The sequence below is a fragment of the Oncorhynchus mykiss genome, chromosome 13, assembly GCF_013265735.2.
Source record: "Oncorhynchus mykiss isolate Arlee chromosome 13, USDA_OmykA_1.1, whole genome shotgun sequence".
Lineage (NCBI taxonomy): Eukaryota > Metazoa > Chordata > Actinopteri > Salmoniformes > Salmonidae > Oncorhynchus > Oncorhynchus mykiss.
In genome coordinates, this window is record NC_048577.1 from 48,365,032 (window position 1) to 48,486,927 (window position 121,896).

The 121,896-nt window shown below is 44.6% G+C and overlaps 4 protein-coding genes and 6 non-coding genes across 17 annotated transcripts; 1 reads left to right on the forward strand and 9 right to left on the reverse strand.

Moving 5' to 3' along the window:
• Nucleotides 1-56,619: 56,619 nt before the first annotated feature.
• On the reverse strand, nucleotides 56,620-61,291 carry LOC110486633 (60S ribosomal protein L3). 2 transcript variants are annotated; one of them, XM_036941345.1, is made up of 8 exons: nucleotides 61,207-61,291; nucleotides 60,367-60,559; nucleotides 59,922-60,090; nucleotides 59,368-59,503; nucleotides 58,913-59,099; nucleotides 57,528-57,886; nucleotides 57,103-57,222; nucleotides 56,620-56,750 (listed from the first exon to the last, which is right to left on the reverse strand). In XM_036941345.1, exons 1-8 carry the CDS (start codon nucleotides 61,207-61,209, stop codon nucleotides 56,706-56,708), a joined length of 1,212 nt encoding a protein of 403 aa, XP_036797240.1. In that variant the 5' UTR covers nucleotides 61,210-61,291; the 3' UTR covers nucleotides 56,620-56,705. The 2 variants fall into 2 exon arrangements, with proteins under 2 accessions (XP_036797240.1, XP_036797241.1); XM_036941346.1 differs by lacking the exon at nucleotides 61,207-61,291 and adding an exon at nucleotides 60,674-60,678.
• On the reverse strand, nucleotides 56,836-56,967 carry LOC118938618. Its single transcript, XR_005035825.1, has one exon. It is a non-coding gene; the product is annotated as a small nucleolar RNA SNORA54 (small nucleolar RNA).
• LOC118938629 lies at nucleotides 57,969-58,048 on the reverse strand. Its single transcript, XR_005035836.1, has one exon. It is a non-coding gene; the product is annotated as a small nucleolar RNA U83B (small nucleolar RNA).
• LOC118938627 lies at nucleotides 59,209-59,302 on the reverse strand. The gene has a single exon (XR_005035834.1). It is a non-coding gene; the product is annotated as a small nucleolar RNA U83B (small nucleolar RNA).
• A 17,729-nt stretch (nucleotides 61,292-79,020) lies between the features above and the next one.
• On the reverse strand, nucleotides 79,021-83,745 carry LOC110486638 (60S ribosomal protein L3). The gene is made up of 8 exons (XM_036941344.1): nucleotides 83,608-83,745; nucleotides 82,769-82,961; nucleotides 82,320-82,488; nucleotides 81,765-81,900; nucleotides 81,305-81,491; nucleotides 79,922-80,280; nucleotides 79,497-79,616; nucleotides 79,021-79,145 (listed from the first exon to the last, which is right to left on the reverse strand). Exons 1-8 carry the CDS (start codon nucleotides 83,608-83,610, stop codon nucleotides 79,101-79,103), a joined length of 1,212 nt encoding a protein of 403 aa, XP_036797239.1. The 5' UTR covers nucleotides 83,611-83,745; the 3' UTR covers nucleotides 79,021-79,100.
• On the reverse strand, nucleotides 79,231-79,361 carry LOC118938615. Its single transcript, XR_005035822.1, has one exon. It is a non-coding gene; the product is annotated as a small nucleolar RNA SNORA54 (small nucleolar RNA).
• LOC118938630 lies at nucleotides 80,363-80,442 on the reverse strand. Its single transcript, XR_005035837.1, has one exon. It is a non-coding gene; the product is annotated as a small nucleolar RNA U83B (small nucleolar RNA).
• On the reverse strand, nucleotides 81,606-81,699 carry LOC118938628. Its single transcript, XR_005035835.1, has one exon. It is a non-coding gene; the product is annotated as a small nucleolar RNA U83B (small nucleolar RNA).
• A 2,848-nt stretch (nucleotides 83,746-86,593) lies between the features above and the next one.
• Nucleotides 86,594-110,690, reverse strand: LOC110486634 (solute carrier family 25 member 39). Of its 4 annotated transcripts, none has more exons than XM_021558386.2 (12): nucleotides 110,557-110,690; nucleotides 106,575-106,680; nucleotides 99,828-99,887; nucleotides 99,172-99,222; nucleotides 89,261-89,370; nucleotides 89,015-89,082; nucleotides 88,693-88,817; nucleotides 88,324-88,497; nucleotides 88,021-88,130; nucleotides 87,219-87,300; nucleotides 87,019-87,099; nucleotides 86,594-86,904 (listed from the first exon to the last, which is right to left on the reverse strand). In XM_021558386.2, the coding sequence occupies exons 2-12, from the start codon at nucleotides 106,669-106,671 to the stop codon at nucleotides 86,786-86,788; spliced, it is 1,077 nt and encodes a 358-aa protein (XP_021414061.1). In that variant the 5' UTR covers nucleotides 106,672-106,680; nucleotides 110,557-110,690; the 3' UTR covers nucleotides 86,594-86,785. The 4 variants fall into 4 exon arrangements, with proteins under 4 accessions (XP_021414061.1, XP_021414060.1, XP_021414062.1 ...); XM_021558385.2 differs by lacking the exon at nucleotides 110,557-110,690 and adding an exon at nucleotides 109,482-109,994; XM_021558387.2 differs by lacking the exons at nucleotides 99,172-99,222; nucleotides 110,557-110,690 and adding an exon at nucleotides 109,482-110,009.
• An 82-nt stretch (nucleotides 110,691-110,772) lies between these two features.
• LOC110486632 (progranulin) lies at nucleotides 110,773-121,354 on the forward strand. 4 transcript variants are annotated; one of them, XM_021558378.2, is made up of 17 exons: nucleotides 110,773-110,908; nucleotides 111,930-112,070; nucleotides 113,965-114,102; nucleotides 114,711-114,839; nucleotides 115,009-115,093; nucleotides 115,182-115,288; nucleotides 115,513-115,663; nucleotides 115,789-115,893; nucleotides 115,996-116,087; nucleotides 116,227-116,469; nucleotides 116,886-117,096; nucleotides 117,217-117,308; nucleotides 117,448-117,690; nucleotides 118,054-118,383; nucleotides 119,593-119,835; nucleotides 120,105-120,350; nucleotides 120,566-121,354. In XM_021558378.2, the coding sequence occupies exons 2-17, from the start codon at nucleotides 111,930-111,932 to the stop codon at nucleotides 120,707-120,709; spliced, it is 2,700 nt and encodes an 899-aa protein (XP_021414053.2). In that variant the 5' UTR covers nucleotides 110,773-110,908; the 3' UTR covers nucleotides 120,710-121,354. The 4 variants fall into 4 exon arrangements, with proteins under 4 accessions (XP_021414053.2, XP_021414056.2, XP_021414058.2 ...); XM_021558381.2 differs by having other exon boundaries at nucleotides 115,792-115,893; XM_021558379.2 differs by lacking the exon at nucleotides 110,773-110,908 and adding an exon at nucleotides 111,414-111,435.
• Nucleotides 121,355-121,896: the final 542 nt, after the last annotated feature.

A 121,896-nucleotide genomic window follows, 5' to 3' on the forward strand; every position in this document is an offset into this window, starting at 1 on the left:
TCTGTCCAGCATGACTCATGAAGAGGGAGAAATATAGTGGTCTCTCTATCCAGCATGACACATGAAGAGGGAGTAATATAGTGGTCTATCGATCCAGCATGGCTCATGAAGAGGGAGTAATATAGTGGTCTCTCTATCCAGCATGACACATGAAGAGGGAGTAATATAGTGGTCTATCGATCCAGCATGGCTCATGAAGAGGGAGTAATATACTGGTCTCTGTCCAGCATGGCTCATGAAGAGGGAGTAATATAGTGGTTTATATCCATCATGGCTCATGAAGAGGGAGTAAAATAGTGGTCTCTATCCAGCATGGCTCATGAAGAGGGAGTAATATAGTGGTCTCTGTCCAGCATGGGTCATGAAGAAGGAGTCATTTAGTGGTCTCTGCATTATGGCTGATAAAGAGGGAGTAATATAGTGGTCTCTCTGTCCAGCATGACTCATGAAGAGGGAGTAATATAGTGGTCTCTTTGTCCAGCATGACTCATGAAGAGTTAGTAATATAGTGGTCTCTGTCCAGCATGGCTCATGAAGAGGGAGTAATATAGTTGTCCCTCTGTCCAGCATGGCTCATGAAGAGGGAGTAACATAGTGGTCTCTTTCCAGCATGGCTCATGAAGAGGAAGTAATATAGTGGTCTCTCTGTCCAGCATGGCTCATGAAGAGGGAGTAATATAGTGGTCTTTCTGTCCAGCATGGCTCATGAAGAGGGAGTAATATAGTGGTCTCTGTCCATCATGGCTCATGAAGAGGGAGTAATATAGTGGTCTCTCTATCCAGCATGGCTCATGAAGAGGGAGTAATATAGTGGTCTCTGTCCATCATGGCTCATGAAGAGGGAGTAATATAGTGGTCTCTATCCAGCATGGCTCATGAAGAGGGAGTAATATAGTTGTCCCTCTGTCATACATAGCTCATGAAGAGGGAGTAATATAGTGGTCTCTCTGTCCAGCATGACCCATGAAGAGGGAGTAATTTAGTGGTCTCTATCCATCATGGCTCATGAAGAGGGAGTAATATAGTGGTCTCTCTGTCCAGCATGCCTCATGAATAGTGAGTAATATTGTGGTCTCTCTGTCCAGCATGACTCATGAAGAGGGAGTAATATAGTGGTCTCTCTGTCCAGCATGGCTCATGAAGAGGGAGTAATATTGTGGTCTCTCTGTCCAGCATGGCTCATGAAGAGGGAGTAATATAGTGGTCTTTCTGTCCATCATGGCTCATGAAGAGGGAGTAATATAGTGGTCTCTGTCCATCATGGCTCATGAAGAGGGAGTAATATAGTGGTCTCTGTCCATCATGGCTCATGAAGAGGGAGTAATATACTGGTCTCTGTCCAGCATGACCCATGAAGAGGGAGTAATTTAGTGGTCTCTATCCAGCATGGCTCATGAAGAGGGAGTAATATAGTGGTCTCTCTATCCAGCATGGCTCATGAATAGAGAGTAATATAGTGGTCTCTCTTTGTCCAGCATGACTCATGAAGAGGGAGTAATATAGTGATCTCTGTCCAGCATGGCCCATGAAGTGGGAGTAATATAGTGGTCTCTGTCCATCATGGCTCATGAAGAGGGAGTAATATAGTGGTCTCTGTCCATCATGGCTCATGAAGAGGGAGTAATATAGTGGTCTCTGTCCATCAGGGCTCATGAAGAGGGAGTAATATACTGGTCTCTGTCCAGCATTGCTCATGAAGAGGGAGTAATATAGTGGTCTCTGTCCATCATGGCTCATGAAGAGGGAGTAATATAATGGTCTCTGTCCAGCATGGCTCATGAAGAGGGAGTAATATAGTGGTCTCTGTCCAGCATGGCTCATGAAGAGGGAGTAATATAGTGGTCTCTCTATCCAGCATTGCTCATGAAGAGAGAGTAATATAGTGGTCTCTCTGTCCAGCATGACTCATGAAGAGGGAGTAATATAGTGGTCTCTGTCCAGCATGGCTCATGAAGAGGGAGTAATACAGTTGTCCCTCTGTCCATTATTGCTCATGAAGAGGGAGTAATATAGTGGTCTCTATCCAGCATTGCTCATGAAGAGGGAGTAATATAGTGGTCTCTATGTGCAGCATGGCTCATAAAGAGGGAGTAATATAGTGGTCTCTGTCCAGCAGGGCTCATGAAGTGGGAGTGATATAGTGGTCTCTCTATCCAGCAGGGCTCATGAAGAGGGAGTAATATAGTGGTCTCTCTGTCCATCATGGCTCATGAAGAGGGAGTAATATAGTGGTCTCTCTATCCAGCATGGCTCATGAAGAGGGAGTAATATAGTGGTCTCTGTCCAGCATGGCTCATGAAGAGGGAGTAATACAGTTGTCCCTCTGTCCATTATTGCTCATGAAGAGGGAGTAATATAGTGGTCTTTCTGTCCAGCATGTCTCATGAAGAGGGAGTAATATAGTGGTCTCTCTGTCCAGCATGACCCATGAAGAGGGAGTAATATAGTTGTCCCTCTGTCCAGCATGGCTAATGAAGTGGGAGTAATATAGTGGTCTCTGTCCAGCAGGGCTCATGAAGAGGGAGTAATATAGTGGTCTCTATCCAGCATGGCTCATGAAGAGGGAGTAATATAGTGGTCTCTCTATCCAGCAGGACTCATGAAGAGTGAGTAATATAGTGGTCTCTGTCCAGCATGGCTCATGAAGAGGGAGTAATATAGTGGTCTCTCTGTCCAGCATGACTCATAAAGAGGGAGTAATATAGTGGTCTCTGTCCAGCATGGCGCATGAAGAGGGAGTAATATAGTTGTCCCTCTGTCCAACATAGCTCATGAAGAGGGAGTAATATAGTGGTCTCTCTGTCCAGCATGACCCATGAAGAGGGAGTAATTTAGTGGTCTCTATCCAGCATGGCTCATGAAGAGGGAGTAATATAGTGGTCTCTCTGTCCAGCATGCCTCATGAATAGTGAGTTATATTGTGGTCTCTCTGTCCAGCATGACTCATGAAGAGGGAGTAATATAGTGGTCTCTCTGTCCATCATGGCTCATGAAGAGGGAGTAATATAGTGGTCTCTCTATCCAGCATGGCTCATGAAGAGGGAGTAATATAGTGGTCTCTGTCCAGCATGGCTCATGAAGAGGGAGTAATACAGTTGTCCCTCTGTCCATTATTGCTCATGAAGAGGGAGTAATATAGTGGTCTTTCTGTCCAGCATGTCTCATGAAGAGGGAGTAATATAGTGGTCTCTCTGTCCAGCATGACCCATGAAGAGGGAGTAATATAGTGGTCTCTATCCAGCATGGCTCATGAAGAGGGAGTAATATAGTGGTCTCTCTATCCAGCAGGACTCATGAAGAGTGAGTCATATAGTGGTCTCTGTCCAGCATGGCTCATGAAGAGGGAGTAATATAGTGGTCTCTCTGTCCAGCATGACTCATAAAGAGGGAGTAATATAGTGGTCTCTGTCCAGCATGGCGCATGAAGAGGGAGTAATATAGTTGTCCCTCTGTCCAACATAGCTCATGAAGAGGGAGTAATATAGTGGTCTCTCTGTCCAGCATGACCCATGAAGAGGGAGTAATTTAGTGGTCTCTATCCAGCATGGCTCATGAAGAGGGAGTAATATAGTGGTCTCTCTGTCCAGCATGCCTCATGAATAGTGAGTAATATTGTGGTCTCTCTGTCCAGCATGACTCATGAAGAGGGAGTAATATAGTGGTCTCTCTGTCCAGCATGGCTCATGAAGAGGGAGTAATATTGTGGTCTCTCTGTTCAGCAAGGCTCATGAAGAGGGAGTAATATAGTGGTCTTTCTGTCCAGCATGGCTCATGAAGAGGGAGTAATATAGTGGTCTCTGTCCATCATGGCTCATGAAGAGGGAGTAATATAGTGGTCTCTGTCCATCATGTCTCATGAAGAGGGAGTAATATACTGGTCTCTGTCCAGCATGACTCATGAAGAGGGAGTAATATAATGGTCTCTGTCCAGCATGACTCATGAAGAGGGAGTAATATACTGGTCTCTGTCCAGCATGACTCATGAAGAGGGAGTAATATACTGGTCTCTGTCCAGCATGACTCATGAAGAGGGAGTAATATAATGGTCTCTCTATCCAGCATGGCTCATGAAGAGGGAGTAATATACTGGTCTCTGTCCAGCATGGCTCATGAAGAGGGAGTAATATAGTGGTCTCTGTCCATCATGGCTCATGAAGAGGGAGTAATATAATGGTCTCTGTCCAGCATGGCTCATGAAGAGGGAGTAATTTAGTGGTCTCTATCCAGCATGGCTCATGAAGAGGGAGTAATATAGTGGTATCTCTATCCAGCATGGCTCATGAATAGAGAGTAATATAGTGGTCTATCTGTCCAGCATGACTCATGAAGAGGGAGTAATATAGTGGTCTCTCTGTCCAGCATGCCTCATGAATAGTGAGTAATATTGTGGTCTCTCTGTCCAGCATGGCTCATGAAGAGGGAGTAATATAGTGGTCTTTCTGTCCAGCATGGCTCATGAAGTGGGAGTAATATAGTGGTCTCTATCCAGCATGGCTAATGAAGAGGGAGTAATATAGTGGTCTCTTTCCAGCATGGCTCATGAAGTGGGAGTAATATAGTGGTCTCTATCCAGCATGGCTAATGAAGAGGGAGTAATATAGTGGTCTCTCTATCCAGCATGGCTCATGAAGAGGGAGTAATATAGTGGTCTCTGTCCATCATGGCTCATGAAGAGGGAGTAATACAGTTGTCCCTCTGTCCAGCATTGCTCATGAATAGAGAGTAATATAGTGGTCTCTCTGTCCAGCATGACTCATGAAGAGGGAGTAATATAGTGGTCTCTGTCCAGCAGGGCTCATGAAGTGGGAGTAATATAGTGGTCTCTCTATCCAGCAGTGCTCATGAAGAGGGAGTAATATAGTGGTCTCTCTGTCCATCATGGCTCATGAAGAGGGAGTAATATAGTGGTCTCTCTGTCCAGCATGGCTCATGAAGAGGGAGTAATATAGTGGTCTCTCTGTCCAGCATGACTCATGAAGAGGGAGTAATATAGTGGTCTCTGTCCAGCAGGGCTCATGAAGTGGGAGTAATATAGTGGTCTCTCTATCCAGCAGGGCTCATGAAGAGGGAGTAATATAGTGGTCTCTCTGTCCATCATGGCTCATGAAGAGGGAGTAATATAGTGGTCTCTCTATCCAGCATGGCTCATGAAGAGGGAGTAATATAGTGGTCTCTGTCCAGCATGGCTCATGAAGAGGGAGTAATATAGTGGTCTCTCTGTCCAGCATGACTCATGAAGAGGGAGTAATATAGTGGTCTCTGTCCAGCAGGGCTCATGAAGTGGGAGTAATATAGTGGTCTCTCTATCCAGCAGGGCTCATGAAGAGGGAGTAATATAGTGGTCTCTCTGTCCATCATGGCTCATGAAGAGGGAGTAATATAGTGGTCTCTCTATCCAGCATGGCTCATGAAGAGGGAGTAATATAGTGGTCTCTGTCCAGCATGGCTCATGAAGAGGGAGTAATATAGTGGTCTCTGTCCAGCATGGCTCATGAAGAGGGAGTAATATAGTGGTCTCTGTCCAGCATGGCTCATGAAGAGGGAGTAATACAGTTGTCCCTCTGTCCATTATTGCTCATGAAGATGGAGTAATATAGTGGTCTCTGTCCAGCATGGCGCATGAAGAGGGAGTAATATAGTTGTCCCTCTGTCCAACATAGCTCATGAAGAGGGACTAATATAGCTGTCTCTCTGTCCAGCATGACCCAGGAAGAGGGAGTAATTTAGTGGTCTCTATCCAGCATGGCTCATGAAGAGGGAGTAATATAGTGGTCTCTCTGTCCAGCATGCCTCATGAATAGTGAGTAATATTGTGGTCTCTCTGTCCAGCATGACTCATGAAGAGGGAGTAATATAGTGGTCTCTCTGTCCAGCATGGCTCATGAAGAGGGAGTAATATTGTGGTCTCTCTGTCCAGCAAGGCTCATGAAGAGGGAGTAATATAGTGGTCTTTCTGTCCATCATGGCTCATGAAGAGGGAGTAATTTAGTGGTCTCTATCCAGCATGGCTCATGAAGAGGGAGCAATATAGTGGTCTCTCTGTCCAGCATGCCTCATGAAGAAGGAGTAATATTGTGGTCTCTCTGTCCAGCAAGGCTCATGAAGAGGGAGTAATATAGTGGTCTTTCTGTCCATCATGGCTCATGAAGAGGGAGTAATATAGTGGTCTCTGTCCATCATGTCTCATGAAGAGGGAGTAATATACTGGTCTCTGTCCAGCATGGCTCATGAAGAGGGAGTAATATAGTGGTCTCTGTCCAGCATGCCTCATGAATAGTGAGTAATATTGTGGTCTCTCTGTCCAGCATGGCTCATGAAGAGGGAGTAATATAGTGGTCTTTCTGTCCAGCATGGCTCATGAAGAGGGAGTAATATAGTGGTCTCTGTCCAGCATGGCCCATGAAGTGGGAGTAATATAGTGGTCTCTGTCCATCATGGCTCATGAAGAGGGAGTAATATAGTGGTCTCTGTCCATCATGGCTCATGAAGAGGGAGTAATATAGTGGTCTCTGTCCATCATGGCTCATGAAGAGGGAGTAATATACTGGTCTCTGTCCAGCATTGCTCATGAAGAGGGAGTAATATAGTGGTCTCTGTCCATCATGGCTCGTGAAGAGGGAGTAATATAATGGTCTCTGTCCAGCATGGCTCATGAAGAGGGAGTAATATAGTGGTCTCTGTCCAGCATGGCTCATGAAGAGGGAGTAATATAGTGGTCTCTCTATCCAGCATTGCTCATGAAGAGAGAGTAATATAGTGGTCTCTCTGTCCAGCATGACTCATGAAGAGGGAGTAATATAGTGGTCTCTGTCCAGCATGGCTCATGAAGAGGGAGTAATACAGTTGTCCCTCTGTCCATTATTGCTCATGAAGAGGGAGTAATATAGTGGTCTCTCTGTCCAGCATGACCCATGAAGAGGGAGTAATTTAGTGGTCTCTATCCAGCATGGCTCATGAAGAGGGAGTAATATAGTGGTCTCTATGTGCAGCATGGCTCATAAAGAGGGAGTAATATAGTGGTCTCTGTCCAGCAGGGCTCATGAAGTGGGAGTAATATAGTGGTCTCTCTATCCAGCAGGGCTCATGAAGAGGGAGTAATATAGTGGTCTCTCTGTCCATCATGGCTCATGAAGAGGGAGTAATATAGTGGTCTCTCTATCCAGCATGGCTCATGAAGAGGGAGTAATATAGTGGTCTCTGTCCAGCATGGCTCATGAAGAGGGAGTAATACAGTTGTCCCTCTGTCCATTATTGCTCATGAAGAGGGAGTAATACAGTGGTCTTTCTGTCCAGCATGTCTCATGAAGAGGGAGTAATATAGTGGTCTCTCTGTCCAGCATGACCCATGAAGAGGGAGTAATATAGTTGTCCCTCTGTCCAACATAGCTCATGAAGAGGGAGTAATATAGTGGTCTCTATCCAGCATGGCTCATGAAGAGGGAGTAATATAGTGGTCTCTCTATCCAGCAGGACTCATGAAGAGTGAGTAATATAGTGGTCTCTGTCCAGCATGGCTCATGAAGAGGGAGTAATATAGTGGTCTCTCTGTCCAGCATGACTCATAAAGAGGGAGTAATATAGTGGTCTCTGTCCAGCATGGCGCATGAAGAGGGAGTAATATAGTTGTCCCTCTGTCCAACATAGCTCATGAAGAGGGAGTAATATAGTGGTCTCTCTGTCCAGCATGACCCATGAAGAGGGAGTAATTTAGTGGTCTCTATCCAGCATGGCTCATGAAGAGGGAGTAATATAGTGGTCTCTCTGTCCAGCATGCCTCATGAATAGTGAGTAATATTGTGGTCTCTCTGTCCAGCATGACTCATGAAGAGGGAGTAATATAGTGGTCTCTCTGTCCAGCATGGCTCATGAAGAGGGAGTAATATTGTGGTCTCTCTGTTCAGCAAGGCTCATGAAGAGGGAGTAATATAGTGGTCTTTCTGTCCAGCATGGCTCATGAAGAGGGAGTAATATAGTGGTCTCTGTCCATCATGGCTCATGAAGAGGGAGTAATATAGTGGTCTCTGTCCATCATGTCTCATGAAGAGGGAGTAATATACTGGTCTCTGTCCAGCATGGCTCATGAAGAGGGAGTAATATAGTGGTCTCTGTCCAGCATGGCTCATGAAGAGGGAGTAATATAGTGGTCTCTCTGTCCAGCATGACTCATAAAGAGGGAGTAATATAGTGGTCTCTGTCCAGCATGGCGCATGAAGAGGGAGTAATATAGTTGTCCCTCTGTCCAACATAGCTCATGAAGAGGGAGTAATATAGTGGTCTCTCTGTCCAGCATGACCCATGAAGAGGGAGTAATTTAGTGGTCTCTATCCAGCATGGCTCATGAAGAGGGAGTAATATAGTGGTCTCTCTGTCCAGCATGCCTCATGAATAGTGAGTAATATTGTGGTCTCTCTGTCCAGCATGACTCATGAAGAGGGAGTAATATAGTGGTCTCTCTGTCCAGCATGGCTCATGAAGAGGGAGTAATATTGTGGTCTCTCTGTTCAGCAAGGCTCATGAAGAGGGAGTAATATAGTGGTCTTTCTGTCCAGCATGGCTCATGAAGAGGGAGTAATATAGTGGTCTCTGTCCATCATGGCTCATGAAGAGGGGGTAATATAGTGGTCTCTGTCCATCATGTCTCATGAAGAGGGAGTAATATACTGGTCTCTGTCCAGCATGGCTCATGAAGAGGGAGTAATATAGTGGTCTCTGTCCATCATGGCTCATGAAGAGGGAGTAATATAATGGTCTCTGTCCAGCATGGCTCATGAAGAGGGAGTAATTTAGTGGTCTCTATCCAGCATGGCTCATGAAGAGGGAGTAATATAGTGGTATCTCTATCCAGCATGGCTCATGAATAGAGAGTAATATAGTGGTCTCTCTGTCCAGCATGACTCATGAAGAGGGAGTAATATAGTGGTCTCTCTGTCCAGCATGCCTCATGAATAGTGAGTAATATTGTGGTCTCTCTGTCCAGCATGGCTCATGAAGAGGGAGTAATATAGTGGTCTCTCTATCCAGCATGGCTCATGAAGAGGGAGTAATATAGTGGTCTCTCTATCCAGCATGGCTCATGAAGAGGGAGTAATATAGTGGTCTCTGTCCATCATGGCTCATGAAGAGGGAGTAATATAGTGGTCTCTGTCCATCATGGCTCATGAAGAGGGAGTAATATACTGGTCTCTGTCCAGCATGGCTCATGAAGAGGGAGTACTATAGTGGTCTCTGTCCACCATGGCTCATGAAGAGGGAGTAATATAATGGTCTCTGTCCAGCATGGCTCATGAAGAGGGAGTAATATAGTGGTCTCTGTCCAGCATGGCTCATGAAGAGGGAGTAATACAGTTGTCCCTCTGTCCAGCATTGCTCATGAATAGAGAGTAATATAGTGGTCTCTCTGTCCAGCATGACTCATGAAGAGGGAGTAATATAGTGGTCTCTGTCCAGCAGGGCTCATGAAGTGGGAGTAATATAGTGGTCTCTCTATCCAGCAGGGCTCATGAAGAGGGAGTAATATAGTGGTCTCTCTGTCCATCATGGCTCATGAAGAGGGAGTAATATAGTGGTCTCTCTATCCAGCATGGCTCATGAAGAGGGAGTAATATAGTGGTCTCTGTCCAGCATGGCTCATGAAGAGGGAGTAATACAGTTGTCCCTCTGTCCATTATTGCTCATGAAGATGGAGTAATATAGTGGTATTTCTGTCCAGCATGTCTCATGAAGAGGGAGTAATATAGTGGTCTCTCTGTCCAGCATGACCCATGAAGAGGGAGTAATATAGTGGTCTCTGTCCAGCATGGCGCATGAAGAGGGAGTAATATAGTTGTCCCTCTGTCCAACATAGCTCATGAAGAGGGAGTAATATAGTGGTCTCTCTGTCCAGCATGACCCAGGAAGAGGGAGTAATTTAGTGGTCTCTATCCAGCATGGCTCATGAAGAGGGAGTAATATAGTGGTCTCTCTGTCCAGCATGACTCATGAAGAGGGAGTAATATAGTGGTCTCTCTGTCCAGCATGGCTCATGAAGAGGGAGTAATATTGTGGTCTCTCTGTCCAGCAAGGCTCATGAAGAGGGAGTAATATAGTGGTCTTTCTGTCCAGCATGGCTCATGAAGAGGGAGTAATATAGTGGTCTCTGTCCATCATGGCTCATGAAGAGGGAGTAATATACTGGTCTCTGTCCAGCATGGCTCATGAAGAGGGAGTAATATAGTGGTCTCTGTCCATCATGGCTCATGAAGAGGGAGTAATATAATGGTCTCTGTCCAGCATGGCTCATGAAGAGGGAGTAATTTAGTGGTCTCTATCCAGCATGGCTCATGAAGATGGAGTAATATAGTGGTCTCTCTATCCAGCATGGCTCATGAAGAGGGAGTAATATAGTGGTCTCTGTCCAGCATGGCTCATGAAGAGGGAGTAATACAGTTGTCCCTCTGTCCATTATTGCTCATGAAGATGGAGTAATATAGTGGTCTCTGTCCAGCATGACCCATGAAGAGGGAGTAATACAGTTGTCCCTCTGTCCAGCATGGCGCATGAAGAGGGAGTAATATAGTTGTCCCTCTGTCCATTATTGCTCATGAAGAGGGAGTAATATACTGGTCTCTGTCCAGCATGGCTCATGAAGAGGGAGTAATATAGTGGTCTCTGTCCATCATGGCTCATGAAGTGGGAGTAATATAATGGTCTCTGTCCAGCATGGCTCATGAAGAGGGAGTAATTTAGTGGTCTCTATCCAGCATGGCTCATGAAGAGGGAGCAATATAGTGGTCTCTCTGTCCAGCATGCCTCATGAAGAGGGAGTAATATTGTGGTCTCTCTGTCCAGCAAGGCTCATGAAGAGGGAGTAATATAGTGGTCTTTCTGTCCATCATGGCTCATGAAGAGGGAGTAATATAGTGGTCTCTGTCCATCATGGCTCATGAAGAGGGAGTAATATAGTGGTCTCTGTCCATCATGGCTCATGAAGAGGGAGTAATATACTGGTCTCTGTCCAGCATTGCTCATGAAGAGGGAGTAATATAGTGGTCTCTGTCCATCATGGCTCATGAAGAGGGAGTAATATAATGGTCTCTGTCCAGCATGGCTCATGAAGAGGGAGTAATATAGTGGTCTCTGTCCAGCATGGCTCATGAAGAGGGAGTAATATAGTGGTCTCTCTATCCAGCATTGCTCATGAAGAGAGAGTAATATAGTGGTCTCTCTGTCCAGCATGACTCATGAAGAGGGAGTAATATAGTGGTCTCTGTCCAGCATGGCTCATGAAGAGGGAGTAATACAGTTGTCCCTCTGTCCATTATTGCTCATGAAGAGGGAGTAATATAGTGGTCTCTCTGTCCAGCATGACCCATGAAGAGGGAGTAATTTAGTGGTCTCTATCCAGCATGGCTCATGAAGAGGGAGTAATATAGTGGTCTCTATGTGCAGCATGGCTCATAAAGAGGGAGTAATATAGTGGTCTCTGTCCAGCAGGGCTCATGAAGTGGGAGTAATATAGTGGTCTCTCTATCCATCATGGCTCATGAAGAGGGAGTAATATAGTGGTCTCTCTATCCAGCATGGCTCATGAAGAGGGAGTAATATAGTGGTCTCTGTCCAGCATGGCTCATGAAGAGGGAGTAATACAGTTGTCCCTCTGTCCATTATTGCTCATGAAGAGGGAGTAATATAGTGGTCTTTCTGTCCAGCATGTCTCATGAAGAGGGAGTAATATAGTTGTCCCTCTGTCCAACATAGCTCATGAAGAGGGAGTAATATAGTGGTCTCTATCCAGCATGGCTCATGAAGAGGGAGTAATATAGTGGTCTCTCTATCCAGCAGGACTCATGAAGAGTGAGTAATATAGTGGTCTCTGTCCAGCATGGCTCATGAAGAGGGAGTAATATAGTGGTCTCTCTGTCCAGCATGACTCATAAAGAGGGAGTAATATAGTGGTCTCTCTGTCCAGCATGCCTCATGAATAGTGAGTAATATTGTGGTCTCTCTGTCCAGCATGACTCATGAAGAGGGAGTAATATAGTGGTCTCTCTGTCCAGCATGGCTCATGAAGAGGGAGTAATATTGTGGTCTCTCTGTTCAGCAAGGCTCATGAAGAGGGAGTAATATAGTGGTCTTTCTGTCCAGCATGGCTCATGAAGAGGGAGTAATATAGTGGTCTCTGTCCATCATGGCTCATGAAGAGGGAGTAATATAGTGGTCTCTGTCCATCATGTCTCATGAAGAGGGAGTAATATACTGGTCTCTGTCCAGCATGGCTCATGAAGAGGGAGTAATATAGTGGTCTCTGTCCATCATGGCTCATGAAGAGGGAGTAATATAATGGTCTCTGTCCAGCATGGCTCATGAAGAGGGAGTAATTTAGTGGTCTCTATCCAGCATGGCTCATGAAGAGGGAGTAATATAGTGGTATCTCTATCCAGCATGGCTCATGAATAGAGAGTAATATAGTGGTCTCTCTGTCCAGCATGACTCATGAAGAGGGAGTAATATAGTGGTCTCTCTGTCCAGCATGCCTCATGAATAGTGAGTAATATTGTGGTCTCTCTGTCCAGCATGGCTCATGAAGAGGGAGTAATATAGTGGTCTTTCTGTCCAGCATGGCTCATGAAGTGGGAGTAATATAGTGGTCTCTATCCAGCATGGCTAATGAAGAGGGAGTAATATAGTGGTCTCTTTCCAGCATGGCTCATGAAGTGGGAGTAATATAGTGGTCTCTATCCAGCATGGCTAATGAAGAGGGAGTAATATAGTGGTCTCTCTATCCAGCATGGCTCATGAAGAGGGAGTAATATAGTGGTCTCTGTCCATCATGGCTCATGAAGAGGGAGTAATATAGTGGTCTCTGTCCATCATGGCTCATGAAGAGGGAGTAATATACTGGTCTCTGTCCAGCATGGCTCATGAAGAGGGAGTACTATAGTGGTCTCTGTCCACCATGGCTCATGAAGAGGGAGTAATATAATGGTCTCTGTCCAGCATGGCTCATGAAGAGGGAGTAATATAGTCGTCTCTGTCCAGCATGGCTCATGAAGAGGGAGTAATACAGTTGTCCCTCTGTCCAGCATTGCTCATGAATAGAGAGTAATATAGTGGTCTCTCTGTCCAGCATGACTCATGAAGAGGGAGTAATATAGTGGTCTCTGTCCAGCAGGGCTCATGAAGTGGGAGTAATATAGTGGTCTCTCTATCCAGCAGGGCTCATGAAGAGGGAGTAATATAGTGGTCTCTCTGTCCAGCATGACTCATGAAGAGGGAGTAATATAGTGGTCTCTGTCCAGCATGGCTCATGAAGAGGGAGTAATACAGTTGTCCCTCTGTCCATTATTGCTCATGAAGAGGGAGTAATATAGTGGTCTCTCTGTCCAGCATGACCCATGAAGAGGGAGTAATTTAGTGGTCTCTATCCAGCATGGCTCATGAAGAGGGATTAATATAGTGGTCTCTATGTGCAGCATGGCTCATAAAGAGGGAGTAATATAGTGGTCTCTGTCCAGCAGGGCTCATGAAGTGGGAGTAATATAGTGGTCTCTCTATCCATCATGGCTCATGAAGAGGGAGTAATATAGTGGTCTCTCTATCCAGCATGGCTCATGAAGAGGGAGTAATATAGTGGTCTCTGTCCAGCATGGCTCATGAAGAGGGAGTAATACAGTTGTCCCTCTGTCCATTATTGCTCATGAAGAGGGAGTAATATAGTGGTCTTTCTGTCCAGCATGTCTCATGAAGAGGGAGTAATATAGTGGTCTCTCTGTCCAGCATGACCCATGAAGAGGGAGTAATATAGTTGACCCTCTGTACAACATAGCTCATGAAGAGGGAGTAATATAGTGGTCTCTATCCAGCATGGCTCATGAAGAGGGAGTAATATAGTGGTCTCTCTATCCAGCAGGACTCATGAAGAGTGAGTAATATAGTGGTCTCTGTCCAGCATGGCTCATGAAGAGGGAGTAATATAGTGGTCTCTCTGTCCAGCATGACTCATAAAGAGGGAGTAATATAGTGGTCTCTGTCCAGCATGGCGCATGAAGAGGGAGTAATATAGTTGTCCCTCTGTCCAACATAGCTCATGAAGAGGGAGTAATATAGTGGTCTCTCTGTCCAGCATGACCCATGAAGAGGGAGTAATTTAGTGGTCTCTATCCAGCATGGCTCATGAAGAGGGAGTAATGTAGTGGTCTCTCTGTCCAGCATGCCTCATGAATAGTGAGTAATATTGTGGTCTCTCTGTCCAGCATGACTCATGAAGAGGGAGTAATATAGTGGTCTCTCTGTCCAGCATGGCTCATGAAGAGGGAGTAATATTGTGGTCTCTCTGTTCAGCAAGGCTCATGAAGAGGGAGTAATATAGTGGTCTTTCTGTCCAGCATGGCTCATGAAGAGGGAGTAATATAGTGGTCTCTGTCCATCATGGCTCATGAAGAGGGAGTAATATAGTGGTCTCTGTCCATCATGTCTCATGAAGAGGGAGTAATATACTGGTCTCTGTCCAGCATGGCTCATGAAGAGGGAGTAATATACTGGTCTCTGTCCATCATGGCTCATGAAGAGGGAGTAATATACTGGTCTCTGTCCAGCATGGCTCATGAAGAGGGAGTAATATACTGGTCTCTGTCCATCATGGCTCATGAAGAGGGAGTAATATAATGGTCTCTGTCCAGCATGGCTCATGAAGAGGGAGTAATTTAGTGGTCTCTATCCAGCATGGCTCATGAAGAGGGAGTAATATAGTGGTATCTCTATCCAGCATGGCTCATGAATAGAGAGTAATATAGTGGTCTCTCTGTCCAGCATGACTCATGAAGAGGGAGTAATATAGTGGTCTCTCTGTCCAGCATGCCTCATGAATAGTGAGTAATATTGTGGTCTCTCTGTCCAGCATGGCTCATGAAGAGGGAGTAATATAGTGGTCTTTCTGTCCAGCATGGCTCATGAAGTGGGAGTAATATAGTGGTCTCTATCCAGCATGGCTAATGAAGAGGGAGTAATATAGTGGTCTCTTTCCAGCATGGCTCATGAAGTGGGAGTAATATAGTGGTCTCTATCCAGCATGGCTAATGAAGAGGGAGTAATATAGTGGTCTCTCTGTCCATTATTGCTCATGAAGAGGGAGTAATATAGTGGTCTCTCTGTCCAGCATGACCCATGAAGAGGGAGTAATTTAGTGGTCTCTATCCAGCATTGCTCATGAAGAGGGAGTAATATAGTGGTCTCTATGTGCAGCAAAGCTCATAAAGAGGGAGTAATATAGTGCTCTCTGTCCAGCAGGGCTCATGAAGTGGGAGTAATATAGTGGTCTCTCTATCCAGCAGGGCTCATGAAGAGGGAGTAATATAGTGGTCTCTCTGTCCATCATGGCTCATGAAGAGGGAGTAATATAGTGGTCTCTCTATCCAGCATGGCTCATGAAGAGGGAGTAATATAGTGGTCTCTGTCCAGCATGGCTCATGAAGAGGGAGTAATACAGTTGTCCCTCTGTCCATTATTGCTCATGAAGAGGGAGTAATATAGTGGTCTTTCTGTCCAGCATGTCTCATGAAGAGGGAGTAATATAGTGGTCTCTCTGTCCAGCATGACCCATGAAGAGGGAGTAATATAGTTGTCCCTCTACCCAACATAGCTCATGAAGAGGGAGTAATATAGTGGTCTCTATCCAGCATGGCTCATGAAGAGGGAGTAATATAGTGGTCTCTCTATCCAGCAGGACTCATGAAGAGTGAGTAATATAGTGGTCTCTGTCCAGCATGGCTCATGAAGAGGGAGTAATATAGTGGTCTCTCTGTCCAGCATGACTCATAAAGAGGGAGTAATATAGTGGTCTCTGTCCAGCATGGCGCATGAAGAGGGAGTAATATAGTTGTCCCTCTGTCCAACATAGCTCATGAAGAGGGAGTAATATAGTGGTCTCTCTGTCCAGCATGACCCATGAAGAGGGAGTAATTTAGTGGTCTCTATCCAGCATGGCTCATGAAGAGGGAGTAATATAGTGGTCTCTCTGTCCAGCATGCCTCATGAATAGTGAGTAATATTGTGGTCTCTCTGTCCAGCATGACTCATGAAGAGGGAGTAATATAGTGGTCTCTCTGTCCAGCATGGCTCATGAAGAGGGAGTAATATTGTGGTCTCTCTGTTCAGCAAGGCTCATGAAGAGGGAGTAATATAGTGGTCTTTCTGTCCAGCATGGCTCATGAAGAGGGAGTAATATAGTGGTCTCTGTCCATCATGGCTCATGAAGAGGGAGTAATATAGTGGTCTCTGTCCATCATGTCTCATGAAGAGGGAGTAATATACTGGTCTCTGTCCAGCATGACTCATGAAGAGGGAGTAATATAATGGTCTCTGTCCAGCATGACTCATGAAGAGGGAGTAATATACTGGTCTCTGTCCAGCATGACTCATGAAGAGGGAGTAATATACTGGTCTCTGTCCAGCATGACTCATGAAGAGGGAGTAATATAATGGTCTCTCTATCCAGCATGGCTCATGAAGAGGGAGTAATATACTGGTCTCTGTCCAGCATGGCTCATGAAGAGGGAGTAATATAGTGGTCTCTGTCCATCATGGCTCATGAAGAGGGAGTAATATAATGGTCTCTGTCCAGCATGGCTCATGAAGAGGGAGTAATTTAGTGGTCTCTATCCAGCATGGCTCATGAAGAGGGAGTAATATAGTGGTCTCTCTGTCCAGCATGACCCATGAAGAGGGAGTAATTTAGTGGTCTCTATCCAGCATGGCTCATGAAGAGGGAGTAATATAGTGGTCTCTCTGTCCAGCATGCCTCATGAATAGTGAGTAATATTGTGGTCTCTCTGTCCAGCATGACTCATGAAGAGGGAGTAATATAGTGGTCTCTCTGTCCAGCATGGCTCATGAAGAGGGAGTAATATTGTGGTCTCTCTGTTCAGCAAGGCTCATGAAGAGGGAGTAATATAGTGGTCTTTCTGTCCAGCATGGCTCATGAAGAGGGAGTAATATAGTGGTCTCTGTCCATCATGGCTCATGAAGAGGGAGTAATATAGTGGTCTCTGTCCATCATGTCTCATGAAGAGGGAGTAATATACTGGTCTCTGTCCAGCATGACTCATGAAGAGGGAGTAATATAATGGTCTCTGTCCAGCATGACTCATGAAGAGGGAGTAATATACTGGTCTCTGTCCAGCATGACTCATGAAGAGGGAGTAATATACTGGTCTCTGTCCAGCATGACTCATGAAGAGGGAGTAATATAATGGTCTCTCTATCCAGCATGGCTCATGAAGAGGGAGTAATATACTGGTCTCTGTCCAGCATGGCTCATGAAGAGGGAGTAATATAGTGGTCTCTGTCCATCATGGCTCATGAAGAGGGAGTAATATAATGGTCTCTGTCCAGCATGGCTCATGAAGAGGGAGTAATTTAGTGGTCTCTATCCAGCATGGCTCATGAAGAGGGAGTAATATAGTGGTATCTCTATCCAGCATGGCTCATGAATAGAGAGTAATATAGTGGTCTCTCTGTCCAGCATGACTCATGAAGAGGGAGTAATATAGTGGTCTCTCTGTCCAGCATGCCTCATGAATAGTGAGTAATATTGTGGTCTCTCTGTCCAGCATGGCTCATGAAGAGGGAGTAATATAGTGGTCTTTCTGTCCAGCATGGCTCATGAAGTGGGAGTAATATAGTGGTCTCTATCCAGCATGGCTAATGAAGAGGGAGTAATATAGTGGTCTCTTTCCAGCATGGCTCATGAAGTGGGAGTAAAATAGTGGTCTCTATCCAGCATGGCTAATGAAGAGGGAGTAATATAGTGGTCTCTCTATCCAGCATGGCTCATGAAGAGGGAGTAATATAGTGGTCTCTGTCCATCATGGCTCATGAAGAGGGAGTAATACAGTTGTCCCTCTGTCCAGCATTGCTCATGAATAGAGAGTAATATAGTGGTCTCTCTGTCCAGCATGACTCATGAAGAGGGAGTAATATAGTGGTCTCTGTCCAGCAGGGCTCATGAAGTGGGAGTAATATAGTGGTCTCTCTATCCAGCAGGGCTCATGAAGAGGGAGTAATATAGTGGTCTCTCTATCCAGCATGGCTCATGAAGAGGGAGTAATTTAGTGGTCTCTATCCAGCATGGCTCATGAAGAGGGAGCAATATAGTGGTCTCTCTGTCCAGCATGCCTCATGAAGAGGGAGTAATATTGTGGTCTCTCTGTCCAGCAAGGCTCATGAAGAGGGAGTAATATAGTGGTCTTTCTGTCCATCATGGCTCATGAAGAGGGAGTAATATAGTGGTCTCTGTCCATCATGTCTCATGAAGAGGGAGTAATATACTGGTCTCTGTCCAGCATGGCTCATGAAGAGGGAGTAATATAGTGGTCTCTGTCCAGCATGCCTCATGAATAGTGAGTAATATTGTGGTCTCTCTGTCCAGCATGGCTCATGAAGAGGGAGTAATATAGTGGTCTCTCTGTCCAGCATGACTCATGAAGAGGGAGTAATATAGTGGTCTCTGTCCAGCAGGGCTCATGAAGTGGGAGTAATATAGTGGTCTCTCTATCCAGCAGGGCTCATGAAGAGGGAGTAATATAGTGGTCTCTCTGTCCATCATGGCTCATGAAGAGGGAGTAATATAGTGGTCTCTCTATCCAGCATGGCTCATGAAGAGGGAGTAATATAGTGGTCTCTGTCCAGCATGGCTCATGAAGAGGGAGTAATACAGTTGTCCCTCTGTCCATTATTGCTCATGAAGATGGAGTAATATAGTGGTCTCTGTCCAGCATGGCGCATGAAGAGGGAGTAATATAGTTGTCCCTCTGTCCAACATAGCTCATGAAGAGGGACTAATATAGCTGTCTCTCTGTCCAGCATGACCCAGGAAGAGGGAGTAATTTAGTGGTCTCTATCCAGCATGGCTCATGAAGAGGGAGTAATATAGTGGTCTCTCTGTCCAGCATGCCTCATGAATAGTGAGTAATATTGTGGTCTCTCTGTCCAGCATGACTCATGAAGAGGGAGTAATATAGTGGTCTCTCTGTCCAGCATGGCTCATGAAGAGGGAGTAATATTGTGGTCTCTCTGTCCAGCAAGGCTCATGAAGAGGGAGTAATATAGTGGTCTTTCTGTCCATCATGGCTCATGAAGAGGGAGTAATTTAGTGGTCTCTATCCAGCATGGCTCATGAAGAGGGAGCAATATAGTGGTCTCTCTGTCCAGCATGCCTCATGAAGAGGGAGTAATATTGTGGTCTCTCTGTCCAGCAAGGCTCATGAAGAGGGAGTAATATAGTGGTCTTTCTGTCCATCATGGCTCATGAAGAGGGAGTAATATAGTGGTCTCTGTCCATCATGTCTCATGAAGAGGGAGTAATATACTGGTCTCTGTCCAGCATGGCTCATGAAGAGGGAGTAATATAGTGGTCTCTGTCCAGCATGCCTCATGAATAGTGAGTAATATTGTGGTCTCTCTGTCCAGCATGGCTCATGAAGAGGGAGTAATATAGTGGTCTTTCTGTCCAGCATGGCTCATGAAGAGGGAGTAATATAGTGGTCTCTGTCCAGCATGGCCCATGAAGTGGGAGTAATATAGTGGTCTCTGTCCATCATGGCTCATGAAGAGGGAGTAATATAGTGGTCTCTGTCCATCATGGCTCATGAAGAGGGAGTAATATAGTGGTCTCTGTCCATCATGGCTCATGAAGAGGGAGTAATATACTGGTCTCTGTCCAGCATTGCTCATGAAGAGGGAGTAATATAGTGGTCTCTGTCCATCATGGCTCATGAAGAGGGAGTAATATAATGGTCTCTGTCCAGCATGGCTCATGAAGAGGGAGTAATATAGTGGTCTCTGTCCAGCATGGCTCATGAAGAGGGAGTAATATAGTGGTCTCTCTATCCAGCATTGCTCATGAAGAGAGAGTAATATAGTGGTCTCTCTGTCCAGCATGACTCATGAAGAGGGAGTAATATAGTGGTCTCTGTCCAGCATGGCTCATGAAGAGGGAGTAATACAGTTGTCCCTCTGTCCATTATTGCTCATGAAGAGGGAGTAATATAGTGGTCTCTCTGTCCAGCATGACCCATGAAGAGGGAGTAATTTAGTGGTCTCTATCCAGCATGGCTCATGAAGAGGGAGTAATATAGTGGTCTCTATGTGCAGCATGGCTCATAAAGAGGGAGTAATATAGTGGTCTCTATCCAGCAGGGCTCATGAAGAGGGAGTAATATAGTGGTCTCTCTGTCCATCATGGCTCATGAAGAGGGAGTAATATAGTGGTCTCTCTATCCAGCATGGCTCATGAAGAGGGAGTAATATAGTGGTCTCTGTCCAGCATGGCTCATGAAGAGGGAGTAATACAGTTGTCCCTCTGTCCATTATTGCTCATGAAGAGGGAGTAATATAGTGGTCTTTCTGTCCAGCATGTCTCATGAAGAGGGAGTAATATAGTGGTCTCTCTGTCCAGCATGACCCATGAAGAGGGAGTAATATAGTTGTCCCTCTGTCCAACATAGCTCATGAAGAGGGAGTAATATAGTGGTCTCTATCCAGCATGGCTCATGAAGAGGGAGTAATATAGTGGTCTCTCTATCCAGCAGGACTCATGAAGAGTGAGTAATATAGTGGTCTCTGTCCAGCATGGCTCATGAAGAGGGAGTAATATAGTGGTCTCTCTGTCCAGCATGACTCATAAAGAGGGAGTAATATAGTGGTCTCTGTCCAGCATGGCGCATGAAGAGGGAGTAATATAGTTGTCCCTCTGTCCAACATAGCTCATGAAGAGGGAGTAATATAGTGGTCTCTCTGTCCAGCATGACCCATGAAGAGGGAGTAATTTAGTGGTCTCTATCCAGCATGGCTCATGAAGAGGGAGTAATATAGTGGTCTCTCTGTCCAGCATGCCTCATGAATAGTGAGTAATATTGTGGTCTCTCTGTCCAGCATGACTCATGAAGAGGGAGTAATATAGTGGTCTCTCTGTCCAGCATGGCTCATGAAGAGGGAGTAATATTGTGGTCTCTCTGTTCAGCAAGGCTCATGAAGAGGGAGTAATATAGTGGTCTCTGTCCATCATGTCTCATGAAGAGGGAGTAATATACTGGTCTCTGTCCAGCATGGCTCATGAAGAGGGAGTAATATAGTGGTCTCTGTCCATCATGGCTCATGAAGAGGGAGTAATATAATGGTCTCTGTCCAGCATGGCTCATGAAGAGGGAGTAATTTAGTGGTCTCTATCCAGCATGGCTCATGAAGAGGGAGTAATATAGTGGTATCTCTATCCAGCATGGCTCATGAATAGAGAGTAATATAGTGGTCTCTCTGTCCAGCATGACTCATGAAGAGGGAGTAATATAGTGGTCTCTCTGTCCAGCATGCCTCATGAATAGTGAGTAATATTGTGGTCTCTCTGTCCAGCATGGCTCATGAAGAGGGAGTAATATAGTGGTCTTTCTGTCCAGCATGGCTCATGAAGTGGGAGTAATATAGTGGTCTCTATCCAGCATGGCTAATGAAGAGGGAGTAATATAGTGGTCTCTTTCCAGCATGGCTCATGAAGTGGGAGTAATATAGTGGTCTCTATCCAGCATGGCTAATGAAGAGGGAGTAATATAGTGGTCTCTCTATCCAGCATGGCTCATGAAGAGGGAGTAATATAGTGGTCTCTGTCCATCATGGCTCATGAAGAGGGAGTAATATAGTGGTCTCTGTCCATCATGGCTCATGAAGAGGGAGTAATATACTGGTCTCTGTCCAGCATGGCTCATGAAGAGGGAGTACTATAGTGGTCTCTGTCCACCATGGCTCATGAAGAGGGAGTAATATAATGGTCTCTGTCCAGCATGGCTCATGAAGAGGGAGTAATATAGTGGTCTCTGTCCAGCATGGCTCATGAAGAGGGAGTAATACAGTTGTCCCTCTGTCCAGCATTGCTCATGAATAGAGAGTAATATAGTGGTCTCTCTGTCCAGCATGACTCATGAAGAGGGAGTAATATAGTGGTCTCTGTCCAGCAGGGCTCATGAAGTGGGAGTAATATAGTGGTCTCTCTATCCAGCAGGGCTCATGAAGAGGGAGTAATATAGTGGTCTCTCTGTCCATCATGGCTCATGAAGAGGGAGTAATATAGTGGTCTCTCTATCCAGCATGGCTCATGAAGAGGGAGTAATATAGTGGTCTCTGTCCAGCATGGCTCATGAAGAGGGAGTAATACAGTTGTCCCTCTGTCCATTATTGCTCATGAAGATGGAGTAATATAGTGGTATTTCTGTCCAGCATGTCTCATGAAGAGGGAGTAATATAGTGGTCTCTCTGTCCAGCATGACCCATGAAGAGGGAGTAATATAGTGGTCTCTGTCCAGCATGGCTCATGAAGAGGGAGTAATATAGTGGTCTCTCTGTCCATCATGGCGCATGAAGAGGGAGTAATATAGTTGTCCCTCTGTCCAACATAGCTCATGAAGAGGGAGTAATATAGTGGTCTCTATCCAGCATGGCTCATGAAGAGGGAGTAATATAGTGGTCTCTCTGTCCAGCATGACCCAGGAAGAGGGAGTAATTTAGTGGTCTCTATCCAGCATGGCTCATGAAGAGGGAGTAATATAGTGGTCTCTCTGTCCAGCATGCCTCATGAATAGTGAGTAATATTGTGGTCTCTCTGTCCAGCATGACTCATGAAGAGGGAGTAATATAGTGGTCTCTCTGTCCAGCATGGCTCATGAAGAGGGAGTAATATTGTGGTCTCTCTGTCCAGCAAGGCTCATGAAGAGGGAGTAATATAGTGGTCTTTCTGTCCAGCATGGCTCATGAAGAGGGAGTAATATAGTGGTCTCTGTCCATCATGTCTCATGAAGAGGGAGTAATATACTGGTCTCTGTCCAGCATGGCTCATGAAGAGGGAGTAATATAGTGGTCTCTGTCCATCATGGCTCATGAAGAGGGAGTAATATAATGGTCTCTGTCCAGCATGGCTCATGAAGAGGGAGTAATTTAGTGGTCTCTATCCAGCATGGCTCATGAAGATGGAGTAATATAGTGGTCTCTCTATCCAGCATGGCTCATGAAGAGGGAGTAATATAGTGGTCTCTGTCCAGCATGGCTCATGAAGAGGGAGTAATACAGTTGTCCCTCTGTCCATTATTGCTCATGAAGATGGAGTAATATAGTGGTCTCTGTCCAGCATGGCGCATGAAGAGGGAGTAATATAGTTGTCCCTCTGTCCATTATTGCTCATGAAGAGGGAGTAATATACTGGTCTCTGTCCAGCATGGCTCATGAAGAGGGAGTAATATAGTGGTCTCTGTCCATCATGGCTCATGAAGAGGGAGTAATATAATGGTCTCTGTCCAGCATGGCTCATGAAGAGGGAGTAATTTAGTGGTCTCTATCCAGCATGGCTCATGAAGAGGGAGCAATATAGTGGTCTCTCTGTCCAGCATGCCTCATGAAGAGGGAGTAATATTGTGGTCTCTCTGTCCAGCAAGGCTCATGAAGAGGGAGTAATATAGTGGTCTTTCTGTCCATCATGGCTCATGAAGAGGGAGTAATATAGTGGTCTCTGTCCATCATGGCTCATGAAGAGGGAGTAATATAGTGGTCTCTGTCCATCATGGCTCATGAAGAGGGAGTAATATACTGGTCTCTGTCCAGCATTGCTCATGAAGAGGGAGTAATATAGTGGTCTCTGTCCATCATGGCTCATGAAGAGGGAGTAATATAATGGTCTCTGTCCAGCATGGCTCATGAAGAGGGAGTAATATAGTGGTCTCTGTCCAGCATGGCTCATGAAGAGGGAGTAATATAGTGGTCTCTCTATCCAGCATTGCTCATGAAGAGAGAGTAATATAGTGGTCTCTCTGTCCAGCATGACTCATGAAGAGGGAGTAATATAGTGGTCTCTGTCCAGCATGGCTCATGAAGAGGGAGTAATACAGTTGTCCCTCTGTCCATTATTGCTCATGAAGAGGGAGTAATATAGTGGTCTCTCTGTCCAGCATGACCCATGAAGAGGGAGTAATTTAGTGGTCTCTATCCAGCATGGCTCATGAAGAGGGAGTAATATAGTGGTCTCTATGTGCAGCATGGCTCATAAAGAGGGAGTAATATAGTGGTCTCTGTCCAGCAGGGCTCATGAAGTGGGAGTAATATAGTGGTCTCTCTATCCATCATGGCTCATGAAGAGGGAGTAATATAGTGGTCTCTCTATCCAGCATGGCTCATGAAGAGGGAGTAATATAGTGGTCTCTGTCCAGCATGGCTCATGAAGAGGGAGTAATACAGTTGTCCCTCTGTCCATTATTGCTCATGAAGAGGGAGTAATATAGTGGTCTTTCTGTCCAGCATGTCTCATGAAGAGGGAGTAATATAGTGGTCTCTCTGTCCAGCATGACCCATGAAGAGGGAGTAATATAGTTGTCCCTCTGTCCAACATAGCTCATGAAGAGGGAGTAATATAGTGGTCTCTATCCAGCATGGCTCATGAAGAGGGAGTAATATAGTGGTCTCTCTATCCAGCAGGACTCATGAAGAGTGAGTAATATAGTGGTCTCTGTCCAGCATGGCTCATGAAGAGGGAGTAATATAGTGGTCTCTCTGTCCAGCATGACTCATAAAGAGGGAGTAATATAGTGGTCTCTGTCCAGCATGGCGCATGAAGAGGGAGTAATATAGTTGTCCCTCTGTCCAACATAGCTCATGAAGAGGGAGTAATATAGTGGTCTCTGTCCAGCATGGCTCATGAAGAGGGAGTCATATAGTGGTCTCTATCCAGCATGGCTCATGAAGAGGGAGTAATATAGTGGTCTCTCTGTCCAGCATGCCTCATGAATAGTGAGTAATATTGTGGTCTCTCTGTCCAGCATGACTCATGAAGAGGGAGTAATATAGTGGTCTCTCTGTCCAGCATGGCTCATGAAGAGGGAGTAATATTGTGGTCTCTCTGTTCAGCAAGGCTCATGAAGAGGGAGTAATATAGTGGTCTTTCTGTCCAGCATGGCTCATGAAGAGGGAGTAATATAGTGGTCTCTGTCCATCATGGCTCATGAAGAGGGAGTAATATAGTGGTCTCTGTCCATCATGTCTCATGAAGAGGGAGTAATATACTGGTCTCTGTCCAGCATGGCTCATGAAGAGGGAGTAATATAGTGGTCTCTGTCCATCATGGCTCATGAAGAGGGAGTAATATAATGGTCTCTGTCCAGCATGGCTCATGAAGAGGGAGTAATTTAGTGGTCTCTATCCAGCATGGCTCATGAAGAGGGAGTAATATAGTGGTATCTCTATCCAGCATGGCTCATGAATAGAGAGTAATATAGTGGTCTCTCTGTCCAGCATGACTCATGAAGAGGGAGTAATATAGTGGTCTCTCTGTCCAGCATGCCTCATGAATAGTGAGTAATATTGTGGTCTCTCTGTCCAGCATGGCTCATGAAGAGGGAGTAATACAGTTGTCCCTCTGTCCAGCATTGCTCATGAATAGAGAGTAATATAGTGGTCTCTCTGTCCAGCATGACTCATGAAGAGGGAGTAATATAGTGGTCTCTGTCCAGCAGGGCTCATGAAGTGGGAGTAATATAGTGGTCTCTCTATCCAGCAGGGCTCATGAAGAGGGAGTAATATAGTGGTCTCTCTGTCCATCATGGCTCATGAAGAGGGAGTAATATAGTGGTCTCTCTATCCAGCATGGCTCATGAAGAGGGAGTAATATAGTGGTCTCTGTCCAGCATGGCTCATGAAGAGGGAGTAATACAGTTGTCCCTCTGTCCATTATTGCTCATGAAGATGGAGTAATATAGTGGTATTTCTGTCCAGCATGTCTCATGAAGAGGGAGTAATATAGTGGTCTCTCTGTCCAGCATGACCCATGAAGAGGGAGTAATATAGTGGTCTCTGTCCAGCATGGCTCATGAAGAGGGAGTAATATAGTGGTCTCTCTGTCCATCATGGCGCATGAAGAGGGAGTAATATAGTTGTCCCTCTGTCCAACATAGCTCATGAAGAGGGAGTAATATAGTGGTCTCTATCCAGCATGGCTCATGAAGAGGGAGTAATATAGTGGTCTCTCTGTCCAGCATGACCCAGGAAGAGGGAGTAATTTAGTGGTCTCTATCCAGCATGGCTCATGAAGAGGGAGTAATATAGTGGTCTCTCTGTCCAGCATGCCTCATGAATAGTGAGTAATATTGTGGTCTCTCTGTCCAGCATGACTCATGAAGAGGGAGTAATATAGTGGTCTCTCTGTCCAGCATGGCTCATGAAGAGGGAGTAATATTGTGGTCTCTCTGTCCAGCAAGGCTCATGAAGAGGGAGTAATATAGTGGTCTTTCTGTCCAGCATGGCTCATGAAGAGGGAGTAATATAGTGGTCTCTGTCCATCATGTCTCATGAAGAGGGAGTAATATACTGGTCTCTGTCCAGCATGGCTCATGAAGAGGGAGTAATATAGTGGTCTCTGTCCATCATGGCTCATGAAGAGGGAGTAATATAATGGTCTCTGTCCAGCATGGCTCATGAAGAGGGAGTAATTTAGTGGTCTCTATCCAGCATGGCTCATGAAGATGGAGTAATATAGTGGTCTCTCTATCCAGCATGGCTCATGAAGAGGGAGTAATATAGTGGTCTCTGTCCAGCATGGCTCATGAAGAGGGAGTAATACAGTTGTCCCTCTGTCCATTATTGCTCATGAAGATGGAGTAATATAGTGGTCTCTGTCCAGCATGGCGCATGAAGAGGGAGTAATATAGTTGTCCCTCTGTCCATTATTGCTCATGAAGAGGGAGTAATATACTGGTCTCTGTCCAGCATGGCTCATGAAGAGGGAGTAATATAGTGGTCTCTGTCCATCATGGCTCATGAAGAGGGAGTAATATAATGGTCTCTGTCCAGCATGGCTCATGAAGAGGGAGTAATTTAGTGGTCTCTATCCAGCATGGCTCATGAAGAGGGAGCAATATAGTGGTCTCTCTGTCCAGCATGCCTCATGAAGAGGGAGTAATATTGTGGTCTCTCTGTCCAGCAAGGCTCATGAAGAGGGAGTAATATAGTGGTCTTTCTGTCCATCATGGCTCATGAAGAGGGAGTAATATAGTGGTCTCTGTCCATCATGGCTCATGAAGAGGGAGTAATATAGTGGTCTCTGTCCATCATGGCTCATGAAGAGGGAGTAATATACTGGTCTCTGTCCAGCATTGCTCATGAAGAGGGAGTAATATAGTGGTCTCTGTCCATCATGGCTCATGAAGAGGGAGTAATATAATGGTCTCTGTCCAGCATGGCTCATGAAGAGGGAGTAATATAGTGGTCTCTGTCCAGCATGGCTCATGAAGAGGGAGTAATATAGTGGTCTCTCTATCCAGCATTGCTCATGAAGAGAGAGTAATATAGTGGTCTCTCTGTCCAGCATGACTCATGAAGAGGGAGTAATATAGTGGTCTCTGTCCAGCATGGCTCATGAAGAGGGAGTAATACAGTTGTCCCTCTGTCCATTATTGCTCATGAAGAGGGAGTAATATAGTGGTCTCTCTGTCCAGCATGACCCATGAAGAGGGAGTAATTTAGTGGTCTCTATCCAGCATGGCTCATGAAGAGGGAGTAATATAGTGGTCTCTATGTGCAGCATGGCTCATAAAGAGGGAGTAATATAGTGGTCTCTGTCCAGCAGGGCTCATGAAGTGGGAGTAATATAGTGGTCTCTCTATCCATCATGGCTCATGAAGAGGGAGTAATATAGTGGTCTCTCTATCCAGCATGGCTCATGAAGAGGGAGTAATATAGTGGTCTCTGTCCAGCATGGCTCATGAAGAGGGAGTAATACAGTTGTCCCTCTGTCCATTATTGCTCATGAAGAGGGAGTAATATAGTGGTCTTTCTGTCCAGCATGTCTCATGAAGAGGGAGTAATATAGTGGTCTCTCTGTCCAGCATGACCCATGAAGAGGGAGTAATATAGTTGTCCCTCTGTCCAACATAGCTCATGAAGAGGGAGTAATATAGTGGTCTCTATCCAGCATGGCTCATGAAGAGGGAGTAATATAGTGGTCTCTCTATCCAGCAGGACTCATGAAGAGTGAGTAATATAGTGGTCTCTGTCCAGCATGGCTCATGAAGAGGGAGTAATATAGTGGTCTCTCTGTCCAGCATGACTCATAAAGAGGGAGTAATATAGTGGTCTCTGTCCAGCATGGCGCATGAAGAGGGAGTAATATAGTTGTCCCTCTGTCCAACATAGCTCATGAAGAGGGAGTAATATAGTGGTCTCTGTCCAGCATGGCTCATGAAGAGGGAGTCATATAGTGGTCTCTATCCAGCATGGCTCATGAAGAGGGAGTAATATAGTGGTCTCTCTGTCCAGCATGCCTCATGAATAGTGAGTAATATTGTGGTCTCTCTGTCCAGCATGACTCATGAAGAGGGAGTAATATAGTGGTCTCTCTGTCCAGCATGGCTCATGAAGAGGGAGTAATATTGTGGTCTCTCTGTTCAGCAAGGCTCATGAAGAGGGAGTAATATAGTGGTCTTTCTGTCCAGCATGGCTCATGAAGAGGGAGTAATATAGTGGTCTCTGTCCATCATGGCTCATGAAGAGGGAGTAATATAGTGGTCTCTGTCCATCATGTCTCATGAAGAGGGAGTAATATACTGGTCTCTGTCCAGCATGGCTCATGAAGAGGGAGTAATATAGTGGTCTCTGTCCATCATGGCTCATGAAGAGGGAGTAATATAATGGTCTCTGTCCAGCATGGCTCATGAAGAGGGAGTAATTTAGTGGTCTCTATCCAGCATGGCTCATGAAGAGGGAGTAATATAGTGGTATCTCTATCCAGCATGGCTCATGAATAGAGAGTAATATAGTGGTCTCTCTGTCCAGCATGACTCATGAAGAGGGAGTAATATAGTGGTCTCTCTGTCCAGCATGCCTCATGAATAGTGAGTAATATTGTGGTCTCTCTGTCCAGCATGGCTCATGAAGAGGGAGTAATATAGTGGTCTTTCTGTCCAGCATGGCTCATGAAGTGGGAGTAAGATAGTGGTCTCTATCCAGCATGGCTAATGAAGAGGGAGTAATATAGTGGTCTCTTTCCAGCATGGCTCATGAAGTGGGAGTAATATAGTGGTCTCTATCCAGCATGGCTAATGAAGAGGGAGTAATATAGTGGTCTCTCTATCCAGCATGGCTCATGAAGAGGGAGTAATATAGTGGTCTCTGTCCATCATGGCTCATGAAGAGGGAGTAATATAGTGGTCTCTGTCCATCATGGCTCATGAAGAGGGAGTAATATACTGGTCTCTGTCCAGCATGGCTCATGAAGAGGGAGTACTATAGTGGTCTCTGTCCACCATGGCTCATGAAGAGGGAGTAATATAATGGTCTCTGTCCAGCATGGCTCATGAAGAGGGAGTAATATAGTGGTCTCTGTCCAGCATGGCTCATGAAGAGGGAGTAATACAGTTGTCCCTCTGTCCAGCATTGCTCATGAATAGAGAGTAATATAGTGGTCTCTCTGTCCAGCATGACTCATGAAGAGGGAGTAATATAGTGGTCTCTGTCCAGCAGGGCTCATGAAGTGGGAGTAATATAGTGGTCTCTCTATCCAGCAGGGCTCATGAAGAGGGAGTAATATAGTGGTCTCTCTGTCCAGCATGACTCATGAAGAGGGAGTAATATAGTGGTCTCTGTCCAGCATGGCTCATGAAGAGGGAGTAATACAGTTGTCCCTCTGTCCATTATTGCTCATGAAGAGGGAGTAATATAGTGGTCTCTCTGTCCAGCATGACCCATGAAGAGGGAGTAATTTAGTGGTCTCTATCCAGCATGGCTCATGAAGAGGGAGTAATATAGTGGTCTCTATGTGCAGCATGGCTCATGAAGAGGGAGTAATATAGTGGTCTCTGTCCAGCAGGGCTCATGAAGTGGGAGTAATATAGTGGTCTCTCTATCCATCATGGCTCATGAAGAGGGAGTAATATAGTGGTCTCTCTATCCAGCATGGCTCATGAAGAGGGAGTAATATAGTGGTCTCTGTCCAGCATGGCTCATGAAGAGGGAGTAATACAGTTGTCCCTCTGTCCATTATTGCTCATGAAGAGGGAGTAATATAGTGGTCTTTCTGTCCAGCATGTCTCATGAAGAGGGAGTAATATAGTGGTCTCTCTGTCCAGCATGACCCATGAAGAGGGAGTAATATAGTTGACCCTCTGTACAACATAGCTCATGAAGAGGGAGTAATATAGTGGTCTCTATCCAGCATGGCTCATGAAGAGGGAGTAATATAGTGGTCTCTCTATCCAGCAGGACTCATGAAGAGTGAGTAATATAGTGGTCTCTGTCCAGCATGGCTCATGAAGAGGGAGTAATATAGTGGTCTCTCTGTCCAGCATGACTCATAAAGAGGGAGTAATATAGTGGTCTCTGTCCAGCATGGCTCATGAAGAGGGAGTAATATAGTGGTCTCTCTGTCCAGCATGCCTCATGAATAGTGAGTAATATTGTGGTCTCTCTGTCCAGCATGACTCATGAAGAGGGAGTAATATAGTGGTCTCTCTGTCCAGCATGGCTCATGAAGAGGGAGTAATATTGTGGTCTCTCTGTTCAGCAAGGCTCATGAAGAGGGAGTAATATAGTGGTCTTTCTGTCCAGCATGGCTCATGAAGAGGGAGTAATATAGTGGTCTCTGTCCATCATGGCTCATGAAGAGGGAGTAATATAGTGGTCTCTGTCCATCATGTCTCATGAAGAGGGAGTAATATACTGGTCTCTGTCCAGCATGGCTCATGAAGAGGGAGTAATATAGTGGTCTCTGTCCATCATGGCTCATGAAGAGGGAGTAATATAATGGTCTCTGTCCAGCATGGCTCATGAAGAGGGAGTAATTTAGTGGTCTCTATCCAGCATGGCTCATGAAGAGGGAGTAATATAGTGGTATCTCTATCCAGCATGGCTCATGAATAGAGAGTAATATAGTGGTCTCTCTGTCCAGCATGACTCATGAAGAGGGAGTAATATAGTGGTCTCTCTGTCCAGCATGCCTCATGAATAGTGAGTAATATTGTGGTCTCTCTGTCCAGCATGGCTCATGAAGAGGGAGTAATATAGTGGTCTTTCTGTCCAGCATGGCTCATGAAGTAGGAGTAATATAGTGGTCTCTATCCAGCATGGCTCATGAAGAGGGAGTAATATAGTGGTCTCTTTCCAGCATGGCTCATGAAGTGGGAGTAATATAGTGGTCTCTATCCAGCATGGCTAATGAAGAGGGAGTAATATAGTGGTCTCTCTATCCAGCATGGCTCATGAAGAGGGAGTAATATAGTGGTCTCTGTCCATCATGGCTCATGAAGAGGGAGTAATATAGTGGTCTCTGTCCATCATGGCTCATGAAGAGGGAGTAATATACTGGTCTCTCTGTCCAGCATGGCTCATGAAGAGGGAGTACTATAGTGGTCTCTGTCCACCATGGCTCATGAAGAGGGAGTAATATAATGGTCTCTGTCCAGCATTCCTCATGAAGAGGGAGTAATATAGTGGTCTCTGTCCAGCATGGCTCATGAAGAGGGAGTAATACAGTTGTCCCTCTGTCCAGCATTGCTCATGAATAGAGAGTAATATAGTGGTCTCTCTGTCCAGCATGACTCATGAAGAGGGGGTAATATAGTGGTCTCTGTCCAGCAGGGCTCATGAAGTGGGAGTAATATAGTGGTCTCTCTATCCAGCAGGGCTCATGAAGAGGGAGTAATATAGTGGTCTCTCTGTCCATCTTGGCTCATGAAGAGGGAGTAATATAGTGGTATCTCTATCCAGCATGGCTCATGAAGAGGGAGTAATATAGTGGTCTCTGTCCAGCATGGCTCATGAAGTGGGAGTAATTCAGTTGTCCCTCTGTCCATTATTGCTCATGAAGATGGAGTAATATAGTGGTATTTCTGTCCAGCATGTCTCATGAAGAGGGAGTAATATAGTGGTCTCTCTGTCCAGCATGACCCATGAAGAGGGAGTAATATAGTGGTCTCTGTCCAGCATGGCGCATGAAGAGGGAGTAATATAGTTGTCCCTCTGTCCAACATAGCTCATGAAGAGGGAGTAATATAGTGGTCTCTCTGTCCAGCATGACCCAGGAAGAGGGAGTAATTTAGTGGTCTCTATCCAGCATGGCTCATGAAGAGGGAGTAATATAGTGGTCTCTCTGTCCAGCATGCCTCATGAATAGTGAGTAATATTGTGGTCTCTCTGTCCAGCATGACTCATGAAGAGGGAGTAATATAGTGGTCTCTCTGTCCAGCATGGCTCATGAAGAGGGAGTAATATTGTGGTCTCTCTGTCCAGCAAGGCTCATGAAGAGGGAGTAATATAGTGGTCTCTCTGTCCAGCATGGCTCATGAAGAGGGAGTAATATAGTGGTCTCTGTCCATCATGTCTCATGAAGAGGGAGTAATATACTGGTCTCTGTCCAGCATGGCTCATGAAGAGGGAGTAATATAGTGGTCTCTGTCCATCATGGCTCATGAAGAGGGAGTAATATAATGGTCTCTGTCCAGCATGGCTCATGAAGAGGGAGTAATTTAGTGGTCTCTATCCAGCATGGTTAATGAAGAGGGAGCAATATAGTGGTCTCTCTGTCCAGCATGCCTCATGAAGAGGGAGTAATATTGTGGTCTCTCTGTCCAGCAAGGCTCATGAAGAGGGAGTAATATAGTGGTCTTTCTGTCCATCATGGCTCATGAAGAGGGAGTAATATAGTGGTCTCTGTCCATCATGGCTCATGAAGAGGGAGTAATATAGTGGTCTCTGTCCATCATGGCTCATGAAGAGGGAGTAATATAGTGGTCTCTGTCCAGCATGGCTCATGAAGTGGGAGTAATATACTGGTCTCTATCCAGCATGGCTAATGAAGAGGGAGTAATATAGTGGTCTCTCTATCCAGCATCGCTCATGAAGAGGGAGTAATATAGTGGTCTCTGTCCATCATGGCTCATGAAGAGGGAGTAATATAGTGGTCTCTGTCCATCATGGCTCATGAAGAGGGAGTAATATACTGGTCTCTGTCCAGCATGGCTCATGAAGAGGGAGTAATATAGTGGTCTCTGTCCACCATGGCTCATGAAGAGGGAGTAATATAATGGTCTCTGTCCAGCATGGCTCATGAAGAGGGAGTAATATAGTGGTCTCTGTCCAGCATGGCTCATGAAGAGGGAGTAATACAGTTGTCCCTCTGTCCAGCATTGCTCATGAATAGAGAGTAATATAGTGGTCTCTCTATCCAGCATGACTCATGAAGAGGGAGTAATATAGTGGTCTTTCTGTCCAGCATGGCTCATGAAGAGGGAGTAATATAGTGGTCTCTGTCCATCATGGCTCATGAAGAGGGAGTAATATACTGGTCTCTGTCCAGCATGGCTCATGAAGAGGGAGTAATATAGTGGTCTCTGTCCATCATGGCTCATGAAGAGGGAGTAATATAGTTGTCCCTCTGTCCAACATAGCTCATGAAGAGGGAGTAATATAGTGGTCTCTCTGTCCAGCATGACCCATGAAGAGGGAGTAATTTAGTGGTCTCTATCCATCATGGCTCATGAAGAGGGAGTAATATACTGGTCTCTGTCCAGCATGGCTCATGAATAGAGAGTAATATAGTGGTCTCTCTGTCCAGCATGACTCATGAAGAGGGAGTAATATAGTGGTCTCTCTGTCCAGCATGCCTCATGAATAGTGAGTAATATTGTGATCTCTCTGTCCAGCATGGCTCATGAAGAGGGAGTAATATAGTGGTCTTTCTGTCCAGCATGGCTCATGAAGTGGGAGTAATATAGTGGTCTCTATCCAGCATGGCTAATGAAGAGGGAGTAATATAGTGGTCTCTGTCCAGCATGGCTCATGAAGTGGGAGTAATATAGTGGTCTCTATCCAGCATGGCTAATGAAGAGGGAGTAATATAGTGGTCTCTCTATCCAGCATGGCTCATGAAGAGGGAGTAATATAGTGGTCTCTGTCCATCATGGCTCATGAAGAGGGAGTAATATAGTGGTCTCTGTCCATCATGGTTCATGAAGAGGGAGTAATATAATGGTCTCTGTCCAGCATGGCTCATGAAGAGGGAGTAATATAGTGGTCTCTGTCCAGCATGGCTCATGAAGAGGGAGTAATACAGTTGTCCCTCTGTCCAGCATTGCTCATGAATAGAGAGTAATATAGTGGTCTCTCTATCCAGCATGACTCATGAAGAGGGAGTAATATAGTGGTCTTTCTGTCCAGCATGGCTCATGAAGAGGGAGTAATATAGTGGTCTCTGTCCATCATGGCTCATGAAGAGGGAGTAATATACTGGTCTCTGTCCAGCATGGCTCATGAAGAGGGAGTAATATAGTGGTCTCTGTCCGTCATGGCTCATGAAGAGGGAGTAATATAGTTGTCCCTCTGTCCAACATAGCTCATGAAGAGGGAGTAATATAGTGGTCTCTCTGTCCAGCATGACCCATGAAGAGTGAGTAATATAGTGGTCTCTGTCCACCATGGCTCATGAAGAGGGAGTAATATAATGGTCTCTGTCCAGCATGGCTCATGAAGAGGGAGTAATACAGTTGTCCCTCTATCCAGCATTGCTCATGAATAGAGAGTAATATAGTGGTCTCTCTATCCAGCATGACTCATGAAGAGGGAGTAATATAGTGGTCTTTCTGTCCAGCGTGGCTCATGAAGAGGGAGTAATATAGTGGTCTCTGTCCATCATGGCTCATGAAGAGGGAGTAATATACTGGTCTCTGTCCAGCATGGCTCATGAAGAGGGAGAAATATAGTGGTCTCTGTCCATCATGGCTCATGAAGAGGGAGTAATATAGTTGTCCCTCTGTCCAACATAGCTCATGAAGAGGGAGTAATATAGTGGTCTCTCTGTCCAGCATGACCCATGAAGAGGGAGTAATTTAGTGGTCTCTATCCAGCATGGCTCATGAAGAGGGAGTAATATAGTGGTCTCTCTGTCCAGCATGCCTCATGAATAGTGAGTAATATTGTGGTCTCTCTGTCCAGCATGACTCATGAAGAGGGAGTAATATAGTGGTCTCTATCCAGCATGGCTAATGAAGAGGGAGTAATATAGTGGTCTCTCTATCCAGCATGGCTCATGAAGAGGGAGTAATATAGTGGTCTCTGTCCATCATGGCTCATGAAGAGGGAGTAATATAGTGGTCTCTGTCCATCATGGCTCATGAAGAGGGAGTAATATACTGGTCTCTGTCCAGCATGGCTCATGAAGAGGGAGTAATATAGTGGTCTCTGTCCAGCATGGCTCATGAAGAGGGAGTAATACAGTTGTCCCTCTGTCCAGCATTGCTCATGAATAGAGAGTAATATAGTGGTCTCTCTATCCAGCATGACTCATGAAGAGGGAGTAATATAGTGGTCTTTCTGTCCAGCGTGGCTCATGAAGAGGGAGTAATATAGTAGTCTCTGTCCATCATGGCTCATGAAGAGGGAGTAATATAGTGGTCTCTGTCCATCATGGCTCATGAAGAGGGAGTAATATAGTGGTCTCTGTCCTTCATGGCTCATGAAGAGGGAGTAATATACTGGTCTCTGTCCAGCATGGCTCATGAAGAGGGAGTAATATAGTGGTCTCTGTCCATCATGGCTCATGAAGAGGGAGTAATATAGTTGTCCCTCTGTCCAACATAGCTCATGAAGAGGGAGTAATATAGTGGTCTCTCTGTCCAGCATGACCCATGAAGAGGGAGTAATTTAGTGGTCTCTATCCAGCATGGCTCATGAAGAGGGAGTAATATAGTGGTCTCTCTGTCCAGCATGCCTCATGAATAGTGAGTAATATTGTGGTCTCTCTGTCCAGCATGACTCATGAAGAGGGAGTAATATAGTGGTCTCTATCCAGCATGGCTAATGAAGAGGGAGTAATATAGTGGTCTCTCTATCCAGCATGGCTCATGAAGAGGGAGTAATATAGTGGTCTCTGTCCATCATGGCTCATGAAGAGGGAGTAATATAGTGGTCTCTGTCCATCATGGCTCATGAAGAGGGAGTAATATACTGGTCTCTGTCCAGCATGGCTGATGAAGAGGGAGTAATATAGTGGTCTCTGTCCACCATGGCTCATGAAGAGGGAGTAATATAATGGTCTCTGTCCAGCATGGCTCATGAAGAGGGAGTAATATAGTGGTCTCTGTCCAGCATGGCTCATGAAGAGGGAGTAATACAGTTGTCCCTCTGTCCAGCATTGCTCATGAATAGAGAGTAATATAGTGGTCTCTCTGTCCAGCATGACTCATGAAGAGGGAGTAATATAGTGGTCTTTCTGTCCAGCATGGCTCATGAAGAGGGAGTAATATAGTGGTCTCTGTTCTACATGGCTCATGAAGAGGGAGTAATATACTGGTCTCTGTCCAGCATGGCTCATGAAGAGGGAGTAATATAGTTGTCCCTCTGTCCAACATGGCTCATGAAGAGGGAGTAATATAATGGTCTCTGTCCAGCATGGCTCATAAAGAGGGAGTAATATAGTGGTCTCTGTCCAGCATGGCTAATGAAGAGGGAGTAATTTAGTGGTCTCTATCCAGCATGGCTCATGAAGAGGGAGTAATATAGTGGTCTCTGTCCATCATGGCTCATGAATAGTGAGTAATATTGTGGTCTCTCTGTCCAGCATGGCTCATGAAGAGGGAGTAATATAGTGGTCTCTGTCCATCATGGCTCATGAAGAGGGAGTAATATAGTTGTCCCTCTGTCCAACATGGCTCATGAAGAGGGAGTAATATAATGGTCTCTGTCCAGCATGGCTCATAAAGAGGGAGTAATATAGTGGTCTCTGTCCAGCATGGCTAATGAAGAGGGAGTAATTTAGTGGTCTCTATCCAGCATGGCTCATGAAGAGGGAGTAATATAGTGGTCTCTCTGTCCAGCATGCCTCATGAATAGTGAGTAATATTGTGGTCTCTCTGTCCAGCATGGCTCATGAAGAGGGAGTAATATAGTGGTCTCTTTCCAGCATGGCTAATGAAGTGGGAGTAATATAGTGGTCTCTATCCAGCATGGCTAATGAAATATGAGTAATATAGTGGTCTCTTTCCAGCATGGCTAATGAAGTGGGAGTAATATAGTGGTCTCTATCCAGCATGGCTAATGAAGAGGGAGTAATATAGTGGTCTCTCTATCCAGCATGGCTCATGAAGAGGGAGTAATATAGTGGTCTCTGTCCATCATGGCTCATGAAGAGGGAGTAATATAGTGGTCTCTGTCCATCATGGCTCATGAAGAGGGAGTAATATAGTGGTCTCTGTCCATCATGGCTCATGAAGAGGGAGTAATATAGTGGTCTCTGTCCAGCATGGCTCATGAAGAGCGAGTAATATAATGGTCTCTGTCCAGCATGGCTCATAAAGAGGGAGTAATATAGTGGTCTCTCTGTCCAGCATGGCTCATGAAGAGGGAGTAATATAGTTGTCCCTCTGTCCAGCATTGCTCATGAATAGGGAGTAGTATAGTGGTCTTTGTCTAGCATGGCTCACGAAGAGGGAGTAATATAGTGGTCTCTGTCCAGCATGGCTCATGAAGAGGGAGTAACATAGTGGTCTCTTTCCAGCATGGCTCATGAAGAGGAAATAATATAGTGGTCTCTCTATCCAGCAGGACTCATGAAGAGTGAGTAATATAGTGGTCTCTGTCCAGCATGGCTCATGAAGAGGGAGTAATATAGTGGTCTCTGTCCAGCATGGCTCATGAAGAGGGAGAAATATAGTGGTCTCTGTCCAGCATGGCTCATAAAGAGGGAGTAATATAGTGGTCTCTGTCCAGCATGGCTCATGAAGAGGGAGTAACATAGTGGTCTCTTTCCAGCATGGCTCATGGAGAGGAAGTAATATAGTGGTCTCTCTATCCAGCAGGACTCATGAAGAGTGAGTAATATAGTGGTCTCTGTCCAGCATGACCCATGAATATGGAGTAATTTAGTGGTCTCTATCCAGCATGGCTCATGAAGAGGGAGTAATATAGTGGTCTCTCTGTCCAGTATGGCTCATGAAGAGGGAGTACTATAGTGGTCTCTGTCCAGCATGACTCATGAAGAGGGAGTCATTTAGTGGTCTCTGTCCATTATGGCTCATAAAGAGGGAGTTATATAGTGGTCTCTGTCCAGCATGTCTCATGAAGAGCGAGTAATATAGTGGTCTGTATCCAGCATGGCTCATGAAGAGGGAGTAATATTGTGGTCTCTATCCAGCATGGCTAATGAAGAGGGAGTAATATAGTGGTCTCTCTATCCAGCATGGCTCATGAAGAGGGAGTAATATAGTGGTCTCTGTCCATCATGGCTCATGAAGAGGGAGTAATATAGTGGTCTCTGTCCATCATGGCTCATGAAGAGGGAGTAATATACTGGTCTCTGTCCAGCATGGCTCATGAAGAGGGAGTAATATAGTGGTCTCTGTCCATCATGGCTCATGAAGAGCGAGTAATATAATGGTCTCTGTCCAGCATGGCTCATGAAGAGGGAGTAATATAGTGGTCTCTGTCCATCATGGCTCATGAAGAGGGAGTAATATAGTGGTCTCTGTCCAGCATGGCTCATGAAGAGCGAGTAATATAATGGTCTCTGTCCAGCATGGCTCATAAAGAGGGAGTAATATAGTGGTCTCTCTGTCCAGCATGGCTCATGAAGAGGGAGTAATATAGTTGTCCCTCTGTCCAGCATTGCTCATGAAGAGGGAGTAGTATAGTGGTCTCTGTCCAGCATGGCTCATGAAGAGGGAGTAATATAGTGGTCTCTGTCCAGCATGGCTCATGAAGAGGGAGTAACATAGTGGTCTCTTTCCAGCATGGCTCATGAAGAGGAAATAATATAGTGGTCTCTCTATCCAGCAGGACTCATGAAGAGTGAGTAATATAGTGGTCTCTGTCCAGCATGGCTCATGAAGAGGGAGTAATATAGTGGTCTCTGTCCAGCATGGCTCATGAAGAGGGAGAAATATAGTGGTCTCTGTCCAGCATGGCTCATAAAGAGGGAGTAATATAGTGGTCTCTGTCCAGCATGGCTCATGAAGAGGGAGTAACATAGTGGTCTCTTTCCAGCATGGCTCATGGAGAGGAAGTAATATAGTGGTCTCTCTATCCAGCAGGACTCATGAAGAGTGAGTAATATAGTGGTCTCTGTCCAGCATGACCCATGAATATGGAGTAATTTAGTGGTCTCTATCCAGCATGGCTCATGAAGAGGGAGTAATATAGTGGTCTCTCTGTCCAGTATGGCTCATGAAGAGGGAGTACTATAGTGGTCTCTGTCCAGCATGACTCATGAAGAGGGAGTCATTTAGTGGTCTCTGTCCATTATGGCTCATAAAGAGGGAGTTATATAGTGGTCTCTGTCCAGCATGGCTCATGAAGAGCGAGTAATATAGTGGTCTGTATCCAGCATGGCTCATGAAGAGGGAGTAATATTGTGGTCTCTATCCAGCATGGCTCATGAAGAGGGAGTAATGTAGTGGTCTCTGTCCAGAGTGCTCATGAAGAGGGAGTAATATAGTGGTCTCTCTGTCCAGCATGACTCATGAAGAGTTAGTAATATAGTGGTCTCTGTACAGCATGGCTCATAAAGAGGGAGTAATATAGTGGTCTCTGTCCAGCATGGCTCATGAAGAGGGAGTAATATAGTGGTCTCTCTGTCCAGCATGGCTCATGAAGAGGGAGTAATATAGTTGTCCCTCTGTCCAGCATTGCTCATGAAGAGGGAGTAGTATAGTGGTCTCTGTCCAGCATGGCTCATGAAGAGGGAGTAATATAGTGGTCTCTGTCCAGCATGGCTCATGAAGAGGGAGTAACATAGTGGTCTCTTTCCAGCATGGCTCATGAAGAGGAAATAATATAGTGGTCTCTCTATCCAGCAGGACTCATGAAGAGTGAGTAATATAGTGGTCTCTGTCCAGCATGGCTCATGAAGAGGGAGTAATATAGTGGTCTCTGTCCAGCATGGCTCATGAAGAGGGAGAAATATAGTGGTCTCTGTCCAGCATGGCTCATAAAGAGGGAGTAATATAGTGGTCTCTGTCCAGCATGGTTCATGAAGAGGGAGTAACATAGTGGTCTCTTTCCAGCATGGCTCATGGAGAGGAAGTAATATAGTGGTCTCTCTATCCAGCAGGACTCATGAAGAGTGAGTAATATAGTGGTCTCTGTCCAGCATGACCCATGAATATGGAGTAATTTAGTGGTCTCTATCCAGCATGGCTCATGAAGAGGGAGTAATATAGTGGTCTCTCTGTCCAGTATGGCTCATGAAGAGGGAGTACTATAGTGGTCTCTGTCCAGCATGACTCATGAAGAGGGAGTCATTTAGTGGTCTCTGTCCATTATGGCTCATAAAGAGGGAGTTATATAGTGGTCTCTGTCCAGCATGGCTCATGAAGAGCGAGTAATATAGTGGTCTGTATCCAGCATGGCTCATGAAGAGGGAATAATATTGTGGTCTCTATCCAGCATGGCTCATGAAGAGGGAGTAATGTAGTGGTCTCTGTCCAGAGTGCTCATGAAGAGGGAGTAATATAGTGGTCTCTCTGTCCAGCATGACTCATGAAGAGTTAGTAATATAGTGGTCTCTGTACAGCATGACTCATGAAGAGTTAGTAATATAGTGGTCTCTATCCAGCATGGCTCATGAAGAGGGAGTAATATAGTGGTCTCTATCCAGCATGGCTCATGAAGAGGGAGTAATATAGTGGTCTCTGTCCAGCATGGCTCATGAAGAGGGAGTAATATAATGGTCTCTGTCCAGCATGGCTCATGAAGAGGGAGAAATATAGTGGTCTCTGTCCAGCATGGCTCATGAAGAGGGAGTAACATAGTGGTCTCTGTCCAGCATGGCTCATGAAGAGGGAGTAACATAGTGGTCTCTTTCCAGCATGGCTCATGAAGAGGAAGTAATATAGTGGTCTCTCTATCCAGCAGGACTCATGAAGAGTGAGTAATATAGTGGTCTCTGTCCAGCATGACCCGTGAATATGGAGTAATTTAGTGGTCTCTATCCAGCATGGCTCATGAAGAGGGAGTAATATAGTGGTCTCTCTATCCAGCATGGCTCATGAATAGAGAGTAATATAGTGGTCTCTCTGTCCAGCATGACACATGAAGAGGGAGTAATGTAGTGGTCTCTGTCCAGCATGGCTCATGAAGAGGGAGTAACATAGTGGTCTCTTTCCAGCATGGCTCATGAAGAGGAAATAATATAGTGGTCTCTCTATCCAGCAGGACTCATGAAGAGTGAGTAATATAGTGGTCTCTGTCCAGCATGGCTCATGAAGAGGGAGAAATATAGTGGTTTCTGTCCAGCATGGCTCATAAAGAGGGAGTAACATGAATAGAGAGTAATATAGTGGTCTCTCTGTCCAGCATGGCTCATGAAGAGGGAGTAATATAGTGGTCTCTGTCCAGCATGGCTCATGAAGAGGGAGAAATATAGTGGTCTCTGTCCAGCATGGCTCATAAAGAGGGAGTAATATAGTGGTCTCTGTCCAGCATGGCTCATGAAGAGGGAGTAACATAGTGGTCTCTTTCCAGCATGGCTCATGGAGAGGAAGTAATATAGTGGTCTCTCTATCCAGCAGGACTCATGAAGAGTGAGTAATATAGTGGTCTCTGTCCAGCATGACCCATGAATATGGAGTAATTTAGTGGTCTCTATCCAGCATGGCTAATGAAGAGGGAGTAATATAGTGGTCTCTCTGTCCAGTATGGCTCATGAAGAGGGAGTACTATAGTGGTCTCTGTCCAGCATGACTCATGAAGAGGGAGTCATTTAGTGGTCTCTGTCCATTATGGCTCATAAAGAGGGAGTTATATAGTGGTCTCTGTCCAGCATGGCTCATGAAGAGCGAGTAATATAGTGGTCTGTATCCAGCATGGCTCATGAAGAGGGAGTAATATTGTGGTCTCTATCCAGCATGGCTAATGAAGAGGGAGTAATATAGTGGTCTCTCTATCCAGCATGGCTCATGAAGAGGGAGTAATATAGTGGTCTCTGTCCATCATGGCTCATGAAGAGGGAGTAATATAGTGGTCTCTGTCCATCATGGCTCATGAAGAGGGAGTAATATACTGGTCTCTGTCCAGCATGGCTCATGAAGAGGGAGTAATATAGTGGTCTCTGTCCATCATGGCTCATGAAGAGCGAGTAATATAATGGTCTCTGTCCAGCATGGCTCATGAAGAGGGAGTAATATAGTGGTCTCTGTCCATCATGGCTCATGAAGAGGGAGTAATATAGTGGTCTCTGTCCAGCATGGCTCATGAAGAGCGAGTAATATAATGGTCTCTGTCCAGCATGGCTCATAAAGAGGGAGTAATATAGTGGTCTCTCTGTCCAGCATGGCTCATGAAGAGGGAGTAATATAGTTGTCCCTCTGTCCAGCATTGCTCATGAAGAGGGAGTAGTATAGTGGTCTCTGTCCAGCATGGCTCATGAAGAGGGAGTAATATAGTGGTCTCTGTCCAGCATGGCTCATGAAGAGGGAGTAACATAGTGGTCTCTTTCCAGCATGGCTCATGAAGAGGAAATAATATAGTGGTCTCTCTATCCAGCAGGACTCATGAAGAGTGAGTAATATAGTGGTCTCTGTCCAGCATGGCTCATGAAGAGGGAGTAATATAGTGGTCTCTGTCCAGCATGGCTCATGAAGAGGGAGAAATATAGTGGTCTCTGTCCAGCATGGCTCATAAAGAGGGAGTAATATAGTGGTCTCTGTCCAGCATGGCTCATGAAGAGGGAGTAACATAGTGGTCTCTTTCCAGCATGGCTCATGGAGAGGAAGTAATATAGTGGTCTCTCTATCCAGCAGGACTCATGAAGAGTGAGTAATATAGTGGTCTCTGTCCAGCATGACCCATGAATATGGAGTAATTTAGTGGTCTCTATCCAGCATGGCTCATGAAGAGGGAGTAATATAGTGGTCTCTCTGTCCAGTATGGCTCATGAAGAGGGAGTACTATAGTGGTCTCTGTCCAGCATGACTCATGAAGAGGGAGTCATTTAGTGGTCTCTGTCCATTATGGCTCATAAAGAGGGAGTTATATAGTGGTCTCTGTCCAGCATGGCTCATGAAGAGCGAGTAATATAGTGGTCTGTATCCAGCATGGCTCATGAAGAGGGAGTAATATTGTGGTCTCTATCCAGCATGGCTCATGAAGAGGGAGTAATGTAGTGGTCTCTGTCCAGAGTGCTCATGAAGAGGGAGTAATATAGTGGTCTCTCTGTCCAGCATGACTCATGAAGAGTTAGTAATATAGTGGTCTCTGTACAGCATGGCTCATAAAGAGGGAGTAATATAGTGGTCTCTGTCCAGCATGGCTCATGAAGAGGGAGTAATATAGTGGTCTCTCTGTCCAGCATGGCTCATGAAGAGGGAGTAATATAGTTGTCCCTCTGTCCAGCATTGCTCATGAAGAGGGAGTAGTATAGTGGTCTCTGTCCAGCATGGCTCATGAAGAGGGAGTAATATAGTGGTCTCTGTCCAGCATGGCTCATGAAGAGGGAGTAACATAGTGGTCTCTTTCCAGCATGGCTCATGAAGAGGAAATAATATAGTGGTCTCTCTATCCAGCAGGACTCATGAAGAGTGAGTAATATAGTGGTCTCTGTCCAGCATGGCTCATGAAGAGGGAGTAATATAGTGGTCTCTGTCCAGCATGGCTCATGAAGAGGGAGAAATATAGTGGTCTCTGTCCAGCATGGCTCATAAAGAGGGAGTAATATAGTGGTCTCTGTCCAGCATGGCTCATGAAGAGGGAGTAACATAGTGGTCTCTTTCCAGCATGGCTCATGGAGAGGAAGTAATATAGTGGTCTCTCTATCCAGCAGGACTCATGAAGAGTGAGTAATATAGTGGTCTCTGTCCAGCATGACCCATGAATATGGAGTAATTTAGTGGTCTCTATCCAGCATGGCTCATGAAGAGGGAGTAATATAGTGGTCTCTCTGTCCAGTATGGCTCATGAAGAGGGAGTACTATAGTGGTCTCTGTCCAGCATGACTCATGAAGAGGGAGTCATTTAGTGGTCTCTGTCCATTATGGCTCATAAAGAGGGAGTTATATAGTGGTCTCTGTCCAGCATGGCTCATGAAGAGTGAGTAATATAGTGGTCTGTATCCAGCATGGCTCATGAAGAGGGAGTAATATTGTGGTCTCTATCCAGCATGACTCATGAAGAGGGAGTAATAAAATGGTCTCTCTATCCAGCATGGCTCATGAAGAGGGAGTAATGTAGTGGTCTCTGTCCAGAGTGCTCATGAAGAGGGAGTAATATAGTGGTCTCTCTGTCCAGCATGACTCATGAAGAGTTAGTAATATAGTGGTCTCTGTACAGCATGACTCATGAAGAGTTAGTAATATAGTGGTCTCTATCCAGCATGGCTCATGAAGAGGGAGTAATATAGTGGTCTCTATCCAGCATGGCTCATGAAGAGGGAGTAATATAGTGGTCTCTGTCCAGCATGGCTCATGAAGAGGGAGTAATATAGTCGTCTCTGTCCAGCATGACTCATGAAGAGGGAGTAATATAGTGGTCTCTATCCAGCATGGCTCATGAAGAGGGAGTAATATAGTGGTCTCTGTCCAGCATGGCTCATGAAGAGGGAGTAATATAGTCGTCTCTGTCCAGCAAGGCTCATGAAGAGGGAGTAATATAGTGGTCTCTGTCCAGCATGGCTCATGAAGAGGGAGTAATATAATGGTCTCTGTCCAGCATGGCTCATGAAGAGGGAGAAATATAGTGGTCTCTGTCCAGCATGGCTCATGAAGAGGGAGTAACATAGTGGTCTCTGTCCAGCATGGCTCATGAAGAGGGAGTAACATAGTGGTCTCTTTCCAGCATGGCTCATGAAGAGGAAGTAATATAGTGGTCTCTCTATCCAGCAGGACTCATGAAGAGTGAGTAATATAGTGGTCTCTGTCCAGCATGACCCGTGAATATGGAGTAATTTAGTGGTCTCTATCCAGCATGGCTCATGAAGAGGGAGTAATATAGTGGTCTCTCTATCCAGCATGGCTCATGAATAGAGAGTAATATAGTGGTCTCTCTGTCCAGCATGACTCATGAAGAGGGAGTAATGTAGTGGTCTCTGTCCAGCATGGCTCATGAAGAGGGAGTAACATAGTGGTCTCTTTCCAGCATGGCTCATGAAGAGGAAATAATATAGTGGTCTCTCTATCCAGCAGGACTCATGAAGAGTGAGTAATATAGTGGTCTCTGTCCAGCATGGCTCATGAAGAGGGAGAAATATAGTGGTTTCTGTCCAGCATGGCTCATAAAGAGGGAGTAACATGAATAGAGAGTAATATAGTGGTCTCTCTGTCCAGCATGACTCATGAAGAGGGAGTAATGTAGTGGTCTCTGTCCAGCATGGCTCATGAAGAGGGAGTAACATAGTGGTCTCTTTCCAGCATGGCTCATGAAGAGGAAATAATATAGTGGTCTCTCTATCCAGCAGGACTCATGAAGAGTGAGTAATATAGTGGTCTCTGTCCAGCATGGCTCATGAAGAGGGAGAAATATAGTGGTCTCTGTCCAGCATGGCTCATAAAGAGGTAGTAATTTAGTGGTCTCTGTCCAGCATGGCTCATGAAGAGGGAGTAACATAGTGGTCTCTTTCCAGCATGGCTCATGAAGAGGAAGTAATATAGTGGTCTCTCTATCCAGCAGGACTCATGAAGAGTGAGTAATATAGTGGTCTCTGTCCAGCATGACCCATGAATATGGAGTAATTTAGTGGTCTCTATCCAGCATGGCTCATGAAGAGGGAGTAATATAGTGGTCTCTCTATCCAGCATGGCTCATGAATAGAGAGTAATATAGTGGTCTCTCTGTCCAGCATGATTCATGAAGAGGGAGTAATGTAGTGGTCTCTCTGTCCAGCATGCCTCATGAATAGTGAGTAATATTGTGGTCTCTCTGTCCAGCATGGCTCATGAAGAGGGAGTAATATAGTGGTCTCTGTCCAGCATGACCCATGAATATGGAGTAATTTAGTGGTCTCTATCCAGCATGGCTCATGAAGAGGGAGTAATATAGTGGTCTCTCTATCCAGCATGGCTCATGAATAGAGAGTAATATAGTGGTCTCTCTGTCCAGCATGACTCATGAAGAGGGAGTAATGTAGTGGTCTCTCTGTCCAGCATGCCTCATGAATAGTGAGTAATATTGTGGTCTCTCTGTCCAGCATGGCTCATGAAGAGGGAGTAATATAGTGGTCTTTCTGTCCAGCATGGCTCATGAAGAGGGAGTAATATACTGGTCTCTGTCCAGCATGGCTCATGAAGTGGGAGTAATATAGTGGTCTCTCTATCCAGCATGGCTCATGAAGAGGGAGTAATATAGTGGTCTCTGTACAGCATGGCTCATGAAGAGGGAGTAATATAGTGGTCTCTGTCCATTATGACTCATAAAGAGGGAGTAATATAGTGGTCTCTCTATCCAGCATGGCTCATGAAGAGGGAGTAATATAGTGGTCTCTCTGTCCAGCAAGACTCATGAAAAGGGTCTCAAGGAGAGCCAATGAAGAGAGTGGGATCAGCTACCGCACAGGCCAGTCAAAGCCCTTCTCTGTCCCATTACTCCAATGGTGGAACCAGTTTCCCCCTGATGCTCGGACAGCAGAGTCCCTTTTTATTATTGTATTTTACTACTAGCACTAACTTTGTGATCTCTGTGCAGTGTGGGAGCAATGAGCCATCTGCAATCTTTTTGGACTCCAACTCTATTCAAATTAAAGGTTCAGCAGGTTCTTGGGGAAAAGAAAAAGACCCCAAACTGTTTCTATTAGACAAAGTGCTGAGATCTTGATTCACTGTATTATCTGAGTTCACTGACAAAAGCCTCTCTCCATAAATTTGTCTAAGAATGTGTCCGCTAAGCACTCTGAATGAATAGGGCTATTTTATGTACAGTATAGGCATTTTTATTTAGAATTCATAAAGAGCAGCCATTTTACAAGGCTGGATTACATAAAATCCTAAGTGGAGGAGAGGAGATACTGACATTACCATGAAGCCACATCGAGTCCTACTTGCCGTACACACACACACGTCAGTTTTTTATGCTTTGGGAATGGACGTTCTCCCTCTCTCTTCCATCTCTATCTCTGTCCCTCCCTCTCTCACTTCCTCCATCTTGTCTGGCTAACATGCTTGTCCTTAATTTGCCTCTCCTGCACAATCTCTCATTCTCTATCCCTCTGTGACTTACACACTCACATACTATCTCCTCCCTTCTCCAACCTGTCTTCCCCATTGACTTACGCTTTGTTTTGTTCTTGCTATCACCATGCCTCTTCTTGCTTATATGCTCCCTCTCCTCTACTTTCTCATCTCTTTCCTCTTCCTCTCACTCTCTCTCTGTCTGTCTCTATGAGGCCGGAGGAACATCCTGTCTCCTTCTGGCTGGGAATATTAAGAGACCATACTCTTCTCTCGGCTGTCTTTGTGTCTAAGTACAGCAGTCTCCAAGGTTACATAACCTCGCATCAAATCAACAATGACCTTTGTCTGACTTTAGCAGCCAGTGTTCTGGGACAGAGCACCCCATGGGACCGTCAGGCACGTCACCTGAAGACTCGCCTCTTATCCCCAACGAAAAGGCCACTGCAAGAGAAGGGCTCGGTTGAGCACGGCTGGAAACTGTTCAGCTGAAGAGTGACCCCACAAGTTTAGCTGTACAAGACAGTGAGTGAGAGAGAGAGAGAGAGAGAGAGAGAGAGAGAGAGAGAGAGAGAGAGAGAGAGAGAGAGGGAGAGAGAGAGAGAGAGAGAGAGAGAGAGAGAGAGAGAGAGGGAGAGAGAGAGAGAGAAAGAGAGAGAGAGCACGAGCCTCTTGTTTATGCTGACTAGAGAGTTGCTGACTGTGCTCACCTAGGTTATTTTGGGGTCAGGGAGAGGTGAGGCTACAGATAGCTAGGCATGGCTCCTCTACAAGACATGTACTTTCACAAAAACTTTTGAAACAGTAGTAGAAAAGAAACAGGTTCCTCATGAAGAAACAGGAGCAGAAAAGAAACAGGTTCCTCATGAAGAAACAGTAGCAGAAAAGAAACAGGTTCCTCATGAAGAAACAGTAGTTGAAAAGAAACAGGTTCCTCATAAAGAAACAGTAGCAGAAAAGAAACAGGTTCCTCATGAAGAAACAGTAGCAGAAAAGAAACAGGTTCCTCATGAAGAAACAGTAGTTGAAAAGAAACAGGTTCCTCATAAAGAAACAGTAGCAGAAAAGAAACAGGTTCCTCATAAAGAAACAGGAGCAGAAAAGAAACAGGTTCCTCATAAAGAAACAGGAGCAGAAAAGAAACAGATTCCTCATAAAGAAACAGTAGCAGAAAAGAAACAGATTCCTCATGAAGAAACAGTAGTAGAAAAGAAACAGGTTCCTCATAAAGAAACAGGAGCAGAAAAGAAACAGGTTCCTCATAAAGAAACAGGAGCAGAAAAGAAACAGATTCCTCATAAAGAAACAGTAGCACAAAAGAAACAGATTCCTCATGAAGAAACAGTAGTAGAAAAGAAACAGGTTCCTCATAAAGAAACAGGAGCAGAAGAGAAACAGGTTCCCCATAAAGAAACAGTAGCAGAAAATAAACAGATTACTCATGAAGAAACAGTAGTAGAAAAGAAACAGGTTCCTCATAAAGAAACAGGAGCAGAAAAGAAACAGGTTCCTCATAAAGAAACAGTAGCACAAAAGAAACAGGTTCCTCATAAAGAAACAGGAGCAGAAAAGAAACAGGTTCCTCATAAAGAAACAGTAGCAGAAAAGAAACAGGTTCCTCATGAAGAAACAGTAGTTGAAAAGAAACAGGTTCCTCATAAAGAAACAGTAGCAGAAAAGAAACAGGTTCCTCATGAAGAAACAGAAGCAGAAAAGAAACAGGTTCCTCATGAAGAAACAGTAGTTGAAAAGAAACAGGTTCCTCATAAAGAAACAGTAGCAGAAAAGAAACAGGTTCCTCATAAAGAAACAGTAGAACCACTAGACAGCATGACAGGGATTTTTTTTTAAAGGCAGTGGAGGAAATGGGCCATGATATCCTACACATCCTGCACTCTGGTGGTGAGAGGCAGTACTTCATGCAGGCAGGAAGGGCACTCCTGCTCCTATAAGCTTGGGGAAGAAAGGAAAGCTGTGTCCATGGGAACGGGCTTGGAATACTGATGCCACAGTGCAGGGGTGCATTGGAGCTGCAGTCTATTCTGGCAAGCTCAGGCTAAGGCCTTAGGTATTCTCATTACAGCTGTCCTCTGAAGGCTATCATCAAATCTTACCTTTTTGTCAAAACTGGGCTTACAAGGTACCCCCTGTCACTATTATTCGATTGTGAATAATAATAATAATACAACATTGATCAAATAGCAGCAGTGAAATAGTCTCTCATCATGTCCACATTGCATTTGTCACTAAGCTTGTCAAAGTCCCCAGTCAGTCCTTCTGGTCCCCATAAGGGATTGTATGATTTGTGACCCACTGCCTCTAAATGTTGAAAGTAAAGAGACATTAGACTAAAATGCACCATGAACTCCTTCTTTTCCCCCACTGGTAACGGCCGTGGCCAAACTTGGAGATGTTGTCGATTAACTTAAGGTCGATCTTCTCCAGGGCAAGATGGCTCGACTGCACCAACAGAGACTGAAAACAGAAGTGAATCAATATGACATTTTGCAACCACAAGGTATATGCCTTTCATATACAGTGGGGAGAACAAGTATTTGATACACTGCCGATTTTGCAGGTTTTCCTACTTACAAAGCATGTAGAGGTCTGTAATTTTTATCATAGGTACACTTCAACTGTGAGAGACGGAATCTAAAACAAAAATCCAGAAAATCACATTGTATGATTTTTAAGTAATTAATTTGCATTTTATTGCATGACGTAAGTATATAATCTTTGGAGGGAGCTGAAAGTCCGTATTGCCCAGCGAGAGCCCCGAAACCTGAAGGATCTGGAGATGGTCTGCATGGAGGAGTGGGCCAAAATCCCTGCTGCAGTGTGTGCAAACCTGGTCAAGAACTACAGGAAACGTATGATCTCTGTAATTGCAAACAAAGGTTTCTGTACCAAATATTAAGTTCTGCTTTTCTGATGTATCAAATACTTACGTCATGCAATAAAATGCTAATTAATTACTTAAAAATCATACAATGTGATTTTCTGGATTTTTGTTTTAGATTCCGTCTCTCACAGTTGAAGTGTACCTATGATATAAATTACAGACCTCTACATGCTTTGTAAGTAGGAAAACCTGCGAAATCGGCAGTGTATCAAATACTTGTTCTCCCCACTGTATATAGGTGCATGATTTGTGATCCGCCATCTACTAATGAGATTCCATGTTTTATTCTTCAACTGTCTTCAACAGTTCATGTTTCAGCATGTTGAAATATTGTACTGTATCGTCCCTCTATTACCTGCTGGATGAGGGACGGGGGAGTCATGGTCTCCTTCAGACAGACAGACTCCTGACCATATCCTCTCCATGAGACCTGAGTGTGAGGTCCTCCCTGATGGTCTGTCTCCCTGGCTGTCAGACTCCCTGCCATAGTGGCGCAGTCAGTTCCCTCACCCTGCAGGACAACACTGACTCTCTGCCAGCCTATCTGCCAGGCCCAGGCCAGGACACCCCTCACAAACCTACACACAGGCACACGAGCATGCACAAACACACTCACTCACACAATGCTTGGCCCTCCTCTCTCCTGTCTCAGCATGCTCCCTGGCTAGATGGCTCCAGTCCCACTACTAACAGCTGCTGCCTCAGGCCTGGGGCCCGGACCCACTGTACTGGACTGGAGGTTCCACTGCTCCAGACCCAAAGCCCCAGCCCAGGACAACAACAAACAACCTTATTCCTCTGACTGGCATTACAATTACATACCAGGTTATCTGAGACAAACCTACATAACACACCAGTTGAAAAAATAATAAAACATAATTACAGTAGAAGAGCAGAGGCAGGGCCTCCCGAGTGGGACAGTGGTCTAAGACACTGCATCACAGTGCTAGCTGTGCCACTAGAGATTCTGGGTTCGAGTCCAGGTTCTGTAGCAGCCAGCCGTGACTGGAAGACCCATGACCTTGACCTTTGCCTCTCCCGAGTCCATACGGGAGTTGCAACAATGAGACAAGACTGTAACTACAGTGCCTTGCAAAAGTATTCATCCCCCTTGGTGTTTCTCCTATTTTGTTGCATTACAACCTGGATTTTTATTTGGATTTCATGTATGGAAAGGTGGATCGTGTATATGTATTCACCCACTTTGCTATGAAGCGCCTAAATAAGATCTGGTGCAACCAATTACCTTCATAAGTCACATAATTAGTTAAATAAAGTCCACCTGTGTGCAATCTAAGCGTCACATTATCTCAGTATATAACAACTGTTCTGAAAGGCCCATGAGTCTGCAACACCACTAAGCGAGGGGCACCACCAAGGAAGCGGCACCATAAAGACCAATGAGCTCTCCAAACAGGTCAGGGACAAAGTTCTGGAGAGGTACAGATCAGGGTTGGGTTATAAAAAAAAAAACTTTGAACATCCCATGGAGCGCCATTAAATCCATTATTAAAAAATTGAAATAATATGGCACCACAACAAACCTGCCAAGGCAAGGAGGGTATTAATCAGAGAGGCAACAAAGATACCAAAGATAACCCTGAAGGAGCTGCAAAACTCCACAGCGGAGATTGGAGTGTCTGTCCATAGGACCACTTTAAGCCGTACACTCCACAGAGCTGGACTTTACGGAAGAGTGTCCAGAAAAAATCCATTGCTAAAAGAAAAAATAAGTAAATATGTTTGGTGTTCACCAAAAGACATGTGGAGACTCCCCAAACATATGGAAGAAGGTACTCTGGTCAGATGAGACTAAAATGTAGCTTTTTGGCCATCAAGGAAAATGCTATGTCTGGCGCAAACCCAACACCTCTCATCACCCCAAGAATACCATCCCCACAGTGAAGCCTGGTGGTGGCAGCATCATGTTGTGGGGATGTTTTTCATCGGCAGGGACTGGGAAACTGGTCAGAATTGAAGGAATGAAGGATGGCGCTAAATACAGGGACATTCTTGGCATTCTGGTTTCAGTCTTCCAGAGAATTGAGATTGGGACGGAGGTTCACCTTCCAGCCGGACAATGACCCTAAGCATACTGCTAATGCAACACTTGAGTGGTTTAAGGGGAAACATGTAAATGCCTTGGAATGGCCTAGTCAAAGCCCAGACCTCAATCCAATTGAGAATCTGTGGTATGACTTAAAGATTGCTGTACACCAGCGGAACCGATCCAACTTGAAGGAGCTGGAGCAGTTTTACCTTGAAGAATGGGCAAAAATCCCAGTGGCTAGATGTGCCAAGCTGATAGAGGCATACTACAAGAGACTTGCAGCTGTAATTACTGCAAAAGGTGGCTCTACAAAGTATTGCCTTTGGGGGGGTGAATAGTTATTCCTGCACAAGATTTCAGTTTTTTTGTCTTATTTCTTGTTTGTTTCACAATAAAAAATACTTTGCATCTTCAAAGTGGTAGGCATGTTGTGTAAATGAAATGAGAAAAACCCACAAAAAAAATCAATGTTAATTCCATGTTTTAAGGCAACAAAATAGGAAAAATGATAAGGGGGGTGAATAATTTCACACGCCACTGTACCAATGGATACCATGAAATTGGGTAAAAAAAAAGGGTAAAAAAAAAATTATATCAGAGGCAGAAATGCTGTTTCATAATTGATAAAGCCCTGAGAAGGTACTTCAGAGCAGATGGAGAGATTCTTCCAGAAAGAGGCCATTACCTGAACAGTTGACCTCACCTCCATTAGAAAGGCAGGGAGTAATTAGTTCTGTATTTTACAGTGTTACTGGCAGATTTGGAGAAAGAAGTGATATTATGTATAAGAGTGCTGTAGGTGTTGGGACTGGACGTATCTGTGCTTGCGCTGCAGTGAGGGTCAGTGCCTCTGGAGGTTATTATTACACAACACAGGCCATCTCCATGACTCTCCCTCCAGACACTGTATCACTTCTTTCAGTGGATGCATCATGTTCATATCACATTCTTTGTTTCCCCTCCTTGGACCTCAACGACGAGAAATGCTTCCGTTGGGGAAAGTTTTGAAAAACTGAAATGTGCTATTGTGTGAATGCAAGACTTAAAGTAGCACTCCAGTCTCATTCTCACCTCATTGGACACCTGATTTATTTAACAAAAGGCACATCTCAATAGGTGGTCCAGGTATGTCTGACATGGCACAAGTGGGGGTGTTCTCTATTGCTCTTCTATTGTTCCTCGAGCCAATGGACTTCCCATCAAACCAACTCCTTGAATGCCCTCCTCCTGGTAGTTTGCAGTTGTGTCTAAAAAACAGTATTTTAATCAAAACATATTTGTTTACCCTTTACTGTGTGTACTTTACTGTCTTTATACTTGGGATATCACCTTAACAGGAAAAGTGAAAAAATCGCTGGAGGACATCTTTAAGTAAATAGGAAATAAGGACCTTGAAAATCCTTCTGAAAATCCAATTTTTTGCAAAGGGTGCAGAAACTGTATTATGCAGAGATGTATAGCAGGAGACGTGAGGGACGTCTAAATGGAGTGCGAGGCCCTCAGGGTCCTTCTCATTACATGCTGAAGTGGAGGTGAAAGCACTTTTGAGTGGAAGGCTTAATTGCTGTACAGAGCTAGGTGAGCCCTAGGTGAGCCCTAAAGCCAAATATGGTTAGAACACATGGACATACACAGAGTGTACAAAACATTAGGAACACCTGCTCTTACCATGACAGACTGACCAGGTGAAAGCTATGCTCCCTTATTGATGTGAGTTGTGAAATCCACTTCAATCGGTGTAGATGAAGGGGAGGAGACGGGTTAAAGAACATTTTTAAGCCTGTAGACAATTGAGACAAGAATTGTGTGTGTGCCATTCAGATAGTGAACGGGCACGACAAAATATTTAAGTGCCTTTGAACAGGGTATGGTAGTATGTGCCAGGCGCACCAATTTGTGTCAAGAACTGCAATGCTGCTGGGTTTTTACATGTTCAACAGTTTTCTGTGTGTACCAAGAATGGTCAACCACCCAATGGACTTCCAGCCAACTGTTGGATAAACCTGTCAATAATCAACTGACTGGCTTTCTTGATGTTTATAGTATTCTCTCAAGTATTCAATCTGGCTTCCGCTCAGGTTATGGGTGTGTCACCATTGCCCTTGATTCTAAGCAACATTGTGCTGCTATTTTTATTGACTTGGCCAAAGCTTTTGATACGGTAGACCATTCAATTCTTGTGGGCCGGCTAAGGACTATTGGTGTCTCTGAGGGGTCTTTGGCCTGGTTTGCTAACTATTTATTTATTTTATTTCACCTTTATTTAACCAGGTAGGCTAGTTGAGAACAAGTTCTCATTTACAACTGCGAACTGGCCAAGATAAAGCATAGCAGTGTGAACAGACAACACAGAGTTACACATGGAGTAAACAATAAACAAGTCAATAACACAGTAGAAAAAAAGAGAGTCTATATACATTGTGTGCAAAAGGCATGAGGAGGTAGGCGAATAGTTACAATTTTGCAGATTAACACTGGAGTGATAAACGATCAGATGGTCATGTACAGGTAAAGATATTGGTGTGCAAAAGAACAGAAAAGTAAATAAATAAAAACAGTATGGGGATGAGGTAGGTAAAATTGGGTGGGCTATTTACCGATAGACTATGTACAGCTGCAGCGATCGGTTAGCTGCTCAGATAGCAAATGTTTGAAGTTGGTGAGGGAGATAAAAGTCTCCAACTTCAGCGATTTTTGAATTTCGTTCCAGTCACAGGCAGCAGAGAACTAGAACGAAAGGCGGCCAAATGAGGTGTTGGTTTTAGGGATGATCAGTGAGATACACCTGCTGGAGCATGTGCTAAGGGTGGGTGTTGCCATCGTGACCAGTGAACTGAGATAAGGCGGAGCTTTACCTAGCATGGACTTGTAGATGACCTGGAGCCAGTGGGTCTGGCGGTGAGGCCGACTAGAGCATACAGGTCGCAGTGGTGGGTGGTATAAGGTGCTTTAGTAACAAAACGGATGGCACTGTGATAAACTGCATCCAGTTTGCTGGGTAGAGTGTTGGAAGCTATTTTGTAGATGACATCTCTCAAAGAGTGCAGTGTATAAAGTCAGAATATCTGCCGTCTCAGCCACTGCCTGTCACCAAGGAAGTACCCTAAGGACGGTGCACTGTCCTCTCAGCACATACCAAAGCTGCAGGTGTATGTTGGTTAAATCTAGACTTGGTTTCCTCTATCGTAATCACTCTTTCACCTCAGCTGCCAAACTAACCCTGACTCGGATGACCATCCTACCCCAGCTAGATTAGACTTCATTTATAGATCGGCAGGTAAAGGTGCTCTCAGGCGGCTAGATGTTTACCATTCGGCCATCGGAATTGCCACCAATGCTCCTTATAGGACACTCTACTCTGTAAACGGGTCATCTCTGTATACCTGTCGCAAGACCCACCGATTGATGTTTATTTATAAAACCGTCTTAGGCCTCACTCCCCCCTATCCGAGGTATCTACTGCAGCCCTCATCCTCCACCTGTTACGCCAGTGACATTGTGCCAAAGTTTCCACAAGCGGAAACATTCGACCCAACAAATTGAGGCTGAGGGCAAAAGGGTGTGCAACTCAATAGAAAGGTGTTAATGTTCTGTACACTTTGTATAGCCAGTTGGCTTGCATTTAGAAAGACGTGGCTGTATACTTTCACATTCATGTAAAGCAATGGTCTAAATCTGACAAGGAATTTATCTACATACCATCATCCTGATTAGTGCGCTCTGGACTGCAGTGTCCATTCCCTTGAAAATCCAGACAGCCTGCAGCAGCAGGCCATATCACAGTAGTCCAGTCACTTTCTCAGTGTTGATGGAATAAGTGCCAAGATCTGTTACCCTGACCAAATTCCCATTACGCACAATGATTGTAGCAGAGAGCATTTATACAATGCGTACCTCTTGCCGTGTAACTATGCAGGCAGTCGTGAGATTCACAACCCAACTATTAACCTTGAACTGTACTAATTAACCACAGCTGCTGTTTATTATTCACCAAGCTGTCATCTGCAGCTTCCCAAAATGCTGACAGGCAGCGGTACAGGGCAACCAGTACTGCCCAAATGCATCATCCTTCAGCTCCCGCAAGGTAGGCAACTGCTACACTGAACTACAGGCAAGCAGTGCTTTTGAAGTCAGTTTATTTCATGAGCCATGTTGATCTTGACAAGTTCGAGGGCTGATCGTCAGGCAGTACGCAGCCAAAATGGACCGTATAAAAATAGTGAACAATTGCCTCAATTTTAAACTGCATTATTTGACTTTATAGCAACGTGTACACCAGTGTTAGACAATAGGTGGTACAAACAGTTGCTACACGACTAACGTAAAAAATAAATAAGTCAAATTTTTCCCTGAAGGCTGCTGGGCTGTCAACTGTCCTACTTATCAAGACTCAAATTGATTTAGCAAATAAGAAATTCATTTGATGAACAAACTCATGCATCGACCCAAATACAAGAACTCAAATTGCCTGGCCCACGTAGGCCTCACATAGCCTCAGATTCAAGTGTGAGATTATGCATATCATAAGAAACGAGAAAGGGCTTTTCACTTGTTTTATTATTAAACAACTCCGCAGTGCAGCATGAGGACTCATACCACCAGACAGAGCTAGAGGACACGACATTTAGGCAGTCTCTTCCTTGGCAATGCGGTCCTTCTTGAGTGGTCCCTGTAGACAAAAAGGACAAGTGGTCAGTGTCAACGCATATACAGAGTTTAATAAGCAACCTCTACTCCATCTGTGGCTCCAGGGGTGATGTTCCCAGAGAGTGAACAGGGAACAGCAAAAAAAATGATGCCGCTCCCCTGCCTCACTGAAGTTTGATCTGGCACCTGAATGGAACCCAAATTCATACCAAGAGTGAACCAGGTTACGATAAGTGCACTATGGGCATAGGGGACTGAGCTGCAATGCCGGTTGTATGTAACTAGGGTGGGTCCACTACATTGATCCAGGGGACTTGTGAAACAGAGTGAAGACAAGGGAAGAGACAAGTAAATGTCATGGAAACTGAACGCACCATGAACGCCTTCTTTTCCTCCACTGTCTGGAAGCGGCCGTGGCCAAACTTGGAGGTGGTGTCGATGAACTTGAGGTCGATCTTCTCCGTGGCACGACGGCTGGACTGCACCAACAGAGACTGAAAAAAATAGGAATATTTTTTTTAAATATACAGATGTGATGCATTCCTTTAACGGGCCATACAGGACAACAATATTTAGCGCATTGTCCATCTGGTATGAAACAAATGCCCTAAAGTCAATACACGCCAGAACTCTACATGCAACAGGGCCAGCACACGGCCATTCGTTTCATCGGCCCAGGGAGGGAACTACCCGTATTTAATATGTACCTATTCAGTTCAGCCAACTTATAAGTACCTAAATGCCAACTGACAATGCATTGGAATAAGCATGCATAAGATGGAATTGTCCCTTTCCTCACCTTACGCAGGGTTAGCACCCTCTTCTTGACTCCAATTGTGCAGCCCTTCAGCATGACAAAGTCATTGGTCACCTCTCCGTAGTGGACGAAGCCACCCAAAGGGGTGATGCTCTTGTTGGACAGATCGTACTCGGTGGCGGCGTTGTTCTTCACCAGCTTGCCGTCCTTGGTGTGGTAGCCCTGGCCGATCTTGTAGATCTTCTTGTTGATCTCTGTGCGGTGGTGGTAGCCCTTCTGACCAGCACGGGCCACAGAGAAGGCCACACGGGAGGGATGCCAGGCACCGATACAGGCCACCTTACGCAGACCACGATGGGTCTTACGGGGAAGCTTCTTTGTGTGCCAACGGCTGGTGACACCTGAAGGGGAAATTTCAATGTTTAGTACCTGAGGACTTGGCATGAATAACTGAAGCTTGGTTAACTACAGTCATTAGTGGGTTGTGGTCTCAGAAGGCAGCATGGAATGCATCCTCATGCGTGTCAGACGCCATGCCTGACAGTGTTCCGTGGTCACACACAAAGCCCTTGACCTTGTGACTAGGGGGCAGTATTTTCATTTTTGGAAAAATAATGTTCCTGTAGTAAATGGGATATTTTGTCGGGACAAGATGCTCGACTATGCATATAATTGACAGCTTAGGATAGAAACATCAAAGTTTCCTAAACTGTAAAAAGATTGAGTGTAACAGAACTGATGTTGCAGGCGAAAATCCAAACAGGAAGGGACTCTTATTTAGAAGGCTCTGCGTTCCTATGTGTCCAGTGAATGGACAAATGCGGCCATTGTTTCTCTCCATCCTACTAAGAAGCCACCAGTCCCAGTTGATATATTATCGAATAGGTATTTGAAAAAATCCTTGAGGGTTGATTATAAACAACGTTTGCTATGTTTGTCAATATTATGGAGCTAATTTGGAATATTTTTCTGCGTTTTCGTGACTGTAATTTCCAGGTGATTTCTCAGCCAAACGTGAACAAACGAAGCCATTTCCCCTACAAAAATAATATTTTAGGAAAGAAGGAACATTGGCCATCTAACTGGGAGTGTCGTGAGTGAAAACATACGAAGCTCAAAGGTAAACGATTTAATTTGATTGCTTTTCTGATTTCCGTGACCAAGTTACCTGCTGCTAGCTGGACAAAATGCTATGCTAGGCTATCGATAAACTTACAAATGCTTGCCTAGCTTTGGCTGTAAAGCATATTTAGAAAATCTGCGATGATAGGGTGATTAACATAAGGCTAAGCTGTGTCTCAATATATTTCACTTGTGATCCTCATGAATAGGAATATTTATGTCTGTTGAGTTATGCTAATTAGTGTCAGTCGATGATTACACTCCCTCATGCGGGATGGGGAGTCACTAGAGGTTAAGATGCATACCTTTGTATCCGTGACCCTTTGTGACACCGATAACGTCGATCATCTCATCCTGGGTGAAGACATTGGTGATGGGGATAGACTGCTCCAGCTTCTCACGGGCCCAGTCCACCTTGTCAGAGATGGAGCCTCCATTGAGCTGCACCTCCATCAGGTGGGACTTCTTCTGCCTCAGGGGCAGCAGCCTCATCTGGAGGGGAGAGGCAGGTGAGCCTGCTAGTCCTGGGACAAGGACCAGTATAGCTAGTACAAACACTTCGTATTTATCCCAAAAGTGGGTTAAAATGTGATACAGGGGACATTGTCTCAGAAGGAAGGCAGCATGGAATGTATCCTCATGCGTGTCGGACGTCATGCCTGACGCTGTGTTCCGTGGTCTCATCACAGACAAAGGGAAATCTGATTCATTTAAACTATGTGGCATTGCAGGGAGCGTATTCTATCCTGCTCAAACTCACCTGTGTGTGGGCGATGATGCGGACGACCTGGCAGTACTTCTTCATGGAGGCGAAGTCCTTCTCCAGCTGCTTCTTGCCCTCGTCATCCTGCCACTTCTTGCAGTACTTTGTGAAGGCCTTCTTCTTGGACTTGTACCTAAGAGCATGCAGCATGACCGGAGGGTAGGGGAGAAGAGGCACACGAGTTGGCACAGGTCCTTCATAACCCCAGGGGGCCAGCGGAAGAACACTGTACTCAGCTGCTCGCCCAGCCTTCACAGGGGCGAAGGGGGCAGTTACAGCCTCAGAAGGGTTTTCGGCTCATGGCGCGGTGTCTAAGAAGCACTTTCCACCGGCCAGAGGAGCCCGGAGCTCATCGGGCCAAGAGGCACCCGAGCGGAGCTGCCACCAGGGGGGGCACCGGATGTTAAGACTCGCTCACTGAAACACCACATGTTCTATATGTCGAGCAACGTGCTTCAAAGCTCATATTAAAACGTAATTAAACACTATCCAACCAATAGTCAAAATGTTTGTTTAAATATCTATTATTTTTCATGAGTATAATGACTCACCAGTTCCTGTAGAAGCGACGCTTGCACTCATCACTGATGTGCTCAGCGAAGATGGTCTTGAAGGAACGCAGGCCACGGGGGGTCTCGACATAACCCACAACACCCACCACAACCATGGGAGGAGTCTCCACAATGGTCACAGCCTCAACCACTTCCTTTTTGTTCACCTCTGTAGGAAAATAGTCAGGTATAAAGGTTAGTAATACAGGAGTTCACAGTAGACTTAAATTGCATAATGTCAATGCTCAACGACTGCGCTCAGTGCTCGACATTCAGCAAGGGTTAGACCCAATATGTCCGCCCGTCGAGGGGATCATCACAGGCAGAAAAAAAGACAAACACTAATGCAAGACCGAAACTAATATGGCTTGGTTATGTATTCATAAATCCCACAGCAATATTCACCCAGTCAATTAAACAAAACAAAATGAAGCCAAATACTCACTTGAGCCAGGTCTGTCGACTTCACGCACGATGTGAGTCATGCCAGCCTTGTAGCCAAGGAAGGCAGTCAAGTGAACTGGCTTGCTGGGGTCATCCTTGGGGAAACTCTTCACCTTACCACGGTGACGTCTGCTCCTCTTACGGGGCAGGAAACCCAAGGATCCGTGGCGGGGAGCCGAAAATTTACGGTGGGACTGTGAAGACAACGCAATTCAGCACATTGTCCATGAGGCATACAAAGCTATATGAACGCACTTCGAGTCAGTATGTCAGAACTCGACATTGAACAGGAACAGCACGAGGCCAACCATTCTGTCTGCCCGTCGAGGGACTCGTCACCCATATTCAATGCAACCTCACTAAATAAATCCCAATTAAATAAAGACCAACTGAAGGAAGTAAACAAAGTCTTGGAATAAACATGTGTAACGGTAGTCGTTAGAGGTTCGGAGGACCTTGACTAGCTACTGTTGGGCGAGCTAATGGGTCAGGCCTCATAAAGGTAAAGCCCGTTATAAAAACGGTAGAAATGTAACTAGCACGTTGTCAGTTTTAAACCAGTTTGATTGTGAACTAACGTTACAAACTGTCTATTTAAAATGTATTTGAGTAACGAAGCATGCTAGGCCTCAGTGTATCAGCCATTTTAAACTACCAGTGTGACAACGATTACTTCATACATTCATTCTGTAATAATCTAAGATCATGTTATTATGGTAAGGTCTAACATACAACTGTATTAATTACAGATAGACACATCTTACCTATTAACTTAGAGGGGGAACATATAAGGTTTAAGAAGATAGAAAACGCAAGTCTCGAATAAGAAAGACGAACTCACCATTTTGTCTCACAGCCGATTGAAAAAGAGGACTACGTAAGGGGGATGTTTAGTATTTATACAAGGACGTGACCAAGGACCATCACGTGATTAACGTCGCCAACCAGCATCATGGCTCCGCCTTCCTGCCGTACAAACGCTTGCCTCAAAATCTAGAATTCAGCTGTAACAGAAATGCATCAGCTAATAGATAAGGCAAAAGCTCTTGTGATTGGTGCAACACCTTTTTTATTTTACAACTGTCCATCTCAACTTGTTCTCAACTAGCCTACCTGGTTAAATAAAGGTGAAATAAAAAATTTAAAAACCAGTAAAACCAGTCAGAGCATATAAAACATTCTATACATCCATGTAAGGTACACAAGAAATAATAAACACACAAATTGAAGATCAAGGCAACAACTCAGTTCAGTCCAGTAGCCTAGTTAGTAGAACTCCAGATCTTTCTGAAATGCTGAAAAAAAATCTAATGAACATTCTTCAAAAAAACTATATTGACTTAGCCCAGGTCTGAAATGGATCAACAGAAAACCTGCACACATTCAATCATGTAAAAATATAAATAAAAAGTATGTCAACCCCTTTTAGATAGCATAATCAATTTGCCAGCTGTTTTGTCTGAAGTATTTCATTTGATTGAATAACATGTACCAAATTAACTCATAAAACCCAGTTCTCATCCTAGGGGAATGAGCCATGGTAACCCACCTACCTACATGGTATTTATTCCCATCACAAAAATGGACATTGAATAGTAGGCTACCATTGGTCAGATGACAAATCAATATGAGAGAATGCTACATTAAGAATATCCACTCATCTCAGCTCAGCCATGCATTTGGTCTGGGCTAGTAGTTGAAGGGAAGGTCTTGATTGAATGGATTACTTTGCATGCAGTTTTTTTAGGGTTGTTGTTAGAAGTGTTCTCCCGGGTATGAACAGCAGGGGGCTGTACTAGCAAAGATGAACACCTTTTAGCGTGCAAGGAAAGCATGCTAAAGTCTGAATAAGCCAGGTCACAGGGCCGTTCCCCCACAGTTCTGAATTTAACTAATGGACACATTCATGGTTACACGTATGACAGTGTTCACAGTTGTAGGAGTAGCCTCCCTGTGGGCCAATAGAAAGGGCTAGAAAACAGCAAAAAAGCCCATTCCTCATGTCTTTGCCTTTGTCTGAATTGAGAGACAGAGACTCCTCCAGGGTGATTTGAAGCTCAGGTTTCTAGGTGCAAAGTCTTAACCAGGAGCAGTCTTAGACAGCGTGCATGTGAGCGTGCATTGGCAGCTGCGAACAGTCTCTTCCCATTCTGCCACAGAAGAAGGTAGCCAACCCTGCTTCTCCACACATAGCCCCTCAGCAGGCCTGTTGCTCCTGGTCAAGGTTCATCTTCTGGAAGAAGATCTTCCCAAACTCATAGGTGCTGATCATGACAGCACAGGCTGGGGCAACTTTGATCACCTGAGGGGGATAAAGAGACACAATTTACCTGATTTAGTCCTCCATTCAGACTGCTTACTATAACAGCGCTTCAAGCATTGCAAATATATACTTTTTATATATCCTTTGGACTTACCTGCAAAGAGCCCCCTGTATCCCGATTCAGCCCAAATTCCCCTCATGATATGCCATGTGGATGTGGGATACTTCACAGGGACTAGGAGGAAGGGGAGAAAGACAGAGATTTAGTGGGCAATCCTACGTTCTATCAGAGGATAAAATACGATTTCAGACGTGAATGGCCATATGGGTACATAAGACCCTGTAATTACACACCTCCCAGTGTCTCCATCTCTCCCAGTTGGATCTGTCTTCGTGTCTTCACCACATCAAAAGGTAGAGTCATGATGGCAGCAACCTGGGACAGAAGACAATAGATACACTCTCTATAAGCAATACACAGTGAAATCAACAACAATACCCAGTGAAATCAACATAACTTACCCCCTGATCTATTGATCAGCAGTACGTTATGTAACTAGACAGGTGAAACACTAAAAACAGGCTTTAACCAGGGGGTCCACCTGTAATCAATTATCAACAGTCTGGCCAAGGTCTCTGCTGGCCCAGGTCTCTGCTGATGATTGCCCAGGCGGAGAGGTGTGTAAGGAGGGAAACACCTGCTGCAAGGTCCCCTCAGATGGCTATGAATGTTGCCCAATGTATCAGGTATGTATGGGGTGGTACTGTTGATACAGTATAGTGGTCTCCCTATCCAGCATGGCTCATGAAGAGGGAGTAATATAGTGGTCTCTCTGGTCCAGCATGGCTCATGAAGAGGAAGTAATATAGTGGTCTCACTATCCAGCATGGCTCATGAAGAGGGAGTAATATAGTGGTCTCACTATCCAGCATGGCTCATGAAGAGAGAGTAATATAGTGGTCTCTATCCAGCATGGCTCATGAAGAGGGAGTAATATAGTGGTCTCTATCCAGCATGGCTCACGAAGAGGGAGTAATATAGTGGTCTCTGTCCAGCATGGCTCATGAAGAGGGAGTAATATAGTGGTCTCTATCCAGCATGGCTTGTGAAGAGGGAGTAATATAGTGGTCTCTGTCCAGCATGGCTCATGAAGACAGAGTAATATAGTGGTCTATGTCCAGCATGGCTCATGAAGAGGGAGTAATATAGTGGTCTCTCTATCCAGCATGGCTTGTGAAGAGGGAGTAATATAGTGGTCTCTGTCCAGCATGGCTCATGAAGACAGAGTAATATAGTGGTCTCTCTATCCAGCATGGCTCATGAAGAGAGTAATATAGTGGTCTCTCTATCTAGCATTGCTCATAAAGAGGGAGTAATATAGTGGTCTCTGTCCATCATGGCTCATGAAAAGGGAGTAATATAGTGGTCTCTGTCCAGCATGACTCATGAAGAGGGAGTAATATAGTGGTCTCTGTCCAGCATGGCTCATGAAGAGGGAGTAATATAGTGGTCTCTGTCCAGCATGGCTCATGAAAAGGGAGTAATATAGTGGTCTCTATCCAGCATGGCTCATGAAGAGGGAGTATTATAGTGGTCTCTATCCATCATGGCTCATGAAAAGGGAGTAATATAGTGGTCTCTGTCCAGCATGGCTCATGAAGAGGGAGTAATCTACTGGTCTCTGTCCAGCATGACTCATGAAGAGGGAGTAATCTACTGGTCTCTATCCAGCATGGCTCATGAAGAGGGAGTAATATAGTGGTCTCTATCCATCATGGCTCATGAAAAGGGAGTAATATAGTGGTCTCTGTCCAGCATGGCTCATGAAGAGGGAGTAATCTACTGGTCTCTGTCCAGCATGACTCATGAAGAGGGAGTAATCTACTGGTCTCTGTCCAGCATGACTCATGAAGAGGGAGTAATCTACTGGTCTCTATCCAGCATGGCTCATGAAGAGGGAGTAATATAGTGGTCTCTATCCATCATGGCTCATGAAGAGGGAGTAATATAGTGGTCTCTCTATCCAGCATGGCTCATGAAGAGGGAGTAATATAGTGGTCTCTGTCCATCATGGCTCATGAAAAGGGAGTAATATAGTGGTCTCTGTCCAGCATGGCTCATGAAGAGGGAGTAATCTACTGGTCTCTGTCCAGCATGACTCATAAAGAGGGAGTAATATAGTGGTCTCTGTCCAGCATGGCTCATGAAGAGGGAGTAATATAGTGGTCTCTGTCCAGCATGGCTCATGAAGACAGAGTAATATAGTGGTCTCTCTATCCAGCATGGCTCATGAAGAGAGAGTAATATAGTGGTCTCTCTATCTAGCATTGCTCATAAAGAGGGAGTAATATAGTGGTCTCTGTCCAGCATGGCTCATGAAGAGGGAGTAATATAGTGGTCTCTGTCCAGCATGACTCATGAAGAGTGAGTAATATAGTGGTCTCTGTCCAGCATGGCTCATTAAGAGGGAGTAATCTAGTGGTCTCTGTCTAGCATGACTCATGAAGAGGGAGTAATATAGTGGTCTCTATCCAGCAGGGCTCATGAAGAGGGAGTAATATACTGGTCTCTGTCCATCATGACTCATGAAGAGGGAGTAATATAGTGGTCTCTGTCCAGCATGACTCATGAAGAGGGAGTAATATAGTGGTCTCTGTCCAGCATGGCTCATGAAGAGGGAGTAATCTAGTGGTCTCTGTCCAGCATGACTCATGAAGAGGGAGTAATATAGTGGTCTCTGTCCAGCATGACTCATGAAGAGGGAGTAATATAGTGGTCTCTCTATCCAGCATGGCTCATGAAGAGGGAGTAATATAGTGGTCTCTGTCCAGCATGACTCATGAAGAGGGAGTAATATAGTGGTCTCTCTATCCAGCATGACTCATGAAGAGGGAGTAATATAGTGGTCTCTGTCCAGCAGGGCTCATGAAGAGGGAGTAATATAGTGGTCTCTCTATCCAGCATGACTCATTAAGAGGGAGTAATATAGTGGTCTCTCTATCCAGCATGACTCATGAAGAGGGAGTAATATAGTGGTCTCTCTGTCCAGCATGGCTCATGAAGAGGGAGTAATATAGTGGTCTCTCTTTGTCCAGCATGACTCATGAAGAGAGAGTAATATAGTGGTCTCTCTTTGTCCAGCATGACTCATGAAGAGGGAGTAATATAGTGGTCTCTATCCAGCATGACTCATGAAGAGGGAGTAATATAGTGGTCTCTCTTTGTCCAGCATGACCCATGAAGAGGGAGTAATATAGTGGTCTCTGTCCAGCATGGCTCATGAATAGTGAGTAATATAGTGGTCTCTATCCAGCATGACTCATGAAGAGGGAGTAATATAGTGGTCTCTGTCCAGCATGGCTCATGAAGTGGGAGTAATATAGTGGTCTCTATCCAGCATGGCTCATGAAGAGGGAGTAATATAGTGGTCTCTGTCCAGCATGGCTCATGAAGAGGGAGTAATATAGTGGTCTCTATCCAGCATGGCTCATGAAGAGAGGGTAATATAGTGGTCTCTGTCCAGCATGGCTCATGAAGAGGGAGTAATATAGTGGTCTCTCTATCCAGCATGACTCATGAAGAGGGAGTAATATAGTGGTCTCTGTCCAGCATGGCTCATGAAGAGGGAGTAATATAGTGGTCTCTATCCAGCATGACTCATGAAGAGGGAGTAATATAGTGGTCTCTGTCCAGCATGGCTCATGAAGAGGGAGTAATATAGTGGTCTCTGTCCAGCATGGCTCATGAAGAGGGAGTAATATACTGGTCTCTGTCCAGCATGGCTCATGAAGAGGGAGTAATATAGTGGTCTCTATCCAGCATGGCTCATGAAGAGAGGGTAATATAGTGGTCTCTGTCCAGCAAGACTCATGAAAAGGGTCTCAAGGAGAGCCAATGAAGAGTGTGGGATCAGCTCCCGCACAGGCCAGTCAAAGCCCTTCTCTGTCCCATTACTCCAATGGTGGAACCAGTTTCCCCCTGATGCTCGGACAGCAGAGTCCCTTTTTATTATTGTATTTTACTACTAGCACTAACTTTGTGATCTCTGTGCAGTGTGGGAGCAATGAGCCATCTGCAATCTTTTTGGACTCCAACTCTATTCAAATTAAAGGTTCAGCAGGTTCTTGGGGAAAAGAAAAAGACCCCAAACTGTTTCTATTAGACAAAGTGCTGAGATCTTGATTCACTGTATTATCTGAGTTCACTGACAAAAGCCTCTCTCCATAAATTTGTCTAAGAATGTGTCCGCGAAGCACTCTGAATGAATAGGGCTATTTTATGTACAGTATAGGCATTTTTATTTAGAATTTATAAAGAGCAGCCATTTTACAAGGCTGGATTACATCAAATCCTAAATGGAGGAGAGGAGATACTGACATTACCATGAAGCCACATCGAGTCCTACTTGCCGTACACACACACACGTCAGTTTTTTATGCTTTGGGAATGGACGTTCTCCCTCTCTCTTTCATCTCTATCTCTGTCCCTCCCTCTCTCACTTCCTCCATCTTGTCTGGCTAACATGCTTGTCCTTAATTTGCCTCTCCTGCACAATCTCTCATTCTCTATCCCTCTGTGACTTACACACTCACATACTATCTCCTCCCTTCTCCAACCTGTCTTCCCCATTGGCTTACACTTTGTTTTGTTCTTGCTATCACCATGCCTCTTCTTGCTTATATGCTCCCTCTCCTCTACTTTCTCATCTCTTTCCTCTTCCTCTCGCTCTCTCTCTGTCTGTCTCTCTATGTACTCTCTCTCTTCTGTTGTTTTAGCTTGCTTTCTCATGAATGCAGAACATCTCTCTCCCTCTTTCTCTCCTTCCCTCTTCCTCCCTCCCTCTCTATTTATCTCTCTCTCTCTCTGTCTTAGAATGCAGGATATGTGATGAAAGGAGGGAAGTGCTGAAATCTAATTGACAGTGTGGCGATGGTGTCCGTCCATACAAGAGTCCCATCTCATTGCGGGGGAAGATGCATTTGTGGGCCACACTCCTAATGAGCTCCTTACTACTGGATTCTCTGTGGCTTCAACAGCCATCCTCTCTTCGTCCCTCTATCCCCGTCTCCCCATCCTGACAGTGGAGAGTTCAAGTCTGGAGTGGCTAGACGTGCCTTTGAAGAGTCAAGTCCTTTCTTGGCAGGCTAACAGAGTTGGACATTCCATGGGGACGTCATGGAGGGTTAACTCTCCGCGCCCACCGCAGTGAGAGGAGAGCAAGGCTCCGGCTACACGGCTCCATCATAGGCTGGGTTTCCCATGCTCTGTCGCTGAAGGTTACAAAGTGTCATATCTGAAATGGAGCCAGAGGAGGGAGAGATTTCTCACACTCTAATTGTGTGTGTGATTCACTTTCTCTACCCTCCCTTTCGCTGTTTCTCCCCTCTCCTACTGTGTGTCAATATCTACATTTTAGCATGCAAGAAATTAGCCTCTCACTCTGAGTGTCTCCCTCTATCCCTCCATTCCCTTATCTCTCTCTCCCTCACTACCTCCCAGTGCTGTGTGATCAGGGAAGTGTGTGTGGGGGGGCCGGAGGAACATACTGTCTCCTTCTGGCTGGGAATATTAAGAGACCATACTCTTCTCTGGGCTGTCTTTGTGTCTAAGTACAGCAGTCTCCAAGGTTACATAACCTCGCATCAAATCAACAATGACCTTTATCTGACTTTATCAGCCAGTGTTCTGGGACAGAGCACCCCATGGGACCGTCAGGCACGTCACCTGAAGACTCGCCTCTTATCCCCAACGAAAAGGCCACTGCAAGAGAAGGGCTCGGTTGAGCACGGCTGGAAACTGTTCAGCTGAAGAGTGACCCCACAAGGTTAGCTGTAAAAGACTGTGCGTGAGTGAGAGAGAGAGAGAGAGAGAGAGAGAGAGAGAGAGAGAGAGAGAGAGAGAGAAACAGAGAGAGAGAAACAGAGAGAGAGAGAGAGAGAGAGAGAGAGAGAGAGAGAGAGAGAGAGAGAGAGAGAGAGAGATGGCCTCTTGTTTATGCTGACTAGAGAGTTGCTGACTGTGCTCACCTAGGTTATTTTGGGGTCAGGGAGAGGTGAGGCTACAGATAGCTAGGCATGGCTCCTCTACAAGACATGTACTTTCACAAAAACTTTTGAAACAGTAGTAGAAAATAAACAGGTTCCTCATAAAGAAACAGTAGTAGAAAAGAAACAGGTTCCTCATGAAGAAACAGTAGCAGAAAAGAAACAGGTTCCTCATGAAGAAACAGAAGCAGAAAAGAAACAGATTCCTCATAAAGAAGCAGGTTCCTCATAAAGAAACAGTAGTAGATAAGAAACAGATTCCTCATAAAGAAACAGTAGCAGAAAAGAAACAGGTTCCTCATAAAGAAACAGTAGAACCACTAGACAGCGTGACAGGGATTTTTTTTAAAGGCAGTGGAGGAAATGGACCATGATATCCTACACATCCTGCACTCTGGTGGTGAGAGGCAGTACTTCATGCAGGCAGGAAGGGCACTCCTGCTCCTATTAGCTTGGGGAAGAAAGGAAAGCTGTGTCCATGGGAACGGGCTTGGAATACTGATGCCACAGTGCAGGGGTGCATTGGAGCTGCAGTCTATTCTGGCAAGCTCAGGCTAAGGCCTTAGGTATTCTCATTACAGCTGTCCTCTGAAGGCTATCATCAAATCTTACCTTTTTGTCAAAACTGAGCTTACAAGGTACCCCCTGTCACTATTATTCGATTGTGAATATCTTAAAGATAATAATACAACATTGATCAAATAGCAGCAGTGAAATAGTCTCTCATCATGTCCACATTGTGTTTGTCACTAAGCTTGTCAAAGTCCCCAGTCAGTCCTTCTGGTCCCCATAAGGGATTGTATGATTGTGACCCACTGCCTCTAAATGTTGAAAGTAAAGAGACATTAGACTAAAATGCACCATGAACTCCTTATTTTCCTCCACTGGTAACGGCCGAGGCCAAACTTGGAGGTGGTGTCGATTAACTTAAGTACTATGTATTTTTTATTAGCTAAGCAATAAGTGGTAAATGCAATTTTCGTATATACGGGCTCTCTGTCCCACCTCGCAGGGCAAACTGCGAGGAACTGACTTTCTTGACAAAGATATTATAAATATACCCTGACAGAAATAGTTCCTGCTTCCGAGCCGGCCTGTCAGAGTAGAGACTGGCCGTGGTTTAGACTCACCCAGCCTATAGTTGATTGTTGGCGCAGAGGCTGGTCCCAGCCCCCTAAGCGCTTCAGTTGATAGATGTAACTGTTGCTGTGAAAAATATCTATGCGCTCATGCTCGATACCGTTATCTCGCACCTGGCTCCTGTTATCTAACAAAAGACCGTTTGTTCTCGCAACACTGCGTTCTGAATGTGCCACCCCCCCAACTCATTGCACAGTTCCTGTCTTCATGTTATTCTGTATTTTTCCATCATGAGAAAGGCCCATGGCCCTGAAACTGTTAACAATGTTTCAAGTCAGCTATGTTGCAAAACACATACATACAGTGCCTTGCGAAAGTATTCGGCCCCCTTGAACTTTGCGACCTTTTGCCACATTTCAGGCTTCAAACATAAAGATATAAAACTGTATTTTTTTGTGAAGAATCAACAACAAGTGGGACACAATCATGAAGTGGAACGACATTTATTGGATATTTCCAACTTTTTTAACAAATCAAAACTGAAAACGTGGGCGTGCAAAATTATTCAGCCCCCTTAAGTTAATACTTTGTAGCGCCACCTTTTGCTGCGATTACAGCTGTATGTCGCTTGGGGTATGTCTCTATCAGTTTTGCACATCGAGAGACTGACATTTTTTCCTATTCCTCCTTGCAAAACAGCTCGAGCTCAGTGAGGTTGGATGGAGAGCATTTGTGAACAGCAGTTTTCAGTTCTTTCCACAGATTCTCGATTGGATTCAGGTCTGGACTTTGACTTGGCCATTCTAACACCTGGATATGTTTATTATTGAACCATTCCATTGTAGATTTTGATTTATGTTTTGGATCATTGTCTTGTTGGAAGACAAATCTCCGTCCCAGTCTCAGGTCTTTTGCAGACTCCATCAGGTTTTCTTCCAGAATGGTCCTGTATTTGGCTCCATCCATCTTCCCATCAATTTTAACCATCTTCCCTGTCCCTGCTGAAGAAAAGCAGGCCCAAACCATGATGCTGCCACCACCATGTTTGACAGTGGGTATGGTGTGTTCAGGGTGATGAGCTGTGTTGCTTTTACGCCAAACATAACGTTTTGCATTGTTGCCAAAAAGTTCAATTTTGGTTTCATCTGACCAGAGCACCTTCTTCCACATGTTTGGTGTGTCTCCCAGGTGGCTTGTGGCAAACTTTAAACAACACTTTTTATGGATATCTTTAAGAAATGGCTTTCTTCTTGCCACTCTTCCATAAAGGCCAGATTTGTGCAATATACGACTGATTGTTGTCCTATGGACAGAGCCTCCCACCTCAGCTGTAGATCTCTGCAGTTCATCCAGAGTGATCATGGGCCTCTTGGCTGCATCTCTGATCAGTCTTCTCCTTGTATGAGCTGAAAGTTTAGAGGGACGGCCAGGTCTTGGTAGATTTACAGTGGTCTGATACTCCTTCCATTTCAATATTATCGCTTGCACAGTGCTCCTTGGGATGTTTAAAGCTTGGGAAGTCTTTTTGTATCCAAATCCGGCTTTAAACTTCTTCACAACAGTATCTCGGACCTGCCTGGTGTGTTCCTTGTTCTTCATGATGCTCTCTGCGCTTTTAACGGACCTCTGAGACTATCACAGTGCAGGTGCATTTATACGGAGACTTGATTACACACAGGTGGATTGTATTTATCATCATTAGTCATTTAGGTCAACATTGGATCATTCAGAGATCCTCACTGAACTTCTGGAGAGAGTTTGCTGCACTGAAAGTAAAGGGGCTGAATAATTTTGCACTCCCAATTTTTCAGTTTTTGATTTGTTAAAAAAGTTTGAAATATCCAATAAATGTCGTTCCACTTCATGATTGTGTCCCACTTGTTGTTGATTCTTCACAAAAAAATACAGTTTTATATCTTTATGTTTGAAGCCTGAAATATGGCAAAAGGTCGCAAAGTTCAAGGGGGCCGAATACTTTCGCAAGGCACTGTACATCCACACAAGCCAACAGCAGATAATATTCAATCACATATATGGTAACGGGCTATAGTGCATAACACAGAATCCTCATAGTTCCTGCTAAGCAACATGTTGCAAGAGGAAGAAGCTGGCGGGATTTCAGGGTTTGAGACTCCCAAGTTCAATGGGCTCTGGCGCAAACATGGACAGGCCAGTGGCTAGTGCTGACGGATTTCACATTAGTCCCCTGGATAATTTTGTTTGTATGGACATTCAAAACTGGCCGAAATGGATCAGGCGCTTTGAAAGGTACAGGGTAGCATCAGGCTTAAACGTGAAAAATGAGGCATTTCAAGTTAATACACTGATCTACTCTATGGGTGATGAAGCCGAGGATATATTAAATGTTTCAACGTTGACCGAGGAAGAGAAACTTAACTACAGTGCCGTTAAAGACTGTTTTGAAACGCATTTTGTAGGGAGACACAACATTATTTTTGAGAGAGCTAGGTTTAATATGTGCAAACAGGAGCAGGGTGAAACCACCGACAGTTTTATCACAGCTGTTCACAAACTAGCAGAACATTGTCAGTTTGGCGAGCTCAGGGAAGAGCTGATCCGAGATCGGATTGTAGTCGGAATATGAAATATATCACTTTCTGAAAAGTTACAGTTGGATTCCCAGCTTACCTTGTCCAAAGCTGTAAACCAGGTTAGGCAGAGTGAGACAGTAAAAAGACAGCTGACGATACTGCGCGACAGCAGCTCCTTGCAGAACGAAGAGAGTGAGGAAACACATGCATTTTCATACAGAGCTAAAAAAAAAACGGAGGGGAACACAGAACAGAGACAGACGTGGAGAAAACAATCACAGACAGCACCAGTAGCTAGTTCAAATGTTTGTCGCAAATGTGGGAAAGATTGCCCAGCAAAGGATGCGGAATGCAGGAAATGTCATAGGAGAGGACACTTTTCAGCTGTCTGTCAATTAAAGCAAATGCATGAGGTTTCAGAGGAGGTACAGCAGGACAGCATCTTTCTGGGAGAAGTAAAGGGAAACAATACTGGCTGGCATTCAGACATTAAACTCAATGGGGAGGTTGTGTCATTTAAACTAGACACTGGGGCAGCAGTGACAGCTATCCCAACTAGGCTGTATAGCTATAGCAGAGATGGCCCTTTGCTCTCTACAAACAAAAAACTGTACAGGCCCAGTAATAACATTTTACCAGTGGTAGGGCACTTGGTGATTAAACTGGAGAGTAAAGACAAAAGTGCCATCCAGCCTGTCTTTGTCATTTACTCTCTAGCCAGACAGTTGTTGGGGCTGCCAGCAATTGAAGCATTGCAACTCATTGAGAGAGTGAGCAAACTGGAGGACCCAGGTGAGGTTTTCAAAAAGAAATTCCCAAAAGTGTTTTCTGGTCTAGGAAGGATAGAAGGTGACTACAAAATCTGCCTGAAATAGGATGCTGTACCCTATGCCCTTACCACCCCCCGCCGGGTGCCTATCCCTTTATTGGCCAGAGTAAAGGAAGAGTTGGGGAGGATGGAAGACATTGGGGCGATGTCTAAAATAGAGAGTCCCACAGACTGGTGTGCAGGGATGGTGGTGGTCCCAAAAGCCAATGGGGAAATAAGGATCTGTGTGGACATGACTAAATTGAACGAGGCACTCTGCAGAGAGAGACACATCTTACCATCAGTGGAGCAGTCACTGGCTCAGTTGGATGGCTCACAAGTCTTCACAAAGCTGGATGCCCGCTCAGGTTTCTGGCAGATACCGCTGTCATCAGAGAGTAGGGCACTCACAACGTTTATAACACTGTTTGGCCGTTACTGTTTTAATGTTTTGCCATTTGGAATCGCTTCCGGTCCTGAGCATTTCCAAAGACGCATGTCCCAGCTGTTGGAGGGGCTGAGTAGCGTCATAGTCCACGCGGACGATGTGCTCGTGTGCGGAAGGGACAGAGCAGAACATGATGTAAGGCTCACAGCAGTTCTGACCCGACTCCAGGAGACTGGCCTGACACTCAATGAAAAATGCACTTTTGCACAATCAGAGGTCTTGTTCTTGGGACACAAAATCAGTGCAGCTGGAATAGAGCCGGACCCAGAGAAGATCAGCGCCATCACAGATATGCCCAGACCCCAGAATGTGGCTGAAGTCAGGAACTTCTTAGGCATGGCCACATATGTGGGTAAGTTCCTCCCACAGTTCTCAGATACAACCAAACCTCCGAGAGACTTACTAGCCAAAGAGAATGACTGGTCATGGGGTCACATGCAACAGGTAGCGTTTGACAAAATCAAAAGGAGATGGCCCAGTACCGTCCCCACGCTAAGACAAAAGTATCAGCAGATGCATCATCTTTTGGGCTAGGGGTGGTCCTCACATAGATGCAGGACAACATGGAGTGGCGTCCAATAGCATACATCTCCCGAAGCTTATCCGACACAGAGCAAAGATATGCTCAAGTAGAGAAGTTGGCTATCACATGGGCATGTGAAAGACTCAGCCAATACCTTATTGGCCTGCAGTTTACAGCAGACTGACCACAAACCACTGTTGGCTCTGTTAGGGACAAAAGCACTGGACTACTTGCCTCCCAGAGTCCTGCGCTTCCGCCTCAGACTACTGAGGTTCACCTACAAGATGGTGTATGTGCCAGGGAAGGCACTGATCACAGCAGATGCACTCTCCGGGGCCCCAATTAAACGTCCATTATCAGAGGAGGAGCAATGTCTAGAGGGTGATGTACAGGTGTCCATTAATGCAATAAGGGACAGTCTACCTGCATCTCAGACCAAACTGCAGCAGATTGCAGAGGAGCAACAACGAGACCACATCTGCCAACAGATAGTTCAGCAGTGCAAAAAGGGATGGCCCAGGCAGGAGGAACTGCCTCAGTTGCTGAAGCCCTATTGGGTGCACCAAAGTGACTTCCACTGTAATGGAGACCTTCTCATGAAAGGACAACAGATAGTTATCCCAGAGACTCTACAACCAGAAATGCTAGACAGAGTGCATGATGGACACATGGGGATAACCAAATGCAGACTGAGGCTCAACAGTCAGTGTGGTGGCTTGGTCTGAGTACTCAGATTGCCAAGCTAGTGGCCCATTGTGAGGTCTGTACAAAATGTCAACCTTGTCATCAGGAGCCAATGATGGCAACGGAGCTGCCAAAACGGCCATGGCAAAAGGTAGGGGTGGATATGTTCTATTGGGAAAATGACACTTATCTGCTAGTGGTAGATTACTACTCAAGATACATTGAAATAGCAAAGACACCCATAACCACATCAGCTGGTGTTATCAATGGATTAAAGTCAATTTTTTTCCAGGCAAGGGGTCGCTGAGGTCCTGGTTACAGATAACGGTCCCCAGTTCTCTGCGAGCTCCTTTTCTGCTTTTGCCGCAGAATATGACTTCATACATGTGACCAGTAGCCCCTACCATGCACAGAGTAATAGTGAGGCAGAGAGAGCTGTGAAAACAGTCAAGGAACTGCTGAAAAAGAACAAGGATCCATACAGGGCTCTGTTAGCTTACAGAGTTACACCACTGCATCATGGGCAGTCGCCTGCCGAGCTCCTGATGGGCAGGAGGCTGCGTTCCCCATTGCCTGTCTCGCCGGCTCAGCTTAAACCCTGATGGCCTAACAGGAAGGCCTTCGCTGAGAGGGACAAACGTCTGAAACAAACGCAAACTGGAGACTTTAATCGGAGACACCGTGCTAAGGAGAGGCCAGAGCTGACCGAAGGTCAACGCATGTGGATTACAAACTCAAAGACACCAGCAATAGTGCTGAGGAAAGCAGATGCCCCACGCTCCTATGTGGTGGACACAGGCTCAGAAGAGGTACGAAGGAACAAAACACACCTCAGAGCTCTTCCAGATCTACCAGCCACACAGACTAAGGCCACAGAAAATGCACAAAAAGAGGGTGAAGGAGAGAGAATGCTCACAGAGCCACAAGCGCGCCCAAAAAGGGATGTGAAGCCACCAGAGTGGCTGAAAGAATATGTTACGTGAAGAGAAAACTTACTGCTTGGGACCATACCCAGCAAAAAGAGACTGTACCTAAGTTAATGTTCATACTGTGATTTAATACTTTCATACTGTTTCAGGATGGGAAGTAGCATGTTAGAGAATAATACTGGTTTCCAAATTGCATTTCAGTTATGCTTCAGTGGTTATGCATGTTGAGTTCTTGTTCATGGGAGAGGGGAAGATGTAGTAGGATGTCCCTTGGGGGTATCCGTACCTATGTAGGACATGCGAGGGTTAGGTTAATAAACAGGCTGGAGCTAGAACCTCATTGTCGCGCGTCTTTGTTTTAGATCATACTACAATTATAACACAACACAGGCCATGTCCATGACTCTCCCTCCAGACACTGTATCACTTCTTTCAGTGGATGCATCATGTTCATATCACATTCTTTCTTTCCCCTCCTTGGACCTCAACGACGAGAAATGCTTCCGTTGGGGAAAGTTTTGAAAAACTGAAATGTGCTATTGTGTAAACAATGCTCCAAAGACTTAAAGTAGCACTCCAGTCTCATTCTCACCTCATTGGACACCTGATTTATTTAACAAAAGGCACATCTCAATAGGTGGTCCAGGTATGTCTGACATGGCACAAGTGGGGGTGTTCTCTATTGCTCTTCTATTGTTCCTCGAGCCAATGGACTTCCCATCAAACCAACTCCTTGAATGCCCTCCTCCTGGTAGTTTGCAGTTGTGTCTAAAAAACAGTATTTTAATCTAAACATATTTGTTTACCCTTTACTGTGTGTACTTTACTGTCTTTATACTTGGGATATCACCTTAACAGGAAAAGTGAAAAAATCGCTGGAGGACATCTTTAAGTAAATAGGAAATAAGGACCTTGAAAATCCTTCTGAAAATCCAATTTTTTGCAAAGGGTGCAGAAACTGTATTATGCAGAGATGTATAGCAGGAGACGTGAGGGACGTCTAAATGGAGTGCGAGGCCCTCAGGGTCCTTCTGCTGAAGTGGAGGTGAAAGCACTTTTCAGTGGAAGGCTTAATTGCTGTACAGAGCTAGGTGAGCCCTAGGTGAGCCCTAAAGCCAAATATGGTTAGAACACATGGACATACACAGGGTGTACAAAACATTAGGAACACCTGCTCTTACCATGACAGACTGACCAGGTGAAAGCTATACTCCCTTATTGATGTAACTTGTGAAATCCACTTCAATTGGTGTAGATGAAGGGGAGGAGACGGGTTAAAGAATGATTTAAGACTTGAGACAATTGAGACAAGAATTGTGTATGTGTGCCATTCAGATAGTGAACGGGCACGACAAAATATTTAAGTGCCTTTGAACAGGGTATGGTAGTATGTGCCAGGCGCACCAATTTGTGTCAAGAACTGCAATGCTGCTGGGTTTTTACATGTTCAACAGTTTCCTGTGTGTATCAAGAATGGTCAACCACTCAATGGACTTCCAGCCAACTGTTGGATAAACCTGTCAATAATCAACTGACTGGCTTTCTTGATGTTTATAGTATTCTCTCAAGTATTCAATCTGGCTTCCACTCAGGTTATGGGTGTGTCACCATTGCCCTTGATTCTAAGCAACATTGTGCTGCTATTTTTATTGACTTGGCCAAAGCTTTTGATACGGTAGACCATTCCATTCTTGTGGGCCGGCTAAGGACTATTGGTGTCTCTAAGGGGTCTTTGGCCTGGTTTGCTAACTACCTCTCTCAAAGAGTGCAGTGTATAAAGTCAGGATATCTGCTGTCTCAGCCACTGCCTGTCACCAAGGAAGTACCCCAAGGACGGTGCACTGTCCTTCTCTCAGCACATACCAAAGCTGCAGGTGTATGTTGGTTAAATCTAGACTTGGTTTCCTCTATCGTAATCACTCTTTCACCTCAGCTGCCAAACTAACCCTGACTCGGATGACCATCCTACCCCAGCTAGATTAGACTTAATTTATAGATCGGCAGGTAAGGGTGCTCTCGGGCGGCTAGATGTTTACCATTCGGCCATCAGAATTGCCACCAATGCTCCTTATACCACACTACTCTAAACGGGTCATCTCTGTATACCTGTCGCAAGACTCACTGATTGATGCTTATTTATAAAACCGTCTTAGGCCTCACTCCCCCCTATCCGAGGTATCTACTGCAGCCCTCATCCTCCACATACAACACCTGTTACATTGTGCCAAAGTTCCCACAAGCGGAAACATTCGACCCAACAAATTGAGGCTGAGGGCAAAAGGGTGTGCAACTCAATAGAAAGGTGTTAATGTTCTGTACACTTTGTATAGCCAGTTGGCTTGCATTTAGAAAGACGTGGCTGTATACTTTCACATTCATGTAAAGCAATGGTCTAAATCTGACAAGGAATTTATCTACATACCATCATCCTGATTAGTGCGCTCTGGACTGCAGTGTCCATTCCCTTGAAAATCCAGACAGCCTACAGCAGCAGGCCATATCACAGTAGTCCAGTCACTTTCAGTGTTGATGGAAGAAGTGCCAAGATCTGTTACCCTGACCAAATTCCCATTACGCACAATGGTTGTAGCAGAGAGCATTTATACAATGCGTACCTCTTGCCGTGTAACTATGCAGGCAGTCGTGAGATTCACAACCCAACTATTAACCTTGAACTGTACTAATTAACCACAGCTGCTGTTTATTATTCACCAAGCTGTTATCTGCAGCGTGCGGTACAAGGCCGCGCGCTGCCTAAATGCATCATCCTTCAGCTCCCGCAAGGTAGGCAACTGCTACACTGAACTACAGGCAAGCAGTGCTTTTGAAGTCAGTTTATTCCATGAGCCATGTTGACCTTGACAAGTTTGAGGGTTGATCGCCAACAGGCAGTACGCAGCCAAAATGGACCGTATAAAAATAGTGAACAATTGCCTCAATTTTAAACTGCGTTATTTGACTTTATAGCAACGTGACTAAATTCACAGAAATGTAAGTTAGAGGCACTCGAAAGCAAGTCTTAAGGGGTAGGTCAGTTCTGTGAATCTGTTCAGTTTGAGTCTATGTACACCAGTGTCAGACAATAGGTGGTACAAACAGTTGCTACACGACTGTCGTAAAAAATGAACTAGGCTGCTGGGCTGTCAACTGTCCTAATTATCAAGACTCAAATTGATCAAGCCACATTTAGAAATAATAAATTAATTTGTTGAACAAATTCATGCATCGACACAAATACAAGAACTCAAATTGCCTGGCCCACGTAGGCCTCACATAGCCTCAGATTCAAGTGTGAGATTATGCATATCATAAGAAACGAGAAAGGGCTTTTCACTTGTTTTATTATTAAACAACTCCGCAGTGCAGCATGAGGACTCATACCACCAGACAGAGGACACGACATTTAGGCAGTCTCTTCCTTGGCAATGCGGTCCTTCTTGAGTGGTCCCTGTAGACAAAAAGGACAAGTGGTCAGTGTCAACGTATATACAGAGTTTAATAAGCAACCTCTACTCCATCTGTGGCTCCAGGGGTGATGTTCCCAGAGAGTGAACAGGGAACAGCAAAAAAATGATGCCGCTCCCCTGCCTCACTGAAGTTTGATCTGGCACCTGAATGGAACCCAAATTCATACCAAGAGTGAATCAGGTTACGATAAGTGCACTATGGGCATAGGGGACTGAGCTGCAATGCCAGTTGTATGTAACTAGGGTGGGTCCACTACATTGATCCAGGGGACTTGTGAAACAGAGTGAAGACAAGGGAAGAGACAAGTAAATGTCATGGAAACTGAACGCACCATGAACGCCTTCTTTTCCTCCACTGTCTGGAAGCGGCCGTGGCCAAACTTGGAGGTGGTGTCGATGAACTTGAGGTCGATCTTCTCCGTGGCACGACGGCTGGACTGCACCAACAGAGACTGAAAAAAATAGGAATATTTTTTTTAAATATACAGATGTGATGCATTCCTTTAACGGGCCATACAGGACAACAATATTTAGCGCATTGTCCATCTGGTATGAAACAAATGCCCTAAAGTCAATACACGCCAGAACTCTACATGCAACAGGGCCAGCACACGGCCATTCGTTTCATCGGCCCAGGGAGGGAACTACCCGTATTTAATATGTACCTATTCAGTTCAGCCAACTTATAAGTACCTAAATGCCAACTGACAATGCATTGGAATAAGCATGCATAAGATGGAATTGTCCCTTTCCTCACCTTACGCAGGGTTAGCACCCTCTTCTTGACTCCAATTGTGCAGCCCTTCAGCATGACAAAGTCATTGGTCACCTCTCCGTAGTGGACGAAGCCACCCAAAGGGGTGATGCTCTTGTTGGACAGATCGTACTCGGTGGCGGCGTTGTTCTTCACCAGCTTGCCGTCCTTGGTGTGGTAGCCCTGGCCGATCTTGTAGATCTTCTTGTTGATCTCTGTGCGGTGGTGGTAGCCTTTCTGACCAGCACGGGCCACAGAGAAGGCCACACGGGAGGGATGCCAGGCACCGATACAGGCCACCTTACGCAGACCACGATGGGTCTTACGGGGAAGCTTCTTTGTGTGCCAACGGCTGGTGACACCTGAAGGGGAAATTTCAATGTTTAGTACCTGAGGACTTGGCATGAATAACTGAAGCTTGGTTAACTACAGTCATTAGTGGGTTGTGGTCTCAGAAGGCAGCATGGAATGCATCCTCATGCGTGTCAGACGCCATGCCTGACAGTGTTCCGTGGTCACACACAAAGCCCTTGACCTTGTGACTAGGGGGCAGTATTGTCATTTTTGGAAAAATAACGTTCCGTAGTAAACGGGATATTTTGTCGGGACAAGATGCTCGACAATGCATATAATTGACAGCTTAGGATAGAAAACTCCAAAGTTTCCTAAACTGTAAAAAGATTGTGAGTAACAGAACTGATGTTGCAGGCGAAAGCCTGCGAAAAATCCAAACAGGAAGGGACTCTAGAAGGCTCTGCGTTCCTATGCGTCCAGTGAATGGACAAATGCGGCCATTGTTTCTCTCCATCCTACTAAGAAGCCACCAGTCCCGGTTGATATACTATCAAATAGGTATTTGAAAAAATCCTTGAGGGTTGATTATAAACAACGTTTGCTATGTTTGTCAAGAGCTAATTTGGAATATTTTTCTGCGTTTTCGTGACTGTAATTTCCAGGTGATTTCTCAGCCAAACGTGAACAAACGAAGCCATCCCCTACAAAAATAATATTTTAGGATAAAAGGAACATTGGCCATCTAACTGGGAGTGTTGTGAGTGAAAACATACGAAGCTCAAAGGTAAACAATTTAATTTGATTGCTTTTCTGATTTCCGTGACCAAGTTACCTGCTGCTAGCTGGACAAAATGCTATGCTAGGCTATCGAATAAACTTACAAATGCTTGCCTAGCTTTGGCTGTAAAGCATATTTAGAAAATCTGCGATGATAAGGTAATTAACATAAGGCTAAGCTGTGTCTCAATATATTTCACTTGTGATCCTCATGAATAGGAATATTTATGTCTGTTGAGTTATGCTAATTAGTGTCAGTCGATGATTACACTCCCTCATGCGGGATGGGGAGTCACTAGAGGTTAAGACACATACCTTTGTATCCGTGACCCTTTGTGACACCGATAACGTCGATCATCTCATCCTGGGTGAAGACATTGGTGATGGGGATAGACTGCTCCAGCTTCTCACGGGCCCAGTCCACCTTGTCAGAGATGGAGCCTCCATTGAGCTGCACCTCCATCAGGTGGGACTTTTTCTGCCTCAGGGGCAGCAGCCTCATCTGGAGGGGAGGAGAGAGGCAGGTGAGCCTGCTAGTCCTGGGACAAGGACCAGTATAGCTAGTACAAACACTTCGTATTTATCCCAAAAGTGGGTTAAAATGTGATACAGGGGACATTGTCTCAGAAGGAAGGCAGCATGGAATGTATCCTCATGCGTGTCGGACGTCATGCCTGACGCTGTGTTCCGTGGTCTCATCACAGACAAAGGGAAATCTGATTCATTTAAACTATGTGGCATTGCAGGGAGCGTATTCTATCCTGCTCAAACTCACCTGTGTGTGGGCGATGATGCGGACGACCTGGCAGTACTTCTTCATGGAGGCGAAGTCCTTCTCCAGCTGCTTCTTGCCCTCGTCATCCTGCCACTTCTTGCAGTACTTTGTGAAGGCCTTCTTCTTGGACTTGTACCTAAAGAGCATGCAGCATGACCGGAGGGTAGGGGAGAAGAGGCACACGAGTTGGCACAGGTCCTTCATAACCCCAGGGGGCCAGCGGAAGAACACTGTACTCAGCTGCTCGCCCAGCCTTCACAGGGGCGAAGGGGGCAGTTACAGCCTCAGAAGGGTTTTCGGCTCATGGCGCGGTGTCTAAGAAGCACTTTCCACCGGCCAGAGGAGCCCGGAGCTCATCGGGCCAAGAGGCACCCGAGCGGAGCTGCCACCAGGGGGGGCACCGGATGTTAAGACTCGCTCACTGAAACACCACATGTTCTATATGTCGAGCAACATGCTTCAAAGCTCATATTTAAGCGTAATTAAACACTATCCAACCAATAGTCAAAATGTTTGTTTAAATATCTATTATTTTTCATGTGTATAATGACTCACCAGTTCCTGTAGAAGCGACGCTTGCACTCATCACTGATGTGCTCAGCGAAGATGGTCTTGAAGGAACGCAGGCCACGGGGGGTCTCGACATAACCCACAACACCCACCACAACCATGGGAGGAGTCTCCACAATGGTCACAGCCTCAACCACTTCCTTTTTGTTCACCTCTGTAGGAAAATAGTAGTCAGGTATAAAGGTTAGTAATACAGGAGTTCACAGTAGACTTAAATTGCATAATGTCAATGCTCAACGACTGCGCTCAGTGCTCGACATTCAGCAAGGGTTAGACCCAATATGTCCGCCCGTCGAGGGGATCATCACAGGCAGAAAAAAAAGACAAACACTAAAGCAAGACCGAAACTAATATGGCTTGGTTATGTATTCATAAATCCCACAGCAATATTCACCCAGTCAATTAAACAAAACAAAATGAAGCCAAATACTCACTTGAGCCAGGTCTGTCGACTTCACGCACGATGTGAGTCATGCCAGCCTTGTAGCCAAGGAAGGCAGTCAAGTGAACTGGCTTGCTGGGGTCATCCTTGGGGAAACTCTTCACCTTACCACGGTGACGTCTGCTCCTCTTACGGGGCAGGAAACCCAAGGATCCGTGGCGGGGAGCCGAAAATTTACGGTGGGACTGTGAAGACAACGCAATTCAGCACATTGTCCATGAGGCATACAAAGCTATATGAACGCACTTCGAGTCAGTATGTCAGAACTCGACATTGAACAGGAACAGCACGAGGCCAACCATTCTGTCCGCCCGTCACCCATATTCAATGCAGCCTCACTAAATAAATCCCAATTAAATAAAGACCAACTGAAGGAAGTAAACAAAGTCTTGGAATAAACATGTGTAACGGTAGTCGTTAGAGGTTCGGAGGACCTTGACTAGCTACTGTTGGGCGAGCTAATGGGTCAGGCCTCATAAGGTAAAGCCCGTTATAAAAACGGTAGAAATTTAACTAGCACGTTGTCAGTTTTAAACCAGTTTGATTGTGAACTAACGTTACAAAATGTATATTTAAAATGTATTTGAGTAACGAAGCATGCTAGGCCTCAGTGTATCAGCCATTTTAAACTACCAGTCTGCCAACGATTACTTCATACATTCATCCTGTAATAATCTAAGACCATGTTATTATGGTAAGGTCTAACATCATACAACTGTATTAATTACAGATATACACATCTTACCTATTAACTTAGAGGGGGAACATAAGGTTTAAGAAGATGTAAAACGGATTGAAAACGCAAGTCTCGAATAAGAAAGACGAACTCACCATTTTGTCTCACAGCCGATTGAAAAAGAGGACTACGTAAGGGGGATGTTTGGTATTTATACAAGGACGTGATCACGTGATTAACGTCGCCAACCAGCATCATGGCTCCGCCTTCCTGGTACAAACGCTTGCTTTAAAATCTAGAATTTTTTATTTTTATTTTATTTCACCTTTATTTAACCAGGTAGGCTAGTTGAGAACAAGTTCTCATTTGCAACTGCGACCTGGCCAAGATAAGGCATAGCAGTGTGAACAGACAACACAGAGTTACACATGGAGTAAACAATTAACAAGTCAATAACACAGTAGAAAAAAGGGGAGTCTATATATACATTGTGTGCAAAAGGCATGAGAAGGTAGGCAAATAATTACAATTATGCAGATTAACACTGGAGTGATAAATGATCAGATGGTTATGTACAGGTAGAGAGATATTGGTGTGCAAAAGAGCAGAAAAATAAATAAATAAAAACAGTATGGGGATGAGGTAGGTGAAAATGGGTGGGCTATTTACCAATAGACTATGTACAGCTGCAGCGATCGGTTAGCTGCTCAGATAGCAGATGTTTGAAGTTGGTGAGGGAGATAAAAGTCTCCAACTTCAGCGATTTTTGCAATTAGTTCCAGTCACAGGCAGCAGAGAACTGGAACGAAAGGCGGCCAAATGAGGTGTTGGCTTTAGGGATGATCAGTGAGATACACCTGCTGGAGCGCGTGCTACGGATGGGTGTTGCCATCGTAACCAGTGAACTGAGATAAGGCGGAGCTTTACCTAGCATGGACTTGTAGATAACCTGGAGCCAGTGGGTCTGGCGACGAATATGTAGCGAGGGCCAGCCGACTAGAGCATACAAGTCGCAGTGGTGGGTGGTATAAGGTGCTTTAGTGACAAAACGGATGGCACTGTGATAAACTGCATCCAGTTTGCTGAGTAGAGTGTTGGAAGCAATTTTGTAGATGACATCGCCGAAGTCGAGGATCGGTAGGATAGTCAGTTTTACTAGGGTAAGTTTGGCGGCGTGAGTGAAGGAGGCTTTGTTGCGGAATAGAAATTTTCGATTTTTTTAGATTTTCGATTGGAGTTGTTTGATATGGGTCTGGAAGGAGAGTTTAGAGTCTAGCCAGACACCTAGGTACTTATAGATGTCCACATATTCAAGGTCGGAACCATCCAGGGTGGTGATGCTGGTCAGGCGTGCGGGTGCAGGCAGCGAACGGTTGAAAAGCATGCATTTGGTTTTACTAGCGTTTAAGAGCAGTTGGAGGCCACGGAAGGAGTGCTGTATGGCATTGAAGCTCGTTTGGAGGTTAGATAGCACAGTGTCCAAGGACGGGCCGGAAGAATATAGAATGGTGTCGTCTGCGTAGAGGTGGATCAGGGAATCGCCCGCAGCATGAGAAACATCATTGATATATAAAGAGAAAAGAGTCAGCCCGAGAATTGAACCCTGTGGCACCCCCATAGAGACTGCCAGAGGACCGGACAGCATGCCCTCCGATTTGACACACTGAACTCTGTCTGCAAAGTAATTGGTGAACCAGGCAAGGCAGTCATCCGAAAAACCGAGGCTACTGAGTCTGCCGATAAGAATACGGTGATTGACAGAGTCGAAAGCCTTGGCAAGGTCTATGAAGACGGCTGCACAATACTGTCTTTTATCGATGGCGGTTATGATATCGTTTAGTACCTTGAGCGTGGCTGAGGTACACCCGTGACCGGCTCGGAAACCAGATTGCACAGCGGAGAAGGTACGGTGGGATTCAATATGGTCAGTGACCTGTTTGTTGACTTGGCTTTCGAAGACCTTAGATAGGCAGGGCAGGATGGATATAGGTCTGTAACAGTTTGGGTCCAGGGTGTCGCCCCCTTTGAAGAGGGGGATGACTGCGGCAGCTTTCCAATCCTTGGGGGTCTCAGACGATATGAAAGAGAGGTTGAACAGGCTGGTAATAGGGGTTGCGACAATGGCGGCGGATAGTTTCAGGAATAGAGGGTCCAGATTGTCAAGCCCAGCTGATTTGTACGGGTCCAGGTTTTGCAGCTCTTTCAGAACATCTGCTATCTGGATTTGGGTAAAGGAGAACCTGGAGAGGCTTGGGCGAGTAGCTGCGGGGGGGGGGGGGGGAGCTGTTGGCCGAGGTTGGAGTAGCCAGGCGGAAGGCATGGCCAGCCGTTGAGAAATGCTTGTTGAAGTTTTCGATAATCATGGATTTATCGGTGGTGACCGTGTTACCTAGCCTCAGTGCAGTGGGCAGCTGGGAGGAGGTGCTCTTGTTCTCCATGGACTTCACAGTGTCCCAGAACTTTTTGGAGTTGGAGCTACAGGATGCAAACTTCTGCCTGAAGAAGTTGGCTTTAGCTTTCCTGACTGACTGTGTGTATTGGTTCCTGACTTCCCTGAACAGTTGCATATCGCGGGGACTATTCGATGTTAGTGCAGTCCGCCACAGAATTCAACTGTAACAGAAATGCATCAGCTAATAGATAAGGCAAAAGCTCTTGTGATTGGTGCAACACCTTTTTTATTTTACAACTGTCCATCTCAACTTGTTCTCAACTAGCCTACCTGGTTAAATAAAGGTGAAATAAAAAATTTAAAAAACAGTAAAACATTCTATACATCCATGTAAGGTACACAAGAAATAATAAACACACAAATTGAAGATCAAGGCAACAACTCAGTTCAGTCCAGTAGCCTAGTTAGTAGAACTCCAGATCTTTCTGAAATGCTGAAAAAAAATCTAATGAACATTCTTCAAAAAAACTATATTGACTTAGCCCAGGTCTGAAATGGATCAACAGAAAACCTGCACACATTCAATCATGTAAAAATATAAATAAAAAGTATGTCAACCCCTTTTAGATAGCATAGTCAATTTGCCAGCTGTTTTGTCTGAAGTATTTCATTTGATTGAATAACATGTACCAAATTAACTCATAAAACCCAGTTCTCATCCTAGGGGAATGAGCCATTGGTAACCCACCTACCTACATGGTATTTATTCCCATCACAAAAATGGACATTGAATAGTAGGCTACCATTGGTCAGATGACAAATCAATATGAGAGAATGCTACATTAAGAATATCCACTCATCTCAGCTCAACCATGCATTTGGTCTTCCCATTCTGCCCCAGAAGAAGGTAGCCAACCCTGCTTCTCCACACACACAGCCCCTCAGCAGGCCCGTTGCTCCCGGTCAAGGTTCATCTTCTGGAAGAAGCTCTTCCCAAACTCATAGGTGCTGATCATGACAGCACAGGCTGGGGCAACTTTGATCACCCTGGGTAGGAAACCTGAGGGGGATAAAGAGACACAATTTACCTGATTTAGTCCTCCATTCAGACTGCTTACTATAACAGCGCTTCAGGCATTGCAAATATATATTTTTTATATATCTTTGGACTTACCTGCAAAGAGCCCCCTGTATCCCGATTCAGCCAAAATTCCCCTCATGATATGCCATGTGGATGTGGGATACTTCACAGGGACTAGGAGGAAGGGGAGAAAGACAGAGATTTAGTGGGCAATCCTACGTTCTATCAGAGGATAAAATACGATTTCAGACGTGAATGGCCATATGGGTACATAAGACCCTGTAATTACACACCTCCCAGTGTCTCCATCTCTCCCAGTTGGATCTGTCTTCGTGTCTTCACCACGTCAAAAGGTAGAGTCATGATGGCAGCAACCTGGGACAGAAGACAATAGATACACTCTCTATAAGCAATACACAGTGAAATCAACAACAATACCCAGTGAAATCAACATAACTTACCCCCTGATCTATTGATCAGCAGTACGTTATGTAACTAGACAGGTGAAACACTAAAAACAGGCTTTAACCAGGGGGTCCACCTGTTATCAATTATCAACAGTCTAATGGTTGTCACAATGACACAGCAATTCTCTATTTTTTTCTGGTGTCAACTCAACCCTTATAATAACTCATGAGAGGACTGTCAAACTTCCATGATTTGACAGGGAACTTCCTGTTTTACTACAGATCTAGGCTAAGTAAGTGTGTCCACTTCTCTCACATATGAGAGAATCTCTAAACAAACAGGCCTGTTTTCAGCAGGGAGAGGCATTTGATTTTATTTATCATGGCCTCTTTCTGTCTTAAATACAAATAACATCTGTGTTTACAACTGGCTTTCCTTTCCTGGTGAGAGATAGCACACTGAACTCTTATCCATATTTGTCAATGATCTACCTATAATAAAACACACCTCTGCCTCACTTACAGTAAACTGAAAAGAATAGGAGCGGGAAAAAAATAATTTGACTATTTAGCTGTATACACCTTGCAATGTACAAACCATCCATCATCTTCTTCATGAAATCTAATATAAGACATCTGCTTAACATGCATTGTAAATTCCCAGTAGTGATATTAATGAGATTCTCACAGCTCCAGAGATGGCCCCTGCTGTGAAGCTGATGGAGAAGGTGGCCTGAGACACATTGTACTGATCACACAGATGGGCCTTCACCAGCTCATAGTTGAACCAGTACAGGGCTGCACACACAGAAAAACAGTCAGGTTGAAAAGTCACTGAGAAACATTATCACACCGAAGATAGTATTTATTATTCACCCACACAGGCAGTCTTCATTATGTAACCCCCAACTACTATCAACCAGTCCAACTAAGCCCTAGCAGTGACAGATAAATGGTTAGTGACATAACGTCCATGGAGGTGAAGTCTCACCTGAGAAGGGGACGTCTCGTAGGACGGTGGGTCCCAAGCCCCTCCACAGGGACAGCCAGCCATCCTGGGCAACACTAGAGCGGATACACACCCTCAGCTCGCTGTAGGTCAGCTTCCGGGACTGCATCTTGGTACGCACCAGCTCTAATGGGCTGATCACACTCACTGCTCCCACTGGAGAACACACAGACATGGGGGAGTCAACGGAAGAGGGGCAGCAACAAACACATTACAGAAGGGAACAATGTAATAATGGCATTATTATACATCTACATTCTTAGTGTGGTGTGTGACAACTGAACTGTATCATAATCAAGACTTAATCAACTTCAAGACATTGTGAATCCCCGTCCCATGTAGTCCACTTACGTCTAGAGAGACCCCCAGCCACCAGGGGGATGTAGTTGCCTTGGAACCCCATGCCGTAGCGCAGTAAGTCTCTGAGCTGGTCATAGCAGGTGAAGTAGATGACCGTGGCAGGCACCGCCATCACCCTGTACACAAACAGCAAGAAACTGTCAATCTCAAAGCTCTGCAAGCTGTTACATGATTAGGTGCAAAACAACACACTGAAATTGAAACCATGAAGTCATAGTTCTGAGTTTTTCTCTTTTATACAATCAAGGACTGATCGCTCTTGTTACCGTTCTTTATTACAAATACATGTACTTGAAATACCCCAGTGACTCACAGTGTGGGAGGCAGCCCGCTCCACAGAGACCTGACCCCCTCGTTGCGCGTGATCTTCACAAAAGCATCCTGAGAAAAACAAACACCACACCGTGTTTGTCCTTGGGAACTGTGGAGTTCCAAAAAAATACAAACATTTGGGACTTCAAAAGACAGGTCGTTCCCCATCCAGTGTTTTAACTATGTCAAACCAGGTGATGTTGTGCTGTGTTGGTGGGAGTGAATAAGAGGATTCTGAGTCTCTTACCAGGGTGCCACTGAAGTGGGTTGGTGTTTTGTACCAGCTGGTGCAGCTGGCCCCATACTGACACACATAGATGTGATCCATCAGGCCATTACAATACAGGAAGCACTTCCCTGAGACACAAAACACAAGAACAAGGTCACCAAAACAACCATACTGGTTAATATGTTACTGTATGAGACATGCTCTACTTCTATCTATACTATAGATAGGTAAATGTGAACCTACTGGGAGTAATGCCAAATGTTGGCGTCTCTGTAGGGCACGCATTCATGTGTAATTACAGTATGTCCGTTTGATACATCTATAGCTTCTAGTTCTATGTCAAATGAATGGATATTCAATAGTTCTGTAAAATAATGACATTGGTAAAAAATAAAAAATAATACTTTAACAGTTTGTTTTTCAGTCAATAGTTGAACTTATATTGATGTGAGGGTGTCCATGACAGAGGTTAGATAAGCTATTAATAACAGAGGTTATGGCAATGACCGGTCAGACAGACACTGGGGACGATAACACCAAGGCTGCTCTAGCCAAGGCCTGCTCTGGACTACTAGTGTTTGCCTTATTTTAGGTATTGGCAAATGGTCAATCCAAGGCAAAGTATTTGAGGAGAAATCTATAAACAAACAAACAAGCTCCTCTAGTAATAGACAATTACATAGTAAAATAAGTGTTATACAGTATAACCTATGAACTACTTTCTTTGAGATTCATAAACACAAGTACCACAAGGCACAATTTGATACCCGGTAGCTATGAATCATGTTGAATTCTTTCAAGTACCAGAAAGCACTCATTGTTACCACATCATTTCCTTGTGAAGTTCAATATGCTAATACTAACTAGCTGGTTACAATATCTGCGCAAATTTCCCTTAGTTTTCTTTATAAAATGTTCAGAGTGAGTTATGGTGTAGCTGAGTGGAGAGATAGAGAGAGAGCGCCATGGCTGTAACCCATATAATCATTCAGCTCAGAGTATAAGGGTGCAATGAGGAAGAGTATGAAGTTTTATATATATATATATATATATATATATACACACACACACACACACATATATAGACATTAGAGGTCGACCAATTATGATTTTTCAACTCCGTTACCAATTGGAGGACCAAAAAAAGACGATACCGATTAATCGGCAGATTTAAAAAACAAATGTATTTGTAATACTGACAATTACAACAATACTGAATTAACACTTAATTTAACTTAATATAATACATCAATAAAAATCAATTTAGCCTCAAATAAATAAAACGTTCAATTTGGTTTAAATAATGCAAAAACAAAGTGTTGGAGAAGTAAAAATGCAATATGTGCCATGTAAAAAAGCTAATGTTTGAGTTCCTTGCTCAGAACATGAGAACATATGAAAGTTGGTGGTTCCTTTTAACATGAGACTTCAATATTCCAAGATAAGAGGTTTTAGGTTGTAATTAATATAGTATTTATAGGACTAGTTCTCTCTATACCATTTGTATTTCATTTACCTTTGACTATTGGATGTTCTTATAGGCACTTTAGTATTGCCAGTGTAACAGATATAAAATGTTCCATCAGTTTATGTTCCACATTATAGAGCTGCTGGCAAAACGCACAAAAGTGCTGTTTGAATGAATGCTTACGAGCCTGCTGCTGCCTACCATCGCTCAGTCAGACTGCTCTATCAAATATCAAATCATAGACTTAATTATAACATAATAACACACAGAAATACGAGCCTTTGGTCATTAATATGGTCGAATCTGGAAACTATCATTTCGAAAACAAAACGTTTATTATTTCAGTGAAATACGGAACCATTTGGTATTTTATCTAACCAATTATACAGCCCCCAGCGGTGCATCGATTATACAGCCCCCATCAATTATACAGCCCCCAGCGGTGCATCGATTATACATCCCCCATCGATTATACATCCCCCAGCGGTGCACCGATTATACATCCCCCAGCGTTGCATCGATTATACATCCCCCAGCGGTGCATCGATTATACATCCCCCAGCGGTGCATTGATTATACATCCCCCATCGATTATACATCGATTATACATCCCCCAGCGGTGCACCGATTATACATCCCCCAGCGTTGCATCGATTATACAGCCCCCAGCAGTGCATCGATTATACATCCCCCAGCGGTGCATTGATTATACATCCCCCAGCGTTGCATCGATTATACATCCCCCAGCGGTGCATCGATTATACATCCCCCAGCGGTGCACCGATTATACATCCCCCAGCGTTGCATCGATTATACAGCCCCCAGCTTTGCATCGATTATACATCCCCCATCGATTATACATCCCCCATCGATTATACATCCCCCAGCGTTGCATCGATTATACAGCCCTCAGCTTTGCATCGATTATACATCCCCCAGCGGTGCATCGATTATACATTCCCCAGCGGTGCACCGATTATACATCCCCCAGCGTTGCATCGATTATACAGCCCCCAGCTTTGCATCGATTATACATCCCCCATCGATTATACATCCCCCATCGATTATACATCCCTCAGCGTTGCATCGATTATACAGCCCTCAGCTTTGCATTGATTATACATCCCCCAGCGGTGCATCGATTATACATTCCCCAGCGTTGCATCGATTATACATCCCCCAGCGGTGCATCGATTATACATCCCCCAGCGTTGCATCGATTATACATCCCCCAGCGGTGCATCGATTATACATCCCCCAGCGTTGCATCGATTATACATCCCCCAGCGGTGCACCGATTATACATCCCCCAGCGTTGCATCGATTATACATCCCCCAGCGGTGCACCGATTATACATCCCCCAGCGGTGCATCGATTATACATCCCCCATCGATTATACATCCCCCATCGATTATACATCCCCCAGCGTTGCATCGATTATACATCCCCCATCGATTATACATCCCCCAGCGTTGCATCGATTATACATCCCCCATCGATTATACATCCCCCAGAGTTGCATCGATTATACATCCCCCATCGATTATACAGCCCCCAGCGGTGGACCGATTATACATCCCCCAGCGGTGCATCGATTATACATCCCCCATCGATTATACATCCCCCAGCGTTGCATGGATTATACATCCCCCAGCGGTGCATCGATTATACATCCCCCAGCGTTGCATCGATTATACATCCCCCAGTGGTGCATCGATTATACATCCCCCATCGATTATACATCCCCCAGCGGTGCATCGATTATACATCCCCCAGCGTTGCATCGATTATACATCCCCCAGCGTTGCATCGATTATACATCCCCCATTGATTATACATCCCCCAGCGGTGCATCGATTATACATCCCCCAGCGTTGCATCGATTATACATCCCCCATCGATTATACATCCCCCATCGATTATACAGCCCCCATCGATTATACATCCCCCAGCGTTGCATCGATTATACATCCCCCATCGATTATACATCCCCAGCGGTGCATCGATTATACATCCCCAGCGGTGCATCGATTATACATCCCCCATCGATTATACAGCCCCCATCGATTATACATCCCCCAGCGTTGCATCGATTATACATCCCCCATCGATTATACATCCCCAGCGGTGCATCGATTATACATCCCCCATCGATTATACATCCCCCAGCGTTGCATCGATTATACATCCCCCAGCGGTGCATCGATTATACATCCCCCAGCGGTGCATCGATTATACAGCCCCCAGCGGTGCATCGATTATACATCCCCCATCGATTATACATCCCCCAGCGGTGCATCGATTATACATCCCCCATCGATTATACATCCCCCATCGATTATACAGCCCCCATCGATTATACATCCCCCAGCGTTGCATCGATTATAAATCCCCCATCGATTATACATCCCCAGCGGTGCATCGATTATACATCCCCAGCGGTGCATCGATTATACATCCCCCATCGATTACACATCCCCCAGCGGTGCATCGATTATACATCCCCCATCGATTATACAGCCCCCATCGATTATACATCCCCCAGCGTTGCATCGATTATACATCCCCCATCGATTATACATCCCCAGCGGTGCATCGATTATACATCCCCCATCGATTATACATCCCCCAGCGTTGCATCGATTATACATCCCCCAGCGGTGCATCGATTATACAGCCCCCAGCGGTGCATCGATTATACATCCCCCATCGATTATACATCCCCCAGCGGTGCATCGATTATACATCCCCCATCGATTATACATCCCCCATCGATTATACAGCCCCCATCGATTATACATCCCCCAGCGGTGCATCGATTATACATCCCCCAGCGTTGCATCGATTATACATCCCCCAGCGGTGCATCGATTATACATCCCCCAGCGTTGCATCGATTATACATCCCCCAGCGTTGCATCGATTATACATCCCCCAGCGTTGCATCGATTATACATCCCCCAGCGGTGCATCGATTATACATCCCCCAGCGGTGCATCGATTATACATCCCCCATCGATTATACATCCCCCAGCGTTGCATCGATTATACATCCCCCAGCGGTGCATCGATTATACATCCCCCAGCGTTGCATCGATTATACATCCCCCAGCGTTGCATGGATTATACATCCCCCAGCGTTGCATCGATTATACATCCCCCAGCGTTGCATCGATTATACATCCCCCAGCGTTGCATCGATTATACATCCCCCAGCGTTGCATCGATTATACATCCCCCAGCGGTGCATCGATTATACAGCCCCCAGCGGTGCATCGATTATACATCCCCCATCGATTATACATCCCCCAGCGTTGCATCGATTATACATCCCCCAGCGTTGCATCGATTATACATCCCCCATCGATTATACATCCCCAGCGGTGCACCGATTATACATCCCCCAGCGTTGCATTGATTATACATCCCCCAGCGTTGCATTGATTATACATCCCCCAGCGTTGCATTGATTATACATCCCCCAGCGTTGCATCGATTATACATCCCCCAGCGTTGCATCGATTATACATCCCCAGCGTTGCATCGATTATACATCCCCCAGTGGTGCATCGATTATACATCCCCCAGCGTTGCATTGATTATACATCCCCCATCGATTATACATCCCCAGCGTTGCATCGATTATACATCCCCCAGTGGTGCATCGATTATACAGCCCCCAGCGGTGCACCGATTATACATCCCCCAGCGTTGCATCGATTATACATCCCCAGCGGTGCATCGATTATACATCCCCCAGCGTTGCATCGATTATACATCCCCCAGCGTTGCATCGATTATACATCCCCCAGCGTTGCATCGATTATACATCCCCCAGCGGTGCATCGATTATACATCCCCCAGCGGTGCATCGATTATACATCCCCCATCGATTATACATCCCCCCAGCGTTGCATCGATTATACATCCCCCAGCGGTGCATCGATTATACATCCCCCAGCGTTGCATCGATTATACATCCCCCAGCTTTGCATGGATTATACATCCCCCAGCGTTGCATCGATTATACATCCCCCAGCGTTGCATCGATTATACATCCCCCAGCGTTGCATCGATTATACATCCCCCAGCGTTGCATCGATTATACAGCCCCCAGCGGTGCATCGATTATACAGCCCCCAGCGGTGCATCGATTATACATCCCCCATCGATTATACATCCCCCAGCGTTGCATCGATTATACATCCCCCAGCGTTGCATCGATTATACATCCCCCATCGATTATACATCCCCAGCGGTGCACCGATTATACATCCCCCAGCGTTGCATTGATTATACATCCCCCAGCGTTGCATCGATTATACATCCCCCAGCGTTGCATTGATTATACATCCCCCAGCGTTGCATTGATTATACATCCCCCAGCGTTGCATCGATTATACATCCCCCAGCGTTGCATCGATTATACATCCCCCATCGATTATACATCCCCAGCGGTGCACCGATTATACATCCCCCAGTGGTGCATCGATTATACATCCCCCAGCGTTGCATTGATTATACATCCCCCATCGATTATACATCCCCAGCGTTGCATCGATTATACATCCCCCATCGATTATACATCCCCAGCGTTGCATCGATTATACATCCCCCAGTGGTGCATCGATTATACATCCCCCAGCGTTGCATTGATTATACATCCCCCATCGATTATACATCCCCAGCGTTGCATCGATTATACATCCCCCAGTGGTGCATCGATTATACAGCCCCCAGCGGTGCACCGATTATACATCCCCCAGCGGTGCATCGATTATACATCCCCCATCGATTATACATCCCCCATCGATTATACATCCCCCAGCGTTGCATCGATTATACAGCCCCCAGCGGTGCACCGATTATACATCCCCCAGCGGTGCATCGATTATACATCCCCCATCGATTATACATCCCCCATCGATTATACATCCCCCAGCGTTGCATCGATTATACAGCCCCCAGCGGTGCATCGATTATACATCCCCAGCGGTGCATCGATTATACATCCCCCAGCGGTGCATCGATTATACATCCCCCATCGATTATACATCCCCCATCGATTATACATCCCCCAGCGGTGCACCGATTATACATCCCCCAGCGTTGCATCGATTATACATCCCCCATCGATTATACATCCCCCAGCGGTGCATCGATTATACAGCCCCCAGCGGTGCATCGATTATACATCCCCCAGCGGTGCATCGATTATACAGCCCCCAGCGGTGCATCGATTATACATCCCCCAGCGTTGCATCGATTATACATCCCCCATCGATTATACATCCCCCATCGATTATACATCCCCCATCGATTATACATCCCCCAGCGTTGCATCGATTATACAGCCCCCAGCAGTGCATCGATTATACATCCCCAGCGGTGCATCGATTATACATCCCCCAGCGTTGCATCGATTATACATCCCCCATCGATTATACATCCCCCAGCGTTGCATCGATTATACATCCCCCATCGATTATACATCCCCCAGCGTTGCATCGATTATACAGCCCCCAGCGTTGCATTGATTATACATCCCCCAGCGGTGCATCGATTATACATCCCCCAGCGTTGCATCGATTATACATCCCCCAGCGTTGCATCGATTATACATCCCCCAGCGTTGCATCGATTATACATCCCCCAGCGTTGCATTGATTATACATCCCCCAGCGTTGCATTGATTATACATCCCCCAGCGTTGCATCGATTATACATCCCCCAGCGTTGCATTGATTATACATCCCCCAGCGTTGCATTGATTATACATCCCCCAGCGGTGCATCGATTATACATTCCCCAGCGTTGCATTGATTATACATCCCCCAGCGGTGCACCGATTATACATCCCCCAGCGGTGCATCGATTATACATCCCCCAGCGTTGCATCGATTATACATCCCCCAGCGTTGCATCGATTATACATCCCCAGCGTTGCATCGATTATACATCCCCCAGCGGTGCATCGATTATACATCCCCCATCGATTATACATCCCACAGCGGTGCACCGATTATACATCCCCCAGCGGTGCACCGATTATACATCCCCCAGCGTTGCATCGATTATACATCCCCCAGCGTTGCATCGATTATACAGCCCCCAGCGGTGCATCGATTATACATCCCCCAGCGGTGCATCGATTATACAGCCCCCAGCGGTGCATCGATTATACATCCCCCATCGATTATACATCCCCAGCGTTGCATCGATTATACATCCCCCAGTGGTGCATCGATTATACATCCCCCAGCGTTGCATCGATTATACATCCCCCAGCGGTGCATCGATTATACAGCCCCCAGCGGTGCATCGATTATACATCCCCCAGCGTTGCATCGATTATACATCCCCCATCGATTATACATCCCCAGCGTTGCATCGATTATACATCCCCCAGCGGTGCACCGATTATACATCCCCCAGCGTTGCATCGATTATACATCCCCCATCGATTATACATCCCCCATCGATTATACAGCCCCCATCGATTATACATCCCCCAGCGTTGCATCGATTATACATCCCCCATCGATTATACATCCCCCATCGATTATACAGCCCCCATCGATTATACAGCCCCCAGCGTTGCATCGATTATACAGCCCCCAGCTTTGCATCGATTATACATCCCCCAGCGTTGCATCGATTATACATCCCCCAGCGTTGCATCGATTATACATCCCCCATCGATTATACATCCCCCAGGAATGGCCGATTAATTACGGCCGATTTCAAGTTTTCATAACAATCAGAAATCGGTATTTTTGGGCGCCGATTTCCGATTGTACATTTTTTTTTTTGACCTTTTATTTAACTAGGCAAGTCAGTTAAGAACACATTCTTATTTCCAATGACTGCCTAGGAACTGTGGGTTAACTGCCTGTTCAGGGGCAAAACGACAGATTATTACCTTGTCAGCTCAGGGGTTCCAATCTTCCAACCGCACAGTTAACTAGTCCAACGCTCTAACAATTGCACTCCACGAGTAGCCTGCCTGTTACGCGAATGCAGAAGAAGCCAAGGTAAATTGTTATCTAGCATTAAACTTATCTTATAAAAACAATCAATCATAATCACTAGTTATAACTACTAATCCAGTTTAGCAGGCAATATTAACCAGGTGAAATTGTGTCATTTCTCTTGCGTTCATTGCACGCAGAGTCAGGGTATATGCAACAGTTTGGGCTGCCTGGCTCATTGCGAACGAATTTGCCAGAATTTTACGTAAGTATGACATACATTGAAGGTTGTGCAATGTAACAAGAATATTTAGACTTAGGGATGCCACCCGTTAGATAAATTACCGAACGGTTCCGATAGTTTCTGGATTCGATCATATTAATGACCAATGGCTCGTATTTCTGTGTGTTGTTATGTTATAATTAAGTCTGATTTATAGAGCAGTCTGAGCAGCAGCAGGCCCGTAATCATTCATTCAAACAGCACTTTCGTGCGTTTTGCCAGCAGCTCTTCGCAAGCACAGAGCTGTTTATGACTTCAAGCCTATCAGCCTAATGGCTGGTGTAACGGCTAGCTAGTTAGTTATGGCTAGCTAGTTAGCTGGGTGTGCGCTAATACTGTTTCAAACGTCACTCGCTTTTAGATTTGGAGTAGTTATTCCCCTTGCGCTGCAAGGGCCGCGGCTTTTGTGGAGCGATGGGTAACGATGCTTCGAGTGTGGCTGTTGTCGATGTGTTCCTGGTTCGAGCCCAGGTAGGGGCGAGGAGGAGGACGGAAGCTATACTGTTACACTGGCAATACTAAAGTGCCTATAAGAACATCCAATAGTCAAAGGTATATGAAATACAAATGGTATAGAGAGAAATAGTCCTATAAATACTATATTAACTACAACCTAAAACCTCTTACCTTGGAATATTGAAGTCTCGTGTTAAAAGGAACCACCAACTTTCATGTTCTCATGTTCTGAGCAAGGAACTTAAATGTTAGCTTTTTTACATGGCACATATTACTTTCTTCTCCAACACTTTGTTTTTGCATTATTTAAACCAAATTGAACATGTTTCATTATTTATTTGAGGCTAAATTGATTTTATTGATGTTTTATATTAAGTTAAAATAAGTGTTAATTCAGTATTGTTGTAATTGTCATTATTACAAATAAAAAACATATATATATATATATATATATATTTTTTTTTTTAATCGGCCGATTAAATCGGTATCGGCGTTTTTGGTCCTCCAATAATCAGTATCGGCGTTGAAAAATCATAATCGGTCGACCTCTAACAGAGGGTACATATAATTGCCAAAGATTTCAAAATCAATTTGCTCAGACTATGGTTAAAGCGCATTTGTTTTGTTTTCCCAGGAAACCCAGTTTGTTAGTAGGTCATATTGGCAGAGCAGTACCAGATAGGCACATGTAGTCAGTCAGACTGGGCAAAGTCTGGGCATGCAGCGAGCGGCGCCGGCGGGTTTACTCACATTTGGAGGGGCGGATTACACCACTCCATGAAGCAGAGTCAGCAGCTAAAGCTATGAAACAAAGCAAAGAGAGAGATAGAAACACAGAGATGGAGAGAATCAAAGAGCACAAGACACACAAAATAATCATTTGAGCAGAGAAAAGCTAAAGCATGTCTCACATTCCACTAAATGTAGCCTGACATGGCTGCCGAAGGTTGCCGACATAAGGACTTCTAAACCCCCTTTACCTCAACCCCTCTTCTATTATTTAGGCTTAGGGAGCAGATGGGCAAGAGGCTGAATGTAGTCTCTCACAGGGAAAGTGATGACAGTGCAGTTGACTTTATTTATTTAATTTATAATTTTTTTATTATTTAACTAGAAAAGTCAGCGAAGAACAAATTCTTATTTACAATGACGGCCTATGAACCGTGGGTTAACTGCCTTGTTCAGGGGCAGAACAACAGATTTATACCACGTCAGCTCGGGGATTCAATCTAGCAACCTTTCGGTTACTGGCCCAATGTGCTAACCACTAGGCTACCTGCCTCCCCAGTTTTCAGGGGTGGGGAGTGGGGACATAAACATCTAATACTTAGACTATCCCCGCAATGGTAAGAAGCAATAAGCAGACTCATCGTATAAGCAGTGAATGTTATCTGTTAGTGTTCTACCTTGATAGAATGGTGTTTGCTGGGCCTGCAGCCTTATCTTCACCACGTCCAGTGGTGTGACTGTGAAAGAGAGACAGATTCAATTATACTGATCTATTTACACCCATCATGGGTCTCATCAATGAGGAACACCTGCATACATGAGTGTGAGCGTATGCTTGTGTGAGGTGCAGTGTGTGAGTGGATCTGGGAAAATGGAATAGTGTTCTAGAACGGTGTCTTCTCTGAAAAAAATCTGTGGGGGGGGGCTGTTCCTACACACAAGGCTTGGACACTAGTTCCGCAGGCTTTGTAGTCTGGTCACACTAGCCAGATCTCAACCTGTACAACCAGACTGGAGTGGAGCTCAGATGGACACACAAAGTGAACCAGTGACAGCCTCTGATGCAGTTGTGGCAGACTCCTGTGTTGTCGTGGAGGCTTCGGTCACCCATGGAACATTTCATCCTAGTTCTACAGTTGCCATGGCACCTAGTGGCAGGCTAGGCAGAGAGCTCATGTAAATTATGTACATATTTAATAACATTTAATCATTTTTATACATACTTTTTTTCTTTTTTTTTTTACAAACATTTCATTTTTCAACAGCTAAAAGAGTGCATTTCAAGTCTTGATATCATGAATCGTAATCCTGCTCGTAACCTGATGAAAATCAGTGTGGTCAACAAGCTAGCTAATTCTGTAGAGACAGTATCTAATAAAGCTTTGTTACAATTGATTTCAGTAGGGTAAATCGATTCACTCTCCTTAAATATTTGTCATTTGATTTATTTGTTTCAGTCTCTGAATTGATTAATCTCACTTTTCGCCACCAGCTCCTGATATCAGGGTATAAAATCTATAATATGTCTCCTGAACTTGCCTGGGGCACATGCACACATGCGCACTAGGTCCGAGCTCATTTTCCCTGGCTAAACTAGCTGGCTACTGAACTATGCTAGTTTTTGTCCTCATTGCCAAACTTCAGAAATATTGCACCCTCAACTTCAAAACTCCTTTGCTACAATAGTTATAATTCATGACTGGTTTGTGAAATCTGTCGTAAGACGGTGGAGAAGGATATCATTGCTACTTAAAACGGACTCAACATCAGTTTTCAGATTCACCGGCGTCATTGGCATAGGGTTAGCTGGACGTTTCTGACTGGTCTTGGAACTGTGACATTAGCATAGGGTTAGCTGGACGTTTCTGACTGGTCTTGAAACTGTGACATTAGCATAGGGTTAGCTGGACGTTTCTGACTGGTCTTGGAACTGTGACATTAGCATAGGGTTAGCTGGACGTTTCTGACTGGTCTTGAAACTGTGACATTGGCATAGGGTTAGCTGGACGTTTGACTGGTCTTGGAACTGTGACAACAGGCAGCCTCTCCTCGCTAGGTGCGATGGGATATGTAGTGATTTTGCCAACACAGCCAGATACAGTGCCTTGCGAAAGTATTCGGCCCCCTTGAACTTTGCGAAGAACTGAAAACTGCTGTTCACAAATGCTCTCCATCCAACCTCACTGAGCTCGAGCTGTTTTGCAAGGAGGAATGGGAAAAAATGTCAGTCTCTCGATGTGCAAAACTGATAGAGACATACCCCAAGCGACTTACAGCTGTAATCGCAGCAAAAGGTGGCGCTACAAAGTATTAACTTAAGGGGGCTGAATAATTTTGCACGCCCAATTTTTCAGTTTTTGATTTGTTAAAAAAGTTTGAAATATCCAATAAATGTCGTTTCACTTCATGATTGTGTCCCACTTGTTGTTGATTCTTAACAAAAAAATACAGTTTTATATCTTTATGTTTGAAGCCTTAAATGTGGCAAAAGGTCGCAAAGTTCAAGGGGGCCGAATACTTTCGCAAGGCACTGTATGTACACAAGCATTGTACCTTTACCCTTTTTTTACACTATCGTTGATTAAATCAGACTTCTCTGGTACTATTTAGTGTTTACACTGTTCAAAATTGTAACCCTCCTATTTCTGGATCTCCTTATTGTTATCATTACTATTATTATGATCATCATTATAATAATAAACAATGACATAGGCTTAGAATAGCAGCCTTGTATAACCACCATCGAGCTGTAGGCCTAAGACCACATCCTGTGTACTGTAACTTTCTTAGGCCTATATTTCTATAGTTATATAGGCTACTGCATCAATCAATCATTAATTTGTTCGTGCCATCACACAGCATACGAGACATTCATGAAGGCCAGCATCCTGGAGTCGCCTCATTACTGTTGACATTGAGACTGGTGTTTTACAGGCACTATTTAATGAAGCGGCCAGTTGAGGACTTGAGGCTTCTGTGCCTAAGACACGGTCACGCAGATGAGCAGAGACCCTGGGCATCTTTCTTTTGGTGTTTTTCCAGAGTCAGTAGAAAGGCCTCTTTAGTGTCCTAATTTTTCATAACTGTGACCTTATTAATTGCCTACCGTCTGAAAGCTGTTAGTGTCTTAACGACTGTTCCACAGGTGCATGTTCATTAATTGTTTATGGTTCATTTAACAAGATTGGGAAACAGTGTTTAAACCTTTTAGAATGAAGATCTGTGAAGTTTGGGATTTTTACAAATTAGCTTTGAAAGACAGGGTCCTGAAAAAGGGACGTTTCGTTTTTTTACTGAGATACATATTCAAATTCAAAAGTTTCACAATTGCTGACATTTAATCCTAGTAAAAATTCCCCGTCTTAGGTCAGTAAGGATCACCACTTTATTTTAAGAATGTGAAATGTCAGAATAATATTAGAAAGAATGACTTATTTCAGCTTTTATTTCTGTCATCACATTCCCAGTGGGTCAGAAGTTTACAAGCACTCAATTAGTATTTGTTAGCATTGACTTTAAATTGTTTAACTTGGGTCAAACTTTTCAGGTAGCCTTCCACAAGCTTCCCACAATACGTTGGGCGAATTATGGCCCATTCCTCCTGACAGAGCTGGTGTAACTGAGTCAGGTTTGTAGACATCCTTGTTCACACACGCTTTTTCAGTTCTGCCCACAAATTTTCTATGGGATTGAGGTCAGGGTTTTGTGATGGCGACTAAAATACCTTGACTTTGTTGTCCTGTTCTATTTTTGTTTTATTAGACCAGAGGACATTTCTCCAAAAAGTACAATCTTTGTCCCCATGTGCAGTTGCAAACCATAGTCTGGCTTTTTATGGTGGTTTTGGAGCTGTGGCTTCTTTCTTGCTAAGCGGCCTTTCAGGTTATATCAATATAGGAGTCATTTTACTGTGGATATAGATACTTTTGTACCTGTTTCCTCAAGCATCTTCGCAATGTCCTTTGCTGTTGTTCTGGGATTGATTTGCACTTTTTGCACCAAAGTACGTTCATCTCTAGGAGACAGAACACGTCTCCTTCCTGAGCGGTATGACTGCTGCGTAGTCCCATGGTGTTTATCCTGGCGTACTGTTGTTTAAACAGATGAACGTGGTACCTTCAGGCGTTTGGAAATTGCTCCCAAGGATGAACCAGACTTGTGGAGGTCTACATTTTTTTCTGAGGTCTTGACAGATTTATTTAGATTTTCCCATAATGTCAAGCAAAGAGGCACTGAGTTTGAAGGTAGGCCTTGAAATACATCTACAGGTACACCTTCAATTGACTCAAATTATGTCAATTAGCCTATCAGAAGCTTCGAAAGCCATTACATAATTTTTGGGAATTTTCCAAGCTGTTTAAAAGCACAGTCAACTTAGTGTACAATTGTTTACACATGGGGACAAAGATCGTACTTTTTGGAGAAATGTCCTCTGGTCTGATGAAACAAAAATAGAACTGTTTGACCATAATGACCATCGTTATGTTTGGAGGAAAAATGGGGAGGCTTGCAAGTCGAAGAACACCATCACAACTGTGAAGCACGGGAGTGGCAGCATCATGTTGTGAAGGTGCTTTGCTGTGGAGGGACTGGTGCACTTCACAAAATAGATGGCATCATGAGGATGGAAAATTATGTGGATGTATTGAAGCAACATCTTAAGACATCAGTCAGGAAGTTAAAACTTGGTCGCAAATGGGTCTTCCAAATGGACAATGACCCCATGCATACTTCCAAAGTTGTGGCAAAATGGCCTAAGAACAACAAATTCAAGGTATTGGAGTGGCCATCACAAAGCCCTGACCTGAATCCTATAGAAAATGTGTGGGCAGAACAGGAAAAAGCGTGTGCGACAAGGAAGCCTACAAACCTGACAGTTACACCAGCTCTGTCAGGAAGAATGGGCCAAAATTATTGTGGGAAGCTTGTGGAAGGCTACCCAAAACAATTGACCCAAGTTAAACAATTTAAAGGCAATGCTACCAAATACAAATTGAGTGTATGTAAACCTTCTGACACACTGGCAATGTGATGAAAGAAATACAATCTGAAATAAATCACTCGACTATTATTCTGACATTTCACATTCTTAAAATAAAGTGGTTATCCTAACTGACCTAAGACGGGGAATTGTTACTAGGATTAAATGTCAGGAATTGTGAAAAACTGAGTTTAAATATATTTGGCTAAGGTGTATGTAAACTTTCGACATCAACTGATATATATATATACAGTGCCTTGCGAAAGTATTCGGCCCCCTTGAACTTTGCGACCTTTTGCCACATTTCAGGCTTCAAACATAAAGATATAAAACTGTATTTTTTTGTGAAGAATCAACAACAAGTGGGACACAATCATGAAGTGGAACGACATTTATTGGATATTTCAAACTTTTTTAACATATCAAAAACTGAAAAATTGGGCGTGCAAAATGATTCAGCCCCCTTAAGTTAATACTTTGTAGCGCCACCTTTTGCTGCGATTACAGCTGTAAGTCGCTTGGGGTATGTCTCTATCAGTTTTGCACATCGAGAGACTGACATTTTTTCCCATTCCTCCTTGCAAAACAGCTCGAGCTCAGTGAGGTTGGATGGAGAGCATTTGTGAACAGCAGTTTTCAGTTCTTTCCACAGATTCTCGATTGGATTCAGGTCTGGACTTTGACTTGGCCATTCTAACACCTGGATATGTTTATTTTTGAACCATTCCATTGTAGATTTTGCTTTATGTTTTGGATCGTTGTCTTGTTGGAAGACAAATCTCTGTCCCAGTCTCAGGTCTTTTGCAGACTCCATCAGGTTTTCTTCCAGAATGGTCCTGTATTTGGCTCCATCCATCTTCCCATCAATTTTAACCATCTTCCCTGTCCCTGCTGAAGAAAAGCAGGCCCAAACCATGATGCTGCCACCACCATGTTTGACAGTGGGGATGGTGTGTTCAGGGTGATGAGCTGTGTTGCTTTTACGCCAAACATAACGTCTTGCATTGTTGCCAAAAAGTTCAATTTTGGTTTCATTGGTTTTTTGGTTTCATCTGACCAGAGCACCTTCTTCCACATGTTTGGTGTCTCCCAGGTGGCTTGTGGCAAACTTTAAATGACACTTTTTATGGATATCTTTAAGAAATGGCTTTCTTCTTGCCACTCTTCCATAAAGGCCAGATTTGTGCAATATACGACTGATTGTTGTCCTATGGACAGAGTCTCCTACCTCAGCTGTAGATCTCTGCAGTTCATCCAGAGTGATCATGGGCCTCTTGGCTGCATCTCTGATCAGTCTTCTCCTTGTATGAGCTGAAAGTTTAGAGGGACGGCCAGGTCTTGGTAGATTTGCAGTGGTCTGATACTCCTTCCATTTCAATAGTATCGCTTGCACAGTGCTCCTTGGGATGTTTAAAGCTTGGGAAATATTTTTGTATCCAAATCCGGCTTTAAACTTCTTCACAACAGTATCTCGGACCTGCCTGGTGTGTTCCTTGTTCTTCATGATGCTCTCTGCGCTTTTGACGGACCTCTGAGACTATCACAGTGCAGGTGCATTTATACGGAGACTTGATTACACACAGGTGGATTGTATTTATCATCATTAGTCATTTAGGTCAACATTGGATCATTCAGAGATTCTCACTGAACTTCTGGGGAGAGTTTACTGCACTGAAAGTAAAGGGGCTGAATAATTTTGCACGTCCAATTTTTCAGTTTTTGATTTGTTAAAAAAGTTTGAAATATCCAATAAATGTCGTTCTACTTCATGATTGTGTCCCACTTGTTGTTGATTCTTCACAAAAAAATACAGTTTTATATCTTTATGTTTGAAGCCTGAAATGTGGCAAAAGGTCGCAAAGTTCAAGGGGGCCGAATACTTTCGCAAGGCACTGTATATATATATATAATTATATAAGTTTGATAATTATATAGACCTGATCATCTGTTGAAGAAATTGACCAACACCGACTAGTTCAAGTATACCCAGTTTGTCATTTATTGATTTTAACAGATGGGTTTTGTCCTTTACCAGTCCCGGTGGTGAAAATATTAAATTGTCTGTGTCTGTAGAAGAGTCACGTTTTCATTTTGAAGTAGGTTCCCCTGTCTTACTCTCTGCCATGTTTGGGTGTTGCTTGTTTTCATCATATTTGTTGATACATTTCTCTAGTCTTATGATTTGTTTTGTGTTGTTATCCAGATTGAAGGAGCTAATATTCCCCACCAGATTGTGTAGTGCTAATATTTAGTCTAACTTACTGATTTTGAATATGACGTTTTTATCTCGAGGTGGTCTACATAGCTGTGTTCAGTCCACCATCTTGGTGTTTGCAATCTGTGCTTTTACTGGTTCCCCTAAATTCCCCTAGGTAGGTTTATTTATTTATTGGCAGAGAGGACATGTTTGTTGTTGTGCCCCTCTATTGGACATTGATCTTACCGAACACTGATGTGAGCAGCGCCCCAGTGCCAGAGGCCAGCATCTGCTGCACTGGAGTGATCCCAGCTGAGGGGGTAACAACAGGCCGTTCCCCCATCCTGACCACCTGAGACAGACAGGGAGACAGAAAACATCAACTTTAACCACACTACTCAAATGTCATTGTCATAGTGTTACTTTAGTTTTGTCTTCTAATGAGAGGCTAGTTAGTGCTTGACAGATTCCATTGTATGTGAAATAAACAAGGCTGTTGGGGAGTGCCTCTGCTTTGAGCTAGGCTATACTCTGTCAAACTGTGCCTGATTACTGAGACAAAATACAGAATGTCCTCAGGGCAAGACGGCCAGCCTGGTCACTGCCTGGACAACAGCATGACTATTGTAAAGCTTGAGCTTAGCCTAATCCTAGGCTCCTGCATATTATCCAAACGTGTGTCTTAGGGGTCCTTGAATAGCCAACAGCCACTACTAGTCCAAATGACAAACAGCTTGTTATTAAGGAGTCTATTTCTAAGTGATAGTGACTAGACGTACAGTAGCCTCGTTCATGTGGGATAGGAGGGTTTATAATAGAGCGCTTGACACACTAAGATAAGGTATCTGTTGTGTGCACGTCTCCCCTCTCCTAGCTACTACACCCAGTTTTCAAACCCCACACACTTCCACAACACCTCACTGAAACAATAGCACGTCTGGTAACATAAAAACTACTATCCACAGAAGATTGACAAAGCTCACATTTAATACAGACAGCGGGGGGGATTAGAACCTGACGAATTGAAAATGGGTGATAACAAATGGCAAATTGAAATGGGTGATATCAAACGTGTTTACTAAGATACATTAATAATTGGCAGGTTATGAATGAAAGAGTGTAGAAAGCAACAAGAGAGAACATCTACCTCTCTCTTTACAGTACCACTAACATAGGGCTAATTGTTTCTAGAGGAGATGTATAAACATTTCTAGCCCAGAACTTGATCAGAGGGAGCCATCTCAAGCATATGATCAAATGTGTTGCTGAGAGGCTCTTGCTGCCAAGGGAATGTTTTTATTTTACCTTTATTTAACTAGACATGTCAGTTAAGAACAAATTCTTATTTTCAATGACGGCCTAGGAACAGTGGGTTAACTTCCTTGTTCAGGGGCAGAACGACATATTTTTACCTTGTCAGCTTGGGGATTTGATCTTGCAACCTTTTGGTTACTAGTCCAATGGTCTAACCACTATGCCTGACAGCTTGAAAGACATTTTGGACACTACAGTGAAAATGGTTAACTTTGTTAAAGCAAGGCCCCTGAACTCATGTATTTTCTGCAATATGCAATGACTTGGGCAGAGACCACGTAACGCTTTTATAACGTAACACTTTTATAACATACAGAAGTGTGCTGGTTATCAAGGGGCAAAGAATTGACAATTATTTTTAAATTGAGAGATAAGCTTAAAGTTCTTCACTGAGAATAATTTTCACTTATCTGACCGCTTGCATGATGATGAGTTTCTCACACGACTGGCCTATCTGGGTGATGTTTTTTCTCGCCTGAATGATCTGAATCTAGGATTACAGGGACTCTGCAACTATATTCAAAGTGCGGGACAAAATTGATGCTATGATTAAGAAGTTGGAGCTCTTCTCTGTCTCGATTAACAAGGACAACAACACAGGTCTTTCCATCATTGTATGATTTTTTTGTGTGCAAATTAACTCAAGCTTACGGACAATGTCAAATGGAATATAGTGAAGCACCTGAGTGAGTTGGGTGCACAATTATGCAGGTACTTTCCCAAAACAGATGATACAAACAACTGAATTCGTTATCCCTTTAATGCCCTGCCTCCAGTCCACTTACCAATATCTGAACAAGAGAGCCTCATCGAAATTTCTGGATTGGGCTGTGCTCAGAGTATCCTACCTTGGCAAATCGCGCTGTTAAAGATACTGATTAACTTTGCAACCACGTACTTGAGAATGTGAGAGTGGATTCTCAGCCCTCACCAGCATGAAAACTAAATACAGGCACAGACTGTGTGTGGAAAATTATTTAAGACAGACTCTCTCCAATACACCCCAACATTGCAGAATTATGTGCATCCTTTCAAGCACAACCTTCTCATTAACCTGTGATGAGTTAGTCACAATTTTCAATTAACAAATAATGTTTTATATGTAAGATGGTTAAATAGTGTGTGTGTGTGGCAGTCTTACAATGATGGCAAAAAACAACATTGTAGAGTGCACTGACCCTGGTGCTAGAGCTGGAGGTTGAATGTTTGAAGGGGTACGGGACAATAAAACGTTTGGGAACCACTGTGCTAGTTCAATCTTTCACTCACAGAGAAATGGCTAATTTAGTCTTTACATTTCCACCCTGTTGGGATTATGCACATAACAGATTGGAAAATGCACCTCAAAAAATGTAAGTGCCTGAGTTTGATCAACATGTTTTTCTGAAAGCTAAGTAACTGTAATTTTGCACTGTACTGCATCTCACGTTTGCACTACACCCACATCTACAAAGATACTTTGTGACATCTCCACCCAGTCAGCAAATCTGACTTTGTAGCCTTGTTGGCGTGGTGATGTAATGATGATGGACTAACACACGGACATGTTGTCGTGCTAAAAAAAACGGGAAAAAACAAAAACATGTTGTCGTGCTCTTTTCTCAATTATAAAACGCTCACAAAACATTTGTTGTGGAACCTACCTAGGTAGCTAACGTTACATGAGCGACCATGCATGTACAGTAGAGTAGCTAATCTAATGGCAAAACAGGAACACATGCCAGACTTCCCAATTCAAGATGCTTGATCGCTAAGGCTAGCTAGCTGGCTAACAGACACTAGCTAGCTGACTAAATATCGCAAAACAGAAGATAAAACATGGCAAAGCTTGATACTCACCTCTAGTTTATAGCGTAGCTATAACGGGTATCTATATGCGTTGTGAATTTGATGAGATTTCATGGCATGTTGCCTGTTTCCCTAAGTGTTGAATGGACATGCTGTCCACAACCGTGAGCTGCTGTTAGCTAACTTGACAAAGCTATCGAGCTAGGAACAAGTAAACCGACCCCTGATTCGTCTGCCGTGACAAGACACGCCTTCCATTAGTCTGACCACGGTTCTTGCTTGGTTATTCTTCTTCTTCCCTTGCAAAAAGCCATTGAACTATATTTTAAGACATTTAAATACTCTGCCAACAAAAAAGCTGTTAGAATTATAAATGTGCGTCCTCCCCTCCCTGACTTGCCTCTTTACTTGAAATAAATGCCTGCCCTTCGGAAATAAATGCCTGCCCTTCGTATCACTATTACACTGTTCCTGCCATCTCTGCACCATCACTGTCCATATCAGGCGTGTTGCCTCTGCCTTGCTCATTGAAACTACAACATCCCCACTACTAAGTGCTTGTTTAGCCAGTACATCAACTGCCTCGTTCCCCTCCACCCCGACATGGGCTGGGACCCAAGTAAATCTTATCTGTATACCCATCTGTCTAATCTTGCCATGGGTTTGTAGACCCTCATTAAACATGGCCTTGTCTGCTACGTGACCTAAAGGACTGGATACTCATCAACACTGCACATGAATCAGAGCAAATAACTACTCTGTCTGGCTTGACTTCCTCCACCCACTGCAAGGCCAACAGTATGGCTATCAACTCTGCTTTATGTACAGGCAGATAATCTGTAATATGTTTCTTGACTACCACCCCACAGTCCTGCACCGCAAACGCTGACCCAGTACGTCCTGAACCATCTGTGTAAACGGCCATATAATCCTGATACACAGTATCCAGACATCTCATACACAAATCAGATGGATCAACACCCTCCCTATCTTTCTGTAGTCTCATCAGCACTTCTAGATCAACTACTGAAGGCCGGAGTAGCCATTGTGGATTTACAGGAATAGCTACCGTCAGACTGAGCTCCCTTCATTACAGTCCCATCTCCTTCGCCTGGCTATTACCCACCGAAAGCTTGTGTTCTGTCTTCGCTCATGTTCCCAGCATGAGTCATTGCCCTTGCTTGTTCCTCCTCCATCCTATCTGTTATTATTGGTTTGTCCCAATGACAGTATTTATATTTATCATTTGAACTACTGCACCTTCTAGCGGAGAAGCTTTTCTAGTACCTGTCAGTGGCGCGCGTGTGGTAGATTGACACCTATGTAAACCATTCAGAATGTCGAATAGCTAGGAAGACATTTAGGGGCGTGAACATATTTCCTGCACTTGATATTTTGTTGTTGAGAAACTTCAGCGCGTTCAGGAGTCAGCTACATTGTCAAGGAGCGCGGACACCTGTAAAGTCACTGAAATAGAGGTAAGGTCAACTTTTTTTTATGTAGATAGTGGCAAGATCTCAATGACAAATATATGAAATTCTAAACTTCTCAAGTGAAATTGTACCAAATGTTCTACTTCAAATTAAATTGCATATATTGTTTATGCTATCCTTGTCATTGCTTTTAAATTGTTGTCATTGTTCATTGTCTTTTGTGATAACAATTACAAATCATTTAATATGGACCTAGGTGGGTGGGTCCATCTTTTAAAATTCTAAATGCACATTCTGACCAACATGGTTGAGTGTGTGCCAATAGAAAAATAAGCATGATGATATGTCAGGGTCCACAGTTCTTCTGGAACTGTTAAAGACCATTTTCGTCTCCTTTTGAAACCACCTTGTCACAAAATACAGTAAGTGAACAGTACTGATTGTCAGGTGAATATTGTTTGTGGTTAATACACCTGTGTTCCCTATTGCTCTTGATACCACAACGAAGGAAAGTATCTCTTATGGGAGGCACTTGGCTCAGATTAAGGGGAATTTTCCTTTCATAAAAACAGGTAAACTGAAAGTAAAAATGCTGTATGCTGCATCATTTTTGTGTCTAGTAGCCTAAACAACACTGAAGCAATGGTAGACTGCTATAATGTTCTCCCATATGAAGCTCAGCACTTAGTAACGGTATAATCATATCCCCTTTTCTGCATCCTAGATTCATTATTTAAATGTGGTTGCATATGAGGAGGGCTTTGTCTTGGTAAGAATGTGGAACTGTTAACTTTCTGAAGCTCACCCGATGGAACATAAAAGAGGAAGTGAACCTATGGAAATAGCTTGGGGAATTTTTATATACTTTAGTAGGCTACAGCACTACCTAGTTAAGAGGAGAGTTAGAGTGCTGTCTAGATTTAGTTCTGATGACTTCATTGTTGAGAATTTATGCATTTCTGTGCAAAAGAGCTTTCTAACATTTGTCAGTTATTGATTGTACAATAAATGCATATAATATATAGTTTGTGTTACAAGTTATTTCTGTCTCTCTCTTTCTCTCCAGATGCAGAGGTATCTGGTGCTCTGTATGGCCCTGCTGGCCCAGGTCTCTGCTGATGACTGCCTAGGCGGAGAGGCGTGTGAGGAGGGCAACACCTGCTGCAAGGGCCCCTCCGATGGCTATGAATGTTGCCCAATGTATCAGGTACAGTGCCTTGCGAAAGTATTCGGCCCCCTTGAACTTTGCGACCTTTTGCCACATTTCAGGCTTCAAACATAAAGATATAAAACTGTACTTTTTTGTGAAGAATCAACAACAAGTGGGACACAATCATGAAGTGGAACGACATTTATTGGATATTTCAAACTTTTTTAACAAATCAAAAACTGAAAAATTGGGCGTGCAAAATTATTCAGCCCCCTTAAGTTAATACTTTGTAGCGCCACCTTTTGCTGCGATTACAGCTGTAAGTCGCTTGGGGTATGTCTCTATCAGTTTTGCACATCGAGAGACTGAAATTGTTTCCTATTCCTCCTTGCAAAACAGCTCGAGCTCAGTGAGGTTGGATGGAGAGCATTTGTGAACAGCAGTTTTCAGTTCTTTCCACAGATTCTCGATTGGATTCAGGTCTGGACTTTGACTTGGCCATTCTAACACCTGGATATGTTTATTTTTGAACCATTCCATTGTAGATTTTGCTTTATGTTTTGGATCATTGTCTTGTTGGAAGACAAATCTCCGTCCCAGTCTCAGGTCTTTTGCAGACTCCATCAGGTTTTCTTCCAGAATGGTCCTGTATTTGGCTCCATCCATCTTCCCATCAATTTTAACCATCTTCTCTGTCCCTGCTGAAGAAAAGCAGGCCCAAACCATGATGCTGCCACCACCATGTTTGACAGTGGGGATGGTGTGTTCAGCTGTGTTGCTTTTACGCCAAACATAATGTTTTGCATTGTTGCCAAAAAGTTCAATTTTAGTTTCATCTGACCAGAGCACCTTCTTCCACATGTTTGGTGTGTCTCCCAGGTGGCTTGTGGCAAACTTTAAACAACACTTTTTATGGATATCTTTAAGAAATGGCTTTCTTCTTGCCACTCTTCCATAAAGGCCAGATTTGTGCAATATGAGACTGATTGTTGTCCTATGGACAGAGTCTCCCACCTCAGCTGTAGATCTCTGCAGTTCATCCAGAGTGATCATGGGCCTCTTGGCTGCATCTCTGATCAGTCTTCTCCTTGTATGAGCTCAAAGTTTAGAGGGACGGCCAGGTCTTGGTAGATTTGCAGTGGTCTGATACTCCTTCCATTTCAATATTATCGCTTGCACAGTGCTCCTTGGGATGTTTAAAGCTTGGGAAATCTTTTTGTATCCAAATCCGGCTTTAAACTTCTTCACAACAGTATCTCGGACCTGCCTGGTGTGTTCCTTGTTCTTCATGATGCTCTCTGCGCTTTTAATGGACCTCTGAGACTATCACAGTGCAGGTGCATTTATACGGAGACTTGATTACACACAGGTGGATTGTATTTATCATCATTAGTCATTTAGGTCAACATTGGATCATTCAGAGATCCTCACTGAACTTCTGGAGAGAGTTTGCTGCACTGAAAGTAAAGGAGCTGAATAATTTTGCACGCCCAATTTTTCAGTTTTTGATTTGTTAAAAAAGTTTGAAATATCCAATAAATGTCGTTCCACTTCATGATTGTGTCCCACTTGTTGTTGATTCTTCACAAAAAAATACAGTTTTATATCTTTATGTTTGAAGCCTGAAATGTGGCATAAGGTCGCAAAGTTCAAGGTGGCCGAATACTTTCGCAAGGCACTGTATGTATGGGGTGGTGCCTGCAGAGCTTAGCCCCTAGCTTTATTTGCAGCCTGAACCCGAGTTCCCTAACCCTTGTACACTGAATTATATCTATTAGAAGTGTACAAACCAAATAGGTAGACTATGGTGTCATTGTCTCTTACCCTGAAATAGATACCTCTTTAATTGCACCCTTGTGCTAGCATTCTCTCGTAGTATCTGTTTGGTCTGTAAGATGTGAGATTCTAACACACTTTGTTAATCAAACTACTCTCCTACCATTTATCTCAGGCTGAGTGCTGTGAGGATCATATCCACTGCTGCCCTGAGGGAACACTATGCGTTGTGAATGAGTCCATGTGTGTGAATGGAACTGTCTCCCTACCATGGGTGGAGAGAGTCTCTGCTAAACAGTCCATATATCCTAAAGTAAGAATGTCAGTGAATCCAGGAAGAAAGTTTAGATTACCATTAACAACGTTGAAATGCACTGTAACAATGACACCAGTTGACTTTCATGGCAATATGTGTCCCTGTTTTCAATCATTCACATTGTTGAGGAAAACTCGTTGGAGGAATCAGGCAGAACTCATTTATCAGCAATAAGAGTTTATTCAAGCAACTGCAGGGACGATCACTACACAAAGAACTGCTTACCCCTTTCTTAAATCTTTATACAAACAAGAATCGGTTCTAACCAGTTCTCACAGCCAAGTATAGGGGCGTGATAAGATCTTTAGAGCCTAAATAGACAGAACTAGAATTCAGCCTGGTTACGCCTTTAGTGGCCTAGAGATAAGGAGCCAAAACCAAATCAACCCTTTGTGAGGTGTGTGAAGAGGGTACTGAAAATTAACAGTGAAAAGTACATACAGTACTATTCAACTCAAGCATTTACATAGCATTAGACTGTAACAAAACAATTTTTCCCCAACAACGTAATTAACCTAGATGAACGTAAGGAAATCAAAAATACTATGATCAGTCATGTTTTTTGTCATTGAAAAAGTAAAATGTATTTTTTTCTACCCCTCTAGTCTTTCAGAATGATCAGTGCATATGCCGGGGATGAGGATGATAACATCTGCCCTGACAAGTCCCACTGCCCCGAAGAGTTCTCCTGTCTGAAGGCCACTACAGGCTATGGTTGCTGTCCCGTTGCTCATGTAATAACCTAACCAATCCTGCAATCTAGCCTTTTGCGCCAGATTCATACTGTTATACCGTTCACATAAACATGCATTGGTGTCAATGGAAAAACTGGAGTTATGTGCACAAATATCAAGTTAGGATGCAGGCCTGAGTGAATAGTAAATTGATCTAATGTACACACAGGCTGTGCCTTGCTCTGATGGGAAACATTGCTGTCCTGAAGGCCACCAGTGCAGCACAGACTGCAGCTCCTGCATCAAACAGACAGGTTAGACTCTTGTGGAGTCACATGTTGCCATCTTATGCTTCTGTTGCAACATCATCACTAAACCCTCTGCCTTCTTCTACCCCGGCAGAGCCTGTTGTTGCAGTGATGTGCAGTGACAGAGAATCTGAGTGCCCAGTGGGAACCACATGCTGTGAGACTCCAGATGGGAGTTGGGGGTGCTGCCCCATGTCCAAGGTACAGGGGGCTATATGGAGGGGGCTAGGGGGTTATTATCGTGGATTTGCGAGTCAGGAATAATATCGGTCCTTTGAATGTGTGACATGTACACTCTCCAGTGTCTGTAATCACTCCATGGAGAGATGTCTAATCAAGGATTTGCATGGCCTATGTGCTAACCCTTCGTTTATATATGGTCATCTCATAAGGTGATTCTCTGTGTGTCTATGTGCACTGACCAGGCCGTGTGCTGTGAGGATAAGATTCACTGTTGTCCTGAGGGCAGCACCTGTGACATCAAGCAATCCAAGTGTATATCCACTACCAACAAGGAAATGCCCATGTGGGCTAAGTTCCCTGCCCGCAAGAGGGCAGAGTGGGAAAACCAGAATGGTAGGTTTCACCTCCCCCCCCCCCCCCCCCCCCCAAAAAAAGGCATATTTTCCTGATCTATTTTTGTACCAATCACTGTCGGGATGTTAATGTGTATATGATTATTTTGCTGTACGTGCTTTCAGAAGTTGCCCAAGTGACGACACCTATTCCAGTCACTACCACCTCAGCCAATAGGAGTCCTGCTTCTCTTTGGGAGGGTACTTCTCCACCCTTCATTAGGACAGGAGGTATGACATTACACTTCTTCTTAGAACAACACAATAGTGTTGTGGAATATTTTGTTAGCTCGTCCAGTTGTGTTGATCACTAACACCCTGCTGTCTCTCCAGACGTTCCCTGTGATGAGTCAACGGCCTGTTTGGATGGAACCACATGTTGTAAAACACAGGAAGGAGGATGGGCATGCTGTCCTCTGCCACAGGTATACTATGTCTCATACTGTAGGGGCCCATTCACTCTCTTAGCTAATCAATTTCTTCAAGATAGATCAACCTGATTGCATGTCTTTTGCTTCTCCTGTGACAGCTTCCCCTTTTTGTTTGGGTTCTTCTCTCTTCCAGGCAGTTTGCTGCAGTGACTTCGTCCACTGCTGCCCACATGGTAAGAAGTGCAACCAGGCTGCCCAGACGTGTGACGACCCCTCAGGCTCCCCCTCTGAGCCCTGGCTGAAGAAGGTTCCTGCCGTGCCTCGGGAGGGTAAATTGCCAGGAGATGTTACCTGTGACCCCACCCATGTGTGTCCCGACAACACCACCTGCTGCAAGACAGCGTCAGGAGGCTGGGCCTGCTGCCCCTTGCCTGAGGTAAGGACAAATAGATATGGCTACTACTGCTGTGGATAGGCAAATTAATAAATGGCCTCTTAACTTGACTGCTCTGCGATGCGGTGAGAGATTCTGTATGACTAACAAAGAGGCACTTGGTCTTTACGACATCCCAACATCACTTCCTCATTCTTTACTCCTGTCAGCTTGCTGCTGCTTGTGATCTTAACCTTTCTTCTGCCTTGTTAAGGGGTTTTGGAGCTTGAACCAATTGTTGTTTTTATAGCATTGAAAAGTAGAACTGGGAAACTGGGTAATATAGGGAGTCACAACTTTTCTCTAACTTGCATAATCTCTTCTGCTACCAGCAATACCTCTACATAATTCCTATAAAGGCTTGTGAGTCTTAAATGGCAGAAAATGTTTGTTGTGTGTCTATCCCTTCCTCCCTCCAGGCCGTTTGCTGTGAGGACCATGAGCACTGCTGTCCCCATGGCACCACCTGTGACCTGGCTGGCCTCACCTGTGATGGTCCCTCAGGGTCGGAGCCCATGGTGGGGAAGGTGCCAGCTCTCACAACCCTGGCATCTGATCATGAAGAGGCAGCCACAGACCAGCAAGGGGTGCAGGTGGATGACATGGAGCTGCCTACAGAGGATGACAAAGGTGATGAAGATGAGGAGGGGCCTAGGACACAGTATGACGCCCACACCACCTGCTGCTTTATTAAATATTTTGTTAGCTCATCCAGTTGTGTTGATCACTAACACCCTGCTGTCTCTCCAGACGTTCCCTGTGATGAGTCAACGGCCTGTTTGGATGGAACCACATGTTGTAAAACACAGGAAGGAGGATGGGCATGCTGTCCTCTGCCACAGGTATACTATGTCTCATACTGTAGGGGCCCATTCACTCTCTTAGCTAATCAATTTCTTCAAGATAGATCAACCTGATTGCATGTCTTTTGCTTCTCCTGTGACAGCTTCCCCTTTTTGTTTGGGTTCTTCTCTCTTCCAGGCAGTTTGCTGCAGTGACTTCGTCCACTGCTGCCCACATGGTAAGAAGTGCAACCAGGCTGCCCAGACGTGTGACGACCCCTCAGGCTCCCCCTCTGAGCCCTGGCTGAAGAAGGTTCCTGCCGTGCCTCGGGAGGGTAAATTGCCAGGAGATGTTACCTGTGACCCCACCCATGTGTGTCCTGACAACACCACCTGCTGCAAGACAGCATCAGGAGGCTGGGCCTGCTGCCCCTTGCCTGAGGTAAGGACAAATAGATATGGCTACTACTGCTGTGGATAGGCAAATTAATGAATGGCCTCTTAACTTGACTGCTCTGCAATGCGGTGAGAGATTCTGTATGACTAACAAAGAGGCACTTAGTTTTGGTCTTTACGACATCCCAGTATCACATCCTCATTCTTTACTCCTGTCAGCTTGCTGCTGCTTCTGATCATAACCTTTCTTCTGCCTTATTAAGGGGTTTTGGAGCTTGAACCAATTGTTGTTTTTATAGTATTGAAAAGTAGAACTGGGAAACTGGGTATAATAGGGAGTCACAACTTTTCTCAATACTTCTACATAATTTCTATAAAGGCTTGTTGTGTGTCCTTTCCCTTCCTTAAGGCTGTTTGCTGTGAGGACCATGAGCACTGTTGCCCCCATGGCAGCACCTGTGACCTGGCTACCCTCACCTGTGATGGTCCCTCCGGGCCAGAGCCGATGGTGGTGAAGGTGCCCACCCTCACAACCCAGGCACCTGATTATGAGGAGGCACCCACAGACCACCAGGGGGTGCAGATGGACGACATGGAGCTGCCTACAGAGGATGATGACAGTGAGGAAGACGAGGAGTTGCACAGGACACGGTGTGACGCCCACACCAGCTGCCCAAAGGACGCTACCTGCTGCTTTATGAAGTCCACCCAGAAATGGGGCTGCTGCCCACTGCCACAGGTGAGTGTTACAGTAATGGTTAGTGCTGAGCAATTGGTGCTTTTGAGGTCTGTTCGGTTTCGGTTAGATTATTTAAAAAATAATGACGGATTTCGGTTTCGATTATTTGGGTTGAATGCTGTAACAGCACAGAATAAAACAATAAAAGTCCCATGATGGAAGTGGCTGGCCATTACTGCTTATCACATTGCTTTACTTTAATAAAATATTAGGTTTTGTGTGTATTACATTTGTTTTAATTCATAACTTTGTTATTTCATTCCAATTCATTGTTTCATCTCTATAGAGCTGCTGCCTATGCTGTCTGACAAAATAACTATTTTGTAGTTCTTCAACATAAATAAGGCATACTTTTATGACTGCTGAATACCAACTATCAATCACTTTGATCATGTATTTTCAGGTAGAGATATCTGGTGAAGCAACAGCTGCTCCAAAGACAGTACAGTATGAAGATAGGCAGAAACTGCTTCTCCAATAGAAATATCCAATCACGCTTGTAGGCGATGTCATGGCGACGTTGGCTATCTAAGCTCATGCTCAGAAACGCCATTGGGTCTAACGGGCATCAGGTGCCGAACTGCGCATGTTCATACCACCAAATCAAAGCCACTTCTTCAATATAGTAATTTTTATTAAAATTAAAACGTGTAAGATTGTCACTTTCATGAGGTTGGAGTAATAACTTGTTCAACTGCTTAAGACATTGGCTCAAATCTAGGTTGTACCTTTAGATTTAGAGAAAATAAAATGTAAGGACATTTCTTTTACTTGTCCCGTTGACTTCTCCAGCCCAGCCTGGTCTGCTTCTCAAGCGCTCTCTATATCCCCTCTGTAGCAGGCATAAAAGAAACACAGACCGGACAAGTCGATGCGCAATGGATTATAGTCATTGTAGTTCATTACAATGTTTTATGCGCTAAACTATGTCGAATATTGGCCTGTTGGAAACAACTCCCTACAACATCTCACAGTTCAGGCTGGATCTGATTTATCTCTAAAGAAACTGCAACGTGCGCATTGAGCTCATTTAAAAAAAAAAATTGAACGAAATGGAATTAAAATAATTGAACTGACATCGGTCAATTAGTTTATTGATAACCAAAATGTTGGTTAATCACTCAGCACTATTAATGGTGTTCCCATTAAGGAAGGATTTTAGGGAATGAAAGCCCTTTCCCTCACTACTCTCTGTTCCCTCTTCCCCAGGCAGTGTGCTGTGCTGATGGAGAGCACTGCTGTCCCAAAGACTACATATGTGATATGACCAAGACTTCCTGCTCTAAGGCTGGGGTGGTGATCCCATGGTACAACAAGCTGGCAGCTGAGCCAGATGACAGTGCCTTCACTGCCCCCCTCTCTGTGAAGTGTGACACCCAGAACAGATGCCCTGAAGGCTCCAGCTGCTGCCAACTTTCCACAGGACAGTGGGGCTGCTGCCCCCTGCGCAAGGTTTGTGTGAGCGAGGGTGTGTGTTGGTATGCACATGCGTATAGAGAACCCTAGAAACAGTTTTGCTCTGCTATCTCACATGGGGAACCTTTCATGTCTGTACCACATCTGGCTGTGATTGGGAGTCCCATAGGGCAGCGCACAATTGGCCCAGCATTTGTCCAGGTTTGGCCAGGGTAGGCTGTCATTGTATATAAGAATTTGTTCTTTACTGACTTGCCTAGTTAAATTAAATACAAATAATTTCTCTGTCTTGTCTCCCTGTATAGGCTGTGTGCTGTGCAGATGAGGAGCACTGCTGTCCACAGGGCTACAGCTGTAACATGGGCTCAGGGACTTGCCAGAAGCTAATGTTTCTTCAGTTCCAGACGGTACCCCTAACTCGGGTGTCTGCGCCTGAGCCCCCGACCCCACAGGAGAAGGAAATCCACTGTGGGGGGCCGTTTGTCTGCAATAATGAGGAGACATGCTGCAAGGTCTCCGCCACTACATGGGCCTGCTGTCCCGTTCCAAATGTATGATATACACCTTCGCCCTCTCACCACAGACACCACAAACGCTTCTAAAAATGAAAATGTCATACTAATGTTAGTGGAGTTCAAGACTAAGGCATCTACTCTCCTTCTATTGAATAGTGAAATTCCTATATGGTTTCTCTCATTGCTTCCTCAATCTCTTTTTTTACTCTCCCTTCCACCTTATCCCTGTCCTCCTCCACCTGTCCTCCTAGGCGGTGTGCTGCAGTGACATGAAGCACTGCTGCACTACAGGCTACACCTGTGGTGAGGGAGGGTCCTGCACCCAGTCCACTGGCTTCAAATGGGACCACTGGCAGGTGTTCTTCTCCAACAAGAAGAGAGCCCTGCGTGTGTGACAACATTGGGCTAGACCCATCACTCCAACCGTTGGAGTGTTAGGCCCACACTCCACCACCAGACACATTGCACTAATGAAGGGACGCAGGAGCTTAATATCACTGTTACAGTATATCAAATTGTGTTTTTTACAGAGGAAAAATGGTGTGTGTATATATAGGAAAGGGAAGTGAAAATAAGTAACATTTTGCGCCATTGGTAGGTGCTTGGAATGTTACTACATTTACTTCAAGAGATACCCATGCTTGCTCATGAACAGAAACTATCAAGGATTTGAAATCACTCCAAAAATTAGATACCAATGTTGAATAATCTTTTAGGGTTGTGGCTCAGGGAAGGATTGGAATGTGATCAAACTAGTTGTAAGATGATATCAAGATTGACACAGAGGAGCATATAAATGACAAGAACTTAGTACTGTTTTACAATGTTTGTTACCTTTTAAACAGGAAAAGTGTTGTGTTTTTTTAGTTGACCATGTGAAGTGCATTGTGCCTCATAGTTTCAGGTATACCTTTGAAATGCCTTTTACATTAGTCTGCCATATGTAGGCCATCATTGTAAATAAGAATTTGTTCTTAACTGATTTGTCTAGTTAAATAAAGGTTAAATAAAATAAATATGCCACCCTGTGGCTGAACTGATACTGTCTACTTGGGAAAACTTGAAATATATATATATATATATATATATATATATAAATAAATAAAGGTTAAAAAATATATATATATATATAACTAGGAAAGTCAGTTAAAAACAAATTATTATTTTCATTGACGGCCTAGGAACAGTGGGTTTACTGCCTTGTCCAGGGGCAGAACAAGAGATTTTTACCTTGTCAACTCAGGGATTCGGTCTTGCAACCTTTCGGTTACTAGTCCAACGCTTTAGCCACTAAGCTACGTGCCACCCCACATACCCTCCAACACTCTAACCACTAAGCTACCTGCCACCCACATACCCTCCAACGCTCTAACCACTAAGCTACCTGCCACCCCACATACCCTCCAACGCTCTAGCCACTAAGCTACCTGCCACCCCACATACCCTCCCAACGCTCTAGCCACTAAGCTACCTGCCACCCCACATACCCTCCAACGCTTTAGCCACTAAGCTACCTGCCACCCCACATACCCTCCAACGCTTTAGCCACTAAGATACCTGCCACCCCACATACCCTCCAACG

Excerpts from the sequence above, each read along its gene's own strand:
- LOC110486634 (XM_021558386.2), bottom strand. The coding sequence starts at position 106,671 with ATGGGGGAACGGCCTGTTGTTACCCCCTCAGCTGGGATCACTCCAGTG. Across the intron at positions 89,371-99,171 it reads TGTAATCCGCCCCTCCAAAT|GGAAGTGCTTCCTGTATTGT; the intron begins GTGAGTAAACCC and ends TTTGTGTCTCAG. Across the intron at positions 89,083-89,260 it reads CCCACTTCAGTGGCACCCTG|GATGCTTTTGTGAAGATCAC; the intron begins GTAAGAGACTCA and ends TGTTTTTCTCAG.
- LOC110486638 (XM_036941344.1), bottom strand. Across the intron at positions 82,489-82,768 it reads AGTCGACAGACCTGGCTCAA|AGGTGAACAAAAAGGAAGTG; the intron begins GTGAGTATTTGG and ends ATTTTCCTACAG. Across the intron at positions 79,146-79,496 it reads AGGAAAAGAAGGCGTTCATG|GGACCACTCAAGAAGGACCG; the intron begins GTGCGTTCAGTT and ends TTTTGTCTACAG.
- LOC110486633 (XM_036941345.1), bottom strand. Across the intron at positions 60,091-60,366 it reads AGTCGACAGACCTGGCTCAA|AGGTGAACAAAAAGGAAGTG; the intron begins GTGAGTATTTGG and ends ATTTTCCTACAG. Across the intron at positions 59,504-59,921 it reads CGTCGCTTCTACAGGAACTG|GTACAAGTCCAAGAAGAAGG; the intron begins GTGAGTCATTAT and ends GCATGCTCTTAG.
- LOC110486632 (XM_021558378.2), top strand. The coding sequence starts at position 111,930 with ATGCAGAGGTATCTGGTGCTCTGTATGGCCCTGCTGGCCCAGGTCTCT. Across the intron at positions 115,094-115,181 it reads CTCCTGCATCAAACAGACAG|AGCCTGTTGTTGCAGTGATG; the intron begins GTTAGACTCTTG and ends CTACCCCGGCAG. Across the intron at positions 119,836-120,104 it reads GCTGCTGCCCCCTGCGCAAG|GCTGTGTGCTGTGCAGATGA; the intron begins GTTTGTGTGAGC and ends CTCCCTGTATAG.